The sequence below is a fragment of the Hyaena hyaena genome, unplaced genomic scaffold (genome assembly GCF_003009895.1).
Source record: "Hyaena hyaena isolate Hyena2069 unplaced genomic scaffold, ASM300989v1 scaffold_1461, whole genome shotgun sequence".
Lineage (NCBI taxonomy): Eukaryota > Metazoa > Chordata > Mammalia > Carnivora > Hyaenidae > Hyaena > Hyaena hyaena.
Genome location: NW_024082093.1, coordinates 1 through 144179, shown reverse-complemented (window position 1 = coordinate 144179; position 144179 = coordinate 1). Strand labels below are relative to the sequence as shown.

The 144179-nt window shown below is 36.0% G+C and overlaps 1 protein-coding gene and 1 pseudogene across 1 annotated transcript; both read left to right on the top strand.

The window, feature by feature from the left end:
- Positions 1-60762: 60762 nt before the first annotated feature.
- On the top strand, positions 60763-143396 carry LOC120225636 (connector enhancer of kinase suppressor of ras 2-like; the record flags this gene model as incomplete). Its single annotated transcript, XM_039223817.1, has 3 exons — positions 60763-60900; positions 129393-129556; positions 143194-143396. Coding segments are annotated over exons 1-3 (431 nt in total), but the record flags the coding sequence as incomplete, so codon positions are not given.
- On the top strand, positions 85802-86394 carry LOC120225637 (annotated as a pseudogene).
- Positions 143397-144179: the final 783 nt, after the last annotated feature.

Sequence of the window (144179 nt, the reverse complement as noted above, 5' to 3'; positions counted from 1 at the left end):
AGTTGGTTTCCATATAACATCCACTGCTCATCCCAACAAGTGCCCTCCTCATCAGTTGCCTTTTAGTTTTGCTGATTGTTTCCTTCACTGTGCAGAAGATTTTTATCTTGATAAGGTCCCAATAGTTCATTTTTACTTTTGTTTCTCTGGCCTCCAGACACATGTCAAGTAAGAAGTTGCTAAAGAGGTTTATGCCTGTTTTCTCCTGTAGGATTTTGATAGTCTCCTGTCTCACATTTCAGTCTTTCATCTATTTTGAATTTATTTTTGTGTATGGTGTAATAAAGTGGTCCAGGTTCATTCTTCTGCAGTTTTCCCCAACACCATTTGCTGAATGAAGACACTATCTTTTTTCTACTGTATACTCTTTCCTGCTTTGTCAAAGATTCGTGTGAAATACATTTATGGGTCCATTTCTGGGTTCCATTGATTTATGTGTCTGTGTTCGTGCCAATACCATACTGTCTTGATTATTATAGCTGTGTAATACAGCTTAAAGTACAGGATTGTGATGCCTCCAACATTGGTTTTCTTTTTCAATATTACTTCAGCTATTTGGGTATCTTTTCTTTTTCTATACAAACTTTAGGATAGTTTGTTCTAGCTCTGTGAAGAATGCTGGTGGTATGCTGATAGGGATTGCAATGAATGTCAACACAAAATTTCTAATATTATGTGTAGTCAATTACAATTATCAAAAGAACAGAATTTAATTTTATAATGACATTACCTAGCAATACATTCAGTATCAAAATTTATTTGCTTTTGGTAAGCATCATTCTCCCCAGACATATATAAAATAAAGTAGTGGAGAGGTTTTAAATTATATTATAAGGTAAAGATAGAGTAAATGCCCAACTGAAATGTGCCCTTACTTTTAGTAACCACTGACGGAATGTCCATTGAGAGCAAGACACTTGTTTATCCCTAAAAACTAATCATAATGCTTGCTCTGCTAAGTCACCAACTAAGGACATTCAAATGAGAGAATAAATATTTTAAAAAGCTTTAAAATCTGTATGTCACTGTGTAACTGTGTTAAATATGTAAACCTTATAATCTAAGAATTGCTTTAGTTCTGGGGTTCATCTGGAGTCTCTTCTCAGGCAATTGCTTCCTTCTTGTAGTTTAGGGATTATTTTTCAACTATGCTGGGACTATCTTCCAAATGCTACCATAGCATGTTTCCTCACACTATGGATAAGCACGTGGTGAGTATGATCTCGGGCACAACACAAAACAACTAAGTTTTATGTTATATCTTGATCAATAGAACTGTTACTTATAGAAAGCATTAACAGTAAGATTCATCTGTATATGCTGCCTAAGTAAACAATCCGACCTAATCACTACAGTTGAACTTTCAAGCTAATGTGAATTAAGTAGAAGAAAAATGGGTCTTAGCAGGCTATATTTTCTTTGGATAGATGACTCATTTTTCACATGGTGGTTGATTCCTCTGTGACACGTGGAAGACAGAAGGTGAATATGAATGAGAAAGGTCACTTTGTTCAAAGTAGCAAAACCAGCTGTGATGTGATTTTCATAAGTCAATCATATTTATCCAGATAAATGTGGGTAGTAGACAAAGTCAATTCTAAAGTGAAACATTTCTCACTGGATATCTAAGGAAAAAAGAAAAAAAAAACAAAAACCTTCTTCCTGAAGATCAATCCAACATCTTCAGTGGTCATTTAGTTCTCATTCTTATAAATGGATCACAATCATCTTATTTTAGTTATGCATTATAAATGTGGTAAACATGTTTTAGGCAGGAAATCTACTTATCCAAAGGCATTCTATCACAATAGTATAACTATAGTGAAATAATATAATAACATGGGCCTGATTCAATTACAGCACCAAAAGAATTGGTGTCTGCTACTTATTAAGCATTATAAAAAATGCTTAATTTTTTATTTAGACAATATGGTCTCTAATTTTATTCTAAATACTCAGCTCCTTTCTGAGTTCTGATATTATAATTTTTTAATTCCAAAATCCAGTTTTAAGGGACAAATTTTTAAAAGATAAAGATCATGGCCCTCATATTAGTACTCATAAAATCACAAAATACTAATCTGGAAAAAGCCACAATGATTTTATTTATTTTATTATATGTATAAGAACACTAAGGCCTAAAGAGTTAAAATGACTAATAGGGCAGAGAAGAGCCTAAACCTGAGACTCTGAGATCCTAGTATACATGTTTTTAATATGAATTAAATTGCTTTTGTTACTTTTGAAAAAAATGTTATTAAATTTTTCTTTCTAGGATTTTGATCAAATCAGATATATACTTGATTAAATCCTAAATTCTGATTTTTTTTTCTATCAGTTTCTCTCCACCTTACATACTAGCACTACCGTAACAACAACAAAAAACTAAGTAATAAAATATTTGATATCCAAATATCACTCTCTTTCTTCCTTGAAATTGCCCTATGACCCATGTCAATTTAGACTTCCTAATATTGTTATATCTGGAGCCTCACCTAAGAAGAGGTAAAAGAAAAAAGGCCTGGTTAAAGAGACTTGCAAGTGCACAAAAGCATTCTCAGTCCCCTCAATAGACTACCTTCCAGAGAAAAAGCCGTGAAATGTTGCAGTTTCTCCTATGGTTTATACCAGAGCTACACAGGACATCTATTTAGACTGGCTGTTTGGCTGTGTGGTTGTTGTAAGTAGACTGCAGGGTTTCACTGGCAACTGTAAATGCCACAATATACCATAGAGCCTCTTCTGGCTACTGCCTCTTAGCTCATGTATCATTCCTACTCCATCAGTCTCTTTCCAACAATTAACATTTAGCAAGTAATTTTTAACATCTTTTATGTATCAGGAATTGTGCTGTCATTGAAGATATGTAGATAAATAAGATAAATGAAGTATCAGCTCCATGAAGCTGGCATCTGAATCTGGCATGAGAAGAAACAAACAAAGCTAACAGCTGGTTATGATAAAACAGATTTAAGGAAATTTAAAAAGTAATATGATAGTGCCTGAATAATTTCCAAAAGGTGACTTAAGTTAAATAAAAGGGGTAAGGGAAATCTTTCTAAAAAGGTAATATTTGAGCTAATCCCTAAAAGGTTAGGAAGTTGATGTGGCTGGCTTATAGAAAGTGCAGTGCTGTGACATGAAATGGAAGGAGATAGAGGCAGGGCTGATCATGTAAAGATTTAAAAGCTGTTGAAATAGGTTTCAAATTTATTAGTGCAATAGAAAGCCATTGACAGAGTTATGCAAGGATTGACCTTTTTATAATCTCAAAATCTAATACTGGATGAGACTGTAGTGATTATTTTGTTTAAATATTTTATTATAAAGAAAAGTAGAGTAAAGCCTACAGAGTTACAGCGACTAATGGAGTAAGTCAATAGCAGAGCAGAGTCTAAACCTAGGGTTCCAAGCTCTAGAGAAAGGCAAAAAAAATTAATGTCAGGAAAAAAAATAAAGAGGATATTTTTAATCACTATATAAGGGTACCAAAAAACATGCGATAAATATAATTTAGGTAATTTCTTCTCAATGAAGAAAATGTTCAGGCAAAGTAATAGCCAAAAAGGTCAATTTCAAGGTCCAAAAAACTGTAGCACCTTTTCTAACAAAGGATACATGGGACATTTCTGTATTTTTAGGTCATCATCCTCAAAACATAAAAAAAATACAGCCCCAAAATATCCTAGTTTCTCCCAGTATTCCATTATGATTGTAATTAATAAACGCTGTGCTATCTACACATTTTCATCCATTACCGTCTCTTATGATACCACTTCCAATGTTTGCTACCTATAATATATAACTCAAGAGTGATATTAAACACATTCTGAAAGTTTTCTTTACTTTCTTTTAAAAAATTTTTTAATGTATATTTTTGTGACACAAACACACGCGCACACACATGCACACACACACACACACACACACACACACACACACAAAGTGAGTAAGGGATGGGTAGAGAGAGAGAGAGGGAGACAAAAAATTCAAAGCAGGCTCCAGGCCCTGAGCTGTCAGCACAGAGCCCAAAGCAGGACTTAAATAGGAACTGTGAGATCATAACTTGGGCTGAAGTTGGATGCTTAGCTGAATGAGCCACTCAGTCGCCCATTTTTTTTTAACTTAATTACTTTCAAACATATGTTCAAATGATATAATAAATTGATAATGATAACAATTAGCAGTTAATATTTGTTGAACATTATCACTAAGTGCTGACGAAAACGTATTTTTTAAATAATTGATTGTTTCACATATTCTAAAGAAAACAAAGTTTAATTTAGCAGACATTTGTTTATTTATAAATTTCTTTTTCTTTATGCTTTCAGCATGTTAGGTAATCATATTCAGTAGTTATTTCTCAAATGATACTAGTAACTACTTTAACACCCTACACATGATTTTATTTTTTTTGGTGTGAACTCTTTAAATTCAATTACAATTAACATACAGTGTTATATTAGCTTCAAGTGTACAATATAATGATTCAGCAATTTTATATATTTCTCAGTGCTTATTTAGATAAGTAATCTTTTGAGGCATCTGCGTGGCTCAGTCAGTCGGGTGTCAGACTCTTGATTTCGGCCCAGGTCATGATCTCACGATTCATGGGACTGAGCCCCATGTCAGGATCACTGCTGGCAAAAGAGCCTGCTCGGAATTCTCTCTCTCTCCCTCTACTGTCCCTCCTCAGTTTGCTCTCTCTTGCTCTCAAAATAAATAAATAAACATTTTTCTAAAAAACTAAATGGGAATATGTACACTTCATACATTTGATAATAAAGTTTATGCCATTAGGATGATGAACCAGTCATGCCATGGGTTATATGGTCTGTCTTTACCTTATTTATATACATTCTGCAGGCTCTGCAATCAATTCATAACCAATTAAGATGGTAATTATTGAAACTGCTTGTTTAGTAAGAAACCAGAAATAAGTACAATGCTGATTATAGAAAGAAAATGTAATTCTGTGACTCCTTAAATACCAATTAAAGCAGTAAAGTGACTATTAAATCATTATGAAATGTATGCTATAAACTTAAAAACAAGTATTTTATCCATTGGCCCTAGAAACGGCAATTCTAGGAAGTTACCCACATATATAATTATACACATATACAAAGATAAATGTACATGGATTTTCAATGCAAAATTTTTATATAAAGAAGAAAATTATTAAAAATTCAAATAACCTTCAATATAAAGGAATAGTTAAATAAATAATGGTACATACACAAAGTGGAATATTGTGCAGTTATTTTAAAAACAGAGACTCTGAAAATGGCCAAGACATATTGCTTTGAGTTGCAAAATGGTATGACTACACACACACACATACACACACACACACACATTTCATAGAAAAATATTAAAAGGGTTTCTTACTAGATAATAGGATTGTAGGTGATACTGACTTTATACTATTTAGATTCCTGGTATTTTTGAGGCTCACTTTCCCCCATAGTCTAGTATGTATTGCTTTTTTAATCAGAAGTAGTTAAAGGTTAAAATACAAAGTATCTAAGTAAGAGTCACTATATCCTTTTCCTTAATAACTCTAAGCTCAACTTGGGTCTTGAACTCACAACCCCAATATCAAGATTCACATGCTCTAAAGACAGCCAGCCAGGTTCCCCTACATTTTTTTTTAACATTTATTTATTTATTTATTTTTGAGAGACAGAGAGAGACAGAGCGTGAGTAGGGTAGGGGCAGAGAGAGAGGGAGACACAGAATCTGAAGCAGGCTCCAGGCTCTGAGCTGTCAGCACAGCGGGGCTCGAGCTCATGAACTGTAAGATCATGACCTGAGCTGAAGGGGGACACTTAACCAACTGAGCCACCCAGGTGCTCCTAGAGTTACTATATCTTAACAATAAAATATAAGAGTGTATATGCTGAAGGTTAACTTTGGAATATGCGAATAAAAAAATCTTATTTACTTAATAAAAAGTATAGATAAAAGAATTAAAATATAGAATTGAGGAAATCTCAACATAATGAATAAGAGACTTGTATTAAAGCATGTGATAATGAAACTTCAGAATACTAGGAATCAAGCATGATTCCAAAAGCTTCTGAAGAGAAAATATACAACACACATAAAAGACTGGAAATTAGAATGCCAATGTATTTCTAAAAACAACACTAGAAACTAGAAGAACACATTGCCTTCAAAATTCTAAAGAAAAATTATTTCCAATTTAAAATTCTATACATAGCCAATCTAATGTGACAGTTGTAGAAAGACATTTTCAGACAGATAAGAACTAAAAATATATACCTTTCATGTGCCCTTTTCCCAAAAAATACTGGAGGATCTACACCACCAAAAGAGAAATAAACCAAAAAGAAGACATGGGTTCTAAGGGAAAAAAAAATGAAATCACTCCTCACAGGAGAGGTATGAATGAAATTCCCAGGATGATGGTAAAGGGAAGTTTCAAGAGAGGACTAGGCTACAAACCTAGAAAGTAACCAATCAGGAAGAGATAAGACAGTGGGTTTCAAGAAGGGACCTCCAAAGTGGGGAGAGGGAACCTGATGCATTTGAATAAAGAAAGAAGATTGATGGGTCTGTTATTTTTTTTAATTTATTTACACCAAACTGACTTTAAAATTTTGCCTGACAGATTTGAGGGTGATCTGGCTGTAATATATACCACCCCAATGATCACCAGGGGTGATTCAGCTGTCTGATAGGTGTCCCCTTCCTCTTTTACTGTTTCATGTAGTACTCAAAGAGGATGACCTTTGCCAATAGAAGACAACCATTCTTCAGTCAAAGGTCACTGCATTCCCCTAACTGAACTTCCAAAGAATCTCTCAAGTCCATTTGTAAAAGAGCATAAATTAGGTAGTGAAACTTCTAAAACTTCAAATACAAGCAAATGAGGTGCTGAGTGCAGCAGTTTCTCATTAGGGAAAAAAAGAATGCCTAATATGGGAATTACCTTGTCAACCAAGGAGCATTTACTTTCCTGCCAAATGTATTTTCTTGAAATGTTTTATTCTATGGTAAAAGATCTGGGGATTGAACATGAAAAGTACTTTGTGCTTAGAGTTACCCTCTGCTTTGCTGGTTTGAAACACTGAGTTCTTAACTGTCAGAGCTAAGGATCTGCCTGTGGTACTGCTAATTCATTCCTACCACTGAAAATTCAAAAGTGGGTATTTTGCCTTGCCCTTAGAACTGAATGATGATGCTCACTCTCTTCAAGTGTGTTTTGTACGGGGGAGTATTTGGGAAGAGGTGGGATGCTTGATAAACAGTTCTAGTGTCTATAAAAATTGTCCTTAGCTTTAAGATTTTAATTTTAAAAGACAAATAGGCATGCCTGGATGGCTCAATTGGTTGGGTGTTTGAGTCATGATTTTGGCTCAGGTCATGATCTCATGGTTCATGAGATCAAGCCACATTCTGGACTCCACACTGAGTATGGAGCCTACTTGGGATTCTCTCTCCCTTTCTCTTTGCCCCTCCCTACTCGTGCTCGCTCGCTCACTCTCTCTCTCTCTCTCATTCTTTCTCAAAATAAATAAACTTGAAAAAATATATATAAATATATATGTGTATGTGTGTGTATACTTAAAATACAGGAATGTGACAAGCAGTGAATGACACACACCAAGAGTACCCAAAAATCTCCCCTCATAGGTTTTAATCTAATGGAAAGAGTGATAATACTTTATTATAAGCTTGGTGAGTACAATAAAAGGATTTCACCTAATCTAGTCACAAATGCAAAACCTACTGCTATTCACAGCTTTGTCTTCTTAAACAACATACCTACTTAAGCAAAAAATATGCTTTGAGTCAGTAAACAGGGTTACAAGTTTGTTCCACTTTCACTGCCTACTTTAACCATAAGTATGTTCGAAATCAAACATACAGACCCTTCAAAAATATAATATTTGTGCATATTCCTGAGCAATTGTGTTTACTAGACATATATATGTTCTAAGACTCACTGCTTTTCTTATGCATATTCAAAATAATCAACCCAACCTAGATTTCTATACCTAGCCAATCAAACAAACAAGCCAGCAAACAAAAAACTTCCTACATGTCTAATTCCTAAAACTCAGATTTGTCTCTCTCTGTTGTTACCTCATATTTCACAGCTCTGCTGAGTCAACATTTCAATTTGTGGATAGTTTCATATTCTATTCATTCAAAGAATATGACAGAATAAACCTTTTTAATATAACTGACTTTATGTGGAATTAAGTTACACTAAGAGATGTACCAATTTCGTGATGGGTGTTTGTAGTCTGGGTTATGACAAACCATAATCCAAAAGAATTTAAATAAGCAGTAATTAATATAGACAAATATTATGATAGTACTGAACATCTTCTCTGGTTCAGAAGATACTCACTGAATCCACATCTTTTTTTTTTTTTTAATTTTTTAATGTTTTATTTATTTCTAGGAGAGAGAGACAGCATGAGCAGGGGAGGGTCAGAGAGAGGGAGTGACAGACTCTGAAACAGGCTCCAGGCTCTGAGCTGGCAGTCAGCACAGAGCCTGACGCGGGGCTCGAACCCATGAACCGCGAGATCATGACCTAAGCGAAAGTCGGACGCTTAACCGACTAAGCCACCCAGGCGCCCCTGAATCCACATCTTAAATCAGTTATGAAAATCAGACATATGATTTGAAAATAAACACTTGAGCTGTTTTTATTCTGTTATTTTATTCTGTTTTATTTCCAGCTCAGGATTTTCCATTTCCATAAATGAATTTGATATCCAAGGTAAAGAAGATAAGAATAATGCTAAGGTAGTTCCCCAAATTAAAGAAATATATAGAACAGTTATTCCTCAGAACAGTTAAACATCATTACTATAATTATATTATGACAGACACTTTATTTTTATCCTAAAGCTATCATCCTTCATGAATGAATGGAGTTTCTAGGGAGTCAGATGGAAGACTAGTTACCCCAACCAACCTCTTAACTAAAAAAGAACATCTTTTTAAGTGCATTGGTGAGCTTATACAAAAGAATTCTTTAGAAGTAAAACAGTGAAACCTGAGATTTTAAATTAATGTCAAAGTCAACCTCATCCTGGGAGTTTTACTGGATCCTAGACACTATATGCTTTTGTCTTATGTTAGCTGCATTAACATGGAATGTGGACAGGAAATAAAACCAAGATGTTGAAGGTGTGAAGGATAAGAAAGCCCCACAAAGATGAGACCCAAAGGTCAAAGAGTAAATGGGTAAGAAAATCAAATCAAAATTAAACTACATGTAGAAGGGACAAAAAAAAAACTTACTAATCTTGACCATAATACTGGGTGGAATGGAAAAAAAATCTCCCCTAAAAATGCATGCATTAACCATAAGCTGGTTACCTCAAAAATTTGTAGTCTAAATTCAAATTGCTGGCACAGCCAGAAACTACCTTGAGCAAAGAATGTAATTTGAAGTGACTCAGAGATCCTCAATAAAGATGGCAGATAGAGTATGAGGATCCAGAGCTCACCTCATCCCACAGATACACCAAGGCTGCAACTGTTTATAGAGTAACTCTAAGAATGACCTGAAGACAACCAGAACAGCTCTCCCACACCTAACAATAAAAAGAAAAAACACAATAAGAAAAGTAAGAGGCAAAGAAAAATCATCTGATTGGGACTCATTCCCCAGCACAGTGACCCACAGGTGGGAGAAATATCACAGAGGGAAGGTCCTCCCTGAGAAGCAAGGGATTCAAACTTCGTATCAGGCAGCCTCTGACTTGAGGACCTGAACTGGGAAGATGAGCCCCCATAATGTTTACCTTTGAAAATAAATGGGGCTTAACTCCAGGAGAGCCAAAGGGTTATAGGAAACCAAGACTCTGCTCTTAACAGATCCATGCACACTGACTCAATCCAAGACCAGCAAAGAGTAGCAGTTTGAAAACCATCTGGGTTGGGGCACCTAGGTGGCTCAGTCAGTTAAGTATCTGACTTGTGGTTTTGGCTCAGATTATGATCTCAAAGTTTCGTGAGTTCAAGCCCTGCATCGGGCTCTGCACTGACAGTGTGGAGCCTGCTTGGGATTCTCCCTCCCTCTCTCTCTGGTCCTCCCCTACTTGTGCTGTTTCTGTCTTTCTCAAAACAAACAAGCAAACAAACAAACACTGAAAAACATCTGGGCCATACCTAAAGGACATTTATTGACTAATTCTGTGGCAAGTGGTGGAAGGGCAGCAATCTGTAGGAACTTTCTATGGGAACAGAAGCACTAGCAGGTGCCATTTTTCTGGCCCCCTTCTGCCTAACTGTATTGACACCAGATCTGGTGCAGACACCAGATCTGACACTTTCCATTTACCATAGCACCCAATTTTCCCATCATGGCATTCCCCTGCTGACCACCCCACCCAATGTACCTGCCCAAGCAGACATCCCTGCAAAGAAGCTCCCACCTCACCATACCTGGTGGGTAGATTTGGCTAGGACTACCCCACTCCGCAAAGTCATTGCTAAACTACCACACCCTGTGAGTAGCCGTGGCTAGAAATAGTACCTCTCTAAAGTGGTTCCTGGGGAAGTAGGGGAGGGGGAGGGCCCACCCACTAGGATAACTGCAACAGTGGCAACCAGGCCTCACAGCCAGCCATATTGGAGGTTACCCACCTACAAGTGAGCCTGCAGCAGCCATGAATAGGCTTTTCAGCCAGCTGCACCAGGGGCCAGACCCACTGAGCAGCATACTTACACAAGTTCCATTCCGCCACAAGAGGAGGGCACACACAGACTCCACAGAGAACATCTTTGGAGGGCCTGGTTCTAGTGACAAGAGGGATGGTGCTTCCAAAGCATATTCTAAATAAAACCACTATTTCAAGACGAGGAGATGAAGATCATCATCTCAATACATAAAAACAAACAGAGAGTCAGGCTAAATGAGGAGACAGAGGAATATCTCTAAATGAAAGACCAAGACAAAACCTCAGAAGAAAAAAAAAAAACTAAACAAAATGAAGATAGACAATCTACTGATAAAAAGCTCAAAGTAATGGTCACAAAGATGCTCACAAAATTGAGAATGGGTGAACAGAGTGAGAACTTCAACACAGAGATAGAATATGAAAAAAAGAAACAAAGTAGAAAAATACAGTGACTGAAATGAAAAAATATACTAGATGGAATCAAAAGCATATTAGAGGATACAAAAGAATGGATCAGTGATCTAGAAAACAGGGTAGTAGAAATCATCCAAGTTGAACAGCAAAAAGAAAAAAATAATTAAAAAAATGAGGATAGTTTAAGGGACCGCAAAGACAAAATGAAGTGTATTAACATTCATATTACAGGTATTCCATGACAAAAGAGAGATTAAATGGGCAGAAAACTTTTCTGAATAATGGTTAGAAACTTCCCTAATCTGGGGAAGTAAATAGACATGCAGGTCCAGAAAGCACAGAGAGCCCCACATAAGGTAAACCCAAATAAGTAAACACCAACATTTCATAATTAAAATGTCAAACTTTAAAAATAAAGAAAGAATCTTAAAAGTAGCATGAGAAAATGACTACCTACACACAAGGGGACACATGTAGTATTATAAGCTGATTTTTCAGCAGAAATTCTATAAATCAGAAGGGAAATCCATGATATATTCAAAGTGCTAAATAAAAAAGAAAAACTACAACCATGAATACCCTACCAAACAAAACGACCATTCAGAATTTAAGGAGAGACAAGGAGTTTCCCAAACAAACAAAAGACAGTTAAGCAGCACTAAACTGACCTGAGAAGAAATGTTAAAGGGATATCTTTTTTTTTAATGTTTTATTTATTTCTGAGAGAGAGAGACACAGACAGACAGACAGTGTGAGCAAGGGAGGGTCAGAGAGAGAGGGAGACACAGAATCTGAAGCAGGCTCCAGGCTCTGAGCTAGCTGTCAGCACAGAGCCGGATGCAGGGCTCAAACCCACAGACGGTGAGATCATGACCTGAACCGAAGTCAGACGCTTAACTGACTGAGCTACCCAGGCGCCCCTAAAGGGATATCTTTAAGCAGAAAACAAAAGGCCATAAAGATAAGTAAGTTTGTTAAGAAAGAAGCAGATCTCACTATTAAAAGCAAAGACAGGGGCGCCTGGGTGGCTCAGTATTCAAAGGGTTACATGCACCCTTATGTTTGTTGCAGCATTATTTACAATAGCTAAGATACAAAAGCAACTCAGGTGTCCATGGATAGACAAATGGATAAAGAAGAAGCGGTATATACATGCATGGCAATATTACTAAGCCATAAAAAAGAATGAAATTTTGCTGTTTACAACGACACGAATGGACCTAGAGGATATAATACTAAGTGAAATAAATCAGTCAGAAAGACAAATACCATATGATTTCACTAATGTGTAATTTAAGAAACAAAGCAAATGAGCAATGTGAAAAAGAGATAAACCAAGAAACAGATCTTAACTATAGAGAACAAACTGATGGTTACCAGAGGGAAAATGGGTAGGGGGATTAATGAAATAGGTGAAGGGGATTAAGAGTTCACTTATCATGATGAACACTGAGTAATGTTTAGAATAGTTGCATCATGACATTTTATACCTAAAACTAATATAACACTGTATGTTAGCTATATCAGAATTAAAATTAAAAATGAATCGATAAATAAAATACAATAAAATAGAGTGCTATATACATAAGGTGTTATATATGAACCTCATGGTAACTATGAGCCAAAAACTTTTGAGATACAAAATGACTGACTCAATGAATTAACTAATTAAAAGAAATCCAAATATAATACCAAAGAATGTCATCAAATTATAATTATTTGATAGAAATGTAAATGAAAGAAAGCTAAAAGTAGTAATACTTCTATCAGACAAAGCACCTTTAAAACAAAGTTCATAACAAAAGACAAAAGCATTACACAATGATAAAGGGACTAATAAGAGAATATAACAATTATGAACATCTATGCATACAATGCAGGAGTACTTAAATGTATAAAGAAAATATTAGCAGATATAAAGGAAGAAATTGAAAGTAATACAATAATAGTAGAGGACTTTAACAACCCATTTACATCAATAGATAGGTCATATACACACACACACACACACACACACACACACACACAAATAAGGAAACAGTAGCCTTAAATGAAACATTAGACCAGAAAGACTTAACAGATATAAACACAACATTCCATCCAGAAACAGCAGAATATACATTCTTTTCAATTGAACATGTAACATTGTCCAGAACAGATCACATGTTAGGCCATAAAACAAGTCTCAATAAATTTAAGAAAACTGAAGTCATATCAAGCATCTTTACAAACTACAATGAAATGAAACTAAAAATCAATTACAAGAAAAAAAAATCTGGAAAAATACAAACACTAAACAACATGTTACTAAAAAACACAATGGGTTAGGGTGCCTGGGTGGCTCAGTTGGTTAACTGTCCAACTCTTAATTATGGCTCAGGTCATGATTTCATGGTTCATGAGTTCAAGCCCCACATGGGGCTCTGTGCTAATGGTATGGAGCCTGCTTGGAATTCTCTGTCTCCCTTTCTCTGTCCTTCCCGTACTCTCTCTCCCTCTCTCTCAAAATAAAGAAATAAACATTTTTTAAATAAAAAAAATACATGGGTCCATAAAGAAATCAAAAATGAAATTAAAAAATACCTTGAGACAAATGAAAATAGAGACACAATAATGTCTAATGTCTATGAGAAGCAGTAACGCAATTCTAGGAGCAAAGTTTATAACAACACAGGCCTATCTTAAAAAGCAAAAAAAGGGGCGCCTGGGTGGCTCAGTCGGTTAAGCATCCGACTTCGGCTCAGGTCATGATCTCACGGTTCGTGGGTTCGAGCCCCGTGTCGGGCTCTGTGCTGACAGCCAACTCAGAGCCTGGAGACTGTTTCCAATTCTGTGTCTCCCTCTCTCTCTCTCTCTCTGACCTCCCCTGCTCATGCTGTCTCTCTCTCTCAAAAATACATAAAACATTAAAACACACACACACACACACACACAAAAACCCTCAAAGAACCTAATCTTATACCTAAAGGAACTAGAAAAAGAAAAACAAAGCCCAGTGAGTAAAAGGAGAGAAATTACAATTATTAGAGCAGAAATAAATGAAAGAGAGACTAAAAAGCAATAAAAAGATCAATGAAACTAAGAGCTTTTTCTTTGAAAAGATAAATGAAATTGATAAACTTTTAGCCAGATTCAGCTAGAAAATAAGAAAGAGGACTCAAATAAATAAAATTAAAAATGGAGTAGAATATTTACAAGTGACACCACTGAAATACAAAGTATTATAGTGACTACTGTAAACATTTATACATTAATAGACTAGACAACATAGAAGAAAAGGATAAACACCTAGAAACATACACTCTTTCAAAACTGAATCAAGGAAGAAATAGAAAATCTGAACAGATCTATTTCTAGTAATGAAAATGAATGAGTAATCAAAAACCTTCCAGTAAACAAAAGTATAAAACCAGACACCTTCACTGGTGAATTCTATCAAACATTCAAAAAAATTTAATGACTATCCTTCTCACTCTCCCAAAACACTAAAGAGGAGACAATGATTCAAAGCTCATTTGTGCCAATACCATACTGTCTTGATGATGACAGCTTTGTAGTAGAGGCTAAAGTCTGGGATGGTGATCCCTCCCGTTTTGGTTTTATTTTTCAGGATTACTTTGGCTATTCGGGGTCTTTTGTGGTTCCATACAAATTTTTGGATAGTTTGTTCTAGTTTTGAGAAGTATGCTGGTGCAATTTTGATGGGAATTGCATTGAATGTGTAGAGTGCTTTAGGTAGTAATGACATCTTAACTATATTTATCCTTCCTATCCATGAGCATGGAATGTTTTTCCATTTCTTTGTGTCTTCTTCAATTTCCTTCATAAGTTTTCTATAGTTTTCATCATACAGATCTCTTGTATCCTTGGTTAGGTTTATTCCGAGGTATTTTATGGTTTTTTGTGCAATTGTGAATGGGATCAGTTTCTTGATTTCTCTTTCTGTTGCTTCATCATTGGTGTATAAAAATGCAACCGATTTCTGTACGTTGATTTTGTACCCTGCAACTTGGCTGAATTCTTGGATCAGTTCTAGTAGGCTTCTGGTGGAGTCTGTCGGGTTTTCGATGTAGAGTATCATGTCATCTGCGAAGAGTGAAAGTTTGACTTCCTCTTTGCCTCTACTACAAAGCTGTCATCATCAAGACAGTATGGTATTGGCACAAAAACAGACACATAGACCAATGGAACAGAATTGAGAACTCAGAAGTGGACCCAAAAGTATACAGCCAACTGATCTTTGACAAAGCAGGAAAGAATATCCAATGGAAAAAAGACAGCCTTTTTAACAGATGGTGTTGGGAGAACTGGACAGCAACATGCAGAAGAATGAAACTAGATCATTTTCTCACACCATGCACAAAAATAAACTCAAAATGGATAAAGGACCTGAACGTGAGACAGGAAACTATCAACACCCTAGAGGAGAAAGCAGGAAACAACCTCCTTGACCTCCACCGCAGCAACTTCTTACTTGACACATCCCCAAAAGCAAGGGAATCAAGAGCAAAAATCAATTGTTGGGACCTCATCAAGATTAAAAGCTTCTGCACAGCCAAGGAAACAACCCAGAAAATTAATAGGCAACCAACGGAATGGGAAAAGATAGTTGCAAATGACATATCAGATAAAGGGTTAATATCCAGAATCTATAAGGAACTCACCAAACTACACGCCCGAAAAACAAACAACCCAGTGAAGAAATGGGCAGAAGATATGAACAGACACTTCTCCAAAGAGGATATCCAGATGGCCAACAGACACATGAAACGATGCTCAGCATCGCTCCTCATCAGGGACATACAAATCAAAACCACACTGAGATACCACCTCACGCCAGTCAGAGTGGCTAAAATGAGCAAATCAGAGAACTCGAGATGCTGGCGAGGATGTGGAGAAACGGGCACCCTCCTACACTGTTGGTGGGAATGTAAACTGGTACAGCCCCTCTGGAAAACAGTGTGGAGGTTCCTCAGGAAACTAACAATAGAACTCCCCTATGACCCACCAATAGCACTGCTAGGAATTTATCCAAGGGATACAGAAATGCTGAGGCATAGGAGCACATGGACCCCAATGTTCATAGCAGCACTCTCCACAATAGCTAAAACATGGAAAGAGCCTAAGTGTCCATCAACAGATGAAGGGATCAAGAAGATGTGGTTTATCTATACCATGGAATACTACATGGCAATGAGAAACAATGAAATCTGGCCATGTGTAGCAACATGGATGGACCTTGATGGTGTTATGCTGAGCGAAATAAGTCAGGCAGAGAAGGACAAATATCATATGTGTGCACATATAGGAGGACTAGGAGGAACTTAACAGAGGACCAACCGGGAGAAGAAGGGGGGAAATGGTGGGGGAAAGGGAGAGAGGCAGACCATGAGAGACTCTTGAATGCTGACAAAAACTGAGGACTGATGGATGTGGTGGGGAGGAGGGATGGGCATGGAGGAGGGCACTTGTGGGGATGAGCACTGGGTGTTATGTGGAAACTAATTTGACAATAAACTATTTGTAAAAAAAAAAAAAAAAAAAAAGCTCATTTCACAAGGCCAACATTATTGTGATAACAAAACTAGACAAGTACACAAGAAAAAAATGCAGGCCAATACCCCTGATGTACATGGATGCAAAACTCATCAACAAAATATTAGTATATGGAATTCATCAACATACTAAAAGGACTGCAAGCTATAATCAGGTGGAATTTATTCCAGGAATGCAAGAATGGTTCAACATTCACAAATCAAACAATGCTATATAGCACATGAACAAAATAAAGGATAAAAATCTTATGATTCTTATAATAAGATAAATACTGTCAGTATTTCCAGATGATGTGATACTATGTATAGAAAACCCAAATGGTTCTACCAAAACACTCTTAGAATAAATGAATTCAGTAAAGTTGCAGAATTGATATATGGAAATCTGATGTATATATATGCGCTAATAATGAATGTGATCACTAGGCAAAGTTAAGAAAACAATCCCATTTACAACTGCATCAAAAAGAATAAAATATCTAGGAATAAATTTATCCAAGGAGTTGAAAGACCTGTATTCTAAAAACTTTAAGATATTGATGAAAGAAACTGAAGATGACACAAATAAATGGAAAGATACACCATGCTCATGCACTGGAATAATACTGTGAAAATGTCCATAGCACTGAAAGTAATATACATATTCAATGCAATGCCTATTACAATTCCAATGTCATTTTTCACAGAACCAGAACAAAATCCACTAAAATTTGTAAGGAACCAACAAAAGACAGAATACTGAAGTCTTGAGAAAGAAGAACAAAGCTAGATTTCAAACTACACAAAGCTACAGTAAATGAAACAGTATGGTATTGGCAGGAAAAGAGATATATAGATCAATGGAACAAAAAAGAAAGCCCAGAAATAAATCCACAGTTATATGTTCAATTAATCTACAGTAAAGGAGGTAAGAATATAAAATGAGGAATGGGCAGTCTCTTCAATAAATGGTACTGGAAAAACTGGACAGCTACATGAAAAAAAGAGAAACTGGACTACTTTCTTACAGCATATATAAAAATTAACTAAAAGTGTATTAAAGACATAAGTTAAAACCTGAAACCATAAACCTACTAAAAGAAAATGTAGGTACTAACCTCTTGGACTTTGATCTCAGCAACATTTTTTTTAATAGTTCATTGTAGGGGCGCCTGGGTGGCTTAGTCGGTTAAGCGTCCGACTTTCGCTTAGGTCATGATCTCGCGGTTCTTGGGTTCGAGCCCCGCGTCGGGCTGTGTGCTGACTGCCAGCTCAGAGCCTGGAGCTTGTTTCAGTCTGTGACTCCCTCTCTCTCTGACCCTCCCCTGCTCACGCCATCTCTCTCTCTCTCCTAGAAATAAATAAAACATTAAAAAAAAATTAAAAAAAAATAGTTCATTGTAAAGTTGGTTTCCATATAACACCCAGTGCTCATCCCCACAAGTGCCCTCCTCCATGCCCATCACCCCTCATCCCCTCCCCTCCACTCCCATCAGTCCTCAGTTTGTTCTCAGCATTCAAGAGTCTCTCATGGTTTGCCTCCCTCCCTCTCCCCCACTATTTTTCCCCTTTTTTTCCCCCATGGTCCTCCGTTAAGTTCCTCCTAATCCTCCTATACATGCAACCATATGGTATCTGTCCTTCTCTGCCTGACTTATTTCGCTCAACATAACACCCTCAAGGTCCATCCATGTTGCTACACCTGGCTCTATTTCATTCTTTTTCGTTGCCATGTAGTATTCCATTGTAGAGATAAACCACATCTTCTTGATCCATTCGTCCATTGATGGACACTTAGGCTCTTTCCATGTTTTGGTTATTGTTGAGGGTGCTGCTATGAACATCGGGGTACATGTGCCCCTATGCATCAGCATTCCTGTATTCCTTGGGTAAATTCCTAGCAGTGGTTAGCAACATTTTTTAAAAATCTGTTTCCTCAGACAAGAAAAATAAAACCAACTATTTTTAAAAATGGGACTATAACAAACTAAAAGCCCTTTTGCACAGTGAAAAAAACCATCAACAAAACAAAAAGGCAAGCAACTGAATGGGAGAAGATATTTGAAAATCGTGTATTCAATAAAGGGTGAATATCCAAAATATAAATAACCCATAAAACAAAATACCAAAAAACCCCAATCTCATGAAAATATGGGCAGAGGATCTGAATAGACATTTGTTTTTCAAAGAAGATATACAGATGGCCAACAGACACATGAAAAGATGTTCCACATCACTAATCATCATGAAAATGCAAATCAAACCCACAATGAGATACCATCTCACACCTGTCAGAATGGCTATTATAAAAAAAAAAGACAAGAAATAACAAGTGTTGGGGAGTGTGTGGAGAAAAGGGGACCCTCTTGCACTGTTGGTGGGAATGTAAATTGGTGCAGCCCCTGTGGAAAACTGTATGGACATTCCTCAAAAATTAAAAATAAAACTACCATATGATCCTGCAATTCCACTACTGGTTATCTATATGATGAAAATGAAAACACTAATTCAAAAAGATATATGCACCCCTGTGCTCATTTTACCATTATTCACAATAACCAAGACATGGAGGCAACAAAGTCTCCGTCAATGGATGCACTGTTGACCAAGATATGGTATATGTATACAATGGAATACTACTCAGCTAGAAAAAAGAATAAAATATTGCCATTTGTGAGAACACGCATGGATCTTGAAGGTATTATGCTATAGAAATAAGTCAGATAGAGAAAGACAAATACCATATGATTTCACTTATATATGGAATTAAAAAAAAACAGACTCATAGATACAGAGAACAGTGGTTTCTTGGGGAGGGGTTGGGGCTTGTGGGGGATGAAATGGGTGAAAGGGTTCAAGTACAAACTTCCAGTTATACAATAAATAAGTCATGGAGATGTTATGTAGAACATGGGGAATATAATCAATAATACTGTATAAACTTTTATATGGTGACAGATGGTAACTAGAGGTTGCTGCCTGTTTTCTCCTGTAGGATTCTGAGTGTGTCCTGTCTCACATTTAGGTCTTTCATCCATTTTGAATTTATTTTTGTGTATGGTGTAAGAAAGTGGTCCATTTTCATTCTTCTGCATGTCGCTGTCCAGTTCTTCCAGCACCATTTGCTAAAGAGACTGTCTTTTTTCCATTGGCTACTTTCTTGCTTTGTCAAAGATTAGTTGGTCATATATTTGTGGGCCCATTTCTGAGTTCTCTATTATATTCCACTGGTCTATGTGCTCCGTTTATTGTGCCAATACTATACTCTCTTGATGATTACAGCTATGTAGTACAGGCTAATGTCCAGCATTGTGATGCCTCCAGCTTTGGTTTTCTTTTTTAACATTTCTTTGGCTATTTGGGGTGTTTTGTGGTTCCATACAAATTTTGGAATTGTTTGTTTTAGCTCTATGAAAAACGCTAGTGTTATTTTGATAGGGATTGCAGTGAATGTGTAGATTGCTTTTGATAGTATCGACATTTTAGCAATATTTGTTCTTATGATCCAGAATCATGGAATATTTTTACATTTCTATGTGTCTTCTTCAATTTCTTTCATAAATTTTCTGTAGTTTTCAGCATCCAAATCTTTTACCTCTTTGGTTATGTTTATTCCTTGGTATTTTATGTTTTCTTAAAAAAATTAATGTTTATTTTTGAGAGAGTGAGAGAGACAGAGTGTGAGCAGTGGAGTGGCAGAGGGAGAGGAGATACAGAATCTGAAGCAGGCTCCAGCCTCCAAGCTGTCAACACAGAGCCTGATGCAGTGCTTGAACTCATGAATCATGAGATCATTACCTGTGCCATAGTCAGACGCTTAACTATTTTATGGGTTTTGATGCAACTATAAATGGAATCAATTCCCTGATGTTTCTTTCTGTTGCTTCATTATTCATGTATAGAAATGTGACTGATTTCTGTACATTGATATTATATCCTACAACTTTGCTGAATTCCTGTATCAGGTCTAGCAATTTTTTTTTTTGGCAGAACCTTTTGGGTTTTCCATGTACAATATCATGTCATCTGCAAAGAGTGAAAGTTTGACTTCTTTACCAATTTGGATACCTTTTATTTCATTTTATTTTCTGATTGCTGCAGCTAGGACTTCCAACACTATGTTGAACAGGTGGTGAGAGTAGACATCTCTGTTGTGTTCCTGATCTCATGGGGAAAGCTCTCAGTTTTTCCCCACTGAGGATGATTTTAGCTGTGGGGCTTTCACCTATGTTTATGATGTTAAGGTATGTTTCTTCTATCCCAACTTTCCTGAGGGTTTTTATTAAGAAAGGATGCTGTATTTTGGGGCACCTGGGTGGCTCAGTTGGTTAAGCACCCGACTTCGGCTCAGGTCATGATCCCATAGTTTGTGGTTTGAGCCCCATGTCGGGCTCTGTGCTGACAGCTCAGAGCCTGGAGCCTGCTTCAAATTCTGTGTCTCCCTTTCTCCCTGCCCTTTCTCGGCTCTCACTCTGTCTCTCTGTCTCTCAAAAATAAATAAACATTTAAAAATTAAAAAAAAAAGAAAGGATACTGTATTTTGTCAAATGCCTTTTCTGCTGCTATTGACAGGATCATATGGTTCTTATCCTTTCTTCTATTAATATGATGGATCACATTGATTGATTTGTGAATACTGAACCAATTCTGCAGTCCAGGAATAAATCCCACTTGATCATGGTGAATAATTCTTTTGATGTATTGTTGGGTTTGGTTTGCTAGTATCTTGTTGAGAATTTTTATATCCATGTTCATCAGGGATACTGCCCTGTAATTCTCCTTTTTAGTAGGGTTTTTGTATGGTTTTGGAATCATGGTAATGCTGGCTTCATAGAATCAATCCAGAGGTTTTCCTTCTGTTTCTATTTTTTGGAACACTTTGAGAAGAATAGATATTAACTCTGCTTTAAATGTCTGGTAAAATTCCGCTAGGAAGCCATTTGGCCCAGGACTCTTATTTATTGTGAAATTTTCGCTAACTGATTCAATTTCTTTGCTGGTTATGGGTCTGTTCAAATTTTCTATTTCTTCCTGTTTGAGTTCTTTAAAATTTTTAACATACTATTTTATTTTTTAGGAGACAGAGTGAGACAGAGCACAAGCAGGGGAGGGGCAGAGAGAGAGGGGGCACAGAATCAGAAGCAGGCTCCAGGCAGTGAGCTGTCAGCACAGCTCTGACATGGGCAAACCCACAAATGCAAGATCATGACCTGAGCTGAAGTTGGATGCTCAAGTGACTGAGCCACTCAGGCACCACCTGTTTGAGTTTTGGTAGTGTGTGAGTGTCTAGGACATTGTCCATTTCTTCTAGACTGTCCATTTTGTTGGCATATAATTTTTCATAGTATTCTCTAATAATTGTTTATATTTCTGCAGTGTTGGTTGTGATCACTTCTCTTCTATTCATAGTTTTATCTATTTGGCTCCTCTCTCCTTTTTGAGAAGACTGGCTAGGGGGTTACCAATTTTGTGTATTCTTTCAGAAAAACTGCTCTTAGATTCCTTGATCTGTGCTACTGGTTTTTTTTTTCATATTTTTATTTGTATTCTATATTGGTTTTTTTTTTCTGCCCTAATCTTTATTATTTCTCTTCTTCTGCCGTTTTGGGGCTTTCTTTGGTGCTGCCTTTCTAGCTCTATTAGGTGTAAAGTTAGGTTGCGTATTTGGGACCTTTCTTGCTTCTTGAGATAGTCCTGGATTGCACTGTATTTTCCTCTTAGGACTCCCTTTGCTGTATCCCAAGGGATTTGGACTGCTGTGTTTTCATTTTCATTTGCTTCCATATATTTTTAAATTTCTTCTTTAATTGGCTGGTTGACCCATTCATTCTTAAATAGGATATTCTTTAATCTCCAAGTATTGATGGTCTTTGTAATTTTTTTCTTGTGGTTGATTTCATGTTTCCTAGTGTTGTGATCTGAAAATATGCATGGTATGTGATCTCATTCTTTTTATACTTGTTGAGGGCTGTTTTGTGACCCAGTATGTGATCTATTTTGGAACATGTTCCATGTGCAGTCTAGAAGAATGTGTATTCTGCTGCTTTAGGATAAAAAGTTCTGAATATATCTGTTAAGTCCATCTGGTCCAATGTGTCATTCAGAGCCATTGTTTCCTTATTTATTTTTCTGCCTAGATGATCTGTCCATTGCTCTAAATGGAGTATTAAAGTTCCCTATAATCATAGTATTATTGTCTATACTTTATTAATGTGTATGGTTAATTGATTTATATATTTGGGTTCTTTCATGTTGAGGGCATAAATATTTACAAATAGCTCTTCCTTAATTTTGATACAATGCCCTTCTTCAACTCTTGTTAGAGTCTTTTTTTTAAATCTAGTTTGTCTCATCTAAGTATGGATACTCAGGCTTTCTTTTGATGTCCAGTAGTATGATAGATGGTTCTTCATACCCTTAGTTTCAATCTGCAGGTGTCTTTCAGTGTAAAATGAGTTTCTTGTAGACAGCATATAGAGAGATCTTGCTTTTTTATCCATTCTGATAACTTGTGTCTTTTAATTGGGACATTTAGCCCATTACCATTCAGAGTGATTATTAAAAGATATGGAATTAGCACAATTTATTATCTGTAGGTTTCATGTTTGTGGTAATGCCTCTGGTCCTTTGTAGTCTTTAATGCTTAACAGTCACAGAGTCCCCCTTAGAATCTCTTACAGAACTGGTTTTGTAGTCATGAACTCCTTTAGTTTTTATTTGTCTGGAAAAGCCTTTATCTTTCCTTCTATTCTGAATGACAGCCTTGCTGGATAAAGGATTCTTGACTGATATGTTTCCTATTCAGCACATTGAATATTTTCTGCCAGTCTCTTCGGCCTGCCAAGTTTCAGTAGACAGTTCTGCTACTACCTGGATGTGTCTACCCCTATCGTTTAACTCCTGTTTGTCTCTCTTTATCTTTGCATTTTGCCATTTTCACTGTGCTATGTACCAAGTGATCTGACCTCAGTACAGCTGTGTTTTAGTGACAAGGGAAATCCCCATCCCCCTACCCTCTAACATCTTAACTCCACCCAATTTTTTTTAGACAAAAACTAAAAATTTTGGGGATTCAGTGTCAAGTACAGAATTCCTGGACTTGATACAAAAAGTATGATATATAAAAGGTAAAACTGATAAAGTGGACTTCATTAATATTAAAAACTTATGATCTGTGCAAGATAATATGAAGACAATGAAAAGACAAAGGTGCAGACTCTGAGACTGTATCTGCAAAGCACATATCTGACAAAGGACTAATACATAGAAACTAAAAAACACTCTTAAAAAAAGAAAACCCGCTCATTCCTAAAAGTCAAAAGTATGGGGACACCTGTGTGGCTCAGTCAGATGAGCTCCAACTATCCATTTAGGCTCAGGTCATTATCTCACAGTTCATGGGACTGAGCCCTGAATAGGGCTCTGCGCTTCCAGTGTGGAGCCTGGTTGGGATTCTGTCTTTCCCTCTCTCTGTTCCTCCCCTGCTAGCGATTTCTCTTTCTCTGTCTCTATCTCTGACTCTCTCTCTCTCTCAATAAATAAACATTGAAAGTCAGAAGTATGGATACAAACAATATGAGCAATGACATAAAGAAGTCAGAGTAAACCTTAAATGTTCTTACCACTACCAGCAGCACAACACAAAATGGTAATTGTTTTTATGTTTTATTTATTTTTATTATTTATTTTTTTATTTTATAAAGAAAGAGAGTAAGTGGGGAGAGTGGTAGAGAGAGAGAGAGAGAGAGAGAGAGAGAGAGAATCTTAAGCAGGCTCCTCGATCAGCAGGGAGCCCAACCTGGGGCTTGATCCCATAACTCTGGGATCATGACCTGAGCTGAAATCAAGTCAGATGCTTAACCAACTGAGGCACCCAGGTGCCTCAACAAAATGGTTATTACGTAAGATGATGGATGTATTAACTAGCCTTATTGTGGTAATCATTTTTTAGTACATACATTTTTAAAATCATGTTATATACCTTACCAATGTTCTATGTTAATTGTATCTCAGCAAAGCTGGAAAAAAAATCAATGTAATTGACTATATTAACAGACTATAGAAGAAAAGTAACATATCATCTCAGTGATCCACAAAAAGTATTTGACAAAACTTAATGTCTATTAATAATAAACTCTCAACAGATGGGGAATAAAAGTCAACTTCATTTATTTTAGGGTGTTACTCCCAGTCAACATACTGAATGATGAAAGAGTAATCTTTCTCCACAATGTGAAGAACAAACAGGCCAAAGGCATTTGTTCTCCTTACTCTTATTCAAGAGCATACTGAAAGTCCTACCCAATACAGGAAGTCTAGAAAAAGATGAAGATTTCCAGCCTGGAAAGAAACAAAGCTAAACTATGGTCCAATGATATGCTGTCTATATAGAAAGCCTTAAGGACTTTACAAAGACATTCTTAGACCTATTAAGTAACTTTACTAAGGTGGTAGGATACAAAGTCAATATAAAAAATCAGTTATGGGGCATCTAGGTGGCTCAGTTGGTTAAGCATCCAACTTTGGCTCAGGTCATGATAGCATGGTTTGTGGGTTGGAGCCCCGCATCAGGCTCTGTGCTTACAGCTTGGAGCCTGAAGCCTGCTTTAGATTCTTTAGATTCTGTGTCTCTCTCACTCTACCCCTTCCCTGCTCAACTCTGTCTATCCCTCTGTCAAAAATAAATAAACATTAAAAAATCAGTTATATATATATTTAAATATTTTATTTATTTCTGAGAGAGAGAGAGAGAGAGAGAGAGAGAAGGGGAGGGTCAGAGAGAGACAGAGACACAGAATCTGAAACAGGCTCCATGCTCTGAGCTGGCTGTCAGCACAGAGCCCATCGCAGGGCTGGAACCCACAATCCGCAAGATCATGACCTGAGCCGAAGTCAGACGCTTAACCAACTGAGCCACCCAGGAGCCCCAAATCAGTTATATTTTTATATACTAGCAATGAACAATTAGAGTACAAGACTGAATAAACAGTACCATAATATTGAAATACTTATGTCTAAATCTGACAGAATATATGTAAAATCTATATGGTGAAAACTAAAATCCTGATGAAAGAAATCAAGGACACCTTATAATTGGGTTCTGTACTGACTTCCAATGTATGGACAGGAGTTTTTCTTCACACCAACAGGAGATTCTCACACCAGCTGGTGTTCCATAATTCAATTCAGTTCTGACACTACTACCCAGAGATAGCATAAGATCCCACAGATTAAGAGTTCTGTTTCATAAATCTGTTTTCCCACTTCGGATGCCAGCAAGCACAGGTTATCACCTGTGCTTCTAACCACTTAGCTATAGATCTTAGATTCCAACAACCTCTTCCTTAGGTTTAATTAATTTGCTAGATCACCTCACAAAACTCTGAGACACATTTTACTTACCAGATTACCACTTTATTATAAAAAGGATATAATTCAGAAATAGCCAGATGGAAGAGATGTATAGGGCAGGTTATAGGGACAGGACATGAAACTTTCATACCCTCTCTGAGCATGCCAGTCTTCCCAAATCTCCACATGTCACCAACCTAGAAGCTCTTCAACCCTGGCCTTTTGGGTTTCATTACACATGGATAGTTGATTATATCAATGGCCATTGGTGATTGAGCTCAATCTGCAGCCCTTTTACCCTCCCAGGTTTGCGTAGATGGAAGTTTCAACCCTCTAATCACTTGATTGGTTCCTCTGCTCTAGCCCCCATCCTTAGTTGGTCTAGGGGCTTTCCCAAAGTCACCTCTTTAACATAACAAAAGACACCTTAAGTACTCTCAATACTTAGGAAATTCCAAGGGTTCTAGCATATCCCTCAAAATACATTTTGAGGGATATGAGAGAAAGGAAATTTCAAAAGGATTTTTATATGTTAAAGAAGACTTACAGGGGCGCCTGGGTGGCTTAGTCGGTTAAGCGACCGACTTTCACTTAGGTCATGATCTCGCGGTTCGTGGGTTCGAGCCCTGCGTCGGGCTCTGTGCTGACTGCCAGCTCAGAGCCTGGAGCCTGTTTCAGTCTGTGACTCCCTCTCTCTCTGACCCTCCCCTGCTCACGCTGTCTCTCTCTCTCTCTCCTAGAAATAAATAAAACATTAAAAAAATTAAAAAAAAAAAAAGAAGACTTACAGGATCCTGGAGGTGTGGCTAGATTGCCTTTCACCTCTAGTAAAATATTAGTATTAACATTGAGGCAATTGAGTTTCTGGACGGAGGTCACTCTGCCTATCTTAAGTACTTGTCAATGGGGTGCAAGTTGTAAGGAAATATAATTTTTTTCTATACTTCCTTTTGCCTTTGTTCTCTATATCAGCTACTGCTTGCTTTTTCTCCCATGTTATGTCACTCCTTTCTTCACTGTGCCTCTATGACACATAAATATTTATATTTCCTCCTACACACCATGTACTTTCTGGTTTTTAAGTTTTTGCTTTAACCAGTGTTTCTGCCTGACTACTTCCCATTCATTCTTTTAGACTTAGACCTTCCCTAAACCTCTGGGCTAGAATAGGTGCCCTCCTTCTGCTGTCCCCTAATACTCTGTTGTATAACACTTTTATTGTAGGAATCTCTTTGATCAACTAGATTGTGTAGTACTTTAAAACTTGGGTTTATCTCTAATTCATCTTTGTATCCACAACATTTAGTACATAAACTGCTATTCAGTGAATGTTTATCAAATGAATTGAATAAGTGGTTGCTGGTTTTACTTATGTGAAGCTGACCTCTTCAACATAACGGACACCTTAAAAACTTTAATTATTATGTGATAGGTCTCATTTCTTGGACATTGGAATATAAAGCATTACATACTGGTTTTGAAATTAAGCTTGTGAAAAGCTGCCATTCCAAATGATAGCAAGGGTGAGAATTCAATTAAGAAAGTATTTTCAACTTCTGTATTTTTCCATGAGCTTGGTTTAGCAGCCTGGTCAAATAACTGATATTGCTCCATTGGTAATAGCATTGTTGTGAAGCTTAGGTGTTCCACTATACAAACCAACATTTATTGAGTGTATAATCTAGGAACTGAGAATACAAAGATAAACAAAGTTAATTCTCAAAGAAGCTAACAATTTTCCTGAGTACTAAAGAGAAATGAGCTAATAATCGGAAAGAGTGTCTTATTTTGGCTATAGGGTAAGGAGGCAGAGTTGATGGATTTTTTTATATGCCTCTTTAACATCAATTTGTTTCTGGCTACAGACTCATCATAATAAATCAATTCATTGGTCAGGAGGAAAACATCCAAGGACTGTACATAGGTAGGAAAATTTTAAACAGCCACTGGGAAAACAAAAACTAAAAAAAAAAAAAAAAAAAAAAAACACAAGTAAAACAAAACACAAGCCAAAAAATGAAAACAAATAAACAAATAACGAAAAACCAAAACTGACCTTAATGTGCATGTCTTAGAGAGAGTAAGGCAGCATAATATCACCCTTCTAGATGAAGGAAAGTTCCAGATTCATCAGTAATTGTAGTGGTAAGGAAGTGCTTGTTTTACTAATAAAGGCCCTGAATTAAACTATTAATATGGGTCTCTGCTTTGGACTTTCATGGAGCATGAATTATTTCCCTGGGTTGATACAGTCATCATAAATTCTACATGAAGAAACACAGAAGAAGAATAATTATTTTCTAAAAGATAATTATTCAGCTCTGTCAGCAGGCATCACATTTCACTTTCAATTAGGTCAAGTTGTCTCTATAGAGCAACCAAAACACATGTTCATTCATTTTGCCAATAAACTTGCAGAATGATTGCATCATCTTTTCATTTTCAATTCCTCCGTTTTAATTTGAAGAAAACAAAATTATTGTATACAAGACAAGTTTCTATTAAGAGTTATTTATTTAAACAATATCATTTATGCAAAGTCAAGAAATCTGTCTCCATTAAACAGGCAATTTGATTTACTATGTGATTTTTTTTTTATAACATCAAGCAACCAACTTGGACTTTGTTTTAGAAAAAGTTAATCTCAAAACTATCAGTATTTTACTCTCTCCACTTTTATTCAACATAGTGCTGGATGTCCTAGCATCAGAAATCAGATAACAAAAAGAAATAAAAGGCATCAAAAATGGTAAAAAAAAAAAAAAAAAAAAAAAAGTAAAACTTTCACTATTTGCGGATGACATGATACTATATATACAAAACCTAAAAGACTCTACCAAAAAGCTATTAGAACTGATAAATGAATTCAGTAAAGTCTCAGGATGTAAAATTAATGTGCAGAAATGTGTTGCATTTCTATACACTAATAATGAAGCAGAAGACAGAGAAATTAAGACAACAATGTCATTTAAAATTGCGCCAAAAATAATAAGATAACTAGAAATAACTTAACCAAAGACCTGTACTCTGAAAACTATAAAACAATGATGAAAGAAATTGAAGATGTCACAAAGAAATGGAAAGACACTGCATGCTCATAGACTGGAAGGACAAATATTAAAATACCTATATTACCCAAAGCAATATATGGATTTATTGCAAAAGCTATCAAAATACCAGTAGCATTTTTCACAGAATTAGAACAAACAATCCTAAAAATTACATGGAACCACAAAAAAAAAACCCCAATACTCAAAGCAGTTTTGAACTAGAATAGCAAACCTGGAGATATCACAATTCCAGACATTAAGTTATATTACAAAGGTGTAGTGATCAAAACAGTATGGTCCTGGCACAGAAAAAGACACATAGATCCATAGAACAGAATAGAAATCTCAGAAATAAACTCACTATTATATGATCAGTTAATCTTTTACAAAGCAGAAAAGAACATCCAAGGGGAAAAAAAGTCTCTTCAACAAACGATGTTTGGAAAACTGGACAGCTCTATGCAAAAGAATGAAACTGGACCTCTTTCTCACACCATACACAAACATAATCTCAAAATAAATTAAAGACTGAAATGTGAGACCTGAAACGATAAAAATCCTAGAAAACAGCAGAGGCAGTAATGTCCTTGACGTTGACCATAACAGCATTTTTCTAGATATATTTCCTTAGGTAAGGAAACAAAAGAAAAAATAAACTATTGATACTACATCAAAATAAGAAGCTTCTGCATAATGAAGAAAATGATCAACAAAACTAAAAGACAACCTACTGAAGGGAGAGGATATTTGCAAATGACATATCTGATAAAGGTTTAGTATCCAAAATACATAAAGGAGGTATACAAGTTAACCCCCAAACAATCAAATAATCCAATTAAAAATAGGCAGAAGACATAAACAGACATTTCTCCAAAGAAGATATCTAGATGGTTAATAATTGCATGAAAATGTTCTCAACAGAAGTCATCATCAGGAAAATACAAATCAAGACTACAATGAGATACCACCTCACACCTGTCATAATGGCTAAAATCAAAGCACAGGAAACAAGTGTTAGCGAGGATATGGAGAAAAAGGAACCCTTGTGCACTGTTGGTGGGAATGCAGGTTGGTGCAGCCACTGTGGAAAACAGTATAGAGGTTCCTAAAAAAGTTAAAAATATAACTACCCTGAAAAGAAAATAGAACTACCCTATGATCTAGCAGTCTCACTACTAGGTATTTACCTAAAGAATATAAAACTACTAACTCAAAAGGATACATGCACCCCTATGTTTATAGCAGCATTATTTACAGTAACCAAATTATGAAAGGAAACCAAGTGTCTATCAATAGATGAATGGACATAGAAGTGGTAATATATATAAAATGGAATATCATTCAGCCATAAAGTGTAATGAAATCTTGCCATTTGCAGTGACATCGATGGAGATAGTGTGTAATGCTAAGCAAAATAAGTCAGTCAGAGAAAGACATATGTCATGATTTCAGTCATATGTGGAATTTAAGAAACAAAATCAGCAAAGAAAAAAGAAATAGAGACAAACCAAGAAACAGATTCTTAACTATAGAGAACAAAATGATGGCTACCAGAGGGGAGGAAGGTGGGGGATGGGTGAAACAGGTGACAAGGATTAAAGAGCACACTAGCAATGAGCACACAGTGATGTATGGAATTGTTGAATCACTGTATTATACACCTGAAACTTATATAACACTGTATGCCCACTATATTGGAATATAAAATTTTTTAAACTACTAGATTTTTAAAGGATCCTACTTCTATATATGTCATGCATAATAAGATTTTTAAGAAATCTCTTTTTAAAAGGGCACTTTTAGGAAATGGAACAAAGTTTAATTCTGGTAACCACCAGCTCCCCTACCTTTTATGTGAAAAAAAATCAGCATTTAAATCCCTGATTGATACCCAAGTCCAAATATCTATGATATTATATCATAGTGTAACATATTTCTCTCTTACCTGTCCTCCAAATCAACTATGTCTCCTTACCATTTGTCTTAATACTACGTCTCATTTATAAAATGTGTTGTTTTTCCAACTAATCATAATTTTCTACAAGAAAGAATTTGGAAAATCAAACATTAAACAAAAATATTTTAGGGGCACCTGGGTGGCTCAGTGAGTAAAGCATGTGACTCTTGATCTTGGGGTTATGAGTACAAGTCTCACAGTGGGTGTAGAGATTATTTAAAAATGAAGCCTTTTGGGGCGCCTCGGTGGCTTAGTCGGTTAAGCGTCCGACTTTCGCTTAGGTCATGATCTCGCGGTTCGTGGGTTCGAGCCCCGTATCGGGCTCTGTGCTGACTGCCAGCTCAGAGCCTGGAGCCTGTTTCAGTCTGTGACTCCCTCTCTCTCTGACCCTCCCCTGCTCACGCTGTCTCTCTCTCTCTCTCTTTCTCCTAGAAATAAATAAAAAACATTTAAAAAAATAAAATAAAAATGAAGCCTTTTTTTTTTTAATTAAAAAAAAAATTGGGCACCCTCCTACACTGTTGGTGGGAATGTAAACTGGTACAGCCCCTCTGGAAAACAGTGTGGAGGTTCCTCAGGAAACTAACAATAGAACTCCCCTATGACTCAGTAATAGCACTGCTAGGAATTTACCCAAGGGATACAGAAATGCTGAGGCATAGGAGCACATGTACCCCAATGTTCATAGCAGCACTCTCCACAATAGCTAAAACATGGAAAGAGCCTAAGTGTCCATCAACGGACAAATGGATCAAGAAGATGTGGTTTATCTATACCATGGAATACTACATGGCAATGAGAAACAATGAAATCTGGCCATGTGTAGCAACATGGATGGACCTTGAGGGTGTTATGCTGAGCGAAATAAGTCAGGCAGAGAAGGACAAATATCATATGTTTGCACGTATAGGAGGATTAGGAGGAACCTGACGGAGGAACAAGGGGGAGAAGAAGGGCGGAAATGGTGGGGGAAAGGGAGAGAGGCAAACCATGAGAGACTCTTGAATGCTGACAAAAACTGAGGACTGATGGATGTGGGGGGGAGGAGAGATGGGCATGGAGGAGGGCACTTGTGGGGATTAGCACTGAGTGTTATGTGGAAACTAATTTGACAATAAACTATTTGTAAAAATAAAATAAAATAAAAGAGGAAAAAAATAAAATTTAAAAAAATGAAGATAATATATTCAGATGGTACAAAATTTAAATATTACTAAAAAGCATATGTTGAAAAGCATCTCTCTCTCTAAGCCTTCACCAGCCACCCAGTTTCCTGGGTAATACCCATTATTTGTTATTCATTTCCTTCTATAGAGATTCGTGTATGAGCATACAAGTGTAATAATACATCATGGAATTTTAAAGATATGCCTCAGAAAGAATATTTTGTTACACCATCTTTTCCTATCTCTTTTTTTATTACTCAATTGCATATAGACCATTCCTTCTGTTAGCCTACCAGCTTCTCAGAGACAAATGAATAATCTTACTCATCTGTTTAATGTTACTGAACATATATTTTTGCCATTAAAGGAAAGATTTATTCAATTAACATTGGGATAACTTAGACAAAACAATGTCCAGCATGTTTGAGGCGATCAAATAAGATCAAATAAGAAAGTTATTTCCCCACTTCATGGTATATGTAATGATAATACAAGACTGCATATATAATTGTCATCTCTTTCCTTGTCTCTATTCCCACTGCTGTTATCCTATTTCAGGTCCTTATTACTGTACATTTTAGGTAAGGTAGCATAGCAGCCTACCCTTTCTCCATCTTTCTTCCATTCTCTTCATTCTCTACCTCTCCCATAAATTCCCTATATACTGTAGCCTCGTCATCATTGTAAATCCACAACTTTAATCATCTTACTTTATAAATCTACTCATAATACCAGTGGTTCCCACTGTCAACTACTATCAAGTTCAAATTCTTTTGTACAGCAAGCCTCTTCCAATTTGATTTCAAATTACTTTTCTAGTATTATCTTCATACTCATTTGCCTACTTCCATCAAATCAAACTGTTCACATTTCTATCAAACAAAAGTCGGTAAGGTCCAGTATTATATGAGAATATAATGATTTTTTTCAAGAATACTAATGTCTCTCATTAACAAAGGGTATTTATAATTTTTAGTTTAATTTTTTTGTACTCAACAAATATAGGTAGCAGAAAGAAAAGACAAACACTAGACTGAGATATACAAAAGTTACACAGTATGTTCTATACTAGCATGACTTAAGATACTCATATTAAAGTCAATTTTACTTTTTAAAAATAGCATGGATTCCTCTGGCCTTAGCATGTTGTTATAAAGCAAAAGAACAATATTCTTGAATAGGTGAAGCATTCTTTTTTCTATGGAGATGCACTAAGTTTTCTGTTGACTTTTACGTCTTTAGAGTTCCCATCTTTCAGTGCTCGCTTCGGCAGCACATATACTAGAGTTCCCATCTTTCTTGTGGATCCTTCTCCAAATTTGATCATTTTCTTGTAAAGATTTAAGAAGTTAGTGCAGAGAGAGTTTACTTCCAAAACTTAATGAACATTAAACTTGGAAAGCCATTTGTCAATCCAATAATGAAAGTATGGCACTCTTGAGGTTTTGCAGATTTTCCTTCATCTTATCTTAGATTGTGTTTAATTACTACTGAGCTGAATCTTTCTTTAAAAACTGAACTAAGGGGAGCCTGGGTGGCTCAGTGGGTTAAGCGTCCAACTTCGGCTCAGGTCATGATCTCAAGGTTCATGGGTTTGAGTCCCGCGTCAGGCTCTGTGCTGACATCTAGCTCAGAGCCTGGAGGCTGCTTTGGATTCTTTGTCTCCCTCTCTCTCTGACCCTTCCCTGCTCACACTGTCTCTCTCTCTCTCAGAAATAAATAAAACATTAAAATTTTTTAAAAAAATAAATAAAAAATAAAAATGAACTAAAAGTATACTCTAATTTAGGTGACTGCCAGAAGTCCTTAAAAATTTGCTTCTTCTATTTTCTGTATACAGTGGTTGTATTTAAAGCATCTCTCTTTGTCAATTTATCTCAGCGGTGGGAACATTAAAAAAGACAAGAAGCTATATTTCCAAATGCCTTTGCCCCCTTAAGTATGAATGGGTTATTTTTCTCTAAATGTCCATCAATAGTAGAAAGAATAGATAAATTTTGATACATATATAACTGACGTACTATATAGCAAAGAATGAATCCATTATCGTTACACCCAACCTCTGTGAACCTCACAAAGTACAGATCTTCTTTGACTTGCGATGGCCTGATAAGCCCATCATAAGTTCAAAATATCATAAGTTGAAAATGCACTTATTACACCTAACCTACTGAACATAATATCTTAGCCTAGCCTGCCTTAAACATGCTCAGAACACTTATATTAGCTTAGATTTGAGCAAAATCATGTAACAAAAAGCCTGTATTATAATAAATTATTGAATATCTCATGTTATTTATCAAATGCTTTGCAGAAAGTGAAAAATAGAATGGTTGTGTGGGTGTAGAGTGGTTGAATGTAATTGCGAGTAACTTGTTCTGCAAGTGTTCTTCAAGACGAGCAAACATTTCTAATAAGTTTTAATTCGATAAACGAGTAATGTCTTGCACTATGAGTAGTATGTGACTGACCGTCACTTGATCACAACTGAGCCAACGGTTCTCTCTCTGTCTCTCTCTCTCTGGCTGTGGGATTGTGGGTGATCATCAATGCAATGTCACATTTCCATGAAATCCTCAAAAGGAGGCAAAAGCAAGTATCATTGGGTAGGTTCCTTGTTAAAAGTTACAGGTAAAGAAAAAGATTTCATTGAGCCACTATATAGCAGTGATTCTGTTAGTGATAGTAAAAGTCACCCTACACAATAACCCCTCCTCTCTCGTCTCCCCCCCTCAGGCAAGATGTGTCAGGAAAGGAATTGATATGAACAGGCCTTTAGTGTGAGGTTTTACACTTATCTGACAAGGAGTTAGGATGTGTTTATTTTGTACTATAACTGTAAGTATGGGAAACTAAGATTTCCTATTGCTTCCATGTGTTTGTCTTTTCTATCATTGGATGTCCCTAGAAACTCCCTCTTAAATACAGCCTGAGCCTTGTAGTTCCTTTAAGCTGTACTACTCTATTACTATAGAAGAGCCATGTTGATATTGTGGAAAGATGTGGGGGAAGGAAAAGCATTATATATCCCTATAAATAGATCTTCATCTTTTCCTTGGCCTTTGCCCCTGGGGCGTAACCTTCATGAGAGCTCCCCAGCTTTTTCTCCTTCTTTAAGTGAAACAGGAAGGGTACAGGGGGCTAGAGATGGGTATTTCTCTTCTTCAACACTGGTCAGGCTCTGATAAAATCCATGTGGGTTAGGATCCGGTAAAACAGTTTCTCTTAAGACCAAGTTTTAGAACAGAATGCTCTGGGCATATTTCAAAATAATTACTTTTCCCCTTCTTTTGCCAAAAGCAAGAGAGGATTTTTCTCCAATCTTTACCCTGCAAATCTGGAGGGATTCCTGGAAATACAACTCACAGAAGTATGGGTCCCTTCCTAATGATGAGTCCCTAGGAGTTTTTAATCTCTCAAAGTAGTCCATTCTTAGTCTCCAGCAATTTGTCAATTACCCTTTATGTGTTCCTACCAGACACTCCAACTGCAGCTTCTAATCCTGGTAAGCTTTGTTTTTCTGTATTCTTTTGTCTCTCTAGTTTGAGGATTTATTTGCCCTGTGACTTCAATCCTCTGATAGATGTAAGATGCATTGTTGATTTCCAGTCTCTTTAGTATTTTTCTTCTAAGGATAGGAATGACAAATTCTAAGATCTGTAAGTGCAGACTGGAGTGGATTGTGAGAACTTTTTTAGCTATCCTGCCAATCTCTTTTTATTGAGATATATAAACAACTTACATTTAATTATTGATATGTTATAGCTTAAGTTGGCCATTTTATTATTTATCTTCTGTTTTATACTCCTCTTCTCTTTTCTTACTTCCTAGAGGGTTATTTGAACATTTGTAAGGGTTCTTTCCTGATAAATTTATAGTGTTTTGGAACACATTTCTTTGTAAAGTTTTCTTAGCAGTTGCTCTAGGTATTATAATATACATACGTAACATCACAATGTGCTTGTTTCAACATTCTACCACTTTAAGTATAGAAACATGACTTTCATTTAGATCCCTTTACCCTCACCACTTTAAAAATATATTTGTTTAAAGTCCTGTACATATGCTAAGCATCACAGCAGCTGGTGTCATAATTTTTGCTTCATCCTTCAAATATGATTTAAGAAACTCATGAGAAGTAGGATAATCTGTTATTCTACCCCAATTTTTAAAAATCCAATTTCTTTCTTTTCTGAAGTCCCAAGGCACCTTCTTTTATCATTGCCTTTCTGATTAGAGAAGTTACTTTAACCATTCCTTAATGGGAGTTTTGCTAGCAAATATTTATCTGACTTTTCTATTGCCCCAGAATATCTTTATTGCCCCTTCATTTCTGAAGGATATTTTTGTCAGATATAAACCTTGCTATTGACAATAATTTTTAATTCATTGCTTGAAAAATGCGCCACTTAACTCCTGATCTCCATAATTTCATATTTGAAATCTGCTGACATACCAATCACTGTTCCCTTTTAATGAAACATTTCTCTCTTGCTGGTTTTAAGATTTTTTTTCTTTGTTTTTAGTGTTCAGAAGATTAATTATGATGTGTCATGGCATGAACTTTTTTAGGTTTATTTTATGGAGCTTGCTCAACTTCTTGAATCTGTAGGTTTAATTCTTTTGCCAAAGTTGGATCATTTTCAGCTATTATTCTTTGGAAAAATATTTCAGTCCAACTGTCTCTCTCCTTTTTAAAAAAAGTTTATTTATTTGAGAGAGAGAGAGAAAGCAGTCACAGATGAGTGAGAGGTGGGGGGCAGAGAGACAGGGAGAGAGCAAGAATCCCAAGAAGGCTCTATGCTATCCGCGTGGAGCCCAATGGAGGACTTGAACCCACGACCCTGGAATCATGACCTGAGCCAAAATCAAGAGTCAGACACTTAACTGACTGAGCCACTGAGGCGCCCCATCTCCTCTCCTTTTGGAAGTCTAATGATACAAATGTTATCTTTTGCTATTGTCCCAAAGATCCCTGAGACTGTTCAATGTTTTTTTCTATTTTCTATCTTATGTTCAGATTGGGTAAATTCTACTGACCTGTAGCCTACTTAATCTATCCATTGTCCTTACTACTGACCCATTGAGTTGTACATTTTGATTACTGTATTTTTAGTTCTATTATTTTATTTTTTTGTTACAGCTTCTTTTTCTTTGGTGAGATTGTTTCAATTTTTAAAGAGAACTCATAATTACTTGTTAACACATTTCTGTGATGTCTGCTTTTTAAAAATTTTGTCAGATAATTTCACCATCTGATTCGTTTTAATGTGACTGATATATGTCTACTTATTGTTTTTTATCATTAATATTTGATTTTCCTGGTTCTTGAGGTGGTGAATGATTTTTTTATTATATCTTCAACATGTTGAAAATTGTATTATGACACTATGAACCTATTTAACCTTTATTTTATCAGGCAGTCCACCTATTGAGGTATAGCTCCCATACCTGGTGGAGTGTATGTTATGCTTTCTGCTGAGTCCTCCCAATTCCACCCTGACAAAAGTGGGGCACTGACTCACACTGCTTCATTGAAGATAAGTGGGGTGGAGGGTCAGCTCCTCCTTAAGTCCTTCTGACACCTTTTCAGTGAAAGTAGGATATGACAGGTGGGTGTAGAGGCTCAACTTCCTACTGGGCCCCTTTGACACTGTTAGTGAGAGAAGAGTAGTGCTGTCTAGCCTTGCTTAGCACTGCATAATTCAGTCTCAGTGCTACTGGGTGAATTTGAAAGTTCAATTCTACGCTGGCATTACTAACAAGAGAGGTAGGTGGAAAGTGCAGTGTTTACTAGCCCTGACTTGCACCACCTTATTCAGTCTCAGTGATCCTAGATAGGTTAGAGGCTCAGCCTTCCACTGAGTTCTGTGACATGGAGGAGGGGGTAAACCCTAGTAGTGACAAACCCCACACCCCACCACTTCACTAAGCCTCAGAGCTGCTAAGTATGACTAGAAGATAGCTCACCTCTGAACCACAGTGAAACTACCCTGTTGGGGGAATGCGAGCACTGCTTTCTCTGCCAGGTGTTAGATGGAAGATTCTCTCCCTGCTCAGCACCACCAATAGAATGCTGTTAGGGGAATTAGAGCACCACCTGTTTCCACCAGGCAGGGGATGGAAAGATCAACTGCCCAAGTGGGCCAATCATTAGTGTCTTTACAAGAAAATTAGGTATGTGCTGCCTGTTTCAAATCCCCACTCAGCTTTCTGACACCACCTAGTGGAGAAATCAGAGTGCCATTTGCACCAAGTGGAATACCACTGAAACCACGGGGGACAAAGTGCACTTTTTCTCTTACTGTTTGTCTGGTATAAGGGAGGTATTGCCAGAAAGGTCTTCTGTCTTAGGCCATCCTTTTTCTGGTCCTTTGGCTAAAGCATAAGAAATGCCTTTTCTTAAAAGTTTTTTTTTTTCTTTGCCTGTTTGGGGAGGCAACAAGGATACCCAGGGGACTTACCACTGTGTCTTTCCTCAAGTCACAATGTACATAGGCTGTCATCCTTCTCCTTTCTACCCTTCAGTGTCTCTGATTGTATTATGTCCAGGTTTTTTAGGTTTAATGGAAGACCTGGAAAGAATGGAGCTACTTTATCTTGCTAGAACAAGAAGCCTCCAAAAAGTTATTTCAAGAAGACAATGTTTTCTGTTTGTACCTTACTAGAATTTTTTTAAAATAGGGACTCAATATTTAACTTTACCAAACTCTTTTCCTCTATATATTGGGAGGTTAGTATGTGTTTCAACCTTTGATTTACTAATTAGGGTTGGGATGGATATTTCCAAAAACTGCACATGATGGTATGAACTTTTTTCTATGAAGGAGGTAAGATGGTATATTGACCCCCAATTTTTAAAATCTAAAAATGGATTTTAAGATTCACCACTTTTGTAAAGAGCCTGATATAATTACTAAAGGCTTTAATATTTTGATATTTTTAAGATGTACAGTTGATGGCTAGAAGGTGCTAAAGAATCTAGTGAAGCTAAGAGTCCACAAGTGAACTTGGAGGCCTCCCAAACAGAAATATGTACAAGTTTACTGGGAGCCATTTTAATGCCTATATGTGTAATATATTAGTATGAAAGCAGCTACTCAGTCAAGTGTCTCCCAATATTTTGTTCCAATTAACATCGGCATGCTGTTCCTCCATATCTCATCTGACAACTGCTTAAAGTTTATTTCACAATGTTTCAGAAATATATAAAACTTAAGATAGATGCAACACTCAACCTTTAATTGGTTCCTATTGAAAGTCCATCCTAAATTCCTATATGTGCAAAATTATAGAATAAAATTTCATTATTGGATATAAGTTACATAACCAACAAATATTGATCAGCTAGATACAAAGAGTAAAATTAAAACACAAATATATGACTTTAAAATCATGTATTAAGTAACTAAAATTAAGCACAATGTATAAAACCTTGAAGCATAATATTTCCTCTCACGGATATTTCAGAAACTTTTGTTTCTCAACAAAACAAAAATGGACTATACGTCCACACCCCGATATGGATGAACCACAAAAACATTATACTGAATAAAAGACAAGACACAAAAATGCATACTCTTTAACTTCACTTATATGAAATTCCAGATGGACAAAACTAACTTATGATAATAGAAATCAATCATGGTTATTCTGAGGGACATTAGCTGCGACAGACATAAGGGTACTTTCTATAGTTAGAAGAATGTTCTGGGTCTTAATGATAGCATAGGTTATATAAACTTATGCATTTGTCAAAACTGAACAGTACACACATAATATTTAGCTAATGTATTTAATTGTACTTCAATAAAAACAAAAGTCAAGATCTATATATAAAACTAAAAGACTTAGGAAGTGTACTGGCTTCATAAGTTTTCTCTTCCTCCAGATAAAATAAAAGCCTTAGAACCGTATGGCAAAGCAGAAAGGAAATTTTGAAGAGCAAAACAAGAGAGCCAGGTGTAGTGGAGGACTGTGTCCTTGTCTCTGAGTGCTAAAATAACCCTGCCTTAAGCATATTTGAGAGAGTATAAAGAATCTTGGGTAGGGGTGCCTAGGTGGTTCAATTGGTTGAGTGTATGATTATTGATTTCGGCTCAGGTTATGATATCATGGTTGTGAGACTGAGCCCTGCTTCCAACTTGGTGCTGAAAGCACAGAGCCTTCTTGGAATTCTTTCTCTCCTTCTGTCTCTGCCCCTCCCCTGCTTGCACACACACTTGCTCTCTCTCCTTGCTCTTTCATAGATTGTGTAAGCTTCCTTCCAGCTTTACATCTATCTTGGAGAGCAGGACAAGGCAAAACTTGTGAATTTCCTTAATAAAAATAACAAGTGTGGGGCGCCTGGGTGGTCAGTCAGTTGGGTGTCCGACTTTGGCTCAGGTCATGATCTCAAAGTCTGTGGGTTTGAGCCCCGTGTCAGGCTCTGTGCTAACAGCTCAGAGCCTGGAGTCTGCTTAGGATTCTGTCTCCCTCTCTCTCTGCCCCTCCCCCACTCACTCTCTGTCTCTGTCTCTCAAAATAAAATAAAGACATAAACATTTCTTTAAAAAATAAAAATAACAAGAGTGACCAATTTAACCTGCCTGTGACCAAATAAAACTTTTTCAGACATAATTTTTCAGTCACTAGATAAAATTTTCTGGGCACTTCATTTAGAGGTTATATTTAGTTATATAAAAAGTAAAGCTTCTCTATCTATATGTGTGTTAAACTTAGAAAAAAGTTGAAAAAGTAGTATAGAGAACTCCCTCATTTCCTTTATCCATCAACTTGCTTCTCCTATCATTAAATTTTTATTTATTTTATTGTTTAATTTCTGAGAGAGGGAGAGAGACAGCATGAGCAGGGGAGGGTCATAGAGAGAGGGAGATACAGAATCTGAAACAGGCTCCAGGCTCTGAACTAGCAGTCAGCACAGAGCCTGATGCAGGGCTCGAACCCATGAAGTGTGAGATCATGACCTGAGTGGAAGCTGGACGCTCAACCGACTGAGCCACCCAGGCACTGCTATCATTAACATTTTATATAACCATAGTTTGATTATCACAAACTAGAAATTAATATTGGTACAATATTATTAACTACTGACTTTATTCAAAATTCACCAATTTTTCCACTATAGTCTTCTGTTCCAGGATCCTATCCAGGATCCCACATTGTTATCACAACTGAGTTTGCACCTGAGAAATATATACTCATTAGATAACTATAGACGTTCTTCATTTCTCCAACATCTTTAAACTGAACTGAAAAGTTTGGTCAACTATCATGAATATTTTCACTGATTGTAAATGTACAAATACCCCAAGTCTTTACATAAATATCTGGGAAGGAGCAGCTTGCATGGTGATTTCTTCCGTTTCAATGAGCCCCTGCATTTGGTTTGATTGTGCAAACAACTTTTTAGGAGCCTTGCCTTCTACTTCAGTGATTCTTATTTGTTCTGGAAAGCTCTTTTTTTTTAATTGTTTTAAACATTTATTTTTTATTTTTGAGAGACAAAGAGAGACTGAGCACAAGTGAGAGAGAGGCAGAGAGAGAGGGAAACAGAATCCTAAGCAGGCTCCAGGCTCTGAGCTGTCAGAGCCTGACGTGGGGCCCAAACCTGTGAACTGTGAGTTCATGACCTGAACTAAAGTTGGATGTTTAACTGACTGAGCCACCTAGGTGCCCCAAGTTCTGGAAAAATCTTCTATGTATCTCTATAGGTAGTTACAAATTTTTCTTTAATGATGATGCTATGACAACAAGCTTTTCTTCTGAAATAATCAAACCTTTTGCTCATGATACTGATATGTCAGTACATTAACTCTCAGTTATATTGAACAGCAAAATGTTTTGACCACAGTGTTTGTTGCCTGGATTTGATGCATGCAAATTCACTGCATTTAATCACAGATCTATGGAACCAAAAGTGTCTTTCCCTGAAAAAGCAGCCCATCCCAATCTGAATTATCACTGCTGATATTGGTCCTCCTCCCAAATTACTTGATGGTAGAGCTTAGCTGCTATCTGTATCTGAGGAAGTCATTAAATATTGGTGAATAGTGAAACATAGATTTTGATTACTCATTTGGGAAAAGAAAGGTCATTAAAGCAGAGCATCAAAGTCGAATTGTCATAAATTTCTTTGCTTGAGAATACTTTTCTTATCAGTTTACAGGGAAAGTTCAACATAAGTTTCACTTACCTTAAGTTTTTTATTTTCTCTACCAATCTTGATAGATTTCTTCAAAAGCCTTAACTGTAGGATAATATGCAAGGTGATGAAGGGTAGGTAGCAAAATATGCTAACTCAAGTTATGCTGCTTGGTTAATTCATTATTTTAACCCAAAGGTGATTAAAGAGGAAAATGCAGGGAAAGGCTTTTTATGAACTCCCCCTTATCTGCCTATAAAGATAAATCCTCCAAAAAGAAATCACTTGTCAAATCCCCTCCCCAGAAGTTTTATCGACCAGACTGAACTGACTCTTACCACAGGAGAAAAAAATAGAAGTCCATACCACACCCATACAAACTTTGTCACAAATGATTATACCTCTCAACTATCTCTTAAAAGCCTACCTTTCCTAAAAATCATTTCATTTCCCCTAAGAGGCCTATAACCTGCCTCCTCTTACCCTATTAAGATAGAATTTAGTCCTGAATCATAAAGCTACCTGTTCTATTAATCTGTCTTCGGTTATAGGGGTCTCAGCTAAGAACTCAGAAGAATATAGGGAAAATTACTTTCTATCCCTACAGTGATAATGGCAGCTATATTAAATCTGCAGCAACCAACCTGTAAGAAGCACAACTAAAGTGTTACCAAATGATTTAATTTTTAAATTCAAAGTGAATGCAAAATGCAATTGTATAAATGGCAGGTATCAGTTGGAGTCATCTTTGTCAAATGGATACAAGAAATCTTTGTATCAATATTTACTTTAATTTGCTTATTCTGTAATTTACTAAAACAGATAAATTAGTGTTAAAAGATTTTCCATTTTTATATGGCTACTGAACCAAACTTTGGTAAGATTCCATTACAGTCCAAGTATCTTTTTAACACCAAAAATCAGGTACATCATATGTTAACAGAATACTTTTGATTACACTAAACAGTTTTTGAAAGAGACTTAATGCCTTAATCCTCATAAAACATATTTATGTTTTAATGAATGAAATAAAATTGGGTAATCAATACAATATTAAAAACTCATGATAAAAGAGAAACACTATATATCAGAAAACAATATCCCTTCCCCCAAAACAAGATCACAATGAGTACCTCATATAATTTCTGAATAGTATTTTTTAAACTAAATATTGGATTTGGTTAATTCTATCATTTCTGTAACGTATTTTTCCCTGCTAACTACCACTTCACCTTCCTATTGAGGAATATATTTTGTATGCTGTCAGTCTTTCTTTTTCCATGAGATTATGCATACCAGAAATTGTGCCATTAAGGAAGTGAAGTTCTACATTTTCTAAGCATGGCACAATATTTTTCTGAGAAAATTACATACAGTAATTCTATGACTTCTGTCTCCCTATGCCATGTGAGGATTCTGACAATGCTGTGTAGGAACTACAGGTACCTAGTTTGAAATGGGGAAAAGTGAACCACAGTTACTTTTAATTTACATATATGGAGAACAAAGGCAGGGTATACTCTTTTAACACAATTTTGTTTTATGCTGGTGCACATTTGAATATGTTGACAGTGAATGGTACTTCAGAAATTCAAACATTTTCCTTTCCACTCCCTTCCTTTCTCTTTAAATCTTTACTCATAATCCTGACAAAAGAAGTAATTTACAGGAGGTGATCTGTTATTTACCTTTCTATATCCACACAGGAAATAATGCAATAACTGGATAATTTATATGTCTCATTTTAAACACACATAAATTTACTTCATTATTTTTTTTCTACCTTAAACTTCTTTTTTTTTTATATTTTTTATTTATTTCTAGGACAGAGAGAGAGAGAGACAGCATGAGCAGGGGAGGGTCAGAGAGAGAGGGAGACACAGACTCTGAAATGGGCTCCAGGCTCTGAGCTGACAGTCAGTACAGAGCCCGACGCGGGGCTCGAACCTACGAACCGCGAGATCATGACCTAAGCGAAAGTCGGACGCTTAACCGACTAAGCCACCCAGGCGCCCCTCTACCTTAAACTTCTATACAGTAATATCTTAAACCAAACATGTAGATTTAAGCTAAAACAACAGAGGAATTTATATGGAGATATTAGTAAAATGCAAATAAACATATTTCTTTAAGAAATATAACCAAAGAAATATAATCGATTAGTGTTAAGCATTGTTATCTTTGGTATGCTGATATAACTCAAAACATTTGGGGAAATTTTGAAACACTGCCTTCAGTAATTTTATGTGGTATGCTTTAAAAAAATGTCCATTTGATAGCTATTGTTTATTTTTTTTCCTTAACCAGAAATAGTCTTAGCTAAATGCAGCATCAACATTACTGGGTAGACATGGTATCACATGAATTTTGACTACTAAAGTTATCCTTAAAGAAAAAAAAGGTTGCCAATTTTGAGGATATTTAGAAGACTATGCTATGAATTTTGTGCAACCTAAAAAATATTAGCTTAGATTTGTATACTTTATAGTGGTTTTGAATATATTTTATCATTTGAGCCTTATGAAAATTCTGAGAGATGGGAATCCCCCTTTTGGAGATTAAAATATTGAAGGTTAGAGGAGTTACATGATTTGCCCAATATTCCAGAGCATTGAACTTGAAGTTTAGACAAGAGGTCGAACTTTTCTCACTCCTAATTTAGCTCTCTTTCTAAGTATGTCATATTGCTTTGCAATTCTACATATCCTGGAAAGTTCATGATTTTTTTCATAATTTTATATGAAATCTATTCTAATATAAGTTGTAATAACATACTTATGCAACTGCTCTATAATTTTGATGAGAACATATACTTAAAAAAAAATTAACATTGGCTACTGAAAATATCCTTAACTTTACCTTTTAATTCACACATTCAGATTAATGCATAAGCAGATGTAAAGATTCAAATTGTCATTTCCAAATTTGTGGACATCTGGTACTCTAAGAGTCACTGTATTAGAACAACCAATTCTTGATACCAATTTAAAATCTGGACACATTCAAAGGAAAATAAATTATAGTTCACTCTTCCTCTTAATGGCCATAATCTACCATGAAATAAACCAAAAAATAAGATTGCTTTTGTATTATGTAAAAGTAGCCACACACCAATGGAAAAAGGATTTGTAATTATGCCATCATATAGGACTTTTGCTAAAAGTTATGTGCTTGGGAAACAAGAAAGTGCTCTCAGAATCTCATTATCAATTGATTATAGTTTCTTCTATCACATTCCAAATCCCATGAAATTTGGGTTAATTTATATTTATATGACATGGGACAAGTTTACTTCCCATAACTAAAAAGATGTGCTGCTTCAGTCAAGATTAGAAATAATATAATGTTCTAAAAATAAGGTTTCTGACTTAGAAGACATATGGTGAATCTTCATGAAGTCAGGGAGAGAGGAGGATTTGTCATGAAATGTGCTCCATTAGAATTACCAGGGGGACAGACTGTACTTGCCTACTAACAAATTGTCCCTTTTTTAATGTTATTGTCCCTATATTTTCTTATTACATGCACAATTCCTTTACTTTTTCCCTGTGAATATGTGAAATGCTTTCTATTTTGAATTCCCAGAATTTATGTTTCTATTTACTTATTGAAACTCAAAGGGCTGTATACCATTGCATATAAAAGTGGTGTTTAAAAAAAAAAAAACAGGCTAGAAAGGAGATAACAATTCTATTCCTGGGGGTGGAGAGTGGCTAATTTAGAAAAGGCTTCAAAGAGGAAGTTACATTTCAAAAGGGTCTCAATGGGTGAGAAGTGTACCTGAAGTACCTGAAGAAGCGATAAAAGAAGCAAGACTATTTTTATGTGGCTAAAACAAAGTGTTGTAGGAAATGACCAGAAAAACTAAATTGGCTGTAAATTATTTCAACCACCATGCATGGAATTTCAGTCCTTATGCTCTAGTCAGTCACAGTAGACATTTCTGGTTTTATTTAAAATATTTTTTAAATGCTTGCTACAGTAACGCACACACAAGATTTAATAATCAAGTAGTATAGAAGGATTTAAATGAGAAAACCATAGGGGCGCCTGGGTGGCTTAGTTGGTTAAGCGGCCGACTTTCGCTTAGGTCATGATCTCGCGGTTCGTGGGTTCAAGCCCCGCATCGGGCTCTGTGCTGACTGCCAGCTCAGAGCCTGGAGCCTGTTTCAGTCTGTGACTCCCTCTCTCTCTGACCCTCCCCTGCTCACGCTGTCTCTCTCTCTCTCCTAGAAATAAATAAAACATTTAAAAAAAATAATAATAAATGAGAAAACCATAATCCTTTGCTGCACTCTCCTATACTTCCATTTTAACTCACTTAAGCTGATTGTTACTATTAATAGATTTGCTAATTTAGGACATTATCCATGGACTTTCTGCCTGGGCAGAACAGGATTTAACTAATTTATACCATATCTATACTGCTCATTCATTCCCCACATATGATTATTTTCAACTCCTGTATTGCTTACCATTGTAATTTTAAAGAATATATTTACATGTTTATTTTCTTTTCCATCAACTATATAAAATAACCCATCGCTCTTACCCATGTAAGATGAATACGCCAGCACTTCTACTTTTCTCCTTTACTTTTCTTCTCTCCTTGAAGTCTACTTTATCTGACATTAATATAGCCACTCCTGCTTTTTTTAATTAACATTTGTTGAATATAACTTTTTCCATCCTATTACTTTTCAACCTGCCTGGATTGTTAAATTTGGAGTTTTTGGTAGACAGCATATAGTTTTTTAAATCACTCTACATATCTTTTAATTGGTGTACTTAGATGTCTCATTTATATTTAAGGTAATTATTATGTTGGAACTGAAGTCTGTCATTTTATTTTTTGTTTTCTGTTTGTTCTCTTTGTTTTTCATTTGTTTCCTTTTTCCTGGATTCCTGTGGGTTACCTGAGTACTTTTTTAGAAATTCATTTTATCAATAGTGTTTTTAAGCATATATTCTGTACAACTTTTTAGTGGCTGCTCTAGTTATTATATATACATATATAACTTATTACAGCATACTAGTATCCTCATTTTACCAGTTAAACTGAAGTTTAAAAACCTCTTACCTTTCTTTTCATGACTTCACTCTCTTCCATTTATACTATAATAATCATATATATATATATATATATATATATCCTCTACATACACTGAGAACTACATTACACAGTACTATAATTTTTGCTTCAACCACCAGCCATAATTTAGAAAACAAGAGGAGAAGGGAAATTTATATTATATTGTATTTACCCATATTTTTGCTTACCATGTTCTTTCTTTCTTCTGGATATTCCTTCTTTATATCATCTCCTTTGGGTTAGAGAACTTCCTTTAGTCATTATTTTAGGGTAGACCTGCTGGCAAAATTTCTTAGTTGTCTTTCATTTGAAGATGTGATTTATTCCTCATTCTTAGAGGATATTTTTGCTGAATGTAGAATTCTGAATTCTGGGTTGGTGGCTCTTTCAGGACATGGAAAATGTACCATTTCTTTCTGGACTGTATAGTTTCCTCCCTTTTTTTTCCCTAAGTTTTTTTATTGTGATAAAATATAACAAAATTTACCATTTAACCATTTATAAGCGTAAAATTCAGCAGCATTAAGTGCATTCACAATGTTGTACAACTATCACCATTATCCATTTCTAAAACTTATCCATTAGAAAATCGATCCCCCCATACTCCTCTCTCCCAGCACCCAGTAACCACCAGTCTACTTTCTGTTTCTATAAATTTGCCTATTCTAGGTACTTCATACAGGTGTAATCATAATAGTCCTTTTGTGTCTGGCTTATTTCACTTAGCATAGTGTTTTCAAGGTTTATCCAAGTTACAGCATGTGTTAGAACTCCAATCCCTTTTTATTAAATATTAAAAAAAATCTTAATATTTAAAAAAATATTTGAATGTTTATATTTGAGAGAGAGAGATTGAGAGAGAGAGAGCGAGCAAGAAGTGAAGGGTCAGAGAGAGGGAGAAAGAATCTCAAATAGGCTCCAGGCTCTGAGCTGTCAGCACAGAGCTTGACATGGGGCTCAAACTCACAAACCAAGAGAGCATGACCTAAGTCAAAGTCGGACGCTTAACCAACTGAGACACCCAGGCACCCCTAAAATATTTTTTAATTTATATTTTTTAGAAAGAGAGAGAGAGAGCAGCGGAGGGGGTAGAGGGAGAGAGGCAGAATCTTAAGCAGGTTTCATGCTCAGCACAGAGCCCAACGTGGGGCTCAGTCTTATGACTTTGGGATCAATTCTACAACCAGGGGATCAAGACCTGAGCCAAAATCAAAAGTCAGATGCTTAAATGAATGAACCATCCAGGCTCCCCAGAACTCCAATCTTTTTTAAGGCTGAATAACATTCCATTGTATGTATACGCCATATTTTATTTATATATCCATCTGTTGATGAACATTTGGGCTGTTTCTACCTTTCAACTATCATGATTAGATTTGATATGAACATTGGTATACAAGTATCTGATTGAGTTTCTGCTTTCAGTTGGTCTGGGTATATATCTAGAAGCAGAATTGCTAAATCTTATGACAGTTCTATTTTTAGTATTTTGAGGAAATGCCAAACCATTTTCCACAGTGGCTGCACCATTTCATATTCCCATCAACAACACATAAGAGTTTTAATTTCTCCACATCTTCACCAATTTTTTTTCATAGTAGCTCACCAAATGAGTATAAAGTGGTATCTCATTGTGGTTTTCATGTATATTTCTTTAATAATTAATGATGGTAGGCATCTGCTCATTTTTTAGATGGGTTTTTCTTTTTAACTTGTAAGAATTCTTTTTATATTTTGGATATTTTGTTTTTATTTTTTAAGATTTTATTTTTAAGATTTTATATTTTAAGATTTAATTTAAAAAAATTTTAATGTTTATTTACTTTTGAGAGAGAGACAGAGAGACAGAGTATGAGTGGGGTAGGTGCAGAGAGAGAAGGAGACATAGAGCTTTGAGCTGTCAGCACAGAGCCTGATGCAGGGCTCGAACTCATGGACCACAAGATCATGACCTGAGCTGAAGATGGATGCTTAACCGACTGAGCCACCCAGGGACCCCAAAATTTTATTTTTAATCTCCACACCCAACATGAGGCTTGAACTCACAACTCTTGAGAACAAGAGCAGCATATTCTACCAACTAAGCCAGCCAGGCACCCCTGATCAGATATATGCTCTGTAAACATTTTTTCCCATTCTGTGGGTTGTCTTCTCATTTTTTAAATAATGTCCTCTAATGCACACAAGTTCTTAATTTATCTATTTTTTCTTTCATTGTCTATGCTTTTGTTTTCAGATTTAAAAAATCACTGCCAAATACAATACCATGGAGATTGTCTCCAGTGTTTTCTTCTAAGAGTTTTACAGATTTAGTTCTTATATTTACGTCTTTGATCTATGTATTTTGTGTCAGTATTTGTATATGGTATAAGGTAAGAATCCATATTCATTTTCTTGCATGTGAATTTCTGGAGTTTTTGTTGTTGTTGCTGCTCTTATTTATTAACATTTCTGTGGGGGAACAAGGACTTGGAGCTTCCAGGTAGCCATTTGGCTGACATCCTTCTGGATCCTATGATTTCAGATAAGAAATCAGCTATTAAGTAATTTTTTCCCTATGGGTAAGGTACTGTTTCTGTCTGGCTGATTTTCTTCTTTGCCTTTAGTTTTCAGGAATTTGAACATGGCATGTTTTGGTATGGATTTGTTTGGTTATCCTGTTTGGAGTTCATTCACCCTCTTGAATTTATAGGTTTACGTCTTTTGTTATATATGGAAAGTTTATAGCCATTATTTCTTTGAGTCCTTTTCAACCCTGCCCTCTTTCCCCTCTTCTACAGGACTTCAATGACATGAATTCTGGATCTATTATTTTTGTACTACAGGTCCCTGAGGATCTATTCTTTTACATGTGTGTGTGTGTGTGTGTGTGTGTGTGTGTTTCCTCTTTGTTGTTCAGATTTGGTAATTTATTTAGAAATTTATTTTTGAGAAGGAAAGTACATATGCACTTGCACAAGCAGGGGAAGGACAGAGAGAGAGGATCCCAGGTGGGTTCTGTGCTTACAGCACAGAGTCTAATGCAGGGCTTGAGCTCTCAAACTTGAGATCATGAGTTGAAGTAGGACGCTTAACCAACTGAGCCATTCAGGTGCCCCCAGATTTGGTAATTTGTATTATTTCAGTTATTATATTTTTGAGTTCTTAAATTTCATTTGTTTCTTCTTTACATCTTCTATATCTTTGCTGAAATTTTCTTGTATTTTTTCTTATGTGTCAAGTATGTTGTAATTATTCACTGAAGCATTCTTAGGATACCTGCTTTAAAATCTTTGTCAGATAATTCTAACACTTCTGTCATCTTGCTGTAGGCATCTATTGTATTTTTTTCATTCACTTTGTTATCTTCCTGGTTCTTGGTATGACAAGTGAATTTCACTTGAAATCTGAACATTTTGTGTATTATGAGTCTCTGGATCTTATATAAACCTTCCTTTTAGTTGTGACATTGCTCCAACAGAGGAAGCTGGGGTACTGGCTTCTTTCTGCCAGGACCAGTAAAAGTCCAGGTTCCCTATCCAATCTTCATTGACACCTTAGAGTAGGATTTCTCATTACTTCTGGGCCATAGTTGAAGTTCTAACTTTCCTACAGGCTTCTACTAATACCTTCCAGGCTGAGAAGGCTAGGAGTTATTTTATCACTTAAGTTCACCATTTAGTCTCGCTCTGCTGATATCAAGAAGTGGGAGGTATTCTCATTACTATTGGGCAGTGATCAAAGTCTCAACTCTCCACAAGGACTTTCCTGACACCAGTCTAGCAGGAAGGGAAATACACACTCTGTTACTGCTGGGTGGAGGCAGCAATCCAGGCTCCACGAACAATGGTAAAAGGGGGATGAGTGTCCCAGTTCCGACTTGGCCTTCTCTGACACCACCATGGCAGCAGTATTGGAGTGCTATGCTACATTCTAGCAAAGTAGAAGTGTAGGCTCCCTATGTTGCCTTTGCTGGCATAGGTAGGGGTAGGGTCACAGTTTTTTGTGTGTGGTATTTGGCTGGAGCAGAGTGGTTATTATCTCAATGTTTTCTACCTTGCTAGGCTGCCCCTTTTCTGGACACTTTGCTAGAGAGCAGGTTCTTGAGATTTTTTGTTTGCACCTTCCATGTTTCCAGGGTGCTGCATTATTCAGCTCTGTGATATATGAGCAAAAATCTAAAAACCCAGAGAAATCCCCAGCATGTCATTCTTTGCGTCTGAGTTCTCTTGCTGGTTTGCTTTCTTCTCTTTCTTTCAAAGTCTTATGTGTGTTTTATATATAATGTCTACAACATTTTAGTTGTATTTAGTGGGAAGAATAGGGAAAGGTACCTCTACTTGATCCTTCCAGAAAAAGAGGTCCCCCTGCTTAATTTACAAATATGAATCAGATCATGTTTATGACCTACTTACAAGTCTTAATGTCTTTTCACTGCACTCCAAACTAGTTACCACATACTTACAAGATCCTGTTTTCTCCAACCCCTTCCTATTCCTCTAGCCTCTTTTATGCCTTTGCCCATTCACTATGTTTCAGGCACACTAATTTCCTTTCTGTTTCTCAATCACCTCAAATTCTTTATTGCCACTAGGACTTCACACATGATTTTACTTCTCCCTTGAATGAGCTATTTCTGACCTTTGCCTGCTTGAATTCTTATATCTCAAGACTATGCCTAAGAGTCACCTGGTCAGAAAAGTCTTCTCTGGTCACATTAAGGAGTTTCCTCTCTCCCTCATCCCAATAATTCTCTATTACTACACCTTGTACATTTCATATCAGTACTTTTCATGATTTGCATTTCATTTGTTTAGTTGTATACTGTATATTTCTCCCTATGTTACAACTATGTTGTAACTCTTTAGGGTCATGAGCCATATCCATTGTATTCACTAGTTTACCCATGGTGCTTAGCCTATTATACAATGTACAAATTACATTGCCAGCTTATAATCTAGAAAGATATTTATTTGTTTGATATGAATTCATATTTCCATATTATGGATTATACTCAAAATACTTTTGTATGTCTTTGTCATTTTTCTTGCTATGTTATATTGGTATGTAATATATACTGGTATGTTCTGGCTTATAGGATTTGAAGACAGCAACCATATTTTAATCATTTCTGTAATAGTGTTTAGCACAAAATATATACAGAGTAGAGGCTCTTGATGAAAAATCAATAAATGGTAGCTAGCATTGTGCTACAAAGTATTTAAAACAGTGCTGAAGAGAAACTAAAGAAATCATAATATTTTCATTAATTAGATCACCAAAATTAATAAGTTTCCTTTCCAAATCAAGAAAATGTCAAAAGTAGTGACAAACTTACATGTCTCTCTTTCAGGATAGTTCCTGGACAATGAAAAGTCATTTGTTCCACTTGGTATGAGCATCCTTTATGCCAATTTTCCTAGAAGTAAATAAGACCCATTTCAGGATGAGAAAGACAAAAATCTATGGAGAAAGAAAGCAATCTTCCTTTCCCACTTCCCATCTTTATGCCTCTGTAGTCTGTCAATTATTGGCCAAGAATTAAACAATTTGTCTTCTACCGTAAGTACTTTTTGCATTTAAAAAATATGATCTATAGGGATGTACCAGTTAACTTATAAACAGGACCTCTGAACTTATCCAGCACCAATGTTGCCAGTTCACATTTTCCACTAGCAAATAAAACTGAAAAATGTTCAGAGGATAATGGACCTAACATCCTGAATATGAAGGAATTCCCTAAAATCTAGGTGTTTTATAAAAACTAACGTCAAAGCTCAGAAGAAAGGGTTTAGATCAGGGCTTTGTTTTTGTCCTGTAACAATAATACAGAGTTTTTAAAATTAATTATGAGGTTAACTTAGGGAGCCCAAATAATTAGGGAAAATTCAGTCTTTTCCAATTTGAAACTGAGTTCCTGCTGCTGCTGCTGCTGCTGCTGCTGCTACTTTAGTAGGCCAGGGCTGGACTGCCCTACTTTATCCAAGCAGAAGTTCAGCAGAGCTCACTCTTTTGGGGAGTATCTATGGACTTCCTGTGCTAAATGGTCAAGGAGTACGTAAGCAGCTGAATAGTGGCAGTTGCTAGGTTGTCTTATCACACTTTCATATATTCACCAGGTAAGGTGAAAACAGCCCCACGTGGATTTAGAAAATGTATTATTTACACAAATAGCAATGCAAAATCAGCAGGTCTCAACTCCACATGTCCCTAATCTCAGGATGATACCAAACCAGAGGGGCCAGAGGACACAAGTGATGCATTGTTTGGTCATCAAAGAACCAACTCTGAGCTACAGCTGAACAGTTCTTCAGTCTGAAGCTATGCCTGAAACTGATGCATCACTGGAACCAGGGTGGCAAATGAGAAATGGACTTGGGATAGCTATTCACAAGATTCTGTTGCCATGTTCCAGGGAAGAGCATTTTGCCAAGACATGTGTCTTACTGACGTTGAGTCTTGCCCACATGGCCTATGTAGAGATGTGGAAGAACACCAGAATGCCATGGCAAACCTGGTCTACAATCTGATGAAGAGAGGAATTCAAAGATAGTTTAATTTAAAAGGTACTATCATTCTATAAGTGGGAAAATATAATCAGATAAGAGTAGGGATCATCATTAGTGTCTGGGATTTCATCAGAAAAGAGTAATACAAGTGGTGGTGGTAAATAGAAGAATCATTAGCATTCATTTTGGAGCCATCTGAATAAGATATACACATAGGTGACTATGAGGAAGAAGAAAAATTGACTCAAGAGTTAATGCCCTATATACCAAGCCTCCCCATTCTGACATCCAGTTCTTTCGCAGGTCTTAATAAAGCAATGAAGGATATCCAAACCGACAAAACCACCAGATTCTTCTCAGTTCTTACTGGAACAACATCACTTTTGCACTTCCCACAGATTTCCATGTCTTTATACCTGAAATTCTTTTCTCACTGGGCCATAATGACACTGCATTCTCTTAGTTCTTCTCATAATTTACTTATTTTTCTTCTGTGGGCTTCCTCCATGGGCATCTCACACACTTCCTGTCTCAATCATATTGTTTTAGTAGTGACTCTCAAATCTTTATATTCAGCCCAAACTGAGTTTCATATTCGTATATGTGAATGTAGAAACTGCCCACTAGAAATCCCTTCTTGGCTGTCCACAGGAAACTCATGTTTAGAATGTCCAATACAGAACTGGTATCTCAGATTACTTCTGCCTTCCAAATCTGCTGCTTCAATTTTAAGTGGAGAAGGAATAATTTATTCAGTTACCCAGGCTAGAATCCTGGGAATCATTCTTGATACTGCTCTTTTCCTAGCCTCTCATTTCTAATCAGTCACCAAGTTCTGAATATTTATTAAATCCATCCCTTTCTCTCCATCCCCACCTCTACTATCCTATTTCTGACCTAAGACATCTATTCACTGGTTGATTGCCACATCCTCCACACTGATTTTGCCCTCCCCCCACCCCCATATTGTCTCTCTGAAATCTATGCTCTCCAGAGCTGTCAGTCAATATAAAATATAAGTATATAATTATGAGCACTTCATTGCTTAAAATTCTTAATGGTTCTATCTTTTTAGGTTATATTTTAGTTGGAGTTTCTTCCAATGATCTGGCTGGTGTCTACCCCTCCCAGTCCATCTCCTGTCACCTCTTGCTTTGCTTTTTAAATTTGGCCTTCTAGATTATCTCTACATGGTGCTCTGTAACTTTGCTTATACTGTCCTGCCTATAAGGTCTTTTCTGCATTACTGTTTGGCTGTCATCCTTTAAGACCTACAATAATCATTATCTCTTCTATAAAGTCTTCCTCCCAGGAATTAGGTACTCCTCCTCACATAGTACTGGACACATCTATCATTGTACTTATCACATCATCCTATTAAATTAACTATGAATGTTTCTGTTCCCCTACCAGTCTATGAGCATACTGGGTTATCTTTGCATCCACAAAATCAAACTAATTTTTCTGATCAAAAGATACAACTTGGGCCAACACATTTGTAGTATTTAAAAAATTTTTGTTGACTACTTTTGTATGCTCTTAATTAATGGCTGCAAAGTACAACAGAAACTTCCCTGATGAGCTAGGGCTTCATTTGTTTTAAAAACAAAACAAAACAAAACAAAACACAAACCTAGATTTCCTAATCTAGGTGGGTTCTGGGATTTTTATTTGACTATGATTAGTATAGCCGGGAATACCTGGAAAGAGTCCTAAAAAAAACCCTATTGGGATAACCTGAACTCAAGCCATTTTCTCCTTACCCAGAGATGATTGCTGTGAATCTTGGTCTGCAAAGGACACAGCTTGATTTAATAGTTTACCCTAGTGGCAGAATAGCAAAGAAAGAATTCTACTAATTTAATTATAGTCTCTGGGTGCTTCTCTCTGGTAATCTAAAGGGAGGTTTGTCCCAGAGCAGCAAGTTCGTGGCCTCATTTACATTTCAAGGTCTCTTCCTACTTCATTCTCTGACTATTGGAGGCATGGGCAGATTGTTATCTCCTGGTCAGTTATATCAAAGGCTAATTATTAGTTATTCATAGCTGTTAAATTGCACTGCAAGAAAATGAAAACATTGTTCCAGAAATTATGCTAAGGCTTCTCTGAAGCAAGATGCACATAGTGTTCTTGAGAATAACTTGTATTTTATTTTATCACTATCAGTCTTACCAGAAGTACTTAGCTAATTTTTCTGATCAAGGCATATAACTTGTGCTAGCACAAAACACCTGCATATGAAACTATAGTAAAGGTCTGGGCAAAACTAAGTGGAAAGAAAAGGCTCCTATCCTTTCCTGTATTTTAGGACATGGAGTACCCCCATAGCTGTTCTGTGTTGTGATTTCTCACTCATCATTCAAAAATGAAAGATATAAGAGAAAAAAATATGATAAAGTATTACTCATTAAAAAAGAAATTGAAAAATTAAACAGACAGTTATAGCAAAAGCACATTATAGCAAAAATCCAATCTAAGCAAACGAAAAATCACCAGAAAGGGCTCTGCAAGACATTTTGTCTAAATGTTAAATAACTAAAAACATTAAAATATGTCCTGCATGGCAAGTTTGAGGTCTAATGCAGAGCTAGCTTCTTAGTAAAAGAAATAGGAAATGATGATTAAGGCCCCTATAAGATAACCTAGGTTGGAAAGTGTGGAGATTAGAGATACTCAGCTTGCAGCTCCAGAAGAAACATTAAAATTATTTACTTCTGTCTACAGCCCCAAAGAAACAAAGGCTTGAAGATCTTTTCAGTGGAAGACTTCCTCCCTATCTGACCCAAACCCTGAGAGTCACATCTCATTAAGCACCTAGATTCCAGTCTCAGGACTTTTGTAAATTCCACATCTGAAGTACTTAGACTTATTACATATACTATAAAATCTTAACTGGAAATATTTTGGTCAAGAATTTTAATTTTTTTTATTGAAAACTAGAAGGAGAAGAATAAAAAGGCAAAACTAGAACAACTGGATTAAAAGATTGTTTTAAATGATTTGTTTTGATATGGTTGCAAACATCTCACAAGTTTTATTCTCCAATTAATTTAACTAACTTAGTATTTACCCTCTGCCTGCTTCCAAAAAGAATCCAAGTTTGTTTCCAAAGAATCAGTTTGGCTTCTGTATCTACACTGGTGAAATCTGTGTGATATCATATCATTTAGTACATTATGTTTTGATGTGTATTTTATGACAACATAGCTTTTCCCCTAATCTTTGGGATGGTGTTGTGCATTAAGAGAAGGCAAAGTTAGGCTGCTGAGGCTTGTAATAACAATGTAATAACATTGTTATACTTACAAACATGGGGCCAGGCATTAACATTTTAAATAATAGGCAAAAGAATATAAAACCTAGTTTATTTGAAAAGTTGTAGAAAGAAAAGTGCAGGAAAGATTAGCTGAGTCATTTGGAGTGAAGAATAAAAGGGTGAAGGCAATGATGATTTAATCCTTTTCTCTCCAAATTAAGGATATTTGAGTGAAAAGCCAGTTATGCTCTGAACTAATTCAATGAAATAATTAATGCCTATTATATTGTCAAAATCAAAGGCAATTTTTAAAATTTTTTTGTATGTTTTGTAGGCGAAGTCTCAAGGAGGAAAACTGAGAACACGTACCTAAGGCCTTCGTGAAGTATATAAGATAGTATAACTCTACACCAACATTTGGGTCGTTCTTAGTTCTTAGAATTATTTTAGTTATTTCAGGTAATTAGGCTAAATAAATTCCTTCCTGTAACATAAATAGGAGAATAGGTTCAACTTAACTGTAGTGTAGGGTACTCCTTAAAATCCTCTCTCTTTGGAATCTTCTTTGGCACCAATTTTTCATGAAATGCATTATCTTTTTTATTTGACTGCATCCTGGTCTTTGGCATTTGTTTTGATTGATATTTCATTGATTTTGCAAACAAGATCTCACTCTAAACTTGCTTGCAATATATAGACAGTTTGCTTGTTAAGCAAGCCCAGTCAGAATATGCAGTTTGGAGTTTCAGTCAAATTTGGTCACTTCCTACATTCTCGCCTTTGTAGTTAACTTTCTTTTTTCTTTCTTCTTTTTTTAAATTTAATGTTTTATTTTAAACATGTCACTGAGAGAGAGACAGTATGAGCAGGGGAGGGTCAGAGAGAGAGAGGGAGACACAGAATCTGAAACAGGCTCCAGGCTCTGAGCTGTCAGTACAGAGCCTGATGTGGGGCTTGAACCCATGAACCATGAGATCATGACCTGAGCCAAAGTCAGACACTTAACCGACTGAGCCACCCAGGTGCCCCTGTAGTTAACTTTCTGATGAGACATATTCAGTTAACATTCAATGGACCTTTCCCTTCCAAAGTACTCTTCCATTTTATGATACTGATACAAATCTTCTTACTAGTTTTAAAAGCTCATATTCTGGGGTACGTGGGTGACTCAGTTAAGTGTCTGACTTCAGCTCAGGTTGTGATCTCATGGTCTGCTGTCAGCACAGAGCCTGCTTTGGATCCCTGTCTCCCTCTCTCTCTGCCCCTCCTCCATTTGTTTTCTCTCTCAAAAATAAATAAACAGTTAATAAAATTTTTAAAAGCTCATATTCTGGAATCACCTTAACTTGGTATTTCAATCATGTATCATGACCTCAAACAAATCACTTACCCTCTTTAAGCTTTATTCATTAATTTTTTCAACATTTACTGAATAATGTGTAATAGGCTCTGGGAATAGGAAGTGAATGTGATAGCCAAGATTTTCTCATCTGTAAAATGTGTCTAATGACAGGGCTGTTTTGAGGATAAAATGTATGTAACATACTTAGCACACTGCTCAATAAATCTTCATTGTTATTATTAGCAGTATTACTTTGATGGAATTACTTTTAACACCTCCCTATGACTGTAACTTCTGATTCACGATGGATTTGCATCCATTCCATTTCTGAACATAAAGCTATTCCATAAATTAGTGATGCTAAAAATGATCTTTTCTAGAAAATACTGATGCAATGTTCTGAGACTCAATTGGGACATAAGCACTCCAAAATATCTTTCACACCTGATTAGCTAAGTAAAATTGTAAATCACAACTATTACCTGGATTTTGAAAAGAAAGGGCTATATCTGCATCCTCTGAACCTAGACTTGTCTAGATAATCTTCTAAATTTCTTCCCATATACTTTTAAGTTTGGATTATTAGAAAAATAAACAAGTGTACCGACAGGCCATACTAAGGTTTACTTGGTTTATAACATTACCCTGAAAAGATCAAAATATTTAACTACTGTGGTTTCAATTCTTTTTGTGTATGTGTATGCGTGGGGATGTAAACTCAAGTCAGTTGAGAAAAGTGGCAGTTCTGCAGCTCATGCAATAGAACTCGAGAAAATGGGTTACTGCAGGAACTGGCAAAAACAATTGACATTATTGAAATAGTTATAGAAATAAAATGAGTTCCTCTTTTACTCAATGGGGCTATTTAAGAATGACAAAGAGAAAACATCTATAATGGTGGTAGATGCATCTATACTTTCTAGGATTATTTGCCATTTAAAGTTAAGTCTTATTAGGCAAACTGTCTTTTACTAAGGGTTCATAGTAGCCTCCGAACATTTCTGAAGAACATGAGTTTTGAAGGATCATGTTTACAATTTGTCACTCATTTAAATACCAGTGTTACCCTTTGGTTCTTACATAAGATTATCTGAAAACAAAAGGACATCTTCTAAAATAGGTACTGCGCGCTCCCGGCTTTGAAGGAGTTGGCCGAAAACCCAAACACAGGGCCCTTCAAAAGGCACGTGGGGCCGAACCTGTCTCGGTATCACCACGACCAGCAGTTGCAGGTTCCGGGGTCCACGCCTGACTTTCCAGGCCCAGGGCACCACCAGGGGCGGTCCGACAGCACTGGCCCTCCTGCCTCGTCATCGCTGCGTTTCTGGCTGGCGGAGCGGGTCCCAGTCCGCGGCATTCCACGCCTCGGTCTCCGCAGGCGTGCGCGAGGCTCGGGAATCACCTCGGAAGCCCATTCAGCAGTGGGGAGGGCGAGAGCAAGGAAAGCCCGGGCTGTCGTTGTAACCCCCGCGCTCGGCGGTGTCCTCCTCCCCTCAGCAGCGCGGCCACAGGTACCTCCTCAGCCGCCTCGGCATTCAGCGTTCAACTGGTGGGCGGCCCGTCCCGCAGCCGCCACGTCCGCTCAGAATCCCCTTCGAGCCTCCAGCACCTGACTGACTAACCCGGGTCTGGGACTCGCGCGGACACCGCTGCGCACGCGCTCCTAGCGCGCCTCTGTCCCGGGGCGGCTCGCGAGGCGGGAACACGAAGCTGCTAGCCGCCCGCACCTGCCTGACTGACAGACAGACCCCGGGCTCGGGCCTCGTGCTGGAGCGCGCACGCGCACGCGCCTCGCGCGCCTGCCGTCGGCCCCGGGGGCGGGACCGCGCGGCAGTGAGCAGGCGGGGGGCTCGTGGCGCGCGCGCCCCGCACCCGAGGGCTGCGGAGAGATATTTTGGGTGGCAGGAGGCCCCTCGTCATTTCCGCCGGGCAGTTTGTGGTGCCCGGGGCTTCACTCCCGCGCGCGAGGCGAGCGGGCAAGTTGGTTGCGGGCGTGCGGCAGCGGCGGCTCCTTTCCTCAGCGCTTCGACCCTCGGCGGTGCAAGCCATGGACTGAAGCCCTGGAGGGACAGAGACCCGAACGGAGTGGGGGAGCGACAGCAGCAGTCGCCTCTGCGGGGACCGAGCAGAGAGTCTGCACTGAGCCGCGACCCCGGCGCGTTTCTCTCCCCGTCGCCGCTCCCACTGCTGCTGTTGGCCGTTTGCTAAGACATTGCAGCCGCGAGACCCTGCACACAAAAGCCGTCTTCTCGCCACCCGCCCAGCGAGGCAACGGCCAGCAAAGGACCCCACCTGAGGGCGGCTCGGGCTGCTGAGTTCGTTTTGTGTCTGATCTCCGCGCCCCGCGCGGTAGCGACCCTGTGCCCATGGCTCTGATCATGGAACCCGTGAGCAAATGGTCTCCGAGTCAAGTAGTGGACTGGATGAAAGGTAATGCCTGCTGTGCGGAGGGCGAGGCGATCCTGGGACGCGGGGTCCCAGCGCGCCAGAGGGATGGGGTGCTGACCGCGGCTGAACCCGCCATCGGGGCTTCCACTGGCTGATTGTGGAGCGCTGGGGGGACGGCGGGGGTCCTCCAGGCCAGGCGGGGGCTCGGCATCTCGATCTCCTATTGTCTTCAGTGGTGGCTTCCCAGCCACAGAAGGGCGCGGAGAGCGCTGGGGTTGCCAGCGCTACCCGATAGGAGATTAGAAGGCGGGCAGAGGGATCCCGGTGTATCTCGCCCGCTTCCCGCTCCTCACGTAGCCCGTAGGCCGGGAGGACGCGGCCACCCTTGTCTCTCCCCTCAGGGAGGAGCCCCCAGGGACGAGCTCCTCTGCTCGTTCCTTCCCGGGCCCCTTTGTTCCTGAGAAACCTAATACCCCCTCAGCGGCTACCCTTGCCAGGTGCCTTTTCCAGCGCCAACTCTCCCTACAACTTTTAAGCCCATATAATGGGGTCAGGACGCGACTGCCTGGGTTTGGATCCGGGGAGCTCCCCAAGGTTGAGCTGAGGATGCTGGGGTGATGCGCTACTTTGGGGGAGAGGAAAATGTGCTTCCCTCTGGGACAGAATCCGCGCTGGTATCTGTGGGCTCCGTCCTGCGCAAACCCCTGCCCACCGCCCCCCCCACCCCTGCGTCCTTTGCAGCTGCCCCCTCTTCTGACCGTTGAGGCTTTCGACCTCATGGCTTTTTTATTGGGGGCTCGACGCCAGGTGTAAATTGATGCGCATTCAAGTGCCCCCTCATTTCTTCCATCTTGAAGGCTCAACCCCTTTTTTTCTCTGGCAATTTCTAATAACCAGTTGTAGACACTCGCCCTCCTAGTCGCAAACGTGGGCTTTTTCTTCAGTCCCTGGGCTTTCCTGCCTCACTATCTCCCTCTGTTGTCTGAGTTAAGGGGCTTGTAGAGGATCCCCCCGCCCCCAATGAACACTGCATCCTCTCATCACCCAGATTCCTAAAATTTGGGGAATGCTGACAGGGATGGGTGGGTTGAAATAAAAGATTCTTGACCACACTTGAAGATGTTAGAGCTTTGCTCGTGGTTATTCCTAGGCACAAACTCTAGTCAGGGACTAAGGGTTTATCATTTGTGAAAATGCACGTTGCGAAGATGAGGGAGCCCCCTCTGAGGGCTTGCTTAGCCTGCTGACTTTCTAACGTCCAGGTACTCTAAAACGAAAGGTGGAGTGATTGGAAGTGATTAAGAACGACAGAGAGAAAGTCAGTTTTTTCTTCCTTTTATGAACCTTTTCAGCCTCTTGTTTGTTCTTACAGATTTCCTTTATACATTTGCTTTCTTTTTATTCCCTTACTTGCCCCTTTATTCCTCATTTAACTGGTGGTTTTTTTTTTGTTTTTTTTTTTGCTTTTCTAATATGTGAAAAGTGCTTTGTAACTGCAAAGCACAGTACACTTGAGAGTGTATGGAATTAAGTGGAATTAATTATCAACTGCCCCCCTGTGAGCGGTGCATTGTGCTAAGGTGCCATGGGTGCCATGACTAAGACAAAGTCCTGCAGTGGCTCATCTTTTCTGTGTCTTCTCTTCATATTTGCTATTGAAATTCTGCTTTCCTATATTCCCACCAGCCTCCACCCCCTTTGGATTGTCAGAGACAAACATCTGTCTTCTCTGGTTTTCAGTCATGGAATAAAGAGCCAGGCTATACGCAAGAAGCAAGAATGCTTAATTAAAACCTTTTTTTTTTTTTTCAATTTGCTTAAAAGGATACTTTAGTTAGAGTATATATTGAAATACTCAACAAAAAGCTATCTTGGCTCCGTGGGAGTCTGATTACCTTCAGAGACTACCTCTCACAAATTCCCATGATGCTTGTAGTGAGTGATGCATACTCCATCTTCTTCACCTCCACCCTCCCAATATAATTTTGCAGTTCTTTCTCTACAGTTTAGGTCCACTGAAGCAAGTAGAACATATGATATACATATTCTGACACACATTATTAGTTTTACAGTACACAGTCCTTTAAAGATCTCTCCAGCCCTTTAAAAATCTCTCCAGCCTAAAATGCAGCGTCTTTGAAGTTGGGCTAACATTGTTAGCTGTGATCTTAAATGATTGTCATATGTAAGTTGAATAACTTATTTTCATACCTGTTGGTGATGCATTTTAGAGCTATTTGAAAAGATCAAGCTAGTAGCCAAGATACAATTTGTGCATTTTTGTACACGTTAGACTGGAAGAGAAAAACCAATGTCATTATCTGTATATTTCATGTCCCAAACTGCTTAACTGCTGAAATTTCTATAATCTTCATATAAATTTGATTTGAGATATTATCAGAAAATAAGATCTTGAAGAATAGTTGGATGGAATGAACATTTCCTCAAGTTGTAATTATACTGCTACCTTAATTATTTTTTTCTCCCTACTCTTTCCCCCAAATAAACTTTATAAAACATATTAAAAATATTTTCCCCCTTTTCTCAGATGCAGTAATGTTTAAAAGTCAACTAATTAGGCTGTAGCTTTGGAACTCCTAAACTTCATTTGGTATTGTATAAGGTATTGTGTTGCAAAGACAGTGACAAAGAATGAACAGGACTTTTGAACAACTGCAACATTGTAGGAGTTCTTCAAAGCATGGTCCTAATGTGACAGTTTCATCATCCTTAACATTTAAAATATATAGCATATGCTGTCAGCTAGTCACAATCATAAATAGTTCTCTTTTTAGTAAGATACATGGTTTATGCTCTTTATAGGTTATTTTTCTCTTCACTAAACAGAAAAGGAGCCATTAAACATATAAAAATAGCATGGCCATATATTTATGTTTCTAGACAATTTATACAAATGGCATAGATACTCAGCAGAGAGGGAAATGAAGGGGGAAAAATGGGTTGATGAGATTATTAAGCTTTTGTAGCATATATTCAATATTTTTCATGAAGGACCATTTCTACATTGCAATTTATTTTGCAATATATTTTTTATTAAAATATATTTGAGGGAAACAGATATTAAATTTATATATTAATTATTAGTAAACATATAAGGAAACACTTGAATTTTTTGCTCACCCCGAACTCCACTATTTGTAAAATCTAGTACTCACTGAATTTTCTTCTGACAATAAAAATTTGATGTGACACAGTGTCAATGTTAGTTTCTGTAAATATATCAACTCCTCATATGTCAGCAAAATAAGCAGTTACATTCGAGAAATCTTGATAGTACGTCAGGGTATTTGGAAATAAGTATTAACCTCAAAATTAATTTTAAAAATTAATTTTATAAAAGTATTTTTTGAGAAAATGAAATATTCATTTAGCATTTGAAACAGCCCTTTTTTTCAATAGGAAATTGCATTCAATCCTTCTGTAGTTTTGACAAAATTGTAAAATGTAAACCTTTTTAGAATAAAGACCAAGCCTTTATTAGAGAAAGCTATAGGTTAAAAAGTAGGCCAGTAACGGCTTTTAATTTTTGCTCAGTGTATTACTCTAAAATGCATCATATCTCAGCTCTTACCTATTCACTTGCAGGGCCTGTAGAATACATAATAATCTGCAGTTGTTTGAGTTTACTTTTTTGCCAACTGAAGTATAGCAAAAACGTCTGAACACTTCAGGCCCCTATTATTAATTTCATTATTAATTTTCCTTGTCCGTGTGACACCCAGTAATTTAGTTTTCTTCTTCTCACACTTTTTCCAACTTTGAAACTCCTTTAGAATATCCATATGACTAAAGTATTTTCTGTGACAACTCCGTTTATGGCATTTTTTTCCCCAGTGATCTTTAATCCCTTTCCTAATCAAATAAAATGCATTATTGTTTTTAGAGTCAATCAACAGGCCCTGCTTTGTTGGTCTTCTCGTATGGTCTCTGTGACTTAACTCTTTCTACTCTTGTAATATAATTTCTAAAATTTAAAATTTTAAGAATGCCTTTTTGCAGACCATCCCACAATTAACTTCTCTGTTCTTTCCTGTTTTCTATAAACCATTTTCTTTAAAAACCATTTCTTGACTTCTTTCTGTCCTGATGACTCAGCCATATTGAGGATAGAAAATGAAATACATTATTTTAAGTATAACAAAGATAAAACCAACACTTTGCATACAACCCTACAAAAAGGAAGAAATCAGTGATGAGGTCAGATCTATTTATTATTATAAAAATTAAATGCTACAAGGACAATGTATCTGATAAGGTAAAGAAATTTTGACAGGCACGATGCTCTCTAGTAGTCCCTGCACCATAGGACCTAGAGCTGAGGTTCAAATTTATTTTAATTAGATAAAGAAAAATGTCGAGTTAAACTGTCTTGAGAGAGAAATAGGAAAAAATTTCTGGCAGGAACTTGAAAAGTTCATACTGTGCATACACTGCATATGTAAGAAAAAATCTGTTAAACTCAAATGATCAAACTGGTCCTATCACTTACTTTTGAAAAATTAGGTTTTTTTTTTCAATTGCAGGATGACTACATAGTCACCAACAATCACCTCCTTTGGATTTGACAGTTTTTGAAACTGAATACTTGTCATTTCACACAAAGAAGAAATTTACCTTTTCTGTACACAGAGTTTAGTTCACAGGAAACATAATTTTATTTATACTATCTTTAACATTTGTTCTTTAAGTTAACACTCATGATTTAGTGCAGATTAGGAAAAAAAGAGTATATTTATGTAGGTATATTCTGCTGCTTAGAGATTATTTACTCAGTACTTCTGCGTGGAAGGGGCTTTAATGGATTGTTTTAAATAAATTATTCTCTGCTTTGGCGAAATTAGTCTCTTGTAAGGGATGACAGTGACATTAACAAACCTAAGCCAAGACAGAGACAGGTACCAATTAAAACAGTTACTAAATTTTAAAAAATGTTTGCATTATGTATACAAGCACCAGTGGAAGGATGTGATGATGCTTTTAGTAAGTCAGAGGAATCCATGGGGAAGGTATGGTTTTAGCAACTTTTTACACAACTTCTTTAACTAATTTATATTCTTAGATGGATGTAATCTATATGCAGAGGCATAGCAAGAGACTCCAGTTGAGATGAGGTTATTAACCAGAAGGATTGTGTCTAGTTTTGTCTGGTTGAAGGAGAGAGGTGGGCAGTAGAGGGAAAGTGAGGGAGGAGCCATGAGTAGGTGGCACAAAAGTACAGGAACAAATCTGCATTTCACAAAGACAATAAAATTCTCATCATGTCCTGAGTTTAAATAAATGCCACGTTATAAAACTTTGGCTGCCAAAAATAAGCCCGCAAAGAATTTGTATTGAATTAGTACAGCTGTTTCAAATCTGTTTTTCAGGAATAATTTGGAAATAATGTTAAAGTGAGTTATTTTGAAAATTAATTACATCATTAACATTATGTTGTTGGATATTTAGAATTTTACTCATCCAAATTCTAATATGAAAAATGAAGATAGACTTTAAATATTGATATTGTTCTTAAACAGTGATAAATTATCATTTTCATGTATAACGGAGTGATCTCAGATTAGTACTTAAATTTAAATTTGTTCTTAATAACTTTTAGCTTTCTATATGACTTCACTACAGCACATCAACACATAAGGTTTATTGTGAAAGATGAAAGATTAGCTTTCATGAAGAATACTAGAAGAATAGATCATTTGTAGTAATTGAAGAGAGGGAAGGGAGACTAAGTAATCTGAAAAATAATACATAGTCTAAAGGTTTTCTTTCTTAATATTTATTTTTGGGAGAGAGAGACAGAGCACGAGTGAGGGAGGGGGAAACAGAGAGGGAGACCTAGAATCCGAAGCAGGGTCCAGGCTCTGAGCTATCAGCACAGTGCCCGAACCCTAGCCGTGAGATTATGACCTGAGCTGAAGTCGGCCACTTAACCTGGTGAGCCACCTAGGTGATCCAGAAGCTTTTTTTTTTTTTTAATGATACCCACTTTTTAAAATATTTATTTGGGAGAGAGAGAGAGAGACATGCAAGCTGACAACAGGCTGAGAGAGAAAGAAAGAGGAGAGAGAGAGGGGGAGGAAGGGAGGGAGGGAGGTAAAAGATCTGAGGTAGGCTCTGTGCTGACAGTAGCGAGCCCTATGTGGGGCTCGAACTCACCAACTGTGAGATCATAATCTGAGCTGAAGATGGATGCTCAACCGACTGAGCCACCCAGGCACCCCAAAAACTTTTTATATTTTAAGACTTTGCCATATTTTAGTGTCTGGCTAAAGAAAAGCAAATATAGTCTTTACTACAGGATCTTTGTGTTGAATAACATTCATTGAGTGAATTCACAGTTTTCATGCATAGCATAGCTTTGTGTTCCCCAAAATGGACCATTTCTGTTGTTGTGGGAACTAAATTATCAAAAGAAGACAAAGAGTTAGCTTTTGCTAAGTAATTTAAAACATTGTTTTTGTATTAAACAGATATTATATTCATGGTGTAGAAAGCAAAATGGGCATGCTTTTAAAGATGAGACCAGAGGCTTAACAGGAATTTAAGCTTGCAGCAAGTTGTTTCAGACCACATTTCCCAGACCTTCCAAGGTTATGAGTACACTTTGTTCAGCAATTATGGATACGTCAATGGAAAAGTTTGAGAAGTGCTGGTTTGGGTTTAAGAAAGGTAAAATTGATGTACTTCCTCTTCTCCTATTGCAAGGGACCAAATATTTTTTCAGTTAAGGTCATGATAATTATAGCATCTTACTTTTTTGTTTGTTTACTTGTGGGGTTTTTGATCCATAAACCTGTAGTCAGAATAAACTTCTTGGGAATGTTTCTCATCTGATCCCTATCCTCTCACTTTTCACCCTCATCAGCTTAAAAAATTTAATGTCTTCTTGCTGTTTTTAGGATAAAGTTCAAAGTCCTTAAAATGGCATATAAGACCATTGAAGATTGGCTGTTGCCTTTGAAGTAAGCCTTATTTTTAGCACTAGTTATACTGGCCTTTCAATTTTATTTGCCTACCACTGAGCCTTTGCACTTAATACAGTTTCTTTTGCCTCTTTTCTTCACCCATTTAAATCCTACTCATCCATCAGATCTTAAGCCTCCCCTCCTACACCACAGAAAAGCTTTCTACATGGCCCACGTCACATCAAATCTTCAATAATGTGTTCTCCTGGTACCATTTGTATCTTTGTCTCATATTGCCAGTTTTATTTTTACATTAATTTCTATGGTTATTTGTTGAGGGCAGGGGCGTCATCTTATTTGCATAACAATACCTAAGAAACTATCTGGTTAAATAAGAAATATTTGTTGAGTGAAGGAATACATAAATATTCACAAATTACTGGTCTGTCAGCAAATCTGGTTCCTAAATGACAATGCATGTAAAGTCCCTTATAATGCTCTAATGAATACTTCAGTGCCGAGTTGTATATTGTGTGCTAGGATAGAGTAGAAGAAGGATTGCTTTAATTCAAAGTTGTATCAACTCTAGACAATTCATCGTTTAGATTCATTATGACCTAAATCATAGTTTAGATTCATTTTGTTAAGAAATGTTAATAATTTCAATGAATCTATAACACTTCTGTGTTTAAGCTATAAATATTATTTGCTGATGTCACTTAATTGGCCAACATAATAGGCAAACATTGCCTAAAATATTAAAATTCCTTAAGAATTTATTTTTATGCAGATTTTCTAATTGTTTCTTCATTTTGGTGTTTTTACAAGAACTTTATGTATTTTAGAATGCATGGTAGAGCGAAATCAATAAAGGCCTTAAGTTTCTCTTATGAAAGGAAAAACTCAGGTAAAAAATTAAAATGTATTTTTCTCTTGTGAGAAGAAAATGTCTTTTATTTGTTAATTTGGAAGATAAAATGGAAAATTTGCTTTTTAATTTAATCAGAACCATTATCTTTATTATATTTAATGTTGAATTTATATTTTTATTAATAGGACTAAAACTTAGATATTTAAAAATGTATCTTAAATCAGCATTTCTTACATAATTTTCCATCCCTCCTGATTTTGATAAATGAATTTTAATTTTCTAAAGTAAATATGAATTTGGGCTAATTTTTGAAGAACACTTGTTAAGAACCTATGTAGAGAGTTATTGTGAACTGTAACTTTTTGAATATATGTGCCTCATTTGGATTTTTTTATTAATTACATGTTACTGGATAATCAAGTAGCAAGTAATAAGAGATTTTTCCAATAAAGCAAGCCCTTCCCCACAAATGGTTACAGTATAAATCAGAATATGTGAAAAAATTTCTTATTTTTAAAAAAATGTTTGTTTTTAAGAAACAGAGAGAAAAGGAGAGAGAGAACAAGTGGGGGAGGGACAGAGAGAGAAGGAGATAGAGGATCCAAAGTGGGCTCTGCATTGACAGCAGAGAGCCCAATATGGGGCTCGAACTCACTAACCATGAGATCAGGACCTGAGCCAAAGTTGGAAGCTTAACCAACTGAGCCACCCAGGCACTCCAGAATAAGTGAAAATTTTAAGACTTTAACATAGCTTTTTGCATACATGTTAACGCTTAAGAAACAACACCTTCAGACTTCACCTTTCGAGTTAGTACTATAAAATAACGTATTGCAGTTGTACCCTGATTTAAATTACAAATAACATAAAATACACTAAATGCAAACAAATTGCAAATACAAATTACAATATGATAGAATTTTTTAAACTTTAAAGATGTACTTAATTTATGGTTTGATTTCAATTTAAATTAGTCATTAATTTATAATAGAAGTTTTCATTAATCTTATTCTTGCAGTTTCAGGAAAGAAAGTGTTGTGGGTATTTGCATAAATTTATTGAATTTTATTTTAATTAATTTATTTTCTTAATAGTTTATTGTCAAGTTGGTTTTCATATAACACCCAGTGCTCATCCCGACAAGTGCCCTCCTCCATACAAAATTTATTGAATTTTAAAATTTACTAAGTACAATAACTGTTATTTTAGTTTTCTGTGTTTATCTATTAAATATTTTGTCATAATATAAAATTGTTTTAAAAATTATTAAATAAACCAAATTCAAAATAGCATTAATGTAATAGAGTTTGCCAAGATGAAAAGATTGTTATATACACTACTTTTTAAAAAAAAAATTTAATGTTTATTTTGAGAGAGAGAGAGGAGACAGAGTGCAAGTGGGGGAGGGTCAGAGAGAGAGGGAGATACAGAATCTGAAGTGGGCTCCAGGCTCTGACCTGTCAGCACAGAGCCTGATGCTGGCCTGGAACTCACGAATGGTAACATCAGACCTGAGCTGAAGTTGGACACTTAACCGACTGAGCCACCCAGGTGCCCCTACACTACTTTTTATCCAAAGGAAACAAAAATACTTCTTTGAAAAGATATATGTGCTCCAATGTTTATTGTAGCATTATTAGCATTATTTACAATAGTTAAGATATGGAAGCAACCTAAGTGTCCATTGATAGATGAATGAATAAAGAAGATATGATACACACACACACACACACACACACACAGAGGAATATTACTCAACCATAAAAAAGAATGAGATCTTGCCATTTATGATAATGTGAATGGACCCAGAGGATATTATGCTAAATGGAATAAATCAGAGAAAGACCAATATCATATGAATTCACTTAAATATGGAGTGTAGAGAACAAAAGAACAAACAACACAAACTCGTAAGTACAGAGAACAAGCTGATGATTGTCAGAGGGGAGAGGTGGGGGATGAGCAAAATAGGTGAAGGGGAATAAGAGATACAAACTTCCAGTTATAAAAGAAGTAAGTCATGGAGATGAAAAGTATAGTGTAAAGCATAAAGTAAGTAATACTGTAGTAACATTGTATGGTGACAGACAATGACTATACTTATAGTGGTGAGCATTACATAATGTACAGAATTGTTGAATCCCTCTGTTGTACACCTGAAACTAATATAGCATGTCAGTTATACTCCAATAATAATTTTTTTTAAAAAACATAAAAGCATTACATAACTAATATCAAGTATAGCACACTTAATCTTTTATATTTACTTGACATTAATATTCTTGGAAATCTCACTAGGTGGATTAGAAAGTCTTCTGATAAGGTGATAGATAAGAAGAAACCACATTGTTAGTTGCTTTTAAAGTGTTGCCCAGTATCCTTTTTTTGTTTGTTTGGATTTTTTTATTTTGTGTCAGCTATATCTGCTATTTTTAAAATGGGCTTGCAACATGTTTTCTCAAATAATATCTACAACAAATCAATTGAAGATTGGCTTTGATCCTGGATTTTACTTTTTTCAACTTGTTTACCAAAGATTGTGAATCTATTTCTAGATTTATATTAGATTTATAATGTGATTTATTTTTTTAAGTTAAAGAGAGAATCTTTTATTTTAATGTTTATTTTATTTTTGAGAGAGAGAGAGTGAGATACACAGAATCTGAAGCAGGCTTTGGGCTCTAAGCTGTCACTTCAGAGCCTGACACAGGGCTTGAACCTATGAACTGTGAGATTATGACCTGAGCCAAAGCTGACTGCTTAACCGACAGAGCCACTCAGGTACCCTTATAGTGTGTTTTATTAATAAAAACCTTTAAAATATCGGCCTTAAGTAATTACAGTGAATGATTAATTTCAACATTCGCTGAATTCTTATTATAATTTTAGTATGTTTAGTAATTATATTATAATTAGTATGTTTAGTACACTATATATACTATTTTAGTATGTAATATACTATATACACTATAAACTTAGTATGCTATATACTATATATACTATAAATTTAATAAGTTATATATATATGTTAGTTTATTTCATATACTTCTTTTTGCTTTCAACCATTTACATTAATTTCAAAATGATAGTCCTGAGAATTTGTGATTTTTTTTTCTCTTGGCTGAGCAGAAATTTCATACTTTAATTTCATGTAACCCATTTATATGTTAACTTTCAAAACAAACCAATGAGCTGTTAAAAACATATCAAAGAGAAAGTGTTACAGAGTTTTTATTAATAGTACTCAAAACAGACATGCAGTCCAATTGCTGGTTTTCCTTCCCATTTGCCGGAATGTACGCGGATGCTGAGTACAATGTGATAAAGATCCACTGTGCATGACAGGGCTTAGATGCTGAGCCTTCCCAATTTCCCTCCATAGTAGACTCCATGGTGAGTCTTGTGGCAGTCTTGTTGACATCTCTGTTGTATTAAATCAGTCTTATCTAAAAGACTTCCTTTCCTTCTAGCTATCAGACCCAAGGCTTTCAGTTTGATGTTGAATTGTCACACATGGAGAAGCTTGATCTTTGAAATACTTAGGAGTGGATAATGATTCTTTCTAATCTGTCTCTAGACATAATGCTTTAGTATATTTATGGTAAAAACATGTTAATTCAGATTTCATTTATTTAGATCTGTGATAATTGCAGTAGATTCTTATTGAAGTTTATTCTTAATATGTGAAGGAAGGGTTTGCTGATCAATCCAATAATGCAAACAAGATTGGAAAGAATTTGTTTGACCCTGGAGGATACAGTGTTTTCAAGTACTGTACTTTTCCAGGAGCCATTTCTTTATTGGAAGTCTACTAACTAGAAGTGAGTTGTATTTTTAGTTAGAATTTCTGAATACATGAAGTCATGATTTTTTTGAAGTCATGATTTTTAATATTTTTAGAATATTTTTGTAAATATTCTATGATACAGCTTGGTTCTTCCACTCATTCTTCAAAGTTAGGAAGATCTCATGTCTATTTTTAGTAGTAATCCTTAAAATAAGGAACCATTATTGACACCTTTTTACAGGTAAGGTACAGAGAAGTTAAGCAGCTTAACAGGGATTGTGCAGGGATTGTTCAGTGATAGAATGAGGTTGGACATCAACTTTTTTTCCCCTGTTGGACTGAATTTATACTTTAGTAGGTGAAGGACACAATTCAGGTTTGTACACGATTATCTTCAGACTTGACTTATTTTTTTAAAGTTTTTGTTTACATTCCAGTTAGTTGGGGTACCTGGGTAGCTTAGTCGGGTAAGCATCCAACTCTTGATTTTGGTTTAGGTCATGATCTTGTGGTTCAAGAGACTGAGCCTCACATGGGCTTTGCACTGACAGCATGAAGCCTGCTTGGGATTCTCCCCCTCTTTCTGTCCCTCCCCTGCTTTCTCTCTCAGTAAATAAATAAATAAATAAATAAATAGAATTCCAGTTGTTAACATGCAGTGTAATATTAGTTTCAGGTGTACAGTATACTGATTGAACACTTCCATACCAGTCTTGATTTCTAAAAAAATTCTTAAATTTTCCACCATGTAAAAATTGGTACCATATAGTATGTAGTAAAGAGCACTTTGGAATCAGATGCCTCAGTTAGTTATATCCAGACTATATTACTTCCTAGCTGTGTGATTTTTGAGGGAGAATTTAATTGACAGATTTTCTCTCTTTTGTAAAATAGGGGTAATAATATTACCTACCTCATAGGATTTGTGGTATACTTAAAATAATGCCTGGTACATAGTAGGTTCATGGTAAATGCCAGTTGTTGTTTTTCTTTCTTTCTTTCTTTCTTTCTTTCTTTCTTTCTTTCTTTTTTTTTTTTTGCATTCTATTGGTAATCTTCAGAGGCACAACTAATAATAGATAGTATTTGTTGAGTACTAACTACATACCATTTACTGTACTACATGCTTTCTCTGCATTATCTTATCCCTGTCCTAGTCCTGAAAGATTGGAATATCCCTGTTTTACAAATGAAGACACTTTTGCTTAGAAACATTGAATGACTTGTTCTATATACTCAATTACTTAGTGCACAGGTGTTCAATCAATATTTTAAAGAATGAATAGAAGAAACAGAATTTGAATTTGAATAGTTTTCTAACTGGTTCTAAAACATATAATATTTCCACCTTGCCTTTCTACCAGAGGTAGATATGAAATGAGAGGAATCCTGGGAATGTTTTCAAAGATGTGCATGTCCTCTCCATCAGACCTACCTTCTGTAGTGTGTGGTAAGATGGACTATGGTTCTTGGGTCCTTTGGGCCTCTAGACATAGGTAGGTGTGTGTGTGTGTGTGTGTGTCTATGTGTGTGTGTGTTGAGGTATTTCTACTTCAAATAGGACTTTAGCCAGTGACAAGATGATACATATAATTATAGTCTTGGTGACATTTTTCTAATTTGATGTAAATCTCAGGAGTTTGATTCTCACCTCTGCTGAATCTAGACCTAAGCAAAAGATCTACCTGAGACCACTCCTACTACCAATCCAGAGCTGGATGCTCTGTTCTGTATTGCACTGTTATGTTATAATATGTTAGCTAATTAAAAAAGGATTGTTAATAAAAATTTATGGTGCCTGAAAATAGATGTTTATAAACAGCTTTACATTCTACTAGAAGTAATGGCTTCTTCTATATTCTTTTGTTCAACTTTACTTAGCAGTGATTAGCAATTGCTCTCTGCATTTCATTAGTGTATCTTTGAATAGTAGACTTTATTCATTGCATTCCTATAGCTTTGAAACCCTTACCTACCTATTGGATGGTAGTTTTCCCCCCAAATTATTTTGTTTTGTTTGGAAACACTTTATCATCAACCAAATTATAATATGATATGCTAGCATAGTGAATTGCAAATTAATCGTAAGCAGTCAAAAAACTATTGTGAAGTCAATACAAAATATGGAGTGGTCAAGTTGAGGTAGAGCTGTTTGATCAGTTGAGTATTTATAAAATGGTAATGAAAGGTAAAATTCCATCTACATTATATTTTAAAGTGATATATAGGGGAAACAAAATAAATGAACAAATGGGAAGGAAAAACAAAGAGGGAAGGAAACCATGAGACTCAACCATAGAGAACAAACTGAGGTTGATGGAGGGGAGGTAGGCGGGGAATGGGCTAAATAGGTGATGGGCATTAAGGAGGGCACTTGTGATGAGTACTGAGTGTTATATGTAAGTGATGAATCACTAAATTCTCCTAAAAAACAATACTACACTATATGTTAACTAGAATTGAAATAAAAATTTGGAAAAAGAAAATAAAATGATACAGATGGTTTTGTGTGTGCGTGTGTGTGTGTATTCTAGCATGTATTTAGGAACATAAATTTGGATTTGTTCAGAGTAAAAACACAAAGATGGTATTCCTTATTTCTCATTGTTTTCCTTTAATGGGATTGAGGTGAGTTTGCTTTAGACTGAAAGTATTAAAATAAGGAAAACAATTTAAATTGTTCTTTGCTTGTGGAGGGAATGATTTAAAGTCTCTCACTATGAAAGTTGCCACAGTACCCAAGACAATAAGCAAAAAAAAAAAAAAAAAAGAACTCTGATAATTACCAGCTATTTTGAAGTTGTCCATTGAGTATGTAAAGCACCTTTTCTCTTCTAATGTGCTCTTTATCTTTTAAAATCCATATGAATTAAAATTAATTTTATTTGGGGATGTTTGAAAATTTTATTAATACCATGAAATAATTATTGACATCCCATGTTAATAAGCAGTCTGGTAGAGATAGACTTTTATATATGGTAACATCATGAATCTCCATCTGCATTAATTTTAAGATGTTTCTCATTTAATGTTTAAAGTAAATGATTTCTAATTTGGGGATTTTGTTTCACATGAGGCTGCTTTGCCACCTTATTCTTATATTTGTGACCAATACACACAGAAATTAAATATAGCAGAATAATAGCTATGGATCTAATAACCTTTTCTCCTTAGTGACACACTAGTAATGAGATCACAAAAAATTAAGGCTGGTATGTATTTCTGAAAAGTAAGGACTTAAAAATATATACATCATGCCCACTCACCCTTCCAACATGATTATCATGCCAAAATTTATTTCTTTATATCATTAAATATCTAGTGGTTCAAATTTCTAGTTTCAGCAATGTTATAAACATTTTTACAGGTTTTTTTTTCCTTAAATCAGGAAGCAAATAAATCCCACACATTGCAGTCTACCTTATTTTTTCCCTGCATCATTTCTTTGGGGCCCAATACTCTCTGTATGTACCTTATATAATGTTTCCTAAAGTAAAACTCATAAATAATATAGTCTAACTATTAGTATAATTTTTAAAAATTCACTGTAATGACCATATTATAATTAAAAATAAAAATAATTTGTAAAAATAAAATAGATTTCTATATGTAGCTGCTCAATATAACTATACTAGGAGAAGCTAATTGCTATATTTCCCTACATATAATGAGCATTTCTGCATTTAAGAGAAGTAGTAAATTCAGAAGTCATTCCATATAAGTACAAGAAAATGAAAGAGGAGATGAAATGATAGACACTGGACTAAAAATGATTATTAGGAGTAGTACAAGCTAGACTCATTCGATATGTCATCCTAATAATTCCCATTGAGTATTTAAAAGTCATGTGGGAAGGAACCACACTTTTAGGAGGAATGGCAGACTCTGGGATTGGGACAGAATACTTAAGGTGAGTCTGGAGCATCCTGCAATGCCAGAAAGTAAGGAAGTGGTCAAAAAACACAATGATGAGAGCATTTCAAAGACTTGAGAGCCATTCTGAAAGAGGTCTCAGTGGTTAAAATCGTAACAGTTTGAAAAACAAAAGTAGTATTGGATTATAACTCAGTATATAAAACAAATATCCATGAATCCATACTGATGTAAATAAATGTGTGAGTAAATAAAGAAATGAGGGAAAAGAGAAAAATCTCCCATACAGAGAATTCCTTCTACAGAAGACTGTGCTATTTCTAACGTTGTTAACAAACCCTCATTCCCAATACTCCTAATTGTAGTTTCTGAGTCTTGCAAACACTATCTAGGAATGTTCAACAAGGTATGAAAAATTTTGAGCAAATAAATGTAGGTTATAATAATGGATTTTAAGCTGAATATGTAAATGTGAATGTAAATATGTGCACATATTTACTTAGGGCATATATTTGCCTGGGACAGATATACTGACGTTGAATATAGCTAAATGACCTTTTCTCACTGCTTTTCTGGAAAGAAGTCAACATTTTTCTTTTTGTCATTAAATATAACACCTTGTTTTCATTGTATTATGGGGTCATGTAGTGTGTTAGTAGCTGGGCTTAGATAAGAGGGTGGTTGTAACTTAATGCCTCCTTTGGTCACATCTCTAAGAAATTATATTTCAAAATAGAACTACTTTAAAATTTATTTCCTTATTTTTGAGAGAGAGAGAGAGAGCCAGCTGAGCGGGGTAGGGAGGGAGAGGGAGAGGGAGAGAGAGAGAGAGAGTCAGTCCCAAGCAGGCTCCAAACTCTCAGTGCATAGCCTGATGTGGGACTCCATCCCATGAACTGTGAGTTCATGACCTAATCTGAAATCAAGAGTCAGACACTTAAACGAGTGAGCCTCGCAAGTGCCCCTCAAAACAGAACTACTTTAATACTTGCACTTTATTCCTGTATCTTTTTAAGATCTTCCATGTTTTTTAGTTTACTAGTGTGAACATTCTGAAAGAAACGACCTTTGGTAATAAGTAGATAAAACTGTGACCTGGAATTTAATGCATTAACCTGATAACTTTTCTTGCCACATTAATATTGAAATGTTATCACAGTTTTAACTTACTTGATTCTTTGTTATTAATCCACATCTGTAGAAGTTCTGCTGATGTTGATGTGAATGTATTAGAATTGTCTTCCTGGCTTGCTACTAAATGTCTTCTTTTTCTGACTTTATGCTCTGTGAATACCTACCAAGATAACCCTTCATGTGTTCTCTGTGAAATGCTTCTGATTTTTATGTAAAGTGGTGTTTCGTAAGAGACATGGAATGAAGAGACAGGAATGAAGGAGAGTTTGTTTCATTTGTCTGCTTTGTTTTAGTAAGGTAAGAATGCTTTGCATGCAAAAAAAAAAAATATTCAAAAAAACCCCATAGCCTGTGTAGTTTATACACTAAATATGAAAGGTTTGAAGCTATCTTTGAATGTATGACTGGAATGAATATTTTAACTTTCCAAGATTCTCCAATATCTATCCCAGGATAGAACCTATCTCAAGATAGGTGAGCAATGTTTGGATTGAAGTTATTTTCACAATCTCTCAATGATACTTTTAATAACAAAATGTATAGATTTAGGATGACTACCTATTTCAATAATATAGTCTTATAATAATTTTTTGTAGTCTGGGGCGCCTGGGTGGCTTAGTCGGTTAAGCGTCCGACTTTCGCTTAGGTCATGACCTCACGGTTCGTGGGTTCGAGCCCCGCGTCGGGCTCTGTGCTGACTGCCAGCTCAGAGCCTGGAGCCTGTTTCAGTCTGTGACTCCCTCTCTCTCTGACCCTCCCCTCTAATGCTGTCTCTCTCTCTGTCTCTCTCCTAGAAATAAATAAAACATTTAAAGAAAATAATTTTTGTAGTCTTATAAGAATTAAAACCAATGTTAGAAGCAAATTGTGTCATTCACATAACTTATGAAATACAGATGGCTTAGAAGTAGACTTGGAAGCTTTTTTCAGAGTGCAGATAGACATGAGTTCTTCAGTGAAGTTAATTAAGAATAATCATTGTATAGAAACCACTGTCTTGTAAGCTGTCATAAATTTAGTATTCTACTTTCCCCAATAAAAATGCCAAATGATGCTGTTCAGGGCTGCTGAAAACCTTTTTTATCACCTTTATCTTTATCACCTGTACCCATGCCAAAAGACTTAGTCCCCTGCCTACAATCTTCTTTTCATCTATATTTCATACACATGAATTAAAAAAAAGATAAAGGGACAAGTATCTAGCAGGAAGCACTGTACGTAGAAGACAATACAAATTGTCTGTAGTATTGAGTTGGAATTGAAAGTCTCTGCAGTTGTAGCCCAGCCTCAGTTCTGTCCTATATTTGCCTTATGTGTTTTATTCATTTCTTCTCAAACCCTCAGTTTCCTTATTTAAAAATAAGGGTAAGGAAGATGTGCTTCCTAGAGAATTGTGAAGAATAGTCAGTCAAGATGCAGTCCACATAGAAAAGGAGTTAACATTCTGATACTGGCAAATAATAATTTATTAATTACCAAACATGATTTTCAAATGACTTTTATGGAAAGATCATTTTAAGAATTATATTTCATTTTAGAAATAAATTACTGGATATAGCTCACATATGTTTGCTTTAAGACATGGCATAACAAAGAAGATTATACTGATTCAAAAATGTATCTGGGGTATGGATTTCAGGTAGCTAGTTCTCTAACAGCTTTACTGGAGCATTTCTAACCAGACCAGTTTTTTCTTGACTCAAATGGTCACTTAAGTAATTTAGCCTAATTATTGGAATGGTATATCTCACTCTTCCTGCAAGGGAAGGCAGTAAAAAGGCCTTAGGTATTCCTATAGATGACTCTGCCATTCTTGCCTAAGTCTGAACTGGTGTAAGCCTCATCTCAGTAGTAGGCTCTGCATATCATAGTTCATCATACTTCTCAGCATTATTTAATCAGAAGGTTCACGATCGTTGAAATTTCATTTCACTGACTTTGTCAGAAGTTTGGAATGTAAGAGTTTTGTCATCACATGAATATACATGGTGATCAGTATTATTAAGCACTGACTTGTGCAATGAAAATGACAGGCACTTCTGAGCACTAGAGCCCCATTTAAGTGATAAGAATACATTGACTTTTCATAGGAGAAACAGTCATTTGTAAGAAACAAATGAACCAATTCATTTGAGCTTGAATCACTGAAAACTAGAGAGAATCACTGGCAAAACAATGCCTTTTCTCATTCATGTGTCACAAGTGGTATTTGGATTGAGGACAATTGAAAGGCATTAAGACAACAAACTATTTCCATGTTGTATAGAATGGTTGTTGGAAAATGTACTTTCCCAAAGCTAGTATGCTGGCTTTTTTTTTTTTTTTTCCATTACCAGTATTTTTTTTTTCTCCTTAGCATTTACATTTTGGCAGCATTTGTGTTTTTCTTTGAAAAATGCTCTATGTATCCAACATTGGTGCACTTTGTTTAAATGATGTCAACTCACACATAAAATTTGGTTTAAAGGAATTTCTAAAATATAGAAATTAAGAGTCTCCTTTTAATGAGAATAACAGTTTAACAGTATTTGACTTTAAAGCTTTTGAGAAATATCTTTCACTGTGATTTTGTTGTTATTGCTTCTTCTTCCATCCTTTTGATATTGATATGTTTCTGAATGATGGGTCAACAATATGCCAGATTTTTTCTTTCATTCAAGATTTTTTTCAGTTGGACTTCAGCTATCTATAACTGACTTTTAAAAACCATGTAAGTTTTTAACTAAATGAGTGTCATAAAAATGATATCATGAGACAGCTCTGCTTCTATCAGAGTTATCTAGAGAAAATAATTTGAATTTCTGGTTTTCTTTACTATAAAAGAAAGTTGGGTGATATAGTCTCCTTTAAAACTCTTAAGTTTCTGTGGTTCTAAATTTTTAATTTATTCTCATATTTGTTTTAGAAGCAATGAGTGATGAGCCTTCTTAGTGTTTTATATCCATTTTAATTATCTTACTTAGACCTTCTGAATTTTTAGAAGGCATAATTTTATTTTATCCCATAAGTTCAATACCAGGCACAGAACTATATGTGCTTTATATAAAGACTTGATATGCAACAAAAGCAGAATGTGTGTTTTTGATGTTTCAGGTGGACCTGAGTCTCCCAAGTTTAGGCCACCAGTGCCAGATTACCTTTACAAATTTTGGTGGTCAAATTCCTAAAATACTAAGTTACCAATATCTCTCCTTTTTCCTTCTTTTCCCCTTTTTCTATACTCTTTCATTAACAAAAACTATAACTGTTGCAAATTAGCGAGTAGGTCATTGAGCAAATACCTTCTACGACTTGAATAAGTCTTTCTTTGCCTTCCCTTGATAATATTTTTAAAAAATCAGTTGGCTCTAAAGTCCTACTATATAAAAATAAAAATATGAATTGTAAATGCACTCACAAGACCAAGGAAAGCATAGAGTGGTAAATGTAAGTTGTAAAGAATCTGCAAAAAAAAACAATACATTTTGTTCTTGATGTTCATTTTTAAATCATACTTGTAGGGTTCCTGGGTGGCCCAGCTAGTTGAGAATCCAACATCGGCTCAGGTCATCATCTCATGGTTCATGAGTTCAAGCCCCAGATTGAACTGTTAGTGCAGAGCCTGCTTGGGATTCTCTTCTTTCTCCCTCTTTCTCTGCCCCTCCCCTGCTCATGTTTTCTCTCTCCCTCAAAGTAAATAAATAAACTTCAAAAAAATCATACTTATAAAATCATTGTGTAATACAATAGTGCTCTCAGTTAATTTTAGATATGTGTAGATGCATCGTACAGATTTGTATTATGAATGTAGAATAAGTATTTCCCTTAAACTCTTAGCAAAATTTATAGCTTTTTTATGGACCTTTAAATATATATGGTTTTAATTATACCTAATAGGCAAATTTGAAACACAAACTTAAATTACAGTTCTTGTGTGTTATTGAAACACATCATTAGTTAAAACAGTTTATAACATTTTTTATGAAAAAAAAAAGCTTAGTTTCTCTACACACTGACACTCCTGTTTTCGTGAGATGAATTGATAGAAAGTTAAAACCAGAAAGAACTTTTAGAAATCTCTTGGTCCTGTGTGGTCGTCATATAACATGAAAGCAAGTGAGCTCGGAGAGGTCAAAGAACTCGTCTAAATTCACATATCTTTCTAGTAGCAAAATTAGTATGACAAAGAACTCAATGTAGGAAAGCTCAGGAATAGTATGTTGCGTAGATCTTTTCATTGTTTATAAGGACACTCTGTTCAGAACAATAGAGAATGAGTTATTTTGATGACTGGTGTCAAAGCTAGAGAATGTCTTGATTAACACATGCAACATGTCTACTTCACAGAATAATCCTCCCATTAAGAATGTTTGGTTTAGATTTCATTTTTTTTTAAACAAATGTAAGATTTTGAGAATGCCCTACCCCATGTACAGTGAGTTAAAATGCTATGAACTCCTGAATAAACTTCTTCTTATGGTCTTCTAAATCTCATTTTCTGAAGCTTTGCAGATTGGTAGTGTAGTCCAGGGCAACAGATTTAAACCCAAATCCGAACACACAGTAGATTTTGTGGTCTGTTTAAAGTTGAATAAGTGGTTTGTTATGTTGAATAACCTATTATGATTCACTTATTTTAATAATTTGATATTTTAATTATGAATAATATACATGTACCTAAAATTCTCAGTGTGGAATGATTTTTGACCTTCTGTTTTTTAAGTGTCTTTATTATTTATGTAACCTTATTCACACTACTGGGATTAATGTATTAGAATAACTTGGTCCTCACCAAGTACAAATAGCTATCCTTGATGTATCAAAAAATATATATATAGGTTTGAAAGATCAAAGCCATTGAATTATTTTAATATTTATTCATAGAGCTTGCTTACTGTGATATCCTCCTTTGCACTATTTTAAATATTGCTTTCTTCCTCTATATATTATGTCATTGACGCTGTTCTTGTTCCTTTCCAACATCCCTGTGTTTCATACTTAAAATCTTAACAATTGGAATCTCTGATTTCAACAAATATTTGTTTATTTAAAATCTAGAGTAGGGGCCATCTGGGTGGCTCAGTCAGTTAAACGTTTGACTTCTGCTCAGGTCATGATCTCTGGGTTCATGAGTTCAAGCCCCACATCTGGCTCTGTGCTGACAGCTCAGAGCCTGGAGGCTGCTTTGGATTCTGTTTCTCCCTCTCTCTCTGCCCCTCCCCTGCGCATGTTCTGTCTCTGTCTCTCAAAAATGAATAAATGTTAAAAAAATTTTTTGAGATATTTTTAAAAAATAAAATCTAGAGTACAGCAGTGTGACATAAGCATTTATGAGTGATTTGATATGGTATGTAAATTACATGACCATAGTGAGATTTCTGGTAATTATTTTTTAATAAATATATGGATGTCAAATAGGGAGAAGTGACTAAATGAAAGTATTTAACAAAATGGAAGCAAACATATTAATGGATTTTTAAAAAAAACAGTTTAATGGATTTTTCCAAGTTTAATATGTGTGTAGGTCTTTTATATTATGTGTGCTGTCAGGTATTCAATAACTAGATAAAAATGGAAAGTACTTTTCCTTTCACTACTGAAATACCATTGTATGTTTTCTATTGTAAATTTCTTTTTTTTTAGTGTAAATTTCTTTCTAATGGCATTTGCTATCCTTCAGGAATTACTTTCTTTTACATGTTATTTTTTAGGTATTTTTTGAGATTTCTCTCCTTTAAGAAAGGCAAAATTATGTAACTTAATCACTTGAGAATGAACTGTAGTATTATGTACTTTTCTCATAGCTGCTGTCAAAGATGGAGTAATAATACTTTTCTTGCCACTATAAGAAGTGTGGTCACCTCAGGACAAGCACTGAGTCATACTTCTGGGGCCAGTAGGAAAAGTTTGCTTCATTGGCAGCCACCTGGGCTCTTCATGTTCCATGACAAATGGCAAACTGGCACATGGTTTAACTGAAAAGTTTCTCAAAAGTCTGATTCCCAGAAAAAAATTAATGTTAAGGAGTATAGAAACAGAAGCCTATAGCTTACTTTGAAGCAGTAGATTTGAATTCTTAATTCAGGTATATTTGTTGGAAAAATTTGTAATTGTGTTTTAACTTAGCTAAATTTATATGATATGGTAAAACTAAAGTACCTTGTACAGTAAAGAGCTAAAGAATTGAGTCTTGTTTTTATATTTTTTAATGTTTTAACCAGTCTTATTTTTTTAATTTTTCATTTTCTAGGGTTTTTTTTTTACCAGTCTTGATAACCTAGATAAAACTGCATTGTGACTCTTAATATTTTTTTATATTTTATATCTAGACTGTTAATGTAGCCTAGATAATTGCTGGACTTCTACTTATACAAGTATGAAGAATAGTAATACAATATTAGAAAACTTAGTTACTGCCTAATAAATACCAATAAAATTTTGAATCACAGAAACTGTCTACCTCCACCGACTTATTTCATTTAGCATAATACCCTCTAGTTCCATCCACGTAGTTGCAAAGGCAAGATTTTATTCTTCTTGATTGCCAAGTAATACCCCATTGTGTGTATATATAATAGCATACTTGTATCCTTTGGATAAATACCTAGTAGTGCAATTGCTGTGTCATAGGGTAGTTCTATTTTTAATTTTTTGAGGAACCTTAATACTATTTTCCAGAGTGACTGCACCAGCAGTGCAAAAAAATCCTCTTTCTCCGAATCCTCGCCAACATCTGTTGTTTCCTGTGTTAATGTTAGCCAGGAATGGCTTTTTTTTAAGGTATATCTTCAAGTTATACCTTATATTTTTGTTTATGAAAGTTAATTATATATCCTTTAAATGAAAGGAAATTTATTTTAGAGACATTTTCCATCTCTATCTTTATAGTTGTACTTGAAGCATGTACTCTACTAATTATAATAGACCTATTTCTGTATGTTTAGGAACTGCAAGATCATGACCTGAGCTGAAGTCAGACACTCAACCACCTAAGCCACCCAGGCACCCCCATTATTAGGTAGTTTTAAAAGTTGCCCTACACATTGGAGCCTACAAAACCTTTTGATAGTTGGTAGGGGCACCTGGCTGGCTTAGTCAGTGGAGCATGCAACTCTTGATCTCAGGGTTGTGAGTTTGAGATTTACTTTGGGTGTAGAGTTTACTTAAAAAAAAAAAAAAAAAAAAAAAAGGATAGTGCAGTTATTCTTTTCTTTAGGTGATCAGAATGTGCCTATTCTAATTCTGAATTTGTAAGAAATTTTATATTGTTTAATCACATTAATTTGAACTCCTGTCAGGCCTGAGCACCATGACAGTTATATCACTAACCACCTCATTCTTTTACAGAAACCACTCTGGTAGTCACTAAATTACAGTGGGGAAAATACGGGCTTTGAATCCAAATACACACTTGGATATCAGGCCATCTAAACCTAGCTTTAAATTTCAGCTTTGCTGCTTACTTATTGTATGAGTTTGGACACATAATAACCTCTTAAGCTTCAGTTTTCTCCTTTTTTTAAAGTTTGTTGAGAGAGAGAGAGAGCGAGCGAACGAGCATGCGTGCATGAATGGGGAAGGAGCAGAGAGGGAAGGAGACGGAGCATCCCAAGCAGGCTGTGTGCTGACAGCACAGATGCTGACAAGGCAGACATGGGGCTTGATCCCATGAACCACAAGATCATGACCTGAGCCAAACTCAGGAGTGAGTGAGCTACCCAGGTGCCCCTCATTTGTAAAAGGAGTAAATAATAGCACCTACCTCTTAAAGAGCCTTGAAGTTTAAATAAAGTGATCTATGTAAAAGCCATACCTCAGTCATTGGTACTTAGTAAATTCTAAATAAACACTGGCTATTATTATTACCACCACCAATAACACCTATAAAAGAGGGTTGTAGTTGGCCTGATGATGTATGCAAAGATCATAGTAGGAACTGAAAAGTACTAGTTGTTATTGTTACTGCCAGGTGTCATGCCCCTGGCCTACAATTACTGTATTAATGATGAATGTAAAGAGGTTTTTTTTTTGAGCCACTCCAATTGAACTTCATTGAAATTACATAATGAAACTAGAGAAAAATAAAATATTACTATAGACCTAAAGATTCCATAAGCACTTTTATATTGGAGTCAGAATCAAGACTCTTCAAGGAATGGACCACCAAATCAGCATGACCAATACAAAAATTTCTCATTTTGCGGCTTATGCCATGATATATTGGATAACCCTGCTCTAATCATTTAAAAAGCCATACTTCTGAAATGGAGAACTCTACATATTTTGATTTAGCTATAGGAAATATTTTGTTGAGACTTATCATCATCTGAGTTTTAAAAGACTTTAAGAATAGTATCTAGCACCCCTACCAGCAACATGTTCAAGGTGATTCAGAGGTCCGTAGGGCTAGCCAGCCTGAGTCTGCTCACCTTCAAAGTCTATGCATCACCTAAAAAAGATTCACCTCACAAAACTTCCATGAAGGCTAATGAGCTTTCACTCTCCTCTCTTCCCAAGAGTCCATCTAAAGACGTAGAGGAGCCAAGGACCCAACTTGAAGAAAGCATCTCACATATCCGACATTACTGCGAGCCATACACAAGTTGGTGTCAGGAAATGTACTCACAAACTAAACCCAAGGTGCAGAGCTTGGTTCAATGGGGGTTAAACGGCTATGAATATCTCCAAAATGTACCTCCTGGATTTTTTCTGAGACTTGGTGTTATTGGTTTTGCTGGCATTCTCGGACTTCTTTTGGCTAGAGGTTCAAAAATAACGAAGCTGGTGTATCCACCTGGGTTCCTGGGGTTAGCTGCCTCTATTATCTACAACAAGCCATCGTATTTGTCCAGGTCAGTGGGGAGAAATTATATGACTGGGGTTTACGAGGATACATAGTCGTAGAAGATTTGTGGAAGGAGAACTTTCAAAAGCCAGGAAATGTGACGAATTCATCTGGGAATAAGTAGACTACTCAATTCTCTGCCCATTTTAATCAGTTATAGGTAAACATTGGAAACTCCATGCAGCAAATCAGTATTTCTACAGAAAAAATGGTGGAGAAGTCAGTACTGAATGTAGTGAATTGGCTTCCTTCTTCAGGAAAAACTATACTAGGCTTCTTTGTGATCTTGGGTGATACCACACTCCAAGTGGACGAATTGGAAATCTTTTCACCTGGAGATAATGTCCAGCCTTAGAGCTCCTGATTTTCATGTTGCTATTTATGTACATAATTAAAATTCTAAGTTAAAAAAATAGTATCTAGCATATCTGTGTAATAAATATGTGTCAAATGAACAAAGGAATTAATGAAATCAACCCAGCTATTATAACCCAATCGAAGATAATGAGTATTAAACTTAAGCTTCTTATGTAAATTTTCGGACAGGGCCAGGAATTTTTTTTTTCTCCTCTTCCTCTGTTTTTAAGATCTAAGAAACAGGCTTTGGTGGTTGAGCATCTGACTTCGGCTCAGGTCATGATTTCAAATGTGGGTTTGAGCCCTGCTTGGGGCTCTGTACTAACAGCTCTGAACCTGGACCCTGCTTCAGATTTTGTGTCTCCCTCCCCCTTGTACTTTCTCTCTGTCTCTCAAAAATACATAAACATTTAAAAGAATGATCTAAGAGGGGCCCCTGGGTGGCTCAGTCAGTTAAGCATCCGATTTCAGCTCAGGTCATGATCTTATGGTTTGTGGGATCAAGCCCCATGTTGGGCTCCATGCGGACAGTTCGGAGCCTAGAGCCTGCTTTGGATTCTGTGTCTCCCTCTTTCTCTGCCCCTCACTCACTTGCACTCTGTCTCTCTCTGTCTCTGAAAAATAAGTAAACATTAAAAAATAATTTTTAAAAATAATTTAAAAAATGATATAAAAATGATACTTTGTTTTAAATTTCAAGAGCACAGATTTCCCTTTATATGTTTGCATAGGTTAAACATTTTATTGAAAGCTTTTCTTCAATGAACTAAAAGTTCAAAGTTTGTTGCCTGAATGAAAAGCCAGATCAAAGTATATAAAGAAGACACCATTTTTATTTTTTAAGTTTTATTTAAGTAATCTCTATACCCAACATGGGGCTCAAACTCATGAACCGTAAGATCATGAACTGAGCCAAAGTTGGACACTTAAACTTACTGAGCTGCCCAGGCACTCCAGTAAACATCATTTTTTTTTTTTTTTTTAATATTTTATTTATTTCTAGGGGAGAGAGAGACAGCGTGAGCAGGGTTGGGTCAGAGAGAGAGGGAGTCACAGACTCTGAAACAGGCTCCAGGCTCTGAGCTGGCAGTCAGCACAGAGCCCAACGCGGGGCTCGAACCCACGAACCGCGAGATCATGACCTAAGCGAAAGTCGGACGCTTAACCGACTAAGCCACCCAGGCGCCCCAGTAAACATCATTTTTAAATGAATACATTTTCTTAATTAATTTTGGGCAGATACCTAAATTTGGAAAATTCATTATGAAAAGAAAAGGTAGATGAAAGAAACATTTTTAAGCTAATATATATTTTATCATTCCTTTCTTCCTTAGTTCTGTTTACAAGTATTTTGCAGTAGTACGAGTATGCAAATAAGTTTTTAAATCTTTTAGTTCTGCTTTTTAAGAACACCCTGGAATTGAAACATACCTGTTTCAAAGCTTGTTCCTTTTGGACGAGATGTATCTTTTCTGAACAGTGATTTGTTAAATTAGGAATTCCATTACAAGCCTGGATGTTATCAATACTAATAGTATTAGAATGAATAAGTTTAGAAAACTGCATTAAATGATCAGGAAAAAGTCAGAAGGCCGGACAGTCCACTAAAAGGTTAGTTTTAGAATAGCTGAAACTTGTAAAAGTAGATAGTAACCTTTTGTGGTTCTGTGTGTATGGTCAGAAACATAGGGTTTTAAAACTGGAAATAATATATGTTCCTGTTTACTGGTATTTATCTAACTGTAAACATTTAACCGAAATGGTGATGGTATGAGCTCCTAAGATCTGACTCAGAGATCATTCATTTTGACTTTTTTTCAAAGCCAGACAAATCACTTGTGAGTTCAGGAAGTGTGTTCCAGTTCGAAATATGTATTTGGTCTTCCTTCATTTTAGTACCAGAGCTCCTAAAACCCTTGTAATTTCCTAAGCCATGAGAGTGTTAAAGGTGTCTTGTATGTTAATGAGCTGACTATGTTAAAGGTGTGACTTGGTCCACACCTAAGAATGGGGCCTGGTTGCTAGTGGAGTCAACCATGTGATTGGAGGGTTGGAACTTTCAGAACCACCCACCAACTTTTGGGAAGAAAAGAAGAGAGGATTTGAGATGGAGTTCAACCAACAGTGGCCAGTGTTTTAGTCAACCCCACCTATGTCATGAAGCTTCCATAAAAATCTGAAAGGACAGGGTTTGGAGAACTTTTGGGGGGTTTTAAATGCATGGAAATTTGGGTAAAGTGGCCAGCTGAGAGACCAGAAGGAAGCTCCCTGTCCTTTCCCCATACTCTGTCCTAGGCATTTCTTCCATCTAACTTTTCCCGAGTTGTAATAAAGCAGTAATCTAGTAAGTAAAATGTTTCCACAGTTCTGTGAAACACTCTAGAAAATTAAACCCAAGCTGGGGCGCCTGGGTGGCTCAGTCGGTTAAGCGTCCGACTTGAGCTCAGGTCATGATCTCACAGTTTGTGAGTTCGAGCCCCGCGTCGGGCTCTGTGCTGACAGCTCAGAGCCTGGAGCCTGATTCAGATTCTGTGTCTCCCTCTCTCTCTGAACCCTCCCCTGCTCACGCTGCCTCTCTCTCTCAGAAATAAATAAATCATTAAGAAAATTTAAAAAAAAAAAAAAATTAAACCCAAGGATCATAGGGGTTGTGGGAATTTCCTATTTATAGACAGTTGATCAGAAGTAGAAATAACAACCTAAATTTGGGATTAGCATCCTGATTTGGAGGGGATTTTTGGAACATTCAATTTGTAACTGCTCAGCCAGAAGCACAGGTAACAACAAACTGGGTTTGCAGTTAGCCTCTCAAGTAGAGAGTGGTCTTGTGAGACTAAGTCCTTTACATGTGGAATCGGATGCTATCTCTGACACACTGCTGCATTTGAAGAAGTGCTTTTTTTACTCTGATAACAGAAAAGGGCAAAAAACATGGCTGCTGCTTTCAGTTGTGTAGCTTTTTACTATGCTGTATGTGGTTGTACAGATTTTGCACTGTACAACCTGCACAACTTGGTTGTCTTTGGCTAAGTAAAGGAAATTTCATAAAATTATTGGTTTCATTTATCCAGTAAAATTGGGAAAATAAGAATACATCATTTATATTTTAGAATGATTTTGCGAATGTTCATACTTAAAGTAGGTAAATGCTTGTGCCAAAGGCTGTATTTGATTCCTATGATACTTAACAGATTTAATATTTTTAAAGACAACAATGTTGGCATAATTTTCCATTTTTAACCTAGCAACTAATCTGAAATTTTAATAGAAAACACATAGATTATACTGTATATTTTACAAATAAAAATATGCTTTTTGGTATCCCAGGACATGAAAATAGTTGACAGTTAGCTCTTAAGTAATAGAAGATCATGCTAATATAGTAGACAGTGGGATTTTCATATGTGTTTAACAATTTAATGTAATTTTTGTGCTTAGTTTATGTTTAGTTTATGTCTATGTTTAGGACATAATTCTTTTTTTTTTAAATGTTTGTTTTTGAGAGAGACAGAGTGTGAGTGAGGGAGGGGCAAAGAGAAAGGGAGACACAGAATCAGAAGCAGGCTGCAGAGTCTGAGCTGTCAGCACAGAGCCCAATGTGGGACTTGAACACATGAACCATGTGATCATGACCTGAGCCAAAGTCTGACACTTAATCGACTGAACCATACAGGCACCCGTAGGACATAATTCTTAAATTAATCTGTAGAATCCTTAAGATCATGACTGAGTATATCAATCATTGAACCTATAAAGAAAAAGAAGAGGTAGGAGAACACTGAAAAAGAAAAACTTTAAGGGGATTAGTTTTACCAAACATTAAAACATTAAAAAGCTCCTATAATAGGAACAGCTTGGTGCTGCCACACGAATAAACAAATATACCAGTGGAATAGAATGGAAAACCTAAACTAGACCCCAACATATATAGAAATTTACTATATGTTAAAGGTAAAAGTAGCTTCATACCTCATACCATACACATTAATAACTTCGAAATGAATTAAGAATCTAAATGTAAAAAATGAAAGCACAAAAGTACTAGAAAAAGATCAAGATTTTACCTCAGTCTACATTTTTAATGAAAATTTCCATGCATTAGGAAAATTTTCTTTTAAAATCGGATGTTTTCCCCCTTATTTTGCAGATGTCATCTTTGGCAGGTAACAGACATAGTGAAAATCTGTTCTCTTTCAGTATTCTGAATCTTATAACCCAGTATATGTATTTTATTTTTTTAAACATCACTACCCAAACTGTGAGTTCACACTGATACTAATTTAAAATTAGACTCACTCCCAATGACCAGTATAGGTTTGTATATATTAGCAATTCTACCCTCAGTTGTTGTTGTTGTTGTTGTTGTTGTTTTTACATGAACTTTAGTGTCAACTTTTCTAATGACATAAAATATCAAAGGCAACTCAGAACTCAGGTTTCATGATGATGAGACAGGGAATGTATGTTAAATTCTGTGACTATGGCTGAGGGTGAAGTTGAATTATAGAAAGAAAGTAGTTAACTGGTGATTGTTCAGTACATACAGGTTTTAGAAGGAGTAAATCTTAGTTAAAATTTACTTGAAATCTGTGTTGAATTTTAAACTAAAGCAAAAGAGATATTCATTATGCAAATATGTGTTAAGTGTCTTTTGTGAGCTAAGTTCTTTTCTAGAAATACAAAAATGGTATATGTAGTCCCATAGCTGGTCTTATTAAGTATCTAAAATTAAATGTAGAATCATATCCTAAATAAGGATCATTATATTGACTCCAGTATATGACTTTCCATTCTTTATATAGCTGCTATATTTTACTTAAATCACATGCTACTTGTTATAACAAAGGTTAAACTGTGATACACATTTTAACTGCCTCTAGAAAATAGCATTATGTAACATATGATTCTACATAGGGTCTTTCTTTCTCTTTAAGACTTTATTTTTTTAAGTATTCTCTCTACCTAATGTGGGGCTCAAACTCACAACCCTGAGATTAAGAGTCACTTGCTCCACCAACTAAGCCAACCAGGCACTCCCCAAGTAGGTTCCTTCTTGGTAACTTCTATATTCATAAATAGAAACATAGCAATATGTACGTAAAGTCAACTAATTGCACGATTAGCTTAATTAAAGAATCAGTGCACTTAATCACTAAACTTTCACAGAGTCGGCTTTGAAAGATAAAAAAAATACTGATTCTGGGATCCAAATGCAACATGCAACACAGTTCTCAAAGAAACAGTGACTCACTAAAGCTTAGCTTCTTACAGGAGTAAAGGGAGAAAGGGAAGATGAGATCTTTGTCTGAAGCTAGGGCTCATGTGTGTAGTTGAAAAAGTCCCCTAAGTATCTTTTATCAGAAAAATACTAAATTTTAAGGTAGCTATATCTGTCATTATTTTCCCCTTCTTACAGCAACTCCGTGTTGTATCTTGTTAAGGAAGACCTTTTCTATTCCACTCTTTTTAAATCTTTTTCTATATTTTGTTCCACTACATTCAGTTTTTTAAACCTTAATGTAGCTTTTCACTATGAAAAATAATTTAAAAAATACAATACATGAAGTAGAGGGTCTGGCTTTATATTTTTACCAAATAGCCCTTTGTTCTAACAACAATTTGCTGGATAGAGTAAACGTCTCTCTTTTCCTCCCACTTACTTAATGCCAACTTTATAAAGAATTAAAATGATAAGCCTCAGTCATGTAAACTAAAATTCACATGCATAGGTCTGTTATGGGTTCTCCTTTTGTTTCATTTAGTTGTTTTCTTTCAGTGCAATTAATGATTGTTTATAGAACATTTGCTGTCTGATTGGCAAGCCTTCTCCCCAACAGCATATTTTGGTTAATTTGGGGAAAATTCGCACCTCATTCGCTATTGAGTCTTCACATCCAGGAATGTACGTGTCCTCTTTTTACTTGAATCTTCTTTTATAGCCTTCAGTGAAATTTGATAGCTTTTTAGAAAAATAAATGTCTCCTGCTGTGCTTGGGTGGCTCAGTCAGTTAAGTGTCCACTTTGGCTCAGGTCATCATCTATCTCACAATTCAAGCCTTGTTATCTGTCAGGCTTTCTGCTCTCAGCATAGAGCCTGCTTCTGGTCCTCTGTCCCCTCCTCCACTGCCTCTCCCTTGCCCGTTCTCTCTCTCTCTTTCTCTCTCTCAAAATAAATAAATAAACTTAGAAAATGTCTTCTACATTTCTTTTTAAGTTTATTCTCAGGTAGCTTGTTATTTTTATTTCTATTGTCAATGGAAATTTTTTCATTACATTTTCTAATTGATTTTGCTGTGGGTTAGGAAAGTTATTGTATACTCTTCTTATATTTGCCACTATAATAAGCTTGTTGATTAGTCTAATAGTTTTTCAGTTGATTTTCTTGAATTTTCTAAGTAGACAGTCATATATATAAAATTGATTTTCTTTAATTTTCTAAATAGTTGATAGTTTTTTTTCTCGTACTACCTGTAACTCTTCTTTTTCTTTCCTTTTTGTGTTGGCTAGGGCCACTGCTCAGTGTTGAATATTCTCCTTACAATTCTTTTTGAGTTTCATTTTTATATTGATCGTATGATTCTGAATTGTTTTAATTGTGCCTCTGCATTTGACAAGATCTGGTTAATTTATATGTTAAATTTAAATTTATAAATAAGTTTTCTAATTAAAAAGTATCCCATATATAAATCCTAACAATTGGTTTAGAAAAGTTTAAGGAAATAATCATTAATGGCCTCAGACCCTTAAGGAATTTGCTTCCTATCTTCTAGGAAGCAAATTAATGTTGAGGATGATTTATACATATTTTCGCTTAGTTTATCAAATAACTGGCTTTCAGATTTTATGGTAAAAACAGAATTTTAGCTGTAAAACATTTAATTCTATTTTGAGTTGATGTCAGTTTGTATGGATTGATGATACCATTAACATTTAAATTATTGAACCGTTAGGGCCCCTAACTAAGTGCCCCCATTATTACGTAGAAAGTTTCTGAAAACTATTTTTTGTATTCCTCTGGAAATTCATAAAGCCAGCCTCTAAGAGTAAAGGGCAGAGTTGAGACCATTGAACCACTCTCTCTACTTTTTTGTTTCAAAGCAGGAAGAAAGAAAAGATAGGCGTAAAAGAGTCAGTGTTGTTTTCATTCAGTTTATAGAAATAGTGATTTAAAGTACAAGCAGTCTTCTTGAGAGCTTCTAAATATGTGAGGAATATTGATGTTATTGCTAATGTAAGACCTTTTATTTTTTAATGTTTTTTAAAATTTATTTCTGAGAGAGAGAGACGGTGGGGGGGGGAGGGAAGGTCAGACAGAGAGAGGGAGGTATAGAATCTGAAACAGGCTCTAGGCTCTGAGCTAGGTGTCAGCACAGAGCCCGAAGCAGGGCTTGAACCCATGAACATGAGATCATAACTTGAGCCGAAGCAGGACGCTTAACCAACTGAGCCACTGAGGTGCCCCTAAGACATTCTTTTAAAAAAGTAAAGTGAGGAGTCCCTGGGTGGCTCAGTTGGTTAAGCATCTGACTTTAGCTCAGGTTATGGTCTCCCAGTTCATGAGTTTGAGCCCCACATCAGACTCTGCTGACAACACAAAACCTGGAACCTGCTTCAGGTTCTGTGTCGCCCTCTCTCTCTGCCCCTCCCTTGCTCATGCTCTGTGTCTCTCTTTCTCAAAAATAAATAAATGCTAAAAAATATTTTTTATGAGTACCAACCAGTGCCACAGTATGCCACCAAAACACTGATCTTATCAAAACAACACATTATAAATAAAGTCTTGTTTTCTGTGCGACCTGACCTTTTATACATTAAACATTGTCTCTCCTATATTATAGTGTCTGAATTTAAACATTTAGATGAAGAGTAAAAAATTACTATTTGCAGCTATCACATGCCAGTTATTTGTCCAAGCTAGCTGTGTCACATCTTTGTATTGCAATGCTTATTTGGGCAATTATCATGATACTTAGTTACATTTTGATTTATTATTTCAAAACAAGTGATAAGGTTTTTTTTAAGTATATAGAGAATCTAAAATTAAGAATTACGATCTTGCATTTAATAAAGTTTTTAAAAAAATCATCAGATGAGCCAAAAATTTCTAATCATGGCTTAGATACACTTCTGAAATTAAATGTCTTATAAAATTAAAACAATAGACCTTACTAGGTTATGATTTCTTTGTATCCATCAAAGCATCAGGCACAGTAATGTGTGCAAAGCAACCCCAAGTACATTGGTATAGCACCTAATTACTTCCCAAGTACTTTCTAGAACACAATTTCCTCTTAAGCTAACAACAGCCCAGGGGTCAATACAGGAGCCCAGGTATGCTGGATGTTTGTAGGGCCTTAGGCAGAACACATGTCTTTATAGTTGTAAAATGGAGAAAATGGAAATCTGGAGAAAGATGACTTGTTCATACTCATGAAATAATAAGTGGAGAAATTGGGGCCTAAATTAAACTTTTCAAATTATTTTTGTGCCAGAGGGCTTCAATAAAAATGGAATATATGTGTGAAAAAAAAAATATTTTTTAAATAAAAATAAAAAAATAAAGTGAAGTGTTTTCTGTATTATCCTCCTTTTTTTTCTTAATAATTATACTGTATAAGAACCATAAATTGAAAAGTGTCATTGATTCTGCCCATTATTGTAACCCTTTTTGATTTTGTAGCTTTACTAGGTCATAGTCATAGAGTAACACTACTCTTTTTCCATTTGACGGACTCTGCCGAGACTTTTAGTTGTGGAAAATGGTTTAGAACTTTATTATTTCTAAAATAAATCTAAGGGCCGTAAGATATTTTGAAACAAAGTAAAACTGTGGTTAACATTGTACTCTTAAAAATGATTAGAAGGTTGAAATGTATGATAAACAAATAAATCTTATTTCAGAAGAAATGCCCCTAATTTAGCACCAATATTTAGGTGTTATTATCTGCCTAAGTTCGAACTAGTTAAACTCAAGGCTGGAATACACTGTATGTGTTGGAGAAAAGATGTCATAGTAAAGCATTGGGGTAGTTGTGATAAACTTGCAATATAAACCATATTTCGCTACAGAGAGGGCCAATTTCTCCAGATTAGTTCTATTCTGTTTCCTATGGTAGGCTTTTATCATTTTTAGTTTCTTTTTTTCACCATTCTTAAAAGATGTCACCAAGTATATGCCCCTCCTATTCAAGCAGAAATAATTTTGGTTGGTTGGTTTTCCTCCTTTTTGATGAAGTTTAAGATTGCTATGAAAAGTAGTGAAATCAGCTCTTTTTCTATATAATGCTTTGCTGGGATGACATGACTCAGTTTTGAATAAAAATCAAGGTTCCATTTTGAATTCTCTACCTTTTTTTGGTGGGGGGGCTTAGATCTGGGAGATTAGGATCAGCGTGATTTGTTCATAACTAGAGGTGTCCAAAATTTTCACAGGAATTTAAAGTTGTCTTTATCATTATTGAATGAATCACACTCTTCCTAAATGAATTTTAATCTGATGCTGTAACTAAAGAGAACATGTTTCCTAGTAGGCTGCTGACAATAAAAAGTAATTGTAGGTTTTCTGGCATTGTTATATATTTTAGTATATTTCATGGTTTTTTATTCAAATATGAAATTCTTATTCACTCTAGGTTCCTTCAAAAAAATTTCCATTTCTGGAAAAATGCCTTCAATTCAGTAGTCTGCTGTTAAAAGTTATGAATAGTGAACTATTGCCTTTGAGAAAGGAGCAGTTTTGATTCAACTGTAAAATTAAAATAGATAATATTAATCTTATGTACTTAGAAATACCTACCAATATTTTTATATCTTTCGCTTGGATAATTTATAGAGCTTATTACAGTTTTACTTTTTATATTTATAACATTTGCAAAACAGTGCAGGAAATAGCTCTTAGTTTGGCTACTCTAGATGACTCTTGGTAAGTGCTTAGCTCCTTCCACAGGTTGCAGTCAATGGTAGTATATTTATATACATGCAAATCTTGAACCCCTCAGGATCTTTCCATTGAAATTCACCAATGGAGAGACTTGAGTCTGAATTGAAATACAAGCTCGATGAAAGATTGTTTGCACAGCTGCTTTCAGGCATATACCAGAGTCTCATTGGAGGGTGAGTGAACATGCCCTTGTTGGTCCTAGCTCAGAAGTTTTGGGGTAGCACTTTGCATAATATGAAGTTATTACATGTCTTGGGTTTCCACCCTTGCCCAAGCCACCCCAACCTCCACACTCCTTTTTTCCTTCTTTCTTAGTCTCTTTTCCATGTAAGAGCGAATTATTTATGCTTTTTGTCTGGTGGAGGTAATTTTTAAAAAACTGTCTTCTCATATCTAGTGATCTTAAATTACATTTCATGTTAAACAGTTTTTAAATTTGAGAAGTGAGTGAAGATGATGTCCATGTATTTTTTCTTCCTATAAACCACTGTCCATGAAACTAGGCTTTTGAACAGTGATTTAATGAGAATCACAAGGACATTAAACTCCATTAACTTGGATTGCCAACAGTATGGATCTAGGATTAAATTATAACTTGGAACTTTGCAAATGTCATTTAAAAGTTAATTCTTAAATTTCTGGCAAGCTCTTACAATCTGCTAAGAAACAGATATTATGGAGGTTAATTTGTGACTAGAGAAGCAATGTTGTCTCTTCAGTAAGGAGTGAGTGCTAGATTTTTTAAAAGTGCACCTGTCAAATGATTTGACACAGTTTTAGTGAAGGCCCTGGAGTCCTCCCTTGTCTACTTTCTTTCTGATTCATATGTGTGTCTTTAGAACTTTTTTTTTCCTTTCTACTTTTCCAGTACTTCTTGATTCTGACCCACATTAAGGAATTTGACATCTGGAGGGAACACAGAGAAAGCAATGCCTGCTGATACCCTTTTCTCCTGTCTCCTGACAGGAGAAACCCTGCTTCCTAACAGATTGTGATTGCAGTAGAATGCTATCATAATGAAGGAGGATTTTACTGAGCAGAGAGGAATTATGGGCAATATTAGAAGATTCTCACATTTTAGGAGCTCTTTGAGAAAAACTTAATGATAAGGAATCTGAGTTTGTATCGTTTGTGGTTTCTTTTCCATTATTTTTGAAGTACTTCCACTGCACACTTTTTTCTAATTGATAACAATTGTTATGGATAAGACTATTTGTGCTCTTTTAGGCTGATGGATTTCTTCATGGACTTAACATTTTGGAAAATTAGAAGGTTTTCTAAATACATATCCTTAAAACTTGAAATTAAGGATTTATTTAAATAAGTATAATTACAATTAGTTTGGAATACTCTTTTTTCTTTCCACTTAGTAAAAATAGTATGCCTAGCTTATGGTTTGAGAAATTTGTTTTTCTGTGGTTTATAAATTTATGATGAATATTTGTTGATCTTTGGGTATCTCTATAAATGTGTTTCCAAATTGAGACTGGTAAGCCCATAAAGACTATGGCTAGATATTTAGCAACATAAACCTACTTGTGTCAGTGTGTATTATCAGTCATCATAATTGTTCTGTTTCATCATGACCTCATCACTTACAGGAAAAAAATCAAATTTTCTTTTTGTTTCTAACAAGCATTGATCTCCGGTAATGCCCGTTGTTACTTGGGAGCTTGTTGGAAATACAAAATCTGAGGCCCCACGCCAGAACAATTGAATCAGAATCTACATTTTAATCATATCGTCAGATGTTTTGTGTGCAGATGAAATTTGAGAAGCAGTGGAAAACTGATGTTTTAAATTATAAGTATTAGAATCATTTTGAAAAGGTCTTAGGAATTTTAGGGGAAAAGTTACCCCTCCATATAGCCTATTTTTCTAGGTCAGGTAAAATTTACATCATAGGCTAATAAAAATCTTTGGGCTTTTAATATAACTACATACTATTACATATTGACTCTGATACATAAAGAAAAATACATATAAAGTTCAATATCACCACTTATGTTTTTATTAGACAACCTAGAAATGGCTGTGGAATAAACGTAGAATTCCTTTTATCTTGAAAATAAATCCTTATGAAAACATCTTGGCTTTGTGTTAGAAGGCCAAAATTCATAGCTTTATTTTAATTTTAATATTAAGTGAAACTAAGTGGCACAAAAACATTAGGTAGAAAATACATGTTAACTGAAAATTAAATTGGGCCTAATATTTTAGAACCGGTTTTAAAACACCAAAGGTTTCTTTTTTGCTTGATCCTGTGAAATTATTGGTTAATAATGCTGACCTTGATTTATGGTGGGAAAGTGTGTGTGTGTGTGTGTGTGTGTGTGTGTGTGTGTAATAGGAGGCTCCAAACAACGGATATGAGATGCTGAAAAAGATTTGTCTTGTATTAAGGAACAGTCGAAGGAGATATGTTGAGATTAGGTTTAACAGTGGATAGCATCCTTTATTTCTACAGTTACTTTTATGCTAGAGTTTTCTTTTGTGGAAATTATTTCATCAGTATTTATGAGTTGCATATGTCTGAATTAAACTGATCTAGTGGAACTTCTAAAAGCAGATTTTAGCTGTTGCTGTATAATTTTTCTAAAATCCCATTTTAAAAGACATTTCAACCCTCTTATATTTTTCTTTTTTTAATTACAATTTTTAAAGTTTATTTATTTATTTTGAGAGAGAGAGAGAGAGAGAGCATGAACAGGGGAGAGGTGGAAAGAGTGGGAGAGAGAGAATCTCAAGTAGACAGTGAAGAGCCTAATGAGGAGCTTGAATCCATGAACCTCAAGATCATGACCTGAGATGAAACCAAGAGTCAGACACTTAACTGACTGAGGTACCTACTTGCCCCATCTTCTTATCACATTTTTTTGTTGATTTTGATTTGTTATTAAGGAGACCATGGATTTAGTTTAAAACAACACATGGAATAGGTTCTACTTGTAGGTCTTTTCCTTACCATCATTTTACCAAGAAGAGAGTAAAAGTGATATAGATTAGCACAGAGGAATAACCTGGCCAAAGAAAGGACATGTTTGGAAAAGCTTTATGCTTCAGCTCACATAGCTGAAACAGCAGACAAAGTGAAGATGCTGACCAAGAAGATGGGTTCTTGCCAAGAATGATTTTCTTCCTTCCTTCCTTCCTTCCTTCCTTCCTTCCTTCCTTCCTTCCTTCCTTCCTTCCTTCCTTCCTTTTTCTTTCTTTCTTCCTTCCTTCCTTCCTTCCTTCCTTCCTTCCTTCCTTCCTTCCTTTTCTTTCTTTCTTCCCTTCTCTCTTTCTTTGTTTCTTTCTCTTTNCTTCCTTCCTTCCTTCCTTCCTTCCTTCCTTCCTTCCTTTTCTTTCTTTCTTTCTTTCTTTCTTTCTTTCTTTCTTTCTTTCTTTCTTTCTTTCTTTCTTTCTTTCTTTCTCTTCCTTCCCTTCTCTCTTTCTTTGTTTCTTTCTCTTTCTCTGTTTCTTTCTTTCCTAATATAACTCATTGTCAAGTTAGGTAACAGTGTATACAGTGTGCTCTTGGCTTCAGGACTAGATCCCAATGATTCCTCACTTACATACCAACACCCAGTGCTCATCCCAACAGGTGCCCTCCTCAATGCCCATCACCCATTTTCCCCTCTTCCCCGCCTCCCCATCAACCCTTAGTTTGTTTTCTGTATTTAAGAATTTCTTATGGTTTGCCACCCTCTCTGTTTGAAACTGTTTTTTTCTCTTCCCTTCCCCAATGATCTTCTATTAAGTTTTTCAAGTTCCACATATAAGTGAAAACATATGATATCTGTCTTTCTCTGCCTGACTTAGTTCACTTAGCATAATACCCTCCAGTTACATCCACGTTGTTGCAAATGGCAAGATTTCATTCATTCTCATTGCCAAGTAGTATTTCATTGTATATATAAACCACATCTTCTTTATCTATTCATCAGTTTATGGACATTTGGACTCTTTCCATAATTTGGCTGTTGTTGATAGTGCTGCTGTGAACATTGGGATACATGTGCCCCTGTGAATCTGAACTCCTTTATCCTCTGGGTAAATTCCTAGTAGTGCTATTGCTGAGTAATTCTATTTTTTACTTTTTTGAGAAACCTCCACACTTTTCCAGAGCTGCTACACTAGTTTGCATTCCCACCAGCAATGTAAGAGGGTTCCCATTTCTCTGCATTCTTGCCAACATCTGATGTTTTGTAAGTTGTTAATTTTTGTCACTCTGACCAGTATGAGGTGGTACCTCAGTGTGGTTTTGATTTGTATTTCCCTGATGATTAGTGATGTTGAGCATCTTTTCATATGTCTGTTGGTCATCTGGATGTCTCCTTTGGAAAAGTGTCTATTCATGTCTTCTGCCCATTTCTTCACTGGATTATTTGTTTTTTGGGTGTTGAGTTTGGTAAGTTCTTTACAGATTTTGGTACTAAGCCTTTATCTAATATGTCATTTGCAAATATCTTCTCCATTCCCTCAGTTGCCTTTTGTTTTGTCGATAGTTTTCTTTGCAGTGCAGAAGCTTTTTGTCTTGATGAGGTCCCAATTGTTCATTTTTGCTTTTATTTTCCTTCCTTCCAGAGACATGTCAAGTAAGAAGTTGCTGCAGCTGAGGTCAAAGAAATTGTTGCCTGTTTTTCCTCTAGGTTGTTGAAGGTTTCCTGCCTCACATTTAGGTGTTTCATCCATTTTGAGTTTATATTTCTGTATGATGTAAGAAAGTAGACCAGGTTCATCCTTCTGCATGTTGCTGTCTGGTTCTCCCAGCACCATTTGCTAATGAGATGGTCTTTTTTCCATTGATAACTCTTTCTTGATTTGTCAAAGATTAGTTAGATATATATTTGTGGGTCCAATTCTGAGTTATCTATTCTATTCCATTGGTCTATGTGTCTGTTTTTGTGCCAATACATACTGTCTTCATGATTACAGCTTTGTAGTAGAGACTAAAGTCTGGGATTGTGATGCCTCCAGCTTTGGGTTTCTTTTTCTTTCTTTTTTTTTTTTTAATTTTTAATACTTGTTTATTTTTTTTTAGTTTTTTTTTAATGTTTTATTTATTTCTAGGAGAGAGAGAGAGAGAGACAGCGTGAGCAGGGGAGGGTCAGAGAGAGAGGGAGTCACAGACTCTGAAACAGGCTCCAGGCTCTGGGCTGGCAGTCAGCACAGAGCCCAACATGGGGCTTGAACCCACGAACCGCGAGATCATGACCTAAGCCAAAGTTGGACGCTTAACCGACTAAGCCACCCAGGTGCCCCTTTGGGTTTCTTTTTCAACATTACTTTGCTATTTGGGTGTTTTGTGGTTCCATACAAATTTTAGAATCGTTTGTTCTAGCTCTGTGAAGAATGCCAGTGCAATTTTGATTGGGATTTTATTGAATGTGTAGATTACTTTGGGTAGTATCAACATTTTAACAATATTTGTTCTTCCAATCAATGAGCATGGGATGTCTTTCCATTTCTTTGTGTTTTCTTCAATTTCTTTTGTAAGTTTTCTATAGTTTTCAGCATATAGATTTTTAACTTCTTTGGTTTGGTTTATTCCTAGGTATTTTATGGTTCTTGGTATAATTGTAAATGGGATCTATTTATTGATTTCTCTTTCTGTTGCTTCATTATTGGTGTATAGAAATGCAACCGATTTCTGTACATTGATTTTGTATTCTGTAACTTTACTGATTTCATGTATCTGTTTTAGCAGCTTTTTGGTGGAGTCTTTCAGGTTTTCCATGTAGAGTGTCATGTCATCTGCAAAAAGTGAAAGTTTGGCTTCTTTTTTTCCCAGTTTTGATGCATTTTATTTCATTTTGGTGTGTGATTACTGAGGCTAGGACTTCCAACGCTGTATTAAACAACAATGGTTAGAATGGACATCCCTGTCATGTTCCTGATGTCATGGGGAAAGCTCTCACTTTTTCCCCATTGAGGATGATGTTAGCTGTGGGCTTTTTGTATATGGTTTTTATGATGTTTAGGTATGTTCCTTCTCTCCTGACTTTCTTGAGGGTTTTATTAAGAAAGGATGCTGTATTTTGTCAGATGATTTTTCTGCATTTATTGACAGGATCATATGGTTCTTATCATCTCTTCTATTAATGTGATATATCATATTGATTGATTTGCAAATACTGAACTAGCCTTGCAGCCCAGGAATCAATCCCACTTGATCGTGGTGAATCATTCTTTTAATATGCTGTTAAATTCTGTTTGCTAGTGTCTTGTTGAGAATATTTGCATCCATGTTCATCCGGGATACTGGCTTGTAATTCTCCTTTTTAGTGGGGTGTCTGTCTGGTTTTGGAATCAAGGTAATGCTGGTTTCATAGAATGAGTCTGGAAGCTTTCCTTCCATTTCTATTTTTTGGAACAGCTTGAAAAAGATAGGTAGTAACTCTGCTTTGAATGTCTGATAAAATCTCCTGGGAAGCTATCTGGCCCAGAGCTCTATTTTCTTGGGAGATTGTTTATAACTGATCATTTTCTTTGCTGGTTATGGATCTGTTCAAATTTTCTATTTCTCCCCATTTGAGTTTTGGTGGTCTGTGCAATTTGTCCATTTCTTCCAGGTTGTCCAGTTGGTTGGCATATACTTTCAAATATTATTCTCGAATAACTGTATCTCTGTGTTGTTTGTGATCTCTCCTCTTTCATTGGTGATTTTATCTATTTGGGTTCTCTATCTTTTCTTTTTGAGAAGTCTGGGTAGGGGTTTATCCATTTTGTTTATTCTTTCAAAAAACCAGCTCTTAGATTCATTGATCTGTTCTACTGTTTTTTTTTTTTAATTCTGTGTTGTTTATTTCTGCTCTAATCTTTATTATTTATCTTCTGATGGCTTTGGCTTTTCTTTGCTGTACTGCTTCTAGTTCCTTTAGGTGTGTAGTTAGGTTTTGTATTTGATATTGTTCTTGTTTCTTGAGATAGGCCTGGATTGCAATGTATTTTCCTCTTAGCACTGTGTTTGCTGCATCCCAAAGGGTTTGGGCTATTGTGTTTTCATTTTCATTTGCTTCCATATGTTTTTTTATTTTTTTCTTTAATTGCCTGGTGGCCCCATTCTTTCTTTAATAGGATGTTCTTTAACCTACGTGAGGCTTCCCAAACTTTTCTTGTGCTTGATGTCAAGTTTCATAGCATTGTGATCTGAAAATATGTATAGTATGATCTCAAATTTTTATATTTATTGAGGGCTGTTCTGTGATTCAGTATGTGATCTATCTTGGAGAATGTTCCATGTGCACTCAAGAAGAATGTATATTCTGCTGCTTTTGGATGAAAAGTTCTGAATATATCTGTCACACATCTGGTCCAGTATATCATTCGGGGCCATTGTTTCTTTATTGATTTTTCTGCCTAGATGATCTGTCCATTGCTGTAAGTGGTGTATTAAAGTCCCCTGGAATTACTGTATTCTTATCAATAAGAATTGCTTATGTTTGTGATTAATTGATTTACATATTTGATTATTTCAAGTTGGGGTCATAAACATTTACAACTGTTAGTTCTTGATGGACAGATCCCATAATTATGATATAGTGCCCTTCTTCATCGCTTGTTACAGCCTTTAGTTCAAAATCTAGTTTTTCTGATATAAGTATGGCTCCTTTTGACTTCCAGTAACATGATAGATGGTTCTCCATCCCCTCACTTTCAATCTGAGGGTGTCCTCAAGTCTCAAATGAGTCTCTTGTAGACAGGATAGAGATGGATCTTATTTTTTTGTTTTGTTTTATTTTTTTGTAATCCATTCTGATACCCTTTTGTCTTTTGATTGGGGCACTTAATCCATTTACATTCAGAGTGATTATTGAAAGATACAGAGTTAGTGTTATTGTATTATCTTTAGGTTTCAAACTTGTGATAATGTCTCTGGTCCTTTGTAGTCTTTGCAGCATTCCACTCATCAACTCCCTCTTAGGATCCCCTGCAGCACTGGTTTAGTGGTCAAGACTCCTTTATTTTTTGTTTGTCTGGGAAAGCCTTTATTTCTCCTATTCTAAATGATAGCCTTGCTGGATAAAGGATTCTTGGATGCATATTTTTCCTTTTCAGCACATTGAATATGTCTTGCCACTCCCTTCTGACCTGCCAAGTTTCAGTGGACAGATCTGCTGCTACCCTTATGTATCTACTCATATAGGTTAAGGCCCATTTGTCCCTAGCTGCCTTCAGAATTCTCTCTTTATCTTTGTATTTTGGCCATTTCAGTATGATATGCTGTGGTGAAGATCCATTCTTCTTGAACCTGAAGGGAGTTCTCTGTGCCTCCTGGATTTGGATATCTGCTTCCTTCCCCATTTTAGGGAAGTTCTCAGCTATAATTTTTTCAAGTAAACCTTCTGCCCCTTTTTCTCTCTCTTCTTCTGGAATTCCTATGATACAGATATTATTATGTTTCACTGAATCGCTTAGTTTTCTAATTCTCCCCTCGGGGTCTAGTATTTTCTAATCTCTCTTTTTCTTGGCTTCATAATTTTCCATAATTTTATCTTTTGTTTCACTTATTTTCTCCTCTGCTTTCTTCATCCTTGCTGTCACTGCATCTAGTTTATTTTGCACTTCATTTACAGTATTTCTTAATTAATTTTGACTATTTCTTAGTTCCTTGAGCCCTGCAGCAGTAGATTCTTTGCTGTCTTCTGTGCTTTTTTAAAGCCTACCTATTAATCTTATGACTAATATTCTAAATTCTTGACAAGATATATTGTTTATATCTGTTTTTAGCAATTTCCTAGTTTTCATTCCTTCCTGTAATTTCTTTTGAGGAGAATTCTTCCATTTCATCATTTTGGCTAGTTTTCTGTCCTTTACATGTTTTAATAGCTTGTTATGTGTCCTGCACCTGTGAGCACTACGATATTAAAAAGAGGTCATACACTGTCCAGGGCCTGGCTCTTCAGGAGGTGTTTTTGGAGTATGTTGTGTGCTCTGTTGTGACTCTGGTTGCTTTATCTCCCTACTCATAGTTGTGGTTTGGACCCTCCACCAGGTGTGCTTTGATTTGTTCATTGGAGTAACCCTGGAAAAAATTTAAAAAGGGGGTGGTGGTGGTGATGGAAGAAGCCTTATCCTATATAAGGACACAAGTGACAGGGGCAGGGAAAAAGGAAAGAAAAAAATTGACAAGGCAGAGAATCAGATAAACTATATGGCTTAATTGAGAGAGAAAGAGAGGAAGATAAAGAAGGAGATACAGAAGAGGTGTAAAAAGAATAGATTAAAAATGTCTGCTTAACCAGACCAACAACTAGAATAGAGAAGGAAAGAAATAAGAGGAAGAGAAGGAAGAAAAATTTTATATATATATATTTAATATAAATTTATAAATTTAATTTAATTAAAAATAAATACAATATAAATAAACTATAAATATATACACACACATACATAGTGTTGCCTATGAATCAAATCAGAAAGCAAAACCACTGGACTGATATCTGATGTTGCCTTGGAACTGGTGGCTGGGCTGGTCTGGAGGAGGGGCCATCTGGTTCAGTTACTGTCAGTTTTACTCTGGTAGATAAGCAGTTACCAGGCATGGAAGGGCATGGTTTGATGTTGGTGGGTTCCGCCTCCACTGTGGGCCTGCTGCCCATTCTCTGAAGCCCCACCTTGTTGGTGATAGGGAGAAAAATGGCAACATCCCAGTCCCTCGTTTCTGACTGAGTATCCCAAACCACTCCGTTCAGGCCATCCTCACAGTGCCGCGCAGGCGCATGTGGGTTGTTTGTCCCTTTCCATGGTCTCCTGCATCTCATAGGCTCACAACTGGGATTCAAGCCCCAGTGTCTTAAAGGATCCCATTCCACACGCCCCAGATATTGGGTAGAGCCACTCCAACAGAGAGCCTCTGCTGGTGGGTATTTGTAGGGTTTTTATCCTTGGAGCTGCTATATACCTGCTTCCCACAGCACTCAAGGAAGGTGACTGCTCTCTCTGACCTCACCTCTGAGCTCATTACTGAGGTGAGGCTGGCTCCTCTTGTCCTCTAGGTGTGTGTACAGGGCGGTAGGCCCCCGTCCAGAGAAAGACCCCCCAGCCCTGAATCATGTTAGAAATTGGTTCTCTCTCCATTTTTCCATTCCCTGGTCTGTGCTTTTTCTCTTGTCCAAATACCATCCTACACTTCCACAAAAAAACAAAGAAACAGACAGACATTAAAAAAGTGGCGCCTAGGTGGCTCAGTTGGTTAAGCATCTGACTTGGGCTCAGGTCATGATCTCACGGTTCATGGATTCAAGCCCCGCATTGGGCTCTGTGCTGACAGCTAGCTCAGAGCCTGGAGCCTGCTTCAGATTCCATGTCTCCCTCTCTCTTTGACCTTCCTCTGCTCATGCTGTCCTTCTCTCTCAGAAATTTAAAAAAAAATCCTACACTTCCACAGCCTCCCTTTCTCTACCTTTTATCTCTCCACAGGAAAGGATCCCTCCTGTCTGGGCTTATGCTGCCCTTTTTGTCTCTCCCAAGTCGCAGTCATGCACCTATGGCCCACCAAGGTGTCCCTGTGGGCCCCTGGAGATGTTTCTTTGACTTTGTGGCCTGGATTCCTGGAATTTCAAGTCTTCTGGCCTGAATGCTGCTGTCTTTGAGAGATGAGGGAACTTCGGGTCTACCTAATTCGCTGCCATATTGGCTCCAAGGATGATCCTTTCTTTGGCAAAAGGCAAACTGGCCACAAGTCACTGTTCTACACATCAGAACCATAGAGCTTTTTAGAGTTCAAGCCCCACATATTGTGTGGAGTCTGCTTAATTTTTTTTTTTAGATCTGAAGAAATTAAGAGTACTAAGGTATGGCAGGGACTGAAATAAGCCAAGATTAGATGTGTCTCTAAAAGAAAGGTTGAATCAGCAAGTTTTGCCCTTTTCAATTACATGACTCAAGGGTTGTCCTCACCATCCAACTCTACCTCCCCCTTTTCATCCCCCCATGAGAGACAGCTCCCTTCTTCCCATGGGCATATCCTCCCTGAAGGAAGGAATTCTGTGCTAGCATTCACACAAAGATGACTGATTAATCCTTTGTTCTTCTGTTACTTCACAATTTTTCTGGATGGCATTTGTATAGAAAATTTCTTTTTTCCCCTCTTGATATATCTAATGTACAATTTTTTATAAATTTTAAAATTTATACCTTGCTAAAAATTTTTTGGCATGTCTTAATATTCAACAGTGTTGTTTAGACATTAAATGAAAACAGTAACAAGTATGACGGCTTTATTAATAAATTCTACTGTGATTAGGCAAAGTATTATTTTTTAAGTAGGCTCTGTGCCCAACATGGGTCTTGAACTCATGACCCCAAGATCAAGAGTTGCATGTTCTACATGCTGAGCCAGACAGGCACCCTTACACAGATTATTTTTTCATGATGAATATGCTTGGGTGAAATGTCATATTCATAATTTGTGTAATAATTTTTTTTTAGTTCCATGTGAGATGTACTGAATTTCATAAATCATTGCCGTTGATTATTTCTTTGTAGTCAGTAAAAAGAAAAGTTGTGTTTCTGTCAGAGAAATTTTATTACACTTGAACATAGCATTTATAATATATATTTATATATATATAAATTTTTATATAAAATAAAATATAAAATATATATAAAATTTTATATAAAATAATAATTTACATTTGTAATGTTCATCTACCCAAATACTTCCCCATATGCCTAAGTCTAAGTAAAATTAAGAAGTAGCAAATTTAGACTGTTAGGTAACTTATACTTTTCTCATTGTGGTAAAATATGTATAATTTACTCTTTTTACTATTAAAATTTTAATTGTAAAGTACACATAAGATCATGTTTATCAATAATTTTTAAATGTACAATTCAATGATGTTTAAGTGCTTTCACATTGTTGTGCTACCATCACCATCATCTATCCACAAAACATTCTTCATCTTCCAAAACTGAAACTCTTTACCCATTAAACACTAGCTTCCAATTCCTCCTGGCAACCACCATTCTGCTTTCTGTCATTGTGAATTCCAGGTACCTCATATAAGTGGAATTATATAATATTTGCCTTTTTGTTATCGGTTTCTATCACTTAGCATAATAACTTCACAGTTTATGTTATAGCATATGTCATAATTTCCTAATTTTTTAAGACTGAATAATATTTCATTTTATATATATATATATCCATGCACATATACACACACACACACATACACATACACACACTATATGTTGTTTGTCCATTTGTCTGTCCGTGGACACTTAGGGTGTTTCCTTTTGGCTTTTGTGAATAATGTTGTTGTGAACACGGGTGTACAGATATCTTTTCAAGACTTTGCTTTTATTTCTTTTGTATATACATCCAAAAGTGAAATTGCTGGATCACATGGTCATTCTGTTTTAAATTTTTTGCTTTGAGTAACTACCTTACTGTTTTTCATAGCGGCTGTCCCATTTCATATTCCCACTAACACTGTACAAGTGTTCCAGTCTAGTCACATCTTTGCAAATGCTTATAATTTTCTCTGTGTGTGTATGTATTGTTGTTGTTGTTATTGTTTAGATAATAGCAATCCTAATGGGTGTGAGATGTTATCTCATTATGATTTTGACTTGTATTTTCCTAATAATTAGTGGCTTTGAGCATCTTTTCATGTGCTTGTCATCTGTGTCTTCTTTAGAAAAATATCTATTTAAAATTTTTGCCATTTTTAGTTGAGTTTCTTGTTTTCATTGCTATTGAAATGAAATTTCAGGAATTCTTTATACTTTCTCAATATTAATATGTTATCAAATTAATGATTTGCAAATATTTTCTCCTATTCTGTGGGTTGCCTTTTTCTCTGTTTATAGTGTCCTTAGCTGGACAAAAGCTAAAATCCATTTTATCTATTTTTTTTGTTACCTGTGACTTGTACTTTTTATTTTTTAATTAAAAAAATTTAATGTTTATTTATTTTAGAGAGAGACAGAGCACAGGTGGAGGAGGGATAGAGAAAGGAAAACCCAGAAGCCTACTTAGGTTTTGAGGTGTCAGAACAGATCCTGATGCGGGGCTCAAACTCACGAAATGTGAAGTCATGACCTGAGTTGAAGTCAGGTGCTTAACCAACTGAGCCACCCCACCCAGGTGCCCCTAACTTGTACTTTTTAAATTAAAAATCTATAGACATGCCTTTCAAGATAAGAAGTATGACAATATGAATCTTTCATTTTATTTTATTATTTTTTAAGTAGGCTTCACACCCATTGTGGGGCTTGAACTAATGATCCTGAAATCAAAAGTCACATGCTCTACTGATCAGGCCAGCTAGGCACACCAGAAATATTTCATTTTAAATTGTCATTATATTACATAAACATATAGTATGTATCTTCAAAACATTTTAGGAACCTTTTCACAAACTACCAATTTTCCAAAGATGATTCAAATACAATTTACCTATTTATTTCTTACCATTATAAAAGAGAAACTCTGCTAGCTATTTTCTTCATAAAATTATAACCTCTGTTGGGGGCGCCTGGGTGGCTTAGTCGGTTAAGCGTCTGACTTTTGCTTCGGTCATGATCTCGCGGTTCGTGGGTTCGAGCCCCACGTCGGGCTCTGTGCTGACTGCCAGCTCAGAGACTGGAGCCTGTTTCAGTCTGTGACTCCCTCTCTCTCTGACCCTCCCCTGCTCATGCTGTCTCTCTCTCTTAGAAATAAATAAAACATTTAAAAAAAAATTATAACCTCTGTTGATAAATTGTAACCTCTTTAAAGCCAGTAAACTATAAATATTTTTGATGATAATGAGTTGTTATTTGGTATACAATACAATATAATTCTTGGACAAAAATATTTCAGCATTGCTGTATGAAGTCCCGTGGGGGGATGCCTGGGTGGCTCAGTTGGTTAAGCATCAGGACGTGATCTCACAGTCCTGAGATTGAGCTTTGCACTAAGCGTGGAGCCGCTTAAGATTCTCTCTCTGTCCTTCTCCCCTGCTTGTGCATATTCTCGCTCTTTCTCTCAAAAAAAAAAAAAAAACAGAACAAAAAAAGTAGTCCAATGGGAACATGTATTTATTGAAACAATAATTGAAGGCAGTGTTCATTATATCATACAAGAATTTCTTCTCTTAAGAAATTTTTTTTTTGGTTTCAGTGTCAGGAATTGATGAGTTTCTCTAAGAAACTGGCTTACTTTTATGTAATGAATGTTATTAACTATCTACCTACTACTGTTTTCCTCTTTATCAGCTTCTAGATAATTCACAACCAGTGTTCTAGGACTTCCCACACTTTAGCAAGTGTAATATTCTTCATTGGTATGAATTTCTTGCATTACCATTATTTCTGGCTTCCATTTTATGACGAATTGTTTTCCTTTAACCATATTTTTCTCATCTACTTTCAATTTGTGTTACCTTGCTGAATTGTGTGTGGGTGTTTGTATATAACAACATGCTTAAATCCATTTTGATGTAAAGTGTAATTTAAATAAATGTTTTCTAAAACATTGTATTTAAAGTTGTAAATGGAAAATAAAGAAATATTTTTGGCATAATATATTTTGATACGGTACAGATGATCAGTTTAGGAACAATCCTTTTAAGGATTGGAAACAACCCTTTCAACCTTCACCAACTTCCTCTAATTTAATGTAGGCTTGAAGGGCAGGGATTTGGAGTCAGAAGGACTTGGGTTTAGACCCCGCCTTAACTGTTTATTGAGCTTTGGGATCCTGGATATGGTCTCTAAATCTGTAAAATCAAGATAACAATATGTAATTCATAAGGTTGTTCTAAGGATTAAATGAGAATATTTATGAAGTGCTCAAAACAGTGCTTGGCACATGGTGAGTGCAAAAAATAAATGAAAGGTATTACTGTTAATCAGCATCGATTCTTCCATTTGGAAATAATGGAAGATTATTGCCAGCTTAGCATTTTCTAAAGGAAATTAGGACAGAGTAAATGAGAACAGGCCTGAAAGAAAATTGTCCTTCTTTTCTCTATTATATTTGGTTTTATTGGGAATCCTCATTAAAAAAAATCATATTTGTTTCTAGTTTCTATAACTATTTTTATAGAGTAACTGTTTGCTTATAGGAAGAGGGTGATCTGCTTTGAAGAACATGGGACAATGGAAAGAAGAGTTCTCAATGCAGCATGTATTGCATCGATTTCAATGACATCTAAAAACTGTTATGCAGTGTTTCTCCTTTCATTCATTTGAATTCAGCTTCATAGCAGATGTCACCTGACCATTGTATATGTGTATACACTAGCTTGAGCTTGGGGGAGATACTCAAAGGTGAGCCCGGGGAAGTCAGCCTGAGTTTGCCTGCCCTTCTCAGCATAAATTCAACAGGAGAACTCTGCCTAGGGGCAATGCTGCTGAAGAAAGTGAAGAAAGAGACTGGCAAGAAAGGGTGAATTGGGACCACCATTGGAAATTCTCTGGGCAGTGCACCTGGCACAAGAGCCCACAGTCTGATGCTAATTTTAACAAGACATTTAAGGGTGATTTAAAGGTCATGTAATATATAAACAGTGTATAGTAGCATGGTTTTCAGTCCTTGGTACATTTTTGTTTTGTTTTTTTATTTTGTTTTTATTTTTATAAAATCCAGGTTAGTTAACATATAGTGTAGTAATGGTTTCAGGAATAGAATTTAGTGATTCTTAACCTACATGTAATACCCAGTGCTCATGCCAACAATTGCCTTCCTTAATGCCCATGAGCATTTAGCCCATCCCCCCACCCACTGTTCTCCAATAACCCTCAGTTTTTTCTCTGTATTTTGTTTGTTCTCTGCAAGAGTCTCTTATGGTTTGCTTCCCTCTCTATTTTTATCTTATTTTTCCTTCCCTTCCTCTATGTTCATATGTTGTGTTTCTTAAATTCCACATATGAGTGAAATCATGTTCTTTTTTTTCTCTGACTTATTTCCTATACCATAATACATTCTAATTCCTTCCATGTTGTTGCAAATAGTAAGATTTGATTCTTGTTGATCGCTGAGTAATATTCCATTGTATATGTATATATGCACACCACATCTTCCTTACCATTTATCATCAATGGACATTGGGGCTCTTTCCACAATTTGACTATTATTGATAATGCTGCTATAAACATTGGGGTGCATGTGCCCCTTCAAATCAGCACTTTTATATCCTTTGGATCAGTACCTAGAAGTGCAGTTGCGGGGTCATAAGGTAGTTCTTTTTTTAATTTTTTGAGGAACCTCCATACTGTTTACCAGAGTTGCTGCTCCAGGTTGCATTTCCACCAGCATTGCAAAAGTGTTGCACTTTCCCTGCATCCTCGCCAACATCTGTTGTTCTCTGAGGTTTTTAATCTTAACCTTTCTGACACGTGTGAAGTGGTATCTCATTTGTGGTTTTGGTTTGTAATTCTCTGATGATGAGTGATGTTGAGTATCTGGGTGTCTTCTTTAGAAAAATGTCTGTTCATATCTTTTAGCCATTTCTTCACTGGATTGTTTGTTTTTTTGGGTGTTGAGTTTGATACATTCTTTATAGATCTGAGATACTAACCCTTTGTCCGATAGTGTCATTTGCAAATACCTTCTCCCATTCCATTGGTTGCCTCTTAGTTTTGTTGATTGTTTCCTTTGCTGTGCAGAAGCTTTTTATCTTGATGAGGTCCCAGTAGTTCCTTTTTGCTTTTATTTCCCTTGCCTCTGGAAACATGTCTAGTAAGAAGATGCTGTAGCTGAGGTCAAAGAGGTTGTCGCCTGTTTTCTCCTATAGGATTTTCATAGTGTCCTGTTTCACATCATTAGGTCTTTCATCCATTTTGAATTTATTTTTGTGTATGGTGTAAGAAAGTGGCCCAGGTTTATTCTTCTGCATGTCGCTGTCCAGTTTTCCCAGCACCATTTGCTGACAAGACTGTCTTTTTTCCATTGGATACTCTTTCCTCTTTTGTCACTTATTAGTTGGCCATATGTTTGTGGGTCCATTTCTGGGTTTTCTATTCTATTCCATTGATCTATGTTTCTGTTTTTGTGCCAATACCATACTGTCTTGATGATTACAGCTTTATAATACACCTAGATGTTCCAAACTCTGATGCCTCCAGCTTTCTTTCTTTTTTTTTTTTTTTCCCCCCAACATTACTTTGGCTATTTGGGGTCTTTTGTAGTTCCATACAAATTTTAGAATTGTTTATTCTAGCTCTGTGAAAAATACTGGTGTTATTTTGAAAGGCATTGTATTGAATATGTAAATTACTTTGGGTAGTAATGATATTTTAACATTTGTTCTTCTAACCCATGAACATGTAATATTTTTCCATTTCTTTGTGTCTTGTTCAGTTTCTTTCATGAGCTTTCTATAGCTTTCACCATGCAGGGCTGATTTGTGACCCAGTGTGTGACCTATTCTGGAGAATGTTCCATGTGCACTGGAGAAGAAAAAACCTAACCTTTTACCTTTTTGGTTAGGTTTACTCCGAGGTATTTTATGGATTTTTTTTCAATTGGAAATGGGATCTATTCCTTGATTTCTCTTTCTGCTGCTTCATTATTGGTTTATGGAAATGCAACTGATTTCTGTATGTTAATTTTATATCCTGAGACTTTTCTGAATTCTGTATCTGTTATAGCAGATTTTTGGTGAATTTTCTGGTTTTCCACACACATAGAGTATCATGTCATCTGCGACAAATGGAAGTTTCCCTTCTATCTTGCCAAACTGAATACCTTTTATTTCTTTTTGTTGTCTAATTGCTGAGGCTAGGACTTCATCACTGTGTTGAACAAAAGTGGTGAGAGTGAACCTCCTTGTCGTGTTCCTGACCTTAAGGAGAAGGCTCTCCGTTTTTCCCCATTGAGGATGATATTAGCAGTGGGCCTTTCATAGATGGCCTATATGATCTTGGGGTATGTTCCTTCTATTCTGACTTTCCTGAGAGTTTTTGTCAAGAAAGGATGTTGTATTTTGTCAAATGCTTTTTCAGCATCTATTAAGAGGATCGTGTGGTTCTTCTCCTTTCTTTTATTAGTGTGATATATCACTTTCATGTATCATGGTTGATTTGGCATTGAACCAGCCCTGCAGCCCAGGAGTAAACTCCACTTGATCGTGGTGAATAATTCTTTTGATATATTGTTGGATTTGGTTTGCTAGTATCTTGTTGAGAATTTTTGCATCCATGTTCATCAGGAAGATTGATCAAAAATTCTCCTTTTTAGTGGGGTCTTCATCTGGTTTTGGAATAAAGGTAATGCTGTGTGTAGCAACATGGATGGACCTTGAGGGTGTTATGCTGAGCGAAATAAGTCAGGCAGAGAAGGACAAATATCATATGTTTGCACGTATAGGAGGATTAGGAGGAACTTGACGGAGGACCAAGGGGGAGAAGAAGGGCGGAAATGGTGGGGGAAAGGGAGAGAGGCAAACCATGAGAGACTCTTGAATGCTGACAAAAACTGAGGACTGATGGATGTGGGGGGGAGGGGGGGATGGGCATGAAGGAGGGCACTTTGGGGATGAGCACTGAGTGTTATGTAGAAACTAATTTGACAATAAACTATTTGTAAAAAAAAAAAAAAAAAAAAAAAAAGGTAATGCTGGACTCAGAATAACTTTGGAAGTTTTCTTCATTTCTATTTTTGGAACAGCTTCAAAAGAATAAAGTAACTCTTCTTTAAACATTTGGTAGAATTCCCCTGGGGAAAAGTCCAGCCATTGACTCTTCTTTTTTGGGAATTTTTTTTTTCATTACCGATGTAGTTTCTTTATTGGTTATGGATCTTTTGAAATTTTCTATTTCTTTCTATTTCAGTTTTGGTAGATTATATGTTTCTAGGAATTTATCCATTCTTTCAGATTGCCCAATTTGTTGCCAAATGATTGCTCATAATATTCTCTTATTATTAATTGTATTTCTGCGATGTTGGTTGTGATCTCCCTTTCATAAGTGAATTTATTTATTTGGGTCCTTTTTCTTTTGGTAAATGTGGCTGGGGGTTATCAATTTTGTACATTCTTTCAAAGAACCAGCTCCTTGTTTTGTTGATCTCTTCTATTGTTTTTTATTTATGTCAGTGTTTTCAGCTCTAATCTTTATTATTTCCCTTTGGAAAATAATAAAGAGGAATTTGGTTTGGGGCTTTATTTGATGTTCTTTTTCAAGCTCTTTTAGGTATAACGTTAGGTTGTGTATTTGAGACATTTCTACCTTCTTTAGGAATGCCTACCTTGCTATGTATATACTTTCCTCTTATGACTGACTTTGCTGAATCTGGAAGTTTTGGATTGTCATCTTTTCATTTTCATTGGCTCTGTGTTCTTTTTAATTTCCTCTTTAATGTCTTGGTTAACCCCTTTATTCTTTAGTAGGATGTTCTTTAATCTCCAATTATTTGTGGTCTTTTCAAATTTTTTCTTGTGGTTGATTTCTTTTTTTAAAAAATTTTTAATGATTATTTATTTTTGAGAGAGAGAGACAGAGCACAAGTGGGGAAGGGCAGAGAGAGAAGGAGACACAGAATCCGAAGCAGGCTCCAGGCTCTGAGCTGTCAGCACAGAGCCCAATGCCAGGCTCAAACTCACAAACTGTGAGATCATGACCTGAGCTGAAGTCAGAGGCCTAACCGACTGAGCCACCCAGGCACCCCTCTTGTGGTTTATTTCAAGCTTCATAGTGTTGTGGTCTGCAAATATGCATGGTAATATCTTGATCATTTGTACCTGTTGACAGCTGATTTGTGACCCAGTATGTGACCTATTCTGGAGAATGTCCCATGTGCACTGGAGAAGAATGTGTATTCTGCTGATTTAGGATGAAATGTTCTGAATGTCTTTTAAGTCCATCCAGTCCAGTGTGTCATTCAAAGCCATTGTTTCTTTGTTCATTTTCAGTTTAGATATCCTCTCCATTGCTCTAAGTGGGGTGTTTAAGTCCCATACTAATATGGTTTTATTATTAATGGGTTTCTTTAAGTTTGTGATTAATTGATTTATATATTTTAGTTCTTTCATGTTGGGGGCATAAATATTTACAGTTTTTAGACATTTTTGGCGGATAGCCCCCTTAATTATAATACAATCCCCTTATTTGTCTCTTGTGACAGTCTTTCTTTTAAAATATAGTTGTCTGTTAGAAGTATGGCTACTCCGGCTTTCTTTTGACATCCATTAGCATAATAGATGGCTCTCCATCCCCTCAATCTGCATACCTTCAATCTGTAGGTGTGTTAGATCTAAAATAAGTCTTTTGTAGGTAGCATATAGGTGGGTCTTATTTTTTATCCATTCTGATACCCTATGTCTTTTGATTGGAGCATTTAGTCCATTTATATTTAGATTGATTATTGAAAGATAAGAATTTAGTGCCATTGTGTTGCCTGTACAGTTGGTGTTTCCTGTGATATTCTCTGGTCCTTTCTAGTCTTTGTTGCTTTTGGTCTTTTTTTTTTTTTTTTTTTTAATTTTGTTTTGTTTTGTTTTTTCTCCACTGAAAAAGTCCCCCTTAAAATTTCTTGCAGTGCTGGTTTAGTCATCACAAGCTCCTTTAAGTTTTGTTTGTCTGGGAAACTCTTTGTCTCTCATTCTGGTTTGAATGATAGCCTTGCTGGATAAAGAATTCTTGGCTGCATACTTTTCCTTTTCAGCACGTTGAATATATCCTATACCTCCTTTCTGGCCTGCCAAGTTTCTGTGGATATATCTGCTGTGAACATGATGTTTTCCCTTGTATATGAAGGACTTTTTTCTTTGCTGTTTTCATAATTCTTTCCTTATCTTTGTTTTTTTGTTTTGTTTTGTTTTGTTTTTTTGCATTTGACTATGATAGGTTTTGGTGATGGTTGGTTTTTGTTGAATCCATTGGGAGTTCTCTGTGCTTCTTGTGTTTTGATGTCTTTGTCCTTCTCTAGATTAGGTATGTTTTCAGTTCTAATTTACTGACATAAACGTTCTGCCCCTTCTCTCTCCATCTTCTGGGACTTCTATGTGTTGAATGTTACTCTTTTTAAATAAGTCACTGAGTTCTCTGAGTCTTTTATCATGATCTTTTGGTTTTGCTTCCCTCTTTTTTTCTGCTTCATAATTTTCCATAATTTTATCTTCTACTCACTGATCCACTGTTCTGTTTTGTCCACCCTTTCTGTCATGGCATCCATTCAAGATTGCATCTCAGTTATGGCATTTTTTTATTTTGGACTGACTAGATTGTAGTTCTTTTATCTATGCAGAAAGGGATTCTCTGGTGTCTTCTATGCTTTTTTTTTTAACTCCAGCTTGTATCCTTATAGTCATCATTTTAAAGTCTAGTTCTGACATCTTAATTGTATCTGTATTGATTTAAATTCCTGACCATCATTTTTTACTGCTCCTTATTTTGGGGTGAATTCCTCCCATCTTTTTATCTTGGAGGAAGACAATGATTAACAAAGTAAAATGTTAAAATTAAAAAATTAAAAACAAAACAAAGTAATCAAATAAAGGAAGCCAGATCCTAGGTGTGTTTCAGTCTGCTTGTTGAGAGATGCTTGATAGAATAGAGAAAAAGAGAAAGAAAAAAAAAGTTTAAAAATGTTTTTAATAAAGAATTATAAGTAATAAAATAGAATAAAATAGAATAAAAAAATAAAAATAAATAAAAAAGAATTTGCTCTTTCTGTATCCAAGAAAGAGAAAGAAAAGGAAGAAACAAACAAACAAAAAAAACAACCTAAGCAAAAGCAAAGCAAATGAACAGATAAATGAACCAGCAAACAGCATGAAACCCGAATGAAGTTACATCCAGTTTCCCCTTGAACTGAAACGTTTAAGCACTCTATAGTCCACAGACTAATAAGCAGGTGGAAGGGATTTGTGCCCTTTTTCTGGGAGATGTGCCTGGAGGTCACAAGTGGGCAGGGCTTGCTCCATTCTCCACTTGGTGGCAATGCTGAGCTTACTGTGTGTGACTTGTGTGTGGGGCACATGTGCATGCTACAAGAGAAAATGGCTTCACCCCGATCCATTGTCTTTGGCGCAGGAAGGAAACCTGAACCTTGACAGACCTGTAATCAAGCACCCCTCCTTTGTCTCAGGCCCTCATCTACTCCCTACCTCTACCCTGTCCTTGTCCAAGCTATCCACCTCCCAGGTGGCACCTCACCCCAGTGTTTTATCTCAGATGGGACTATGTTTCAGAACCCCACACTTCAGAGACCCCCGCAGCTGGGGAAGCATTTCACCAAGCAATGACTAGGTGTCAGCTTGTCCCAGAAAACATTTGTGGGTCACGCAGTGGCAGAGGCCCAGAGTTTACAGCAAATCACAACTCAGAGCCAGTACCAGGTTTTATTGCCCTTTGGCATCATTGTTCCAATAAGGTGGCTGCTCTCCAGGGTCTGTGGGGCTTTTGCCCACAGGGAGGCCATATGGTTTCTACCAAATGCACATTAATCAGGGGATCCACTTCTCGTGTGGTACACAGACCCCTCATACCTCACTGCCTGCTCTTGGGGATTCTCCCTATTTCCTCACCAGAGCACCAACAGACACTTAGCTCTGAACCTTCAGACTCTGCACTCCACTGTTTATAGAATCCTGGTGGTATTGAAACCCTCTCCTTTTTCCTTGCCAGTGGTTCTGGGAAGTAGATATTTTGTCCAATCCCCTGCGAGTGTTTTCACTCTTTCTCTCCAGCTACTTTTGTGGGGGGGGTGGGGTACTGCTTTTCTTGTGCAATCCTGATGTGCTGCATTATACCCCTTTTTCTCTTTCTTTCTCTGTCCTCTCTCTGCAAAAATGGCTCCCTATCCTCTGCATCTTTTCTCTCCCCCAATTCACCTTTCCATACCATATACCTGCCAAATTCTTGGGCTCCAATTATGCAGATTGTTGCATTAATCCTCAGATCTATTCCTTAGGTATTCAAAATGGTTTGATGCCAATCTAGCTATGTTTCAGGGATGAAACAGGCTCAGGGTCCCCATACTAATCTGCCATCTTCACACTTCAGTCCTTGGTAATTTTAAATATTTTTATTCACGTAGGTCTGGAAGATTATGATTTTACTAGCCACCGTCCTATGTTATCCCTTCTTTCCTTTGATAACTGTATGTTTCAGTCAAGCTCCATTTACTCTTTTTTGCAAGCGTATAAATCTACTTTATTGTTAAGATATATTTTTTCAGTCTTGAAAAAGTCTGATATAGTCAAAACAGATTGGATTTAAGAATTCTCTGGGACTAGGTTTTCATCCTTGCTCTGCCAGTCAGTTACTTACTGTGTAGATTTAGGGAGCTACTTAATCTCACAAAGGTTTTGTTCCTTCATGTCTAAAATTGTTAAAACAGTAGTCCCTTTGACCCAACATGACACAACCCTATTCTCTCTGTTTCTGTCATTATTATACTCTCTGGTTAAAGTCACTGATAATCTCCTATTTATCAAATTCAGAGTAGGCTTTGAATTATAGTAATTTGACTCATAAGATTTTTTTGTTTATTTTGTTTTTATCATTGTCCTTTACTGCCAATCTTGAAACATTTTCTTCCACTGGCTTCCATGAAACCACTTTTCTTCATTTATTTTTTTCATTCCTCTCTGGGTGTACTTCCTTAGTTTTCTTTGTAGGTTTCTCTTTAACAAGTGTTTCCATTTTGGAGTTTCTTCTGGTTCAATTCTAAATCTTCTTTTCACTCTACTCCTTTCCCTTAGTAATACTCAGGGCTTCCACTTTCTACCCTGTATACCCATGACTTTTAAATATATTTCTCCAGAGCAGACCTTTATTTTTGACTGACTCCTCAACATTGATACCTGCCTGTCTCAAAAGAACTGTAATCCAGAAGAGAGCCAGCTACCCTAAACTACTTCTGTGGAATTTCCATTGCCTGTGAATAATGTCCCTGTTAATCCATTTCTATTATTCAGAAATGTAGGTGTCATCTTCCTTCCTATGGTCTCCCCTCCATCACATCCAATCCAGCACCAATTCCTGCATGACTTATCTTCTTTCCAGTCTTCTCTTCCCTTCCTTCCATCATCCTTGGACATACTACTACTATTTGATAATTAGATTATTTCAAATGTCACCCAGCCTGGAGTGCCTGGATGGCTCAGTCATTTAAGCCTCTGACTTCAGCTCAGGTCATGATCTCACGGTTCATGAGTTCAAGCCCTGCATTGGGTTCTGAGCTGACAGTGCAGACCCTGCTTGGGATTCTCTCTCTCCCTCTCTCTCTGCCCCTCCCCTGCTCGTGTTCTCACTCTCTAAGTAAATAAATAAACATTTTTTTAAATGTAAATTAAAAAAAATGTCACCCAACTTGCCTCTCTCTTGTCAGCCTCCAGTTCATTTACTATATACTACAGCTGGAATAATGTTCACAAAACACTTTTAATGCTGCCTCTTTCAAGTCCTTCAGTACCTTCTCATTGCTTTCAGGGTCACAGTTAGGATTCTAAATATGGGCTACAAGACCCTGCATCATCTTGCCCCTGGCCCATCTCTCTAACCCCCTCCTGTTTTATTCTCTTATCTCTGCATTTCAGCCACAGAAACTTCTTTCAGTTTTTCAAATGTATGGTGTTCCTTTTTGTAGCACAGAATCTTTGCATATGTTGTTTCTTTTGCCTGCATTTTCCACTCCTCTCTTAACCATCTTTAAGCTTATGGATCATTAATATGGTCATCTACTTCTCATGTAAGCTTCCCACTCTTGACTTGCCACCTCAGTATATGGTTAACTCTTCTTTTTTGTTTCTTATAGCACAGTGTATTTTTTTCCTTCATGACAATTATCATGGTTTGTATTTATACATCTATTTTGTCAATTAAATTATTAATGTTTAATGGTCATCTTCAGTATTATATCAACTCCATAAAGTCAATGGCCATGTTAGTTTTTGTTCGGCATTTGATTCCCAGTGCCTAGCACATAGTAATTACCTCTTTAAATATTAATTAAATGCAGTAATAACTGAATATGCATCAGATGCTTGCTCTGCCCATTGCTGTATGGAGGAGTCAGTGATGCTATCCGTCAGGGTTCTATAATCTGTTGGGGGTAATAAGACACTAGCATAAGCATTATAACAAAACAGTGTGAGTAATAAATAACCATAAGTGTAAAATCTATAGATACAAAGAGAAGAGAGGTCCATCTGATTTAATGATACTGGCATGATTTCAACAACTTAGTGTGTAGAATATGTAAATTTTATTCTGGGTAATAGGAATAATCACATTAAGGAAATAGTCAAGTTGTTCACCTTGGCTGCAGCATAGGATATATAACTGTGTGAGAGATAATGTTAGAAACATTGTTTGGAGCCTGAACTTGGAGGTTCTTGAATGTTAGAATGAAGGATGTAAGGCTTACATGCCCTTAAGCTTAATTAAACAAAGAAACAAATAAAAAATGATTATCTATTAAGTTGTAAAATGAAAGACATCACTAATCTCTAGATTTGCAACTAATTCTTATGCTTGGTCTACCTGTCTTTTTTTAGTAAAGTCATTTTTCTGTTGATAAAATATTCTTAGCAAAGACTGTGAAGACTTGCAAAGAAATAGTTTCAGTGTTAGTTAGAAATGTCTCTCTAGTGGACTATTTTTTTTTAAATTTTATTTTAAAGCACAAGCTGAGGAGAGGGGCAGAGGAAGATAGAGAAAGAGAGAGAGAGAGAGAGAGAGAAAGAGAGAGAGAGAAAGAGAATTGCAAGTAGAATGGCTCCACATTTAGCATGGAGCCAGACCTAGGGCTCAGTCCCACAACCATGGGATCATTACCTGAGTTAAAATCAAGAGTCAGATACTCAACAAATGGAGAGATATAGATGCCCCTGAAATAGACTATTAATTTGAGGGAGAAAGTGTGATCTTTGAAAAGTATTCTCTGTGAATTCTTAGGTATCTAATAGCTTTAAGCTTCATGATAAAAGCAGTCTTTGTTTAGTGAACATGCCATGAAAATCATTTTAGACTTTGTTTTTAAATTAAAATATGAAAGTGCAGAATAATTGTGTAAGATTTGATTTCATGTTTACCTAAAGAGCATTTAAAAGTTGTTTGTAAGCTGTCCTGAAAATCGCTTTGAGAAAAACTGCCTGTCTACCTCCTTTACCACATTCTGGATACACAGCTTTAAAAATTACAAAATTATAAAACCATTCAGACATTGTTTTGTGTGATGCACATTTTAAGATTGCTATCTCAGATTACCATATATCATTATTTTAAAATTGAGCAGTTTTAAGCATCTTGATAGTATTCCATGGGTTACTTTGTCCTCTTTAGTTGGCCTTCATATAGTATATCACTGGACATATTTTAAATACATTTTTGTGAATATTCTGATTTGATATGTCATAACAAAAGCTTAATTTATATGTAGTCAAATGTATCTATCTTTTTTCTTCACTGTTTCTGGCTCTGGTATGATACAGAACCTAGATTTCTTCTAGTACCTTTTTTATTTTGTAACATTGCATCTTTAGTCTATCTGTTAGGTGGTTGGCAATGTCTCCTGGTTTCAGTGCTGATAACATTTTCTTCTTTACTTTTGCTTTATGTTGGTCATTTTCCAGAGGGGGAATTTTCAACCAGATATTTCTTTGAAATTCATTTTAAAGTTGCCTGGCATTAAAAATCTACTCTCTTTTAAAATGAAGAATCAGAAACAGATTGCAAGGAGGCTGAATTATTTTTGCAAAATGGAACAATTTCATATTGTTACCCAGTCATGGTTTTTGGTCTGTATCTTAAAGATAGCATTAAATTGTTAGAGAAAAAAATTAGGTCTGAGAAGAGTAGAAATAGTGACGATCAGAATAGTGGGGCTTGGCCTTCTAAGACATCTTCCAGAAGCTACAGGCAGTGATTAGTTTTCTAATGTATCAGTCTGCATACCCTCTATCATATACAGCTTCTCATAGGGAATTCTGTTTATAGCCTTCAGGTCTGCCAGGCAGCAGAGCAAAGGACTCTCTTCAAAGATAGTTAAATGCATTAGTGTACACTGCCCCAGTCTTAGTAGGTTCTTAATAAGTAGTTGCTGAAAACCGTGCCGGCAGCATTGTTCCCTGGTCTGGGTCTTTTATATCAAACACCATGATAAAATGCCAAAAGGAAATTTTTTAATTAAATTTTGAGTTTAATAGTATTTTCCATATGTTTTTTAATCTCTAATTCATTTGTAATTACATTTTTTTTACTTTACAGAATAAAATTGAGGTTTTTGGTGTTAGGGTTGTATGAGTTTCAACATATTTATAGAATTATGTAACCAGCACCACAGTCAGAGTAGAAAACAATTTTATCACCCCCAAAAATCTCCCTCCTGCTGCTTTATAGTCATAGCCTCTTCACATTCCCAGTCCCTGGTAACTACTGATCTCTTTTCTGTTGCTATAGTTTTGCCTTTTTCAGTATATAGTATAAATGAAATCCATTGAGTATCTTCTTTCAGATTTGCTATTTTCACTCAGCATAATACCCTTGAGATCCATACAAGTGTATATCAATTTTTTGTTGCTGACTAGTATTTCAGGGTATGGTTGCCCCACGGTTTGTTATTCTTATTCCTGTTGTTTCACACTTGTTAAAACAGTTACTGCCTTTTTTGTTGGAATTTATAATTGTCTATTGGCATAGGTGTTTTTTAATGTTTATTTTATTTTTGAGAGAGAGATAGAGACAGCGTGAACAGGGGAGGGTCAGAGAGACAGGGAGATACAGAATCTGAAATAGGCTCCAGGCTCTGAGCTAGATGTGAGCACAGAGCCCGACGAACCGTGAGATCATGACCTGAGCCGAAGTCGGACGCTTAACTGACTGAGCCACCCAGGCGCCCCTGGCATAGGTGTTTTAGAAGAAAAATGTCCCTTAATTTTTTTTGATTGAACAAAATATAAACTGGAGTATAATTAAAAGAACATCAAGGAGTAAATATACTTCTGCTTACTAAGTAAGAGTGGTGGGCAGCTCATCTTTGAATTAAATCAAGAATTTATAAAGCTATATCATCGCAGAACTATATGGGAATTGTTAAACTGATTTTTAACTTCATGGGTTCTAGAGCAAAATCTCATTTTTCTAGAATACTTCAGGAATTTGATTTATTAAATATTCTGGGTATCTTTTAAGTAGCTTGTATTTACATACATAGGTTAGCCAGTTCTCCAATAATTAGAATACAGTAAAGTCATTTAGTGCCAATATGTTGTTGAATATAATTTCATCCTTTTCATTTGGTTTAAGAAGTACCACAAGGTCTTATTTTTTCAATTTTTAAATGTTTTTTAGTTTATTTTTTAGTCAGAGGGAGAGAGAGAGAGAGAGAGAGAAAGGGAGAGAACACAAGTGGGAGAAGGGCAGACAGAGAGGGAAACACAGAATCTGAAGCAGGTTCTAGGCTCTGAGCTGTCAGCACAGAGCCTGATGTGGGGTTTGAACACGTGAACTGCGAGATCATGACCTGAGCCAAACTCATAGCTTGACCAACTGAGCCACCCAGGCACCCCAAGGAAGTACCACAAGATCTTCAATGGGAATTGTCTTTTGCTAGATCAATTATCATTATATACTATCCTGCGCATAGAAGAAAAGCATGGTTTTATGAGCTTTCTCGCTGTTTATAATGTAGAAAATGCTTTTACTGTCTTGTAGTAGTTGTTGCAATTAATACATGAATGCTAAGTGATAATGACATCCATGACTCCTCCCCTTAAAGAGCCTTAAAAATTGAATTGGGAAATGGCTTGATCAAAGAGTGTTTTTAGAGATCTGATGGTGATAGAGTGGATAGACTGGTGCCAGCGGGAGCAGATGGGCATCAGGGGAGGCTGTACAAAATAAGTAAGCTGGTGACAATGAGATCAGAAATGAAAGGACAGGGTGAGAGCTATTTTGAATGAAGAAATTATGTTTCTCACCAACTGACAAGATATTAAATTGGGTGATCATCTAAGATGGTTCTGAGACTAGAAAAATCATTGTAGAAATAGAGAAATAACTTGCTTATGGACAATGAGATTTTAAATGAGGCAATTGAGTCTAATGTGATTTTGGTCATCGGTGTTCTTGGGGAAAAAAAGCAGTGTCGAGTGAAATAAAGGGACTGAAAACTAGATTAAAACTAGGTAGATCTTTTGCCTCGAATTATCATTCATGTATTTGAGTAAACGAAAGGAAATTGGACTGATAGATGTTTGTTTTAATTTCCTAACCTTATTTTGCAGAAGGGACAGAATCTTCACAAATCTTCATATGTCGATCTTTATTTTTCACAGTAAATAGTGGCAACAGAACTCTAACAAATGAATTTACATTTTTATTTTTTACTGTAAATATCAGAGAGTGTTGTTTATAGATAAGAGTACATATATTATGTATAAAATGGTGTAAAAATAAAATTTCCTGAAGTAGGCATAGAGTTATCTTCCTAATACCATTTTAAATGGGTTTTTAAGATTTTGAACATTACATACAATAATTTATCCCTTCTTTATCTACTTCCACAATATGGCATATTAATTTATTTTACTCCATCTTTTGGATATCACTGATTTACTGGAAATGTGTGCACCCTTAGGACATCTCTCAAATGTCATCATTTTGTAAATGTTTCATTATTTTTGGAACATGTTTCTAGATCCATGATTATGTTCATTCCTCTTCCCTAAAGATGGTAGAAAGCAGTATGATTCATTGAAAAAGTCAGAGACACATACCATAGTAATTATTTCAAGCATTTCTTTTAATGGCTTTAGGGTGTGATTTTAGACACAATAATCCATGTAGTTTATTTAATGTTTCAGTTGACGCAAGTGCACAATTTTCTTCATGATACACTTGTGTGGTATAGCATATGGATCAAAATTTATTTTCTGTATGTTTTCTTAAGAATAATAGGAATTTTTGGGGTGCCTGGGTGGCTCAGTGTGTTGAGCGTCTGACTTCGGCGCAGGTCATGACCTCGGCGCAGGTCATGATCTCGCCGTTGGTGGGTTCAAGCCCTGCACTGGGCTCTGTGCTGACAGCCCAGAGCCTGGAGCCTGCTTCAGATTCTGTGTCTCCCTCTCTCTCTGACCCTCCCCTGCTCATGCTGTCTGTCTCTCTCAGAAATAAATAAAACATTAAAAAAAAAAAAGAATAATAGGAATTTTTAAGTAGAGCTTATGAACTTTACTTATAATTATTTAGAACATATGTCAATAGGAAAGGGTAAAGTTTAGTGGAAAGTAAATAATTCATTCAACATTAGAGCTTTAAAAAAAGGGTAGATAATAATGGGGGTGGGGGGAAGGGGGGTGATGGACATGGAGGGGGCACTTGTGGGGATGAGCACTGGGTGTTATATGGAAACCAACTTGACAATAAACTATTTTAAAAAAAATAAAAAAAATAAAATCTCTGACTAAATAGACAAATATCTCTGACTATAAAAAAATAAAAATAAAAAAATAAACAAAGGGTAGATAATATTTTTAAAATCTGGTATTTATTTGTTCTCATTTTATCTAGTCAATAAATGTTAGACTGTTGAAGAGTAGTCATATAATCACTAATAAATTTCTCATTCTCGAAAGTGGGACAGCTCTACTTTAAATAAAATTGTGTATGAGTGAGTGAGGTGGTTTAATTATTGCATGTATGCTGTGTAGATCTGGAATTATTAAGTTCAGGCCTTTAGCCTAATACTATAATGTATTCATTTTTGTGATTTTTGGAGATGGCTTTTTGGGCCATATTTTCTGCAATATAAAACTGCATATACAGTTTTGAGATGTTGATTTTGGCCTTTCATTCAAAACAACTCTAAAATTATAAGGTCATTAATATTTATAATTTAAGTAAGAAAAATGTACATAAAAGTACCTTATGGTTTATAAATATGCATATTATCACAAAGTGGGGTTATTATAATTTTATTATAATATGCTAGCTGTATATTTGTCATATATTTTATAATTTAGATATATTGGCCAAAACACTATATTATGGGGTAGTATACCTTGATAGTTAAATTAGGCACCAGTTAATGCGATGTAGGATAAGCCTTTCTCCCTTATTTCTACCCTGCCACGTATTATGTGACTTGGTCTATAACTTTAATAATAATAATGCTGGTGGCATTGGTGCTCTAGGAGATCTTTTATCATTCCTTTACATAGAAAATCAAGAAAAATCAACTCAAAATAATAACATTTTGTCTCATATTATTCTGCATTGTATCAAGACATGAGTGTTTCAAAATGCCATGTACCAAATGTTCTTTCTCTCCACTCTTATTTTTAGATTTAGTTCTTATTTAAAATGTTCCTGATTTTCTCTGACCAGGTGACATAGCGTAAAATTACATGTTTGATTTATACGTTTTACACTCATTGAGCCCTACTCTGTTTTTGTCACTATGCTCAGTCCTGGGTTTTCATTCAGAAGACACAGTGCCAAACTTCAAGGAATTTCCAGGCTATTTATTGGGCACACAGAGATGAGAATGAAATTTAATACAATGTCTACATTGCTGTAATGGAAGTCTGTAGAATAGTAGATTGAGAAGTGTGGAGTCTGTATAGGAAGGCAAGGTCCAGATCAAGAAGGGCCTTCAACACTGTATAAAGGAGTTCAGATTTTATTTTGTTGTAAATATGAGGAAACTGAAAAGTTTTGAGATAAAAAATGACATAAAAAATTTTAGGAGGGCCTGAGTGGCTTAATTGGTTAAGGGTCTGACTCTTGGTTTTAGCTCAGCTCACAGGTTATGAGTTCGAGCCCTGCTATTAGCACAGAGCCTGCTTGGTATACTCTCTCTCCCTCTTTGTGTGCCCCTCCCCTGCTCACACTTGCTCTCTGTCTCTCAAAATAAGTAAATAAACTTAAAAATATTTTTAAAGAATTCTTATGTTGAGGAAGATGAATTGGAGGAATAGTGACTCACAGCAGGAAAACCATAAAACTGCTTTAGTCTAGATGAGAGATATTTATGGCCTGATTTAAGATCAAGATTTGTTAATTTTTGCTAGTTGCCTCATTTTCTTTGTATCTCTTACTTAAAAATATAGAAAGAAGTAATCTTGTTAGTCCAGTTCATCATTTGTTCATCATTTGTAACATATATATGAAATTCATAGGCAATTGAAGCTGACTCAATCTTTAGCCAAGCTAATCACCTATGAAATGCACTGAGTAATCCTGAAAAATATATCTGCTCTGGATTCCATGTTTGGATTTGGGTGAAATCCAAATGCTAGTGGATTAGGGAGTATATTGCAGGTTGTGGGGGGAAGGTAAGGGGCTTGGCTGTGTAGGGAATAACAAACTAGTGGGGAACACAGGATGAAAGAAATCAAGGAAAGGCTTTTGTTTTGTTTATTTTGTTTTTTAATATGGCAGAGGTTCAAATATAGGAGTCAGTGGCTAGGAAATGGTTGAAATAAAGAGAGTGTTTATTTTTTTAATTGTTGAAGTAATGTTAATGTGGCAGAAGATAGGATTCCAGAGCACAGGAATATCAATGTCTTATAGGAAGAAGGATACCCCTCCTTCTGCAGTGGAGTTGAAGAAGAAAGGTGGAGTGAGGTGCAGATAAGTTTAGAAGTGGGCAGAACCTGCTTGTTACCACACTTTATGAAATAAGCAACAAAGCGAGATGCTTGAGAAGAGAGGTAAATATTTCCAATAATTACTGAGTAAAATTCAATTAGAAGCCTAACAACTAGGGATATGATGAAGTGGTTTTTCCTCCTGCAGCCGATCTAGATGTAGGTTGGAAAAAAGTGGACTAGTCCAGAGTTGAAATGGAGTTAACTTGTGACTTGGTAGGAGTTAATATTTGTTTTATTTTTTCTATTTGTGTGGTTAAACTGGTTGTTTCATTCTGGTTTTCCATACATTTCCTTTTGCAGGTCTTGATGATTGTTTGCAGCAGTATATTAAGAACTTTGAGAGGGAGAAGATCAGTGGAGACCAGCTGCTGCGCATTACACATCAGGAACTAGAAGATCTGGGGGTCAGCCGCATTGGCCATCAGGAATTGATCTTGGAAGCAGTTGACCTTCTGTGTGCACTGGTAAGGACATTAACTGGTGGAAAGTGAAACTTGTTTTATTTCCTTTTAAAATTTTTCCTTTTTATTTTTTTCTTTCCTTCTTTTTCTTCTATATTTAAAAATAGTTTAAGTAATTTTAAAAAATTTATAACTCTCCTAATTCTCAACTGACTAGAAGTGGTATCTTCCTCCTTCATTAAATTTGATATATTAAATAGTACCAAATTACAAATTAAAAGGGCTTATACCTCAACCAGTAACATTACATTTAGTTACCTCAAAAACATATGTTAGAGCTCTCAAACGAAGTATTCATGGCATCATTTGAAATATACAGTTCAATACAATCTGTTGTAAAGTCCATTCCCTTCTGAAAGTTTTGATTTAGTATCACAAATATTAAGAAATCCTATTAGAAAAATCATTAAAATAATCTATTTGAATGTTCTAAATGTATACATTTAATAAAAATTAAATATTGTACATTATATGGTTTCTTTTGTCAACTTACAAGAGAAATCAATGTCAAAATAATCCTTCAAGAGTCTGATAACATATTATATATTCTGAAAGGAACATATATTTTTTTTCCATGTTGGGTAAGATGCCACTGGATTGGTTTAAATTGTTGCAAATATTTGCAAGGGGGCTAGAGCTACACTGAGACAAAAAAACATGAGTGTTGTAATATAATAATCTGTGATTGAAATTTGGCTCAGTCAGTTACTGACACTTGTAAGCAAGTAATTTCATCATGACCTTAGTTTTTAAATTTAAAATGGTGGTAGTAACAACTGCCTCTTGGAGGTGTTGTGAAAAGCAAATGAGATAGTGTTTATATAGTGCCTAATTAAGTGCCTGGCACACAGTAGGCATTCAATAAGTAGTTAACTATTAAGATGATAATTAACAAGAAATGAGTAGATAATTTCTTACGACTCAAGCATCAGTTAATACTCTCAGGACTTGTGTGTCAGATGTAAGTTCCTGCCCTCTTGAAGAGCTTATAGGAGCAGAAAGTAACACACAAATAATCACAATACTATAGTATAATTACCAAAATAAAAGTATAAGCTAAGTATTATCGGGGCACAGAAGATAAAATAGCTAGCTTTGACTATCATAGATGGGTTCATATTGCAAAAGAGGTGATCTTCAAGCATCCTAGAGGAAGATGAGCATGTGTTTGGAAGAACAAGAGGGAAAGGCATTCCATGTATATAAAACAACACATACACAGGCACACACAATAAAGAGAATGCCTGGTGGGTTTGAACTGTGATTAACTATTTGAGAGAACAGAAATACATGGGAAACATTGGCCGAAGATTAGGCTATAAAATACAGAATAGTCGCAGACTATAAAGTACCTAAACATTATGTATCAGAATCAGTTCACAGAAATCATACTGGATATAAGAGATAGTACTCAGAGTAAGGTAAGAGTTCTTCATGGTTTTGCTTACTGATCTCCAAATATGAGTCAGTGTGGCCATGAAGGTGCAGTAGAAGTGGCTTGGACATGGACATACCATCTAGCAGTCCTCTATTTGCCACATCTTTTATAACAGTAAATAATTGGATATGTCAGAGTTCAGCGTATTATGTCTCATAAGCAAGACTCCACAGATGAACCACTCATGTGCTGGACTTTGCACTGTCAGTTTGAAGAAGGAAATAAGATTGATGATTACAGTGCTACCCACAAATAGTCTGAACCTACAGGCTTTGGAATTTGGCCCATTAACAATCTCTGCTGACCTAAACTTACTTAGAAAGGTGGCATGAGAGATACAAATCTCGACCATTTCAGTGTTCTCGCCATGGAGCTGTGGTAACTTCATATGCTGAGTTTGAATTCCTCCACAGTTCTGGGTTTAAGCACTACAGTGTTGTATCATTTTCTTGGGGTGGGGGGGACAACATTAAAGTCATTCTTTCTTTCTTTATTCAGCAATAAATTGGTCACATTTCCCAAGGAGGTCAAATATCAAACTTCCTTCTACCACTTCCTAATGACTATATACATCAGCAAGTTAGAAGTGCAGATACCTTCCAGTTGATGCAAACGGGTATTTTACAGTGAATATAAAGTAAATTTCTAAGCAATGAATTCTGATTTACTCCTACATACCATTATAAAATTAAAAGATGAGATCCCTCATCAGCAAGCTGAGTTGACTAGACCAGGAGGTTTGCTATTGGGAATGGGGTATTTTTTTAAAAATCCCAGGGGAGTGCAGAAGGAAATGATGAACCCAGGGATCCAGGAAATGTAGGTGGGATTTGCATTGGGACTTGTAGGATGAGTAGATGTTTGCCAGACAAAAAGTTGGGGAAAAGTTATCTAGGCAGAAGAAATATCATGTAAAGACAGAAATGTGAAAGAGTATGAAATGTTCAGAGAAAAATGAGAATTTTCATTTGGCTGGTTGAGAGTGGGAAGTGATAGAAAGAAAAGCAACTTATTTTTTGTATCACATTATGATTTTTCACTTAGACAGTTTTTTTGTTGTTGTTCTTCAGTATGCTTTCTGCCCAGCGTTTACACGTAGAGGATATTAAATTAATGTTATCTTACTGAATGAAGTTCTCTGCCGTTTTCCAGAAAACTGTAATTTTTTCTCTTGCCTCTGACTCTGAAGTTTCTGTTCCTAATATAAGGAAGACACAAAACAAATCACTAAATTTCTTTGTTTCTTTCAAGCTATAGACTATTTCCATCTGCCTTATTTTAAAGTTAGTCCTGATGGAGAATGAGTGTTATGGCAGTTGATGAAAATCAAAGGTTTCTTTAGTAACCTGTTCATTCATGCAACAGGTATTTATTTAAACACCAGCTCTATTGTTTGTACCATGTTATTCTAGAAAGAAGTAAGCTGTTCATGATTTGAAGGTACGTTAACTCTTTTTTGCTGTTATGCTATAATTTAGTGTGCTTCAATAGAGAACATGGTATATTAACTGAAATAGTAAGCATAAATAAAATATATATAGTTTAATGTATAGCCCTTAATTTATGTTCTGACAATATACCTTGTTATTGGGAAGTATAAGTGGATCATTTATGACAGGATAAGAACAGTTTTCATTTCATTCTTCATGTACTTCTCATATAATAGGTATTTTGCATGAAAATTTAGATGTCTGCAATTGCTAGGATTTGTTTCTTTGCAACATAATTGCTTGGTTCATTCATCTCAAAATAATTCATTTCTAAAAAATATTCATTAAAGCAATCCTTTTACAACTCACTCATATTTATAAAGCAAAGTATTATAAAATCTAAACACCTGCTATGTGATGCAATCAAATTAAGAGCTCTGAATAAAATAACATTGACATTATAAAATATGTGGTGCCAATATTGAATATTTTGTTAAATGTTTAGAGAATTTGCCACTAGTGAGGATATAGCCAACTTGATCTTCTAAACTGTTAAGTGTATCCTTCATTTCTTTCTTTCTGTTGCTTTCACATACATATAATTAAAACATAAGAACAGTATGAATAGACTGGCTATGTTAAATCATTATTGCCACAGTTGGTTCCTGGCAGGCTACAAATAAACAAATAGGCAATATATAGGACAAAGAAAATAGCTAACTACATTTCAGGGCTAAGCTTTTGTTTTCTTGATGTAGTCCTTTCTGTATCAGTAATAATACATAATTTCCCCATGCATGTCCAGTAAAAAGCAAGTCGGTAATTAATAAATCTGCACTTCTTAGAAGTTGAGAGAATAGGCAAGAGAGGAAGGTGGTGGCAGATTAGGAGGATCCTAGCCTTGTCTCATCGCAGGAACACAACTAGATAACTATTAAATCATCCTAAATTCCCCAGAAATTGACCTGAAGATGGTCAAAACAAGCTCCACAACTAAAGGTAGAGAAGAGACTACACTGAAGAATGTAGGAAGTGTGGAGATATGGTTTAGGTGAGAAACAAATGGCAGTGCTATAGAGGAGAGCGAGCCCTGGTCACAGACAAGGACTAGAGAGAGAGAAGCACATGGGAAAACATAAGGGAAACATTTTCCCAAAGGCATTGGCTTAGAAAATGAGAGGGACTAAATTTCATGACTTCTTGCAAACAGCAGGGCTTAGCCTGGTGTTTTAAATGTCAGCAGGTTTGGCTGTGATATGGTCGTAGGGCACTCTACTGCTTCTGAAGAGAAGGCAGGCAAACAACCCAGGGGTAGACAGCATGGAAACAATGATCTAAGGAACACCTGCGGTAGATAGGGGAGAAAGTATTTACTCAGAGTGCGTCCCTGAGAGGCAGCTTTCACAGAGTTGTCTCACCAGAAACAAAGGAGCTAGCTGGTACCATTTCCCTTGCCCATCCCTCAGTATAAACACAGAACCATTTGCGGGAAGCAGTGCAGAATGAACATTGGCTGCCTAACTTGCTTATACCAAGCCCTACCCCCCTGCATTCTGGTGGGACTGCCCTTCTCAGTCAAGGTTGCCTCAGTTTCTACACAGTGGGCCCCTGCCCTAGAAGATGAGCACAAACCCCTGCCCACACCATGTCTCCCAACCAGAGAGTCCTGCTGGGCCTCAGTTCTGGTGGAGCTGGTGTCGGTTCTCATTTCACAAGCAGACCAGAGTAGACATAGTTAAAACTTGTCACATTCAGGCCAGAGGCCAAATACTGCCCACACTGGGCAAGCAGACCCTATGCAGATGACTGGCCTGAGGATAGAGCAGCCAAAACACAACAGCAGAGTGCATACACCACACACCAGACACTCTCTGAAGCACCAAGATGTGGTCACTACATGACCTCTTCTTCATAAGGCCATTACTTTCAAGAGCAGGAGATATAATGGCTTTTTTAAAACAGAGAAGACAGAGACTGAGACAAAATGCTAAGATGGAGGAAATTATCCCAAAAGAAAGAACAAGGTAAGGGCACTGCCAGATAGCTATGTGAAACCAATAAAAGTAACATGCCTGTTGGAGAATTTAAAGGAATAATCCTAAACCTATTCACTGGGCTTGAGAATAGAAGACATCATTGAGACCCTTCCCTCAAAGATAAAAGGGTTAAAAAAGAATCAGAGACGAAGAATTCAGTAAACAAGATTAGAAAGATGCCTGATCAAATGAACAGCAGGTTGGAAGAAGCAGAGGAAGGAATTAGTGCCCTAGACCATGAAATAATAGGAAGGAATGAAACTGAACAAAAGAGAGAAGGATTATGCAACACAAGAATAGACTTAGGCAATAGCAACTGCATCAACTTTAATAACATTCATATTATAGGAGTCCTAGAAGAAGAAGAGAGAAAAGGGGGCAGAAAATTTACTTGAAGAAATAATAGCTGAAAACTTCCCTAATCTGGGTAAGAAAATGGACATCAGATCCAGAAGGCACAGAAAACTCTCATCAAAATCAACAAAAGCAGGCCAACACCAAGATACATTGTAATTAAATTGCAAAATGTAGTGATAAGGAAAAAAGTCTTAGAAGTAGCAAGACAACAGTAGTCCCTATCTTACAAGGAAAGACCCATAGGGCAGCTGGAGATTTCTCAACAGAAACTTGGGAAGCCAAAAGGCAGTGGCATGATGTATTCAGATTGCTGAATGGGAAAAATCTGCAGCCAGGAATACTCTATCCAGCAAGGCTCTCAGAGTAGAAAGAAAAATAAAGAGTTTCCCAAACAAAAATGAAACCATCCCTGCAAGAAATATTAGAGGGGATTCTTTGAGTGAAAAGGAGAGACCAAAAATGACAAAGACAAGAAAGTTTCAGAGAAAATCTCCAGAAACAATGATGAAACAAGTAATAAAATCACACTAAATAGATATGTATTTATCAATTATTACTTTGAATGTAAGTGACATGCTCCAATCAGAAGACATAAGGTGTCAAAATGGATAAAAAAAAAAAAAAAAGACCCATCTATATGCTGCCTACAAGAGACTCATTTTAGACCTAAAGACATTTGTAGATTGACAGTGAGGAGGTGGAGAACCATTTATTGTGCAAATGGATCTCAAAAGAAAGCCTGAGTAGCAAAACTTCTATTGAACAAACTAAACTTTGAAACAAAGACTGTAAAAAGAGACAAAGAAGGGCACTATATAATCATCGAGAAGACAGTCCAACAAAAAGATATAACAGTGTGACTGTGCATCCAAATAGGACCACCTACATATATAAAACAATTAAAAACAAACATAAAAGAACTAGTAGATAATAACACAGTAATAATGGGTGACATTAGCAGCTCATTTATATCAATGGACAGATCATCTAAATAGAAAAACAAGGAAACAGTGGCTTTGAATAACACACCGGACTAGATGAACTTAATAGATGCATTCAGAGCATTCCATCCTAAACCAGCAGAATATACATTCATTTTAATTGCATATGGAACATTCTCCAGAATAGATCACATGTAAGATCACAAAATGGATCTCAACAAGTACAAAGAGATTAAAATCATACCATGCACCTGTTCTGACCACAACACTGTGAAACTGAAAGTCAACTACAAGAAAAAATTTGGAAAGACCACAAATACATGCAGGTTGAACAGCATGATACCAAACAGCAAATGGGTCAACCAGAAAACCAAAGAATAAATTTAAAAATACATGGAAACAAGTGAAAATGAAAACAAAAGAGTCCAGCAAATCAGTCCTGACATGGAAGTATATAGCAGTACAAGCCTACCTCAAGAGACATGAAAAATCTCAAGAAACAATCTAACTTTACCCCTAAAGGAGCTAGAAAAAGAACAAAAAACAAAGCCTAAAGTCAGCAGAAGGAAGGAAATCATACAGAACAGAGCCAAAATAAATGACATAGAAACTAAAAGAATAATAGATCAATGAAACCAGGAGCTGGTTCTCTGAAAAATATCAATAAAATTGATAAACCTATAGCTAGACTTATCAAAAAGAAAAAAGACCCAAATAAAATCAGAAATGAGAGGAGAAATAACAACCAACACCACTGAAATACAAGCAATTATAAGAGAATATGATGAGAAACTATATGCCAACAAATTGGACAACCTGGAACAAATGGATAAATTCCTAGAAACATATAAACTACCAACACCGAAACAGGAAGAAATAGAAAACTTGAACAGACCAATAACAAGCACAGAAACTGTATCAATAATCAAGAAACTCCATGGGGCGCCTGGGTGGCTTAGTCGGTTAAGCGTCCGACTTTCGCTTAGGTCATGATCTCACGGTTCGTGGGTTCGAGCCCCGTGTCGGGCTCTGTGCTGACTGCCAGCCCAGAGCCTGGAGCCTGTTTCAGAGTCTGTGACTCCCTCTCTCTCTGACCCTCCCTGTTCACACTGTCTCTCTCTCTCTCCTAGAAATAAATAAAAACATTAAAAAAAAAAAAATTTAATAAAAAAAAAAAAAAAAAAAAAAAATAATCAAGAAACTCCTAACAAACAAAAGTCTAGGGCCAGATCCTTTACAGGTGAATTCTACCAAACACTTAAAAAATAGCTAATACCTATTCTTCTCAAACTATTCCAAAAACTAGAAAAGAAGGAAAACTTCCAAATTCGTTCTATAAGGCCAGCATTACCATGATACCAAAACCAGACAAAGATCCGACTACAAAAGAAGCCTACAGGTCAATATATTTCACGAACATAGTCGCAAAAATTTTCAATAAAATACTAGCAAACCAAATCCAACAGTACATTTAAAAAAATCACTCACCATAGTCAAGTGGAATTTATTCTTCAGTTGCTATGGTTGTTCAATACTTACAAATTAATCAACGTGATACAACACATTAATAGAAGAAAGGATAAGAATCCTATGATTATTTCAATAGTTGGCAGACAAAGCATTTGAAAAAGTACAATACCCATTCAAGATAAAAACTCTCAACAAAATAGGTTTAGAGGGAACATATCTCAACATAATAAAGGTGATATATGAAAAACCCACAGCTGACATCATCCTCAGTGGAGAAAAACTGAGGGCTTTTCCTGTACATTCAGGAATAAGACAGGAATGTCCACTCATCACTGTTATTTAACATAATACTAGAAGTCCTAGCCACAGCAATCACACAACATAAAGAGACAAAAGGCATCCAAATCGGCAAGGAAGTAATCACACTTTCACTATTTGCTGATGACATGGTACTCTATATAGAAAACCAGAAAAGACTTTACCTGCTAGAACTGATCAGTGAATTCAGTAGTTGCAGGACACAAAATCAACATGTGGAAATCTGTTGTATGTCTATACAACAATAATGAAGCAACAGAAAGAGAAATTAAGGAATCAGTCCCATTTACAATTGCACCAAAACCAGTAAGATACCTCAAATAAACCTAACCAAATAGTTGAAAGACCTGTACTGTGAAAACTATAAAACACTGATGAAAGAAATTGAAGATGATGCAAAAAATGGAAAGATGTTTCATGATCATGGATTAGAAGAACAAATATTGTTAAAATGTTTATACTACTCAAAACTGTCTACACATTTAATTCAGTCTATCAACATACCATCAACATTTTTCACAGAACTGGAACAAACAGCCCTAAAATTTGTATAGAACCACAGCAGACCCCAAATAGCCATGGGAACCTTGAAAAAGAAAAGCAAAACTGGAGGCATCAGAATTCAAGACTTCAACTTATATTACAGAGCTGTAATGATTAAAACAGTATGGTACTGGCACAGAAACAAACACATAGATCAATGACTAGAAAACCCAGAAACAAACCCACAACTGTATGGCCAACTAATCTTTGATAAAGCAGGAAAAAAAATGCAATGGGAAAAAGACAGTCTCTTCAACCAATGGTGCAGGGAAAATTGGACAGCAAATGCAAAAGAATGAAATTGGTCCACTTTTTTATACCAGACACAAGAGTAAATTCAAAATGGATCACACACCTAAATGTAAGATCTGAAACCATAAAAACCCTTGAGGAGAACACAGAGTTACCTCTCTGACATCAGCTGTGGCTACTCTCTAGATATGAAACAAAAGTAAAAGTAAAATATTGGGATTTCATCAAGACAAAAAGCTATTGCACAGCAAATGATACAGTCAACAAAGCTAAAGGGCAACTTACAGAATGTGAGGAGATAATTTCAGATGACATATCTGATGAAGGGTTGGTATCCATAATATATAAAGAACTTCTAAAACTGAACACCCCAAAAATGAATAATTCAATCAAAACATGTGCAGAAGACATGAATAGATATTTTTCTTAATAAAATATACACTTGGGCAGCAATTATATGAAAAGTTGCTCAACATTACTTATCATCAGGGAGATACAAATAAAAACTACAATGATATATCACTGCACACCTGTCAGAATGGCTAAAATCAACAACAAAGGAAACAACATTTGTTTGCAAGGATGTGGAGAAAGGAGAACCGTTTCACACTGTTGGTGAGAATGCAAACTGGTGCAGCCACTCAGGAAATCAATATGGATTCCTCAAGAAGTTAATAATAGAACTACCCAATGATCCAACAGTTGCACTACAGGTATTTACCCAAAGAATACAAAAATACTGACTCAAAGGAATATATGCACCCCAATGTGCATATCAGCATTATCTACAATAGCCAAATTATGGAAGGAGCCCAAGTATCTATCGACTGAGGAATGGATAAAGAAGTGGTATATAGATACAATGGAATATTACTCAGCCATAGAAAAGAATGAAATCTTGCCATTCATAATGACATGGGTGGACCTAGAGAGTATTATGCTAAGCAAAATAAATGAGAGAAAGAAAAATACCATATGATTTCACCATATGTGGAATTTAAGAAATGAAACAAACAAGCAAAGGGGAAAAAATGATAGAGACAAATCAAGAAACAGAGAACATACTGATGGTTACCAGAGCGGAGAGTGGGTGAAATAGGTGGTGGGGATTCAGGAGTGCACTTATAATGAGTACTGGCTGTTGTATGGAAGTGTTGAATTACTGTATTGTACCCCTGAAACTATCATTACACTGTATGTTAACTAACTGGAATTTAAATAAAAACTTTTAAAAATAACATTTGAGTCAGTACTTACTGTGTGCATGCCTATGGCCAAAAGCAAAGAGGTGCTCCATTCACTTGTCACTTCTTGATATGGTAGGCAAGAGAGCCTGATTTACTGGTGACTTAATGATTCACAGCAAACCATCTGTTTCATGATTCATGAAAGAGATGGGAAGAAGATCTATGTGTTGTCAGTAATTAATTTTGAGCTACTTGGAATTGAGAAGTATGATGATAAAAATTAACTTTTGACCAACTGTTCTGTCCGTTTTGTTAAAATAGTACCACACAGACACTGCTTTTTACAGATGAGCTTCTAACATTTTTTATAGTCTTATGGAATTTCCTTTTTGAATTGTTTATGTCTTTATTTCATTTTGAGAGAGAGAGACAGAGAGTGAGTGGGGAAGGAGCATAGAGAGAGAGGGAGACACAGAATCCAAAGCAGGTTCCAGGCTCTGAGCTGTCAGCACAGAGCCCGATGCAAGGCTTGAATTCACGGACTATGAGATAATGACCTGAGCTGAAGTCGGATGCTCAACTGACTGAGCCACCCCTGGAATTTCTTTAATGCTTTTCAATTATTGGCTTAACTAGTTTTATTTGTTAAACTAGGATAAATTTTAAGAATTCCCTCGCCATCATCTACTACATACCTTTTGTCTCTTTTTGCCTACAGCCTCCCTCTGTCTTCCTTATTTTTCACTGCTGGTGTAAATAGGATAATTTTTTTTTTTAAAGTAAGCTCCTTACCCAGTATGAAGTTTGAACTCAGAACCCTGACATCAAGAAATGAATGCTCAACTGACTAAGCCATCCAGGCTCCCTGTAGGATATTTATTTATTAGGTTTCAGTTAAGGAGTTCTCTCAGGGTATCCTTCCAGGTTTTGTCCAGAAGATTTTTTATTCTCTAATTGTTGATCTGCATTAAAAAAAATAATTGTAGTATTATCTTAAATTTTGAAGACTTCAAAGTATTTACTTTGCCTTCAGATTTTTATTTATAACATTTGTATTATCCTTTTTGAATTATTTTGACCTTTTCTAACAAACTATTTGAAATGCTAATGTTATATATAAAGAGATAAATTAATGTTTTATAGGTGCTAATGGCTATAGAGTGAATATTACAAGTTGATTGATTAGGTTAGTCTAATGAACTGTTATCATTTGAGCTTCTCTAAAAAATTATTGTAATGTGTGTATAAACAAATATTTCTTCATGAAAATCATTAATACACAAAAATGAAAAATGAAAATACTTTTGTACTTCAAGGAAAATGCTTTAATACGGGGGAAACTTCCAAAAATACTTTTTAGGAAAGCACTTCAGAAGTATCATTTAAATTTAGTTCATATAGTCTCCGAAGAGCAGCTGGGAATGAGCCTTGGAGGGGATTAGCACATGTCCCTCAACTTGGAGGAGGCCTTTTCCTTCCTCCAATGAGTGAGCAACGTGCATATTCAGATGTGATTAAAGATCTTTACAAGGGGAGATTGTGATTTTACCTGTGGGTTCTAAATCCAATCACAAGTGTCCCAATGAGGGAGAGACAGAGGGATTTGGTATGCACAGAAGAGGTGGCCATGTAATCTCAGGAGCAGAGACAGAAGTTATAATGGCCAGAAATTAAGGAATGTCAACAGCCACCAGATGCTGTCAGAGGCAAGGATTAGAGCTTCTGGAAGAAGCATGGACCTGCCAACACTGTGACTTCAGACCAGTGATAGTGATTTTGGATTTCTGATCTCTAAAGTACAAGAAAATAAGCTTTGGTTGTTTTAAGCCAAATATGTAAAGAAATACGTTGATATAATTATAAGTTGTTCTTATCTAGTCACTAGAGAGTATCTTTAATAAACTTAGAAAAAGATTTCCTTCTTAATATACTGACACACTGGTTAAAATCTCCCAGATGTTTCACAGATAATCCATGCTCAGATGCAGGAGAATGTGAATAGAATATTGTTTTATTTGTGCAAACAAAACCTTTTGACTTGAGAGAACATTGCAATTCAAATTTAGTAATGAATACTTAATATACTGTTTTTTTTTTAAAAACAAGCCCATGACTCCAAAAGGAATGTCCTTAAATTCTTAGCAAAGAACATTCAGACTTTTGTCACAATTAAATCCTCAGTGGTAACATGCATAACTTGGCTTTTAATGGTTAAGTGTCCAAACACTTTTCTGATCCCTCCTTTTTTTCTCCTCCAAGTTTCTTTTCTTAATTACCATAGAAGAAATAAATATAAATTTCAAGTAGGTACCCAGACTTAATAATACAGATAAATACAGATTTATCTTGTTGACTTAATGATACAGATAAATTTACTGTGCCATTTGCTTCCCTTTTTCATACCCCTAGTATTTTATCTCCCGTTTTGCTTAAGCATCCCCTCACATATAGCCTGATGACTTGTAGTTCCATTCTGAACTCTGTCTACTGCAAGCTCTTTAAGCACCAGAGAAAATCTCTCTGTGCCTTATTGTTATCAACTGTAAAAGGAGGGTAAGTCAAACTTAGAATCTGATTGGCCTCAGAAGCTCTAAAATTCTTTGAGTCTTATGATTTTCTATAAGGTCATAATACTTTTTATTTGAACATGACAATAATGTACATGCTGCTAAATAGTTTGATCAAGGTCATCATTTGGGCAGGTTAACCAGCTTTTCTTGGAAGTGTCTTACAACTCACAATTAGCTGTTTTAAAATTTAATTGCAACTTATGAAATCTTTCCCTAAAGCTTATTCGTGAAGATCCTATAGTATTTCCTATTGAAAGTAGTAAAAAGAAAAGCTTATTTATATTTATTCATGTAACTTCTTTCACATTAATTTATAGACAATATTTATGGTGAAATAATAAATATTACTAGAAATTCAAAAGTGAGACCAAGGAAAATAAGAAAACATACTTAGCAAAAAATCAGTATACTTGCTTTAGATATGCTTCATATTTGACTGTGAACTAATGTAACCATGACAAAAATAAAAATAAGTTTAGTTTTATAATTTGTATAATAAAAAGAAGAAAGTTTATTGGTTTCACTGAGAAATCAGTTTTTTTCTGGTACCATATTATAGAAGAAAATTTTTATGTGTCATGGAGAGGACACAGAATAAAGCTATATTGAATATGATATATTTCTTGCTTTTTCATTTTATAGTTGGGTTGTGCTTTCTTTACTCACTTTGGGACAATAGACTTTTTAATACCATCTACATTCGTGACTATGAATATGCTAACAGAATAGATACTAAAAAATAATTATTGATGAAAATGAATTTCACAAGTAAATGGACTTGAGTCTGGGTTGAAAGAAAAATATTTTTGCGTCCTAATAATCTTTCTTTTTTGCATGGCATCATTCCAAGATATAATGACCCCATGTTTTCATGTTCTTATTAGCACTTAACACATTTTACTGTAATTTGTTTATCTGACATTTCCCCAGATCCTCACTTAACTGTGGGTTCTGCTAGGCCAAGAATGCTATCCAGTCATTTGTAATTCTTAATACTAATTTCATTACCTGTACATAGTAACATACTCAGTAAATATTTCAGTGAATGAATAAAATACTGACTTTAAGTATATTGTTTTCTCTCTTTTTATAATTCAGAATTATGGCTTGGAAACAGAAAATCTAAAAACCCTTTCTCACAAGTTGAATGCATCTGCCAAAAATCTACAGAATTTTATAACAGGAAGGAGAAGGAGTGGCCATTATGATGGGAGAACCAGCCGAAAATTGCCAAATGACTTTCTGACTTCAGTTGTGGATCTGATAGGAGCAGCCAAGAGTCTGCTTGCCTGGTTGGACAGGTAAAATCTTCCACATGTTTCATAAGTAATCCTCCTCAGATACTAGCTTGAATATAACATTATTTCATGTATTCTTGTGAAAGGATTGGGCAGGTAGAGGAATGTCAAATTACAAATGCCTGATTATGATTCATCACAATATAAGGGTATCATCAAATAGTAATTGTAAATTTTTATGTCTAAGTAGCCAAATAATAATCAGTCCCTGACACTTTCAGAATACCTTAACTGCTTTATAAGCAAAGCCATTTTCGCCTGTCATAACAAGATTTATAGAAGTGTTTTGTCTCCTAATTTTCTTTATTCTTTGAATTAATTTGTCATATTTAAGGAAGTGACCATTAGGATTCTGTTTGCTGTTTTAAATGGGTAATTAGACACTGACACTTTCATAGATTGTATTGCATGTCTCCTTACCCTTGCTTTATTCATTCTTTATTATTACTTACATTGCACAATCTTGGACATCATAAACATAGTTTTAGATCTTTTTTCTAGTTTAGTTTTTATTTGTCTTGGAACACATAAATTAACAAAAGTTTTCATGATATAAAATGAAAAGAGATTAAAATCGAATATGTGGTTAAACATTGTAAAGGTAAAACAAGTTACAATTTTAAAAAATTAAGCTCTGAGAGAGGGCAAGATGGCGGAGAAGTAAGGAGCTCCGTGCTTGCACTCGCGCCCATACATCACACAGAAAAGATCTGAAGCCATTGGAAACCTTACAAAACCTGAGAGATTGGGAGAAAAAAAGACGCAGAATCCACTGAGAGAGCCTTC